Source organism: Corylus avellana, chromosome 6 (assembly GCF_965113065.1).
Source record: "Corylus avellana chromosome 6, dhCorAvel1.hap1.2, whole genome shotgun sequence".
NCBI classification, from domain to species: Eukaryota; Viridiplantae; Streptophyta; class Magnoliopsida; order Fagales; family Betulaceae; genus Corylus; species Corylus avellana.
The window spans coordinates 2,861,546-2,996,588 of record NC_142495.1 but is presented as its reverse complement, the minus strand read 5'-3'; the positions used below and the strand labels follow the sequence as shown (position 1 = coordinate 2,996,588).

The following is a 135,043-nucleotide window of genomic DNA, read 5'->3' as shown; positions in this document are numbered from 1 at the left end:
AAGGACGGAGTTCTTTCTTCGATCATAACTTTACTTTTTATAAAAACAGCTCTTGTTAATTGTCTTTAAGGTGTAACTTAATCGGTTAGAAACTATGCCTTATGAAGCGAAGGTTATTAGTTCAAATCTCTATTTTTTTGTATGAACATGTTATAAATAAAAATTAAAAAAAAAAACTCTTATTAATTAATAAATTTTTAAATAATCTTATAAATTCAGCCCAATAATTATCATAAGCAAAAATAAAAGAGGAGTATATGTCCTTAATTTAAGGGCAAACATAAGAAAAAGAAGTGTGACGTGGTGCCGCGTGGGTGGATTAAATTCATTAAATTGAGAGAAGCGCGTGGGAGAAAGGGAACCGAAGGAGTAGTTTGTCTGAGTGAATGATGAAAGCGATGTAACACTTGTATAGCGGACCAATGCCCTGGCAGACAAGTCCCAGTCGCAGTCAGGCACCAGTGTATTATTTAGTATATCACAGAAACACGAAGCAACACACAAAACCAAACACAAACACAGATAGACACGCAGAGAGACACACACCTCTCTTGTCAATTATAAAAGGGAAGAGAAAAACACCAAACAATTTCCAGCCGTTGAAGAAATCCCATTTTTGGAAACCCTAAACTTTAAAGGCAAAAAAGTGGTCTCGACTCGACCCAACCCCCCACCCATGTTCACTTTACTCCATTAGATTCCCCTTCTTTCGTTTCTCCACTTGTCCCCCCCAACAAACACTTTTTTTTTTCTCATCAACGGGGTGTTCAGTGTTGTTACAGCTTCTACGTATATAAATAATACGTGCGCCACCGCCACGGGTTACGTCTTCTTTTTTTCTCTCTTTTTCTACGCCACGAGATTGATGGTAAAAAGAGAAGCATAAATTGAGAGATGAATCTATGTGTGTCTGAGGTTTTGCTTTTGCAGTGCTTCGTAGATCCGATGCCGAGGAAAGGATCTAATGGGGAGGCCCTTAACCTACTATAGGACAGTCACTTTGTTCCTTTTTTTTATTTTATTTTATTTTTTCTCCACATGGAATGAAGGAGCGTGCCATTATTGTGTGGTCCCTTTGTACCACTCTTGGTTCCTACTTGATGCAACTACGACAAATCTATATACATTTATATAAAAATATATTTATATATATCTACTTACCATGGTCAAAAGAGAGAAGAAAAGAAAAGAAGTGAAGATCAAAGAGAGTATATGATTCCTTGCTCTATAGCTTATCAAGGCAATTCTTGCATGGTAACCCAAAACGATCACATATAGACAAAATTAAATCAATTTAAAGAGTGCTTGTTAATGTGTTTTTAGCGATTCTTTTTTTTTAAAAAAATGTTTAAAATTATTTGTTAATATTTTTAACTAGAAAACAAAAATCTACAAGAATAGGAAGAAGAAACAAATATATAATTCGATGGACAACACATCCTTTTCTTTGTAGGAAATATCTTCTGGTGTTGGTGAGGTATATAAGAAGATCTTATATATATATGAACAAGCATCGAAGTACATTAAATCATCAATAGCAAGAGGGAGAAGCCTTATGCTTCTTAAAATATCTATGATGAGGCTTATGATGATGATGATAGCATCCGTTTTATTATATATATATACTATTGACTCACTAAATATCCCATTATCTTTATTCCTTTTACCTAACAACTGCTACTGCATATTTATATAACATGTGATGATCAATGGTTGGATGTTAATATAATACTATTTGGAGTAATCACATGGCACACTCCGTCGCAAATCTTCATAAAATAAAATATAAAAAAAAAAAAAAAGATAAAAGAAAAAGGGTTCTTCTTCTTCATGGGAATTTCCACCTTGGAATCTCTTCTATAGCCGCAGGTCTAACTCTAAGCCTATAAAATGTTGCCCAGTTAACTCAGGGTAAATCCCATATTAAACCCGACTTCTGTTTTGGAAAATTGGAAGCCCCCTTATTTTTCTCTCTCTGGTTAAAAACCCAGCAAGGCACAAACTTTTTGAGGTTCTTTTCCTCTGATATGACAGCTTAACTCTAACCCTAACCCTCTTTGCTCTCTCTGAAGCCATGGGGCTATAATGACAGGTCCCTCTCGTAATAATACCCATGTCTGACTGCTTTTAGGCGAGAGAACTGATTCAAAGGACACAGACGATTGTGACAATTCATCACTATCCGGTGATATTTCCAATACCACAAAATACACCTTTCGTACAAAATTTTACAAGCCCCATCTTTTGTGTCACTCTCAATTATAGGCGTGTCACCTTACTCCATTAGGGAAGCACAGAACCAGTTCCCTAAGCATTTTCACCGGCCAAAACTAAAAAGATGCTGCTCTACAAGTAAAAGAGCCCGGCAAACAAATTTCACAAACAAAAAATAAAAAATAAAACATTACTCCATGAGGTAATATATTGAATAGGGGAAGTAATTTCTTCCCAAAAAAAAAAAATAGGTGCAATAATAAATGTATACTACAACAATGAACAATGTACAATTTATAATTAATTAAATAATTGAAGTAAAAATATTTTTTAACCATTTGCTAGCTTCTAATAATTTCACGTCAATTAATGCGGCAAAGATGTATATATATAGTGAGAGAGCAGAATATGTAGTTGATATTGCATTTTGCTTTGTTCGTTTGACCCACGACCAACATTAATTTTCCCAAGAGAGTTGGAATTTTGGTTCCTTTTTCTCTATACAACAAGTATGGTTATCTTTTTCAATAGAGGGTTGGAAACCAACTGAAAATAAGAGAGAAAATATTTTATCTTTACATGCTTACAAAAATGTTGGTAAAGATATTGGAAAATTAGTAAACAATTTGAAACGAAATTGGTCAGGAGGGTCTCATGAGAGAATGGAACCCATTTTGGTGCGGCCAATACTGGGGGGGTCTAATCTGCGGTGGGAATCCTGATGATGCTGCAGCAGCTGCAAACAATTGGGGAGGACCGGACTGCCATTGTTGCTCATTTATAGACAATGAAAGATCTCCTCCAATTCGGCCTCCATTGCTGCTGCTCTGATACTGAACCTATCCATTTGTAAAAATCACGTTATTTATCAGTTTACTAAATAATAGCGTTTTGAATAGTAAAAATGAGAGCTTAATTTAAGCTATATATATATATATACCCACATGATAATTGGGTGGTGGGGGAAAACTGGGAAGCGTCTGGGTGTCTCCAGGCCTTCTGATGAATTGCCCTTGCCCACATCTTTGCATTTCGTTGGAAGATGGAGATTGAAGGTTAGATCGAGCTAGAAGCTGCATGGTTTCAGATTCGCTGTACCCATCTCTTCTGTGTGCATCCCCCTCAACTCCACACACTTCCTGTTTATAACATGAAAACGTAGAGATTGATGACTGGATAATTAATTTACATATTTGCAGCAATTGAAAAGAAATAAAATTCAATTTGGATACATAGATAGATAAATGAACAACCTTAGGCCTAAATAATCCTCGATTTTGCCAATCAGCTTCGATTAATGGCATGGGAGCCGCATTGCAAGAATCATTCCCCAACGCCAAGCTGTTTTGCTTTGGGATTGAATTGCCCAAACTCAAATCCAGATTGTGGTCTGCAGCATTACCTGAAGATTCTGCACAATATTTCTGTATGAAACAGCTGCCGCGCGCACTGCCAAAACTCATCCAGGTTTTATTAAGTTAATTATATTTACTTAATTACCAGTAGAGTTGAGCTCGTTCTCGTAGATGCTTGGATCAAAGTTGGTGACAGCGTCTTTTCCGTTGCACTTAATTGCAGCTTTATCGTAAGCCCTATCAGAATTTACAAGAAGCTTTAAAATCAAACCAAACATGAGAGTGGTGTAAATATAATCCAAGGAAGAATGAAAAAAATAATTAAGCACACCTTGCCGCTTCAATCTCGGTGTCGAACAAACCCAAATAAACGTATCTGTGTAAAACCAGATTAAGATTGAGAAAATGGCAATTGGAAAAGAAAATGAAGTGAAGAGATATATGGGAAGATAAGGTATACTTTTTGCCTAAAAATTGGCCCATTCGTGCCTCCCACCTTCCACACTTGTGCAAGGTTACCCCACGAAACTTGGAGCTTCCTCTAGGAAATCCGGTGCTTTGTCGGCGAAGTACGTGGACAAACTCTTCCTTGGTGAGATTGCTCATCTATTACAGACACTTCCATTTGTAAATGATATATTTCAATATCCAAAAACAGAAAAGAAGAAAGCAATTCTGCATATCAGAGATTGAACTGTAGGGGATAAAGTAACACTGTTGAAGATAACATAATTTAATAAGCAGCGCAGAAATCTCTCACACACACCTGTTTCAAGTCTTCCTCATAGTCTTCAATGCTGAAATTGATGTCTGCCTCCACTCCCCGGAACTTGATGGCTGCCCTATCATATGCACTGCACACAGATTTTCTTTCCTCTTTCAATCTCACATTTTTCAGAGAAATTTTATTCGCTTTCAAGTTAAAAGAGAGGTAAAAAAGAGGGGGAAGAAGCAAGAGCTCACCGAGCAGCTGCATGTGCAGTGTCAAATCCACCTGCATACACATTTATTCCAAAGCAACCCAACCATCTCATCAGCACAAAAGAAAATTTTCCCATACATATCCTCTCAACAATTTTTTTTTTTTTTTTTTGGACAAAAGAAGAAAATACCATAATCATAAAAATAGTCTTACCCAGATAAACTTGCTTTCCACAATCCCTGCATTAAGCACCCAAAAAAAAAAACAAAGGAAACAAAACACGAAATTATGAGTTGCTAATCGATTTCCAAAAATAGAAACCACACACCCAGAAAAAGAAATTTATGGATCACATGAATAAGAAGACTAACCATATGTGAGACTCCCACCGGCCGGTTCTCCGGTAAAACGTAACGCCGCGATACTGCGAGCTCCTCGACCTCGGGCCACGGCGGCTCTTCTTCAGGGGCTGCGAGACCTCAACCGATTTTCCGGGGCTAAGCGAATCGGATTGGCAAAACTTGACGCCGACCCAGTGAGCCCGAGGGAACGCACCAGCAGAGGCAGTGGGGCCGCCGGCGGCACCTGACGTGGCTCCCGTTTCAGACTCGTCCACCGGGAAGAACTGCCGGGTCACCACCGGTGGCGAGCCATTCTCGGTGAACGAGAACCCGAACAACTTGCTGTTGGTGGGGCGTTTGATCACCCTCCCTGGGTCACAGTCCTGATCGTCGTCGGATCCGTCCTCGATGACCACCGCGGATGAGCTCGAATTCGAGACGGATCCGACCCGTTTTCCCTTGTCATCGTCTCCATCAAACGAGGTCTTCTGCGAAGAGCATCCTTCGGATTCGTCGTCCCGTCTCTGATCAGGCGAGTCATTGAGATCCCACATTTTTTTTTCCTTTTCTCCTTGTCCTCGCTGTGATCTCCGCAGAGCACAAGATTTCTACTCTTCCCTTTTAGCTAAGGACCTTATTGTTTTATTATTCTCACATAAAAACCACAACATAAATATATGGGTAGGTGCGTTTGGTCCCAAAAATGAACAAAAATAAATAAATAAATAAATTCTCTCTTTCTTCCTCAGCAAAGAGGAAGGGGAGAAAAGAAGAAGTGTTGTGGGGAAGAAGAAGTGAAGGTAAAGAAGAAGAGAGTTATGAAGGAAAGAAATGAAACCTAGTACAAAGGAGAGAGAGAGAGAGAGAGAGATGTTCCAAGAGAGTCTTAACTCCCCAATACAGCATAGACGAGGCCAGATTGAGCAAGCTCAGCCGAAAGCATCCCACCCCTCTCTCTCTCTCTCTAACCACTTGCTTCTCTTCCTCTTCTTTTCAATGACTCATTATTCACTCTCTCTCTCTCCGTCTACTACTGCCATTTTATCAATTTTCTTTTTTCAATCATTTTCATAAATTCATTTGTATCAATATCTTGGGCTTCTTTTACTTTGCTTAACCCTACTTTATTTAAACCCTTGTACGACCTTTTACTGTTCTCGTTGATTAGGACAACGATGCGTGATGATCTTTTTATTTTTTATTTTTTCTTATTGGTAGATGAGAAAATGGGAAAGAAATAAAAAGAAAGAACCATCTCTTTCCTTATACAACTTTCCCACGTTAACCAAATCGAAAAGCATGCGCTCTCTCTCTTTCTCTCTCCCTAAATTACCCACTAATGGAAGCGGACAGCACAAGGACTAACGTAGATGGCTAATTACTCAATTACCTTTATTAGCAACGGAAGTAATTATGAATCAATTCACGTCACAAGTCATCTCCATCCCCAACAATTCTTTTTGTGCTTGCTTTTTTCATTTTATTAAAATTTCTCAAGTTTCACCATGTGAAACAGAGCAGTAAAAATTAAAAGGCTCGAGAGAGGGGCAATATGGGCAGAAGCGGTGTAGAATTATTGTGACTCAAAGGCCAGGGCAGCAAGAGAGAGAGAGATAGAGGGTTTTGGAATTAGAAAAGGGAAAATGGAATAATAGTAGGAAAAGGAAACTCTTTCCAGAAAAGTCCAATCCAAGAGTACGGGAAGAGGGCCACCTTTACCTCTTTCGTTCTTCTTGCGACCAATGGCCTTCCTATGCTGTACCTCGTATTTATGACCCTTTGTTCCCTTACCACTCCCACTTTTTGGCGCGTGCTGTCTACCTGCTTTTTTAATGTCATCATTTCACAGCAGAAAATTCCGACTTCAACATTTGATTTCATTGATTATTACTTTAACTTTTTGACACAAATTTCCTGCCAGTTGAAAATTTTCTACATGTCAGTATTCAAAAGTGAAATGTGTACGATTTTTATATATATTTTTTTTATAATAATACATGTTTTTTCAACGAGAATTGTTTGATTTTTATCTGTTATCAATTTTCTTACGAGAAGAAATAGACAAATTCATCATTCAATCCTATTTGTTCTTAGAAGTTGGTTCTTACAAACCAATTTGGCATTCCATTCTCCCTATCTTTTTCTATTTCTCCCAATTCAGTTAAACTCCTTTCTTTCTATTAATAAACAATTTTCTTTAATAAGAAATTCAGAACTTCTTTAACGTTTATACTATGTCTTATTGATATTCTAAAAAACACAAAATATGAGCTTCAACATTGTTCCAATATTAGAATGCTGCTTGCAAAACGATTCCTTACTGAAAAAGAGAAAGATATGCAATATATTTGTATTAAAAAAAAAAAAAGAGGAGCGTGGTGTGTATGTTGAATAGGTGAGCGTGGGTCTGACATCTGACTTAATTGCTGAAGCTTAAAAAACAATGGGGGATGGATTGATAGATAGATTCGTAGATTAACAGATATCATCATGCTTGACATCATCATCCCATATTTTATTACCAACCATTATTAACACAAACAAAAAAAAAAATAATAAAATAAACAAATAAACAAATAAACAAATAATAATAATAATAATAATAATAATAAAAACAAAATATCGTCTGAAAGTGGACCCCACAGAAGGAGGGTCAACAAAAGGTGGCCACGTCACCCCCGCACCAGGCAAATTCCCCAACAGGCCCAACCCAAAGTGCGTCTATTCCGTCTAATCCTCAAAAAAAAAAAACAAAAAAACAAAAACAAAAACAAAAAATTCTCTCTCTCTCTCTGCCATCCCATCCCATCCCCTACCACAAAACTTTCTATGGAGTGGAGGGTGCATTGCAATTCTAAAAACCAAAACCTTCTAATAATGGAAGTGGGACGAGGCTATGCTTTCAATAGGTACTTTTCCTCAAGTGGAAACAGTACCTCCATGTGGGCCTCCACCCTCTCTCTCTCCTCCTCCTCCTCTTCTTCTCAATCAATATTATACAAAAGCCCAGGCCCACCTCTCCTTCTCTCTCACTCTCTCTCTCTCTAATTAGCTGTGTCCACCAGGCCCACTCGCATTATTATCCCTAACCTAACCGTTTACCTATTTTCCCAGTGTATTAATTAACATGACAAAATACATAACACTTAAAAAATTAGGTTTACTTATTGACGTGACCGATAGTTTATAATCGACGGCAGTAAAAAAGTTGATCAAGAATAAGAAGGTGATTGGGGGTGGCACGTGTAGTAGTTGCTATATATAGGAACTACCATATCCCAACACTAAATATTTAGAAAGCGGACGAAGCTGCCAAGGAAACCTATGAGATAATATCAGATTTGATGATCTCTATATTTCCTAAATGGGGGTTTTCTTGGGATTTAATAATCTTTGGCATATTACAAAGTCGTCTGAATATCTTCTTAAGATCCCAAACACCCCAACAAATCAACATGTGTGAGAGCGGGAGGGTGGGCTGGCTCATGGCTGCATGCTTGGGCCGGCTGGTTGGTCCGTTTAAACTATTTCTTTTATTGTGTGGACGAGAAATAACCATCTCGACTCGAGTCTTATTATATTATTAAGATGAACTTTTTCTTTTTGCTTTAAAAGCTAGAATGCCAATGAAGCCTCCTTTTTTCAGATGTTACGCCCGACAAAACCTTAAAATAACAATGGTTGATTTTACTAATTCATCATCCCAATCCTTCCTTTTCCTTTTGGACAGGGACAGAGTTTGTTCCAAATTGGGTCAGAGTAAGTGCTTCCAACCTAACTTATAAGATTGATATAAATATTTCTTTCAAATTATATTGGAAGATTCCTTTCTTCTTCTTCTTCTCTTCTTTTTTTTTTTTTTTAAAAAAATAATAATAAAATAAAATAAAATTAGTATATGAAAATATCACGTGTCTCTTAAGCATGTAAAAAATTCTCAAGTTCTATGAAAAAGCAGTGTTTCTCAAATGTTAAAAGACACATGACAATTTTATAGATTGAGTTTGAATAAATTTTTCAGACCCAATTTGGAAGAAATTGTTTTGTCCATAAAATTGTGGATAGAGTTTTTGTCCAAACTGGGTTAGAGAAATTTTCTCCAACATATTTTATAAAAATGTCACGTGTCCTCTCATTTGAGAAACACATACTTTTTTTAATAACATGTGAGAAACACATGCATTTTGAATAAAATTTCTTTCAACTTATAGAATGGGTTGGAAAAAATTCTTCGAACCCAGTTTAAAGGAAAACTATCATAAAATGGTTATGCAGCATGTGAAAAAACACAGTTTTTTTATAACATTCAAGAGTCTGGGGGAAGTCCTTCTTTATTAAAAAAAAAAAAAAAGGAATGACATGCACGTATTCAAAATGCATATAATTTTTACATGCATCTAGCTATAAAAATTATATGTTATATTAAAAAAGTATGTGAAAATTACATATAAATTAGACATATATTAACTTAATAAATTGAGTTAAAAAAAAAAAAATCCCGACCAAATGTTAAGGAAAATTTTGTCCTAACCCCATCCAATAAATGAATTTTTTGGCCTGATCAATAGACTAGGATAGAATGATAGATCACTTTACGTTTTTTTGTGTGTGTATGGTTCGATACTCGATAGATCACTTCATGGGCACTCCAACTATTATTTTATTTCCATCGACGTGGCAATTTGTGAACAATTTCCATTTCCTGCATCTCACCTCCATCGTTGTCATATTGATCGAACCAACTCATAGTGTCTCATATCATTTTCTCGTAAATACAAAAACTATCAATCCTTGAACCTTATCCTACGCACGAGCTGGGCCATGGCCATCACAGATTCATCAATGCTAAAACAGAGGGTCCAAAACATTCAACAATATTGGCGATAGTTGTCTTCCATATACAGAAAAAATAAAGGATAAGATAACTTAGATAGCCAGGTCGGAGTGGTATCGAAATATATAGACATAAAATTATATAAGTCATGCCAAAAATTATCAGAATTACATTGAAGGATCATGCATCCCAGAAAGTATTTTACTTATGACAGGGTAGCGTAAGCACTAAATAAAACCATTATTCGACGACGTCTTAATGATAATTACACAACCCTACTTAGTAGGAAAAATAATGTTTTCATTTGAAGTACAATGAAATTTAATTATTTTATGGTGTAAATTTTATTTTATTGCATGTAACGGTACACATGAAAATGACGTGGCAACACATTTATTATTAAATCTGTAAAATTTAATCTCAACTATAAAATAATTTTTTTCAATTTTACTTAAAATGAGAAAGGATCTTTATCCTTGTAAATTATTTATTTATTTATTTATTTTATCCTAAATAAGATTTCGATGGGAGCACCTAATTAACCTAGAGTGGACTGGCAGGTGGGTGAAGATATATATATATATATATATATATATATATGATATCTGAGCTACAAACCTTTGATAATTTCATTATTTTCAACCATGGCAGAGTGCCACTGAGACATAGCTTGACCTAGTCCCACTAGGCACCAGGGCATCAATGAGAATCCACTAACCTACCATTGCCACCGATTGTTTGCAAGCTCTAAACCTAAGAAACTTTATTCAAGGCTTACATTTGTTTTAGGAAACTAATCCTAGAAACAATTTATTTTTTCACAATTAAACAAAAAAGTAAAAGAAAAAAAGAAGAATCAGGGAAACGTGCATCTAGATATATAACAAGATTTGAAAGTTCAAACAATTATCTTGATTCATTGAATATTGAGACAAAATTTTGATACAAAATCTCACATCAATGTGACCACGTAAATAATTAATGATATTATTTGGTTCATTGTAATTGCTCTACTAGATTCACAGGTTAATTATTTCAATCCCTTAAATTGTAATATATATTTGACGGTGGGATAATTTCTTATTTCTTAAATCTCGGGTGCCAGTGCCACAATATTCAAAATCTTTAAATGCTCATATACAAAATTATTGAACTAATGTGACTGTGTCCAATCAACCAACCATCACTGCATACTGCTAGCTACCTCTAAGTCTCCAAGCATCGTACGGCATACGCAGCCGCCGCTGAGAGCGAGATTAATTGATATGATTTGCCCCCACAAAAGAGAATTTCTAGATCCATCTCTGAACTGACACTACCAATCCATTTATCCTTGGTATAGTGATGCCAATCCTATGGACCCAATGGGTGGAAACCGACAAGCCACCTCCAGGAATCTCCCACCATGCACATAGCCGGCCAGCTCCAAATTGGCCTATGATTGGACAATTCCTGTTAATTAAAGTAAATATCGCACAAAACATATATATGCTGGGGTTTTCCTAGGACAAGGCTTAAAGACATGAGGGCAACAACTCGCCACTCTCCACGGGGAAAAGCCAGAGTTATAAGACTGAGGTTGCTTGTTTTATATGCAATCATTTTGCGGCAATTACTTCTTGGTTTGTCAACTCACACAAAAAGTAGGGGAAATAGAGGGAGGGGAGGGACCATCAAACCAGTAGGCTTCTGTGGTGGAGATAAGGCAACAAGTTTGTGGAGCTAAGCTTAAGCAGCCCAGCCCTTTCACATATGAATGACATTTTTCAGTTTAATGATTCAGAAAACAGTGCTTTTTCATATATATGATCAATTATTTTTCCTAACGGTTAAAAAAAAAAACCCCCCAAAAAAAAACAACTTAACTGTAATTGATGATTGCAACATACTCGATTCATACGAGGAAGTGGGGTGTATGTCTAAATAACTTGTTACATGATGGGAAGGCGGGGTCCGTTAATGTCCTTTCCCAGAACTTATCCCTTCTCAACACAATTATGCGACTTGTGAAAGCATTAAGCATCCACATCTGATACCAACAGCAGGTTTCACGGAGACACCAGCCAAATGCCACCCAGGCAGGAAAGGATTTCTATCTGCTTTGTCCCATAAGTTTGTTTGATTTGACACCAGCCACCACGGATTTATATATTTTTTTAAATCCTCGCCTTCTGCGTATAAGAGAGGAGTTACCGGACTCACCTCCTCCACGTAAACGGGTATTTTATCATAAGTTACTAACTCAATGTAGGTGGGCCAATAACCTCTCTTTTTAAGATATTTATTTTAGTGTTTTATATTTTAAAATTAATATTAGTGTAGGGTTTGGGTTTCTAACCCTAGGAATATAAGTTCATTTAGCCACAAAGAATGTATAAAAGCTGAGTGTGTTGTGTTGTAGATTTCAAGCTTGCAGAGTTGGGGTGCTGTTAAAGCTTTAATAATGCACTAACACTAGGAAAGGTGTCCCACCCATGGACAGAAAATGTTAGGTACTTAATTCATTGGCCTTCTTTTGGAAAACTTTCCTTTTAGTGTCAGTTGTTGGTTCCTAAATTATTGGTACAAAGGCCACAAGCATTGCAGTCCTATCAGGACCAAAACTAAGCAATAATGCATTCTCTCTCTCTCTCTCTCTCTCTCTCTAGACAGAACATTGAGGATCTTTCTTTTTCCAGCCCAAAAAACAGTTCATGAATATTGGGAAAATAAGTCCATTAAATTTTTCACGCCGATTTAACAGAGGCCTGGTCTGGGTGGATGTGGTGTGCTGTCGCCTTCTCCTTGGGCGTTCACTCCACTTGATTTTTACCAACCACACCACCAGTGCATGCACTATCTACCGGGCTGCATGCCTTGGAATATCATTAATCTTAGATGACATTGTAGGGAAGGATTTTGATTCCAGCAAAATACAGCAAAAAGATATAAGACTCTGGAGCCAAATATATATATAGTAGAAGAACAGGAACTCTACAGCTTTTCTTGTTTAAGGTTTTGCTGATTTGGTCTGTCGACACAAACTATGAGAATCTGTGGGTGACAAAAATGACTTTCTAACAATCCAACATTAATGAGATGATAAAGAATATATCTGTACGGACTAATCAATAATTCGAATCACACACTTTTATAATCCATTTTTCTCTTTGAAAAAGAATCACTTTTAACCGTCCCTATCAAATAAAATAACACAACATTATAGGGTTGAAAAGCAAGCCAAGAAAGCCATCATCTCTCTCTCTCTCTCTCTCTCTCTCTTGATTTCTTTTGTCAGCAGAGAATCAGATGGATTTTCTGAAGTTAACGTATAATATTAATTGAAAGAATATGCTTCAAAAGGATGATATTTTTAAATGATGTAGTTGGTTTACAGCACCGGCCACTTACTGGTGGCACAATATCAAGGTATAATGGTGTAAATATTGCTCTCTGTGGAAGTTGGGGGCTTGATCTTGACATTCTGCATTGAGAAGCAAGTTGAGTTCTCTATTGTATTGATAGTAGTCAATCTTGGTAGTTAGGTTGTTTGCTTTTTTCTCTGGTTGTAATTGGAACCTATGTTGTGATCAATGAAAATAACTGAGTCATCCAACAAAAAGAAAAAAGAAGAAGAATTTTACTAAGTTTTTCTAAACAAATCTGTATGTTCTACTAAAAATCTTCAAACTTAATATAGGATCATCTAGTAAAACATGGAGATTTCAGCCGTTCTCATAGTTTTTAGAAATCTCATAATTACTCAAGCAAAATTGCACTTTCTTATGAAACAAACACGGTATCAAGAACACCAATTTTTAGGCAATGCACACAAAAAGTATAATAGCAACATAATGGGATAATAGCCTTACCTGCCCTAAATGTCCTAAAGGATAAGGTTTATTAATTAAGATCAAGCAAAAAGTGGTCCAAATAGAGTACAATTATGTTTCTTGAAATTGTAAAATAACGAAGGTTGAATGTGTAAAATTAGATTCCTCAATTATGGAAGAGATATTATTTCTTGTCTCAGAAACACTTCCATTTTACTCTCACCATCTATGCTCGATGTGGTACACTATCTATGCTCGATGTGGTAATGTCTAGTCAAGGACCCCCAAAAACTTTATTGTTGTGGCGGTGCAAAAAACTTTATCATTGTGGTAGTGCAATAGATACTATCACATCAATCTAAAAACAGTTTGCCCATCAAATCTCTCTAACCTAGAGGTCGGGTGGTCCTAACAGCCGCGCATGGTAGTTGGAGACGCACCGACCAAGGAAGAGGGGATTTATAGAGAAGAGAAAGTGAGATGAGAGCCATATGAAGGATTACTTTTCTTGCCTAGGTATTGAATAATTTATGGTCCCCAACCCTTTCCTTCCTCTTTCCTTGATGAGACACCCTTTTACCAAGATTAGTCCTGGTTAGGATTGGACAAGACATACATGGGCTCATCTTCCTTCGGTAAAAGCAAGCCCATGACAGGGCTATTGCTCCGCTAGAAAACCCAAAATTCCAACCCCACTAAAGATTCCCAAGGAAAAAATTGATTGGCTTAGCGATTGGAACCTCTAAAAAACAAAGCTTTCACCCACCATTTCCAATCAACCATGAGAACCGGGAGTTGTTTGGCAGCTTCAGATTGCTGACTGACACGAGCTGCATTCATTGCTCTTGTCGCCAAAAATAATAGTTGCAATTCATAAAAGCAGAAATGGAACTGACACGAAAACTTGAATGAAGTAACCCGCATCTAGATATTATACGTAAACCAATTGCATAATTTCCTGCTGGACCCAAAAATAATAAGTTGACTTAATGATAATGCAGAAAACGCACATCAGCATAAAGGCATGCAAAACGATTACAAAACTCATAATAGGTGCCAGGGGAGAGCAATTTAATGCCACGATACCAGTAGGTTCAATATCAGTTTAAAACAACCGTCTTATTCTTTAAAAAAAAAAAAAAAAAAAAAGGAAAAAACCCTGTATTTAACAGCATCAAAAGACAGACAAAACAGCTTAAGTTTAAATCAAGGGCTTAATAAAAGGTAAACTGCTAGCTAACTCATAGCCAGACCAACCCCACCTACAAAACTCAAGAAACGTCACTGAGCGACAATGAGGCCATCTGATCATTCGGACTATTGACTTGCTGCTGCTGATTGACATTCCTTAAAACCTCCATGGCCTCAGAAACCTTCACTTTTAAGGCATCTGGTGATTCCAGTAAATGCAAAACCTCAGTCTGGTCCATCTCCAGGAGCATGCCCGTCACCTTTGCTGCATTTTCATGCTCCAACTGGTCCACAAGTGGGTATAAATTTTCACCCAGCAGCTGCACACAAAAATAATAAAACATATATTTTGGTTAAAACGATTGGTGACTTTTACCATAATAATTGTTTAAATACATAATAGATATATAACATTGAAGCATCATCACCACAAAAATAAAATACTCAAGTAAAAAGCAACCCAGCCAACTATTGCAATGAACTAAAAAAATAAAAAACGAACAAAACTTACTGTCCTCTGCTGCTCAGGTAGTGAATTAGCAAGTGCAGTAGCCAAAGCCCCAGTTCCCATGGATTGTGAAAATGAATCATCTCTAAATGTCATTCCACCCATGTTATACGGAATAGAGAGCATACCCCCAGGAACACCAGTCATGGAAACATCAGGCATGTTACGACCAGGAGGGTAGCGATAGGCACGTCCCCTAGGAAGCATCTGTTACCAAACATCAGTAAGAAAAAGAAACAGGTTACAATATTAATATATGCTTCTCAAGATATATCAAGAACTAGAACAGTTAAATGACAGATTAGCACCCACCTGCGGCTGCATTAGTGGGAGTGCTTGCTGGTTTTGTTGTCCCATCCCTCCTCCCGATCGCCTGCCACCTGGACGCTGGTTCTGCTGACCTGGTTGGACCATTGGGACAAAAAAATTTGGCCTCATCCCAGGGACTAATTGCTGCTGATACCCAAATCCAGGCTGAAATATTTATAGTACGAGGATCACTTGCTGACATTTAGATGTATAATGGTAATGTGACTCTAGGAGGAGGTTTCTCAAACTTGCAGAACAATATAAAGTGGGGGGGGGGGGGGGGGTAAAGCAACATCATGGTCAAGGAACAATAGTATCATCATAAGGAGATTAGGGCCAATATAGTAACCAACGAGGACAACTTATGGGAGTGCCACATGGCAGCAGGGCAGGGGTGAACAGAACAGGAAACTAACATTTATTTATCTCATCTACTCAAATGAGCCAATACATTTACCAATAAATACAATAACTTATCAGCTAAAAATTACTGAAAAGACAAAAAACCAACATAACATAAGGTGAAAAAATGGACCATAGTCACCATACAGCAAGTATCCAACAAAAAAAAAAATTATAATACGTCTGTGTGTGTACAGAGAGAGAGATGTGTGTGTGCGTGTACACATAAAATACATTGTTATAAATCAAGGAGCAAGCGTAACTGAAATAACTTCAGCAATGCAATGAAAGGAGGGACAAAATAAAGGCACCCAATGTAAGAAATATACAGGTAAAGCATATAGAACGGAATATATAATGAACCATGTAATAATCAAGCAAACAGTACTTGGAAGAATAAATAGGGGAAAATAAGTTTAAAAGAACTTTCCCATGTGTGGACATAGAAAAGAAGTCATTGACAGCAGAAAATAGGAATTACTTGAGGAGGCATAATAGCTGGAGGGCCTTGACCATAGAATAGTTGCTGTCCAAGACCTGGAGCACCTGGCTGATATAAGGGCATACGAGGGGCAACAGGAATTGTCACTGCAGCAGGACGAATTTGTGAAAACTGAGCCTGCACAGAGACAATAAAACAGTATCTTAGCAAGCAACCTATTGCTACAAGACCAGCCTTTGACAGGAAAGAAATGTCGTATGAACTAAGAATCACTTGTTATCCAAAAACCATAAAGAAAAACCTAGTATCGGCCAGAATAACAATACAATTGTTTGTTGCAACCCTTCCTTTTTTATGTGTCACAACGACAAAAAGTGTTGCAGGAAGAGCATTCATAGCCAACGCCATTAAAATTATATGGGTTCATCAAACATTTTCCAATGATTTTTAGCCACCAGAGATCCTGGGAATCCACCAATATAGTAGCATTCTTCAAAAAAAAAAAAAAAAAAACATGCACCGCTTTGGCTCAAATGGTACTTCCCAGCCCCATAAGAATGGGATGGTAGTTAACTTCACGAGTCCAAAACCCATGGAGCGCCGAGTTACTTGCCAATTAAAAAAAAAAGGGAATACCTGCAACTTTGCTTTTCTATCTTCCTTCCGTTGTGCAAGGGCAACATACAGTGGTTTGCTAACAACCATTTTACCATTCATCTCCAGGAGCTACAACCATAAAAAGAGAAATCAGCAATATAATTAAAAATGAAATACAATGGTGCGAAAGAAATAAAACCAGGAAAATATGTTTATAAAGAGAATACGCGCAATTCAAACAAGAAAATCAACTCACAGCTCGAGATGCTTCTTCAGCAGTAGAGAAGGCAACAAATCCCGATCCTCTACTCATACCATTAGGATCACACATAACCTATTAAACAAGAGAGAGAGAGAGAGATTAGCTACCAAATAGAAAAGAAGATACACACCACTTTGAACAGGATGAATTTGTTATCAAGGGACTACCGACAAACCTTGCACGAAGTAATTGTACCAAATTCTGAGAACAATTCCCTTAGCTTATCATCAGTGAGGCTATCATCCAGGTTTTTAACATATAAATTCAGTCCTTCATATTTGTCAACCTTCTCCTTCAAATTTTGCTCAACCCCCCCTTTCAATTCAAGCTCTCTTTCAGATTTTTTCTGGGCTTTCCCAACATACCACTCCTTATCTTCAAACTTCTTCCCATTGAGAGCTTCAACAGCTCGAGCAGCATCATCTGAGTTCTCAAAGTTGACAAATCCAAAACATTTAGATTTTCCATCTGCATCTCTCATAACGACAGCACTGGTAATAGTTCCATATTCCCCAAAACAATTCTTCAGATCTTCGTCAGAGGTTGATTCTGACAAATTCTTGACATACACATTGTTGAATTTGTTTTTATCTGTAGCAGACTCTCTCTCGTGCTTACGAAGAAAGGGTCCAACAAAAACTTGTTTGTCATTCAATAGCATGCCATTCAGCTTTTCGATGGCATTTTTAGCAGCCTCCTCATTATCAAATTGCACAAAACCATATCCTTTAGACTGACCTGACTGATCAGTAGCTATCTTGCAAGATAAGATATTCCCGAATGATGAAAATGTCTCATGCAGTGCTTTGTTGTCAATGGCCTTGTCCAAATTCTTCATAACAAAATCAAAAGCCAGACATTAGATTCGTCCATAATTAAAAACAAAAAAACACCCATTAAAACTAGTAGGGTGCCATGCCAAGCACATAACCACCAAAATCTTAAAATTGAAGTACCTTAATAAATATATTCCCTGTTCCACTTTTGCGAATGCTAGGGTCTCGATAAGAATACATAATTCTAATTGGCTTGCCATTGAGAGGAGTAAAATTCAAAGCATCCAATGCTCGTGCCGCTGTTACCAACAACCATAATGTATAAGGCAAATTACATAAAATAAAGACATGCATTAAGCAGCACAAAAAATTAGCCGCTACACCATATCATGTTCCCAACCCTAAGTAGTTGAAGTGACTTGGGTTTAGTTGGGGTGAGTATCCCATTCAAGTTCAACATATAAACGCTCATGCCCAGAACTGGATTAACAATGGCAATGCAAACTATATTAACAACAGCAGCTAACCATAGTTTCAAATCAACGCAAACGGCAGGCTTAACCCATAAACTAGCTTAAATTATGAAGTTGATTGGTGCCATTGGATATACATCATAACGAAACTCCGGAGATGATATAAAACTAAACATCGTATCATCTAACTAGTAGCAAATATGAGCACATGGCACACTACGTAATCAAAAAATGCACTTTTACACTCAAAATTCACAATCCAGACCTCCATTATTCCTTACCCAAAAGACACCCAAAAACAAAAAACACATAAAGCTTTCAACTTTACAAACATTTCACAGTAAACGACACATAAACCAAAGAGAAAAGGAGATTAACCTTCTTGGGGGTTGCTGTAATTGACATAACCGTAGCCCAGTGACCGCCGGGTGCTCAGGTCCCTGCAGACCCGGACCGAGATCACCTGACCCATTTGGCTGAAAAAGTCGTAGAGCTGCGAGTCGGTTACATTCTGGTCAAGATCTCCGACGTACAACGAAGTGGACACGAACTGGCCCACTCCGTTGCTGACGACGCCGTTTGAAACCGGAGGCTGAGGCTGCACTTGCACTTGGGCCATCTCGTAAATTCACCTATATATCTCTGCCTCCTTCTCCTTTTTTTCTGTAAATTTTTTCTTAAACTACCGAACAAAACGTAGGAAACCTTGTGTTTGTGTTTTTGTTTTTGAAAGATTTGTGTTTTTTGTGCTTTTTGTGGATAAAGAGGATAAAGTGGCCGGAGATACGACCTCACACGGTGATAGATGAAAAGAAAAATGACAGAGGATAGCGAGAGAGGGCAGGGCTGCAATGGCGGCACCGCACCGCTCTGTGTAAGAAATGGTTTTGCTTTTATACACTCGCACCAGATGTGCCACCAAACCCTAGCAAAATCCTATATGCAGATATCCCCACCGTTAGATCTTTCTGTGGCCCCCACCTGACGTTTAACCGCTCGTGATGCTCCTAGTATTTTTACCTCTTTTTTCTATGGCAGCTTGTGTCACCATTTTTAATCTAATTTGCTCATAGTGTCATAATTTTTAGGCATATATAGATTAACCTAAATATTCGATATAATCTGAACCTAACATGACACGTTAGTATACGAAATTGACTAATATGATATAATTTTTATTATTATAAAATAATAATTCCGGAAATGGCTATTTTACCATTCATTGAAGATAATAGACCTAACATTTATTATAAAAATAGAAAAAATTCAAAGCAATCTAGGGTAGTCAACCACTATCATGGCTCGAGGATGGTCTTGTCCATCCACATTGTTCTGCTAGGGTTCTCGGCCACCAGAACATGTTTTGCATGTGTTTTCTTTTAAATTAATATTATTTATTTATTTATAAATTTGAACATTTAAAAAAATTTGATGTAATTATAGTAAAAGAATCATGGGTTGTCACAAAACTAAATAATATGAATGGTCATTCCATTCTAACCCATTATTTTCCTATTAATAGTCATTCATATTCTTAAAAGAATAACTATTATTATGTGTACCAAACATACTTCAAGTTAAAAAAAATAAAAAATAATTGACACGATATACAAACTTAACACAAAATCAACGGATTAAATTCAAGGGGTTTAATATGTTTAATTAAATAAGTCAGATTAGTGTTAACTTTTATGGATTGATATCCATGTCTTGACACGATCTGAACCCGACACGCGAACACAAATTGCCACTCGTAATTTAATAACAAGGTAAAATCAAGTGGGTTTTTTCAAATATTATAATGTCTAGATCTTAAATTAGTGGATACTCCTAAATTGCACATTCAAATAATAAAATCTGAATAACCTGTTTTTTTTTAAAAAAAAAAAAAGTAATAATTGTGGTTTCTTAATGATGCGGCAATCAAAAGTTTTCATATTGTATTTAGTCCCTAAAAACGTTATTATCATAATAAATAATAAAGCTGTTAGATATTTTTTTGACTTATAAATTAAAGAAATATTATTGAAAAAAAAAAAGATGTGCATTGTTTGTAAATGATTTCAACCAAGAATCTCTACATTATGGAGACAATATCATTCACAAATCAATGGCTTTTTGTTTCCCTCAGCACAAAACAATGACTTTAAAAGTGCATGCATGTTATAAGGTTTATAATACGTGTTCGAATAGCTGTCTGAATACCTCAAAACTTTAAATCTTCTATCTCATTCCCTATCCGATGCATGCAAAAATTTCTAATAATATTGATGCTACAAGTATCAGCAACATAATTAAAAAGAATAGTTGTGCACAAAAAAAAAGTCTTTCTTCAACAACCAGGATGATCAACAGCATATAATTGTATTGTTGTTGCCCTATCAATAGAAAGTAATTTTCTTTTAGCAAAGTAGTTTTCCTGTAATGTGTAGACAAATAAATTAGTGTTATTATGTGGTGGGCTGGTGGGCTGAATCATCCAAGTTTTCCACGCTCCTTGGCCCAACTTCCATGAGTGGGTGTACCTGACTTTTGAGCCAACCTGGATTTCTTGTTTTATTAATTGATGAATTGATTGCAATTTGGTATATAACGAATAATTAATTAAAAGTAATGACAAGAAGAACTGCTTACTGTATTCTTCAGAATATCCAGTTAATTATAGTGAAGAAGTATTTTTGTCCTATCAAAAAAGTGAAAATACAAAAATACTCATTCATTATAACTAACGGGACATTCTCTAGTTAATTTGAACGAAAGACGATTCTGTTCCATAATGAATTGAAGAGCATTTATATTATAAGGTTACAAATGAGACACAATTACTTATAATAAAATATTATTTAAGGTTTTAAAAAAATAAAAAAGAATGGGGTGGCCACCCACAAACCCACCCCATTTTGGATAGCAATGGCCAGCCAACCACCCCCAACTTGCAAAATGGGGGGTGGCTGAACCATATATATATATATATATATATATATATATATAGGGTTGGCCCTTGGGGTGGTTCGGCCACCCCCATTTTGCAATTAAGTTGGGGGTGGCCAGCCAACCTTTTTTTTTTTAATTAATTAATTTTTTTAAAACCTTAAATAATATTTTATTATTTTTTATTATGAATGCCGGTGTCTCATTTGTAGACCTAAGATTTCTTTAAAGAAACCATATCCATGAAGTGAATATTTTATAGTCTATTTTGGACTGGAGAGCTATTATGGATGGGAGAGGATCCGGATTCATTTTGTGATTGCTACATTATTAATTAATCACGCTTCTCTTGGGTTTGTGATTTTTTTTTTTTTTTTAAAAAAAACATGATTTAAAAAAACGCATAGGGCCACAAATGAGACACAATTACTTATAATAAAAATAATAATAAAATATTATTTAAGTTTTTTTTAAAAAAAAATAGAAAAGAATGGGGTGGCTACCCACCCGATTTTGGGTAGCGGTTGGCCCAATGGCCATCCCCAACTTGCAAAATAGGGGGTGGCCGAACTATATATATATATATATATATATGCCCTCAGGGTAGTTCAGTCACCCTCATGGCCCCATTTTGTAATTAAGTTGGGGGTGGCCAGCCAGCCTTTTTTTTGTTTTTTTTAATTAATTAATTTAAAACCTTAAATAATATTTTTTTTATTATGAATACCGATATATCATTTGTGGACCTAAGATTTCTGTAAATAATTAATCCTAGCTATGAAGTAGATACTCTCTAGTCCATTTTGGACTGGAGATGATCTGGTTCTGTCCATTATAGACAAGAGAGAATCCGGATCCATTTTGTGGCTGCTACATTATAAATTAATCACGCTTCTCTTGGGTTTGCGATTAAAAAAAAAAAGAAAAAAAAAAGACTTTTAGAAACGCAACTAAGTGTCTGGCAAAATTACGGTTTGACTTTCAAAAAGCACTTCCTTACCTACAATTTGAAAACACAAACTATTTTTTCGTTTTCAAATCACAATTTTTTAAAAATTCAATCTCAAACAATCAATTTCCTGCAATTTAATTTAAAAATGTAGTTTTTATTTATGAAATCGCAATGCTAAACAAATTCTTAGTCAACCAAATGCTTGAAGAGTTCATGTGCAGCCCGTACAAATGATTCTACATATATTCATGTTGTGCAATCTTGCAATTTTGTAAAAGATTTTCCCCCAAACAATACAATTTTAGGGTTCATTAATTTGTAGTACGTTGAAATTTACACGGGTCCAAAATAGTTTTGAATTCCTCTTCTTCTATGCAAGGATGATATTATATAAACTTAATTAACCCAATTTGAAGTGCACTTTTATCCTATATATATATATCCTTGTTGCAATTCCATGTAATAAAACGATACACGCCAAAAAAAGGGGAAAAAAAAAACCAGTAATAATATTGGAAAAAGCAGAATTTTCAATTGAATGAAATTACGGATTGCAATGCCAAAAGAATTATTTTTTACATACCCCACCCAAGAAACAAGTCCTTAATAAGATCAAATTGATCATAAATATCCACTTTGTTCACCACTTTATGCGATTGACTCACGACTGGGAGTACTATACTGATTATGAAGATGATGGAGATGAGAAGAATGAAATAGCTAGGAGGAAGATGAAGCTGCAGCTGCTTTTGGTGCTGTAGTAGTACTCATGTTGCGACAGAAGTCGAAGCTATTTTCATCCATTCTCTCCAAAACATAATGCCCAAGCATCTCACTCGCCTCCACCAAATTCTCTCTGCACAGAAACTCATCCCCACAAACCCTCTCCACGTCCCCATAGAAGTCATGCACAAGCACGTGCGTCTTCGCATTCCCGCTCTTCTTGCTCCTCGCTAGCACGCCGGCGGTGAATATCGGCGACATCCGACCCGGCGCGTCCGGCCACTCCCCGCGTGGCCCGTCCACCAATATGACATCCCAGTCCACCTCGTACACGTGGTTGGGGAGGTCGTTAAGGCCAAGCTTGCACTCGGAGAACAACAGATTTTGCACCGGACGGCACTCGTTGCGAATCTGTTTCTTCGTTGAAGCTACGAGCTCGTGCAGGTCCCTCAGCTTCGTCGTGTACTGCACGTCGTAGGCGTCGATTTCCGGGTGTTTCTCTTCCACGTAGGCGGCGTAGTACCGGTTCTCGTCGATGAAAACGGTCCGGCCGTTGTGGTTGAGGGCTTTCCAGAGAAGGGTCTCGTGGGTGAGGCCGAACACGAGGAGGTTGCACGGCGACGAGCACTTCCGAAGCACGTCGGAGATTTGCTTCAGCTCCGCGTAGGACATGTGGAACGAGTGGTTGGATATCGACGCGTAGTGGATCAGGGTGTTGATGACGGTGGTCGGAAGCGGAGCACCGCCGAATGTGGAGGATCCAATTGTCGCGGCGGCGGCAGAGCCTGCCGTGTTTGTGGATTCTCTAGTGTAGATGAGCGTGAGCAGGAATGCAAGAGTGAAGAAGGAAACAAAGGCCAGCAGCCATAGTCGGTTGGAGCTTCCTTGTTTCTGGATGTAGGGGTGGAGGAGGATTAGCTTTGTGTTACTGTTGTTGTTCTTCATCTTTTCACACACAAAAAGAGAGAGAGAGAGAGTGGAAATTTGTTTAGAAAATCTCTCTCTTCTGTTGAACTGATTCTTGAGAATTGAAAGAGGGGATTGATTTAAAGATATGTTGGTGTAAGCAAACAAAAGTTAAGCAATGTATGGGTGTAGGATATAGGAGGGTGACCCTGCAATCACCCTCTTTAAGGTTGTGGCATTTTCTTTATGAAAAATGATTATTTATTCCTTGTTCATGTTTGTTGGGTTGTCTATATAAACTTTGATTGGACAATTCCATTTGTCTTCCTAATTATTTTATTTTATTTTTTTATGGGATATTCGTGCAGGTTGTCGAATTCTATATGGGTGGTAGAAAGAGGAGGCCATTCAAGGGGTAGTTGGACCGGAGCAGGTGGAGGGGAAATGTAGCTGCAGCGACCCAATAACTAATTACAAGCCAGAAGTCGCTTTTCCTTCTTCGTTTCAGATTTAGTTCCTACGGAAGCTCTTTGAATATTTTTCCAATTTCTTAAATAAGTAGTTACCTTTGAGAGAGACAAACTACCTGCAATAGATTCCATGTGGAAAAAACATGTCAAAAGGAAATCGACAGACCTTTCAGGGATTGTTTATCCAAAAACAATAGGATTTGGTGACATGATGAAGCTAGCTAGCTAGCCCACAATTTTTCTGCCAACCTAGTCAACTAGGATGAGTATTTTTCCTTGTTACACTCAAGTATAAGAATCAGGGAGAGGTAGTAATTAATTTGTTTTCTCCGGCCAAATTTTGTTGCACAAGTTCAAGCAATCTATAAAGGTAATGCCACGAGCAGAGGATAAGGGCAACGTGGTTTTGATAATTAGAAATGTTAAGAATTAATAAGTTGTTTATATTAGACTCATATTTTTTTTATAATTAATTATTGAATTTGTTGATTTATGTAGATTTCACATAAGTTAATTGTGGACCCTACAAATCCAACGACGTAAGAGAATATGAACCAAATATGAAGAACTTATTGATTCATGTCATTTTTCTTTGATAATACATTCCACCTAAATCATAATGTAATAAAGTTCGGTCAGATTGGGCTGATCCAATTAGACACGATTGGTAAACGAGTCACAATTAATCCGCATAACTCGTATGATTTAAATTATACTCCAATTCCATCTATTTTTCATTGGGTTTGGATCAACCCAATACCATATGTATAATAAAACGGGTTATAGAGGTTATATTTAAGGGTGTCAAAAATTACCGGGAAACGGAGAAATCGGGGTCCCGGTTCCAATTCCGGTTTGAAAAATTCAAAAACCGGGTACCCCGATTCAGGTACCTGATTTTTGGTACCCGGTTTTTACCGGGAATACCGGAACCGGGTTTCCATTTTATTTAATATATATATATATATAATTTTTTTTTACACTTAGGTTTAGGTTTAGGGTATTTTAAAAAATTAAATTTGTATTTCTAAGGCCCAAATAGGCAAAAACATTGATTTTTTTATGATTTTTGGACTTTTTTAGGTTTATTTTTTAATTATTTGGAAGAATCACAATAAAGCCCATTTAATTTAAATAAAGAGACTAATAGATTTTTAAAAAAATTGGCCAACTTATGAAAAAAAAAAAAAAAAAAAAGGGCTTATTTTAGGCCCAATGCCTAAAATAAGCCCAGAAACCAATTTTTTTAAAAAACCGGTTATCGGACCGGGTAAAACCGGGGTCCCGATTCCGGTTCCGGTTCTCGGTTTTTGACTAAAACCAAAAAATTAGACCAGGTTGACACCCCTAGTTATATTGTATTATAATAAAAATTAGTCTATTCTGTTTAATTAAACAGGTTGTGTTTAAATATATATAACATGTGGTGGGGCTCACATAGAAGGAGGCAAGAAGCTATGGAGCGAGAAGGTAGAGAAATTGGAATGCAGTTGGACTTTGATCAATTCTATCCCAAAGCCCAAACCGGTAAACAATTGGCATTCCATCGCCTAGAGAGTTCACCGAACTTTTCTTTTTAAAGCGAAAAACTTAAAGCCCAACTCAACATAGAGTGGAATTGTTGTGGATCGAGTCCCCACAAGTTTATTTTATTCAATTGGTTTATAACCCTTTGGTTGGGCCCTAGCTCAAAAGGAAAACGATACAAAAAGGAAAGGAAAAGCAGTTTCCACCCTTTGCCTTTTATTTTACTGCCAACAAACAAAAGAGGACAAGATTAACGGTAATTTTAGTCTAAAGCATCGGACTATCATTTGAGGAGAAAAGGCAAGCTGACATGACCTGGCAGTGTCTGTGCTTTTGGCTAAAGAACACAAATTTGGATTAGAAAGCCTTTCTCTTCTTTGTATGGTTTATAAGGATTTGTGGCCCAGCACTCTCACCATTATCATTCATTCATTCATTCATTTGCCCATTTGCCAAGCAAATCCACACTCACATCATCTTTCTGGACTCACTGACTCCGTGGCCTCTTTCTGGTCAAGAAAGCATCGACTTCGCTCATTCAAGAAAGAAAGCAGAGGGTCCTCTATTTTTAAAAATAAGGCACATACTCAACTCTTACCAATGTTGAATGTAGGTCTCTTGTTTTTTTTTTTTTTTTTTTTTCCCTACTATAGTCTTTCTCATTTTACATAATATTAGAAATTCCTATATTAGACTTTTTATGGAGCAAATAATGAGTAGAAGTCATGATTATTCAAAGGAAGAAGTGCTTACTACTTACCCTCACCTATTCGATTGAATTTATACTTTACGTGCACTTAAAGTCCACATGTTATAGTGCCTTATTATTGCATATATGGAAAAACTCAAGTAAGCAACACCTAATGTGCTACTATGCCTAACACAATGAGTGGCTCCTATTTGGTTTAGGTGCTGTTAATTTTATTTTATTATATATATATATATATATATATATATATAAATTATAATTAAACTCGGACCATTGAAAAAATTACCTAATATATATATATATATATATATTTTTTTTCTGCAACAATTTGAAATAACGCTCTAAGTTTATGTATTTCTCTGGCTAGAAAAACATCAAAACAAAAAAAACTTACACGGACAAAAAACAAAAAACATTAAGGTGACCGGCCTTTTGACTAGTTGACGGCATCAACATCGAGGCTGAAAGGTCAAAGAGTACTCGAATTTCGACGTGATGTTTTGTGCACCAAACTTCAACAAAGAGGTACGCACCTTAAACTGCGTGTTGCTATTTTGTTTATTAATACTATTACAATAATGTGATGTTGGTTAAAACATACAATTTAAGACCTTTATACTATTAAATTAATAAATACATCTCAAACCAACCTGAAAGGTATTTTTATCATTTTTTTTTTTGGAAAACATATTTTCATGTAATATAAAAATACAATTCAAAAAATATTATAAGTGTGTCCAAAATTGGTATTCCACTGTTTAAAATAGATCCACCAACCAAAACGACTTTTCCACCTACGTATTTTGTTATTTATTATTTAAAAAAAAAAAAAAAAAAATTCACTCGCCTCAAAAGCCAAGGGCGTCCCCATTTATCACGTGACTCTCCACTGTCCACTGTCCACTCTCCCAGTAGAAAGCCAGCTGCTCAGCACCACACTGTGACTCACTATCACACTCAAGGCAATGCTGAGAGCAGAATGAAGCTGCTCGCTTGCCTCTCTGTCCTTATAGTGGCCGTCCACGGCTGGGCTGCGCAACCTCCACCCTCGGCTGCGAGTTCGCTCCTGCTACCGTCCGACGCCGTTTCGCTTCTTTCTTTCAAATCAAAAGCCGATCTCGACAACCGCCTCCTTTACGCGCTCAACGAGCGCTTCGACTACTGCCAGTGGCAGGGCGTGAAGTGCGTGCAGGGCCGGGTGGTCCGGTTCGCTCTTCAAGGGTTCGGCCTGCGTGGCGCCCTCGCGCCCAACACCCTGACCCGGCTCGACCAGCTCCGAGTCCTTAGCCTCCGCAACAACTCACTCTTCGGTCCGATTCCCGACCTCTCCGGACTCTTTAACCTCAAGTCCCTTCTCTTAGACCGTAATTTATTCTCTGGCTCTTTCCCTACGACGATTCTACTCCTCCACCGGCTTCTGACCCTCGATCTCTCTCACAACAATCTCACCGGGCCTATTCCAGTCGGGTTAACGAACTTGGACCGGCTCAGCTCGCTGCGGCTCGAGTCGAACGGGTTCAACGGAACGGTCCCTCCGCTGAACCAGTCCTATCTTCGATTCTTAAACGTGTCGGGGAACAACCTTACCGGGCCAATACCACTGACCCCCACTCTCTCGCGCTTTGACACTTCGTCGTTCCAGTTGAACCCTAGCCTCTGCGGCGAGATCATCAACAAGGCTTGCAATGAGTCGCGCTCTCCATTCTTCGGATCTCCAGGAAATGCCACTTCGCCGCTCGGCCAAAGCATGCAGTCCCAAGGCGTGGTTGTGGTTCTTCCTCCGCCGTCTCCGAGGAAGCACAAGAGCATTGGACTCGTTCTAGGGTTTTCGATCGGAGTCTCCGTCCTCATCGCCTCTCTTCTCTGCGTTCTCGGCCTGGTCAAGAAACAGAGCAGCCAAGAAAAAAGCTCTAAACCCCCCTCAACGCCGGCGTTTAGCCCGACAGCCGAAGAAACTCAAGCTGCTCGAGTGGAACAAAACAGCCATGAGTTAACATACAAGATCGGCGTCGTTCAAAGGGTGCGGAAGAGTGGGGACTTGGTGTTCTGTAGAGGAGAGGCGGAGCTTTACACGTTGGAGCAGCTGATGAGAGCCTCGGCGGAGCTGCTCGGGAGGGGCTCGGTGGGTACCACGTATAAGGCGGTGCTGGACAACCGTCTGATCTTGACAGTGAAGAGGCTGGACGCGAACAAGACCGCGGTCACGAGCGGCCACGTGTTCGAGCGCCACATGGACGCCGTGAGTGGGCTCCGCCACCCCAACTTGGTCCCCATCAGAGCTTTCTTCCAGGCCAAAGGAGAAAGGCTCGTGATCTACGACTACCAACCCAACGGCAGTCTCTTGAATCTCATTCACGGTGAGTAAAAAAGCTTTCTGTCATATGTTTCTGAGTCACTGAGTTCACTCGGTGGTTTGACTCAGGTGTTTTTGTTGGTGTTTCGTTTGTTCGGACCGCCCGGTGGAGTGGTAGGGCCAACTGGCAAAGTTATGTTCCACTACCGACAATCACGGAAGAGTACTTAGGCGTAGGTTAGATTTCCTTAATTAATGCGAAGAAATAAATGGTCCCTTTGTGATCTTCATGAGGTAGCATCGGGGATATTTTGAATGCGAGTACACGTGTGCATGTAAGCGTATCAGTCTAATAACATCAGAAGAGGGGGTTGTTGGTATATATATATATATATATATATATATATATATAGGGAGATGTTTATCAGACTTCCTTAGGTGTTTATTTTTACAGTTTACAACGTAATCTTGCTATGTGAATCCATTTTTATATCATCAACGAAAAGGATTTTATTTTTCGAAGAAAAAAAGAACTCTTTGCATTAACGCAACCTTTATATCTTGCTCTCTTTTGTGGTTGTGTGAATGGTTCTCAATCATGATTACAGTCTGCATGGGGCAGATCTTGGGATTTTGTTTTGATGAAAACCCATCACTTTCGTTCTTTACAATTTTAAGCTTCTCTAAAATGAATAAAGTTGGCTTCTTTACATCTTTCTGGGATGCCTTTCAAGAGATATGAGGCCAGAGATATCTAAAATTGTCGTGCAAACTCTCCCCAAGTCTCCCATTTGGATTTTATAATTGAATGGAATATTTCTCCCTTTGAATACATATATTTGGCCCTTTTGTTCCGGTGTTAGATGAATTCATGTTTAAGTTTATAGGAAATGATGAGTTTAATCATTTAATTAATATTAATATTCTCCTTCGTCTGGAGGCTCAATGTTTAATTAATATTTTAACATTCTTCATCATTGTGAGCTCAAGCCATTAATTAATAGATGAGACTCTAACACTTCGAATATTTAATTAAATTTGAGGTGAATGATAGAGACGACCTTTACTTTGATACCATGATAAATCAGCACTTATCTTAAAAGTTTGGTAATTTACCGTATTGTTGATTCATTGTTTGTGACTAATAATTGCAAATTGTGTATAGGGTCCAAATCAACCAGAGCAAAGCCTCTCCACTGGACATCATGCTTAAAGATAGCTGAAGATGTGGCACAAGGCCTTGCTTACATCCACCAAACGTCCAGGTTGATTCACGGCAACCTGAAGTCCTCAAATGTTCTCCTTGGAGCTGACTTTGAGGCCTGTGTCACAGACTATTGCCTTGCGGTCTTTGCAGACTCGTCTTCTAATGAAGATCCCAATTCTGCAGGCTACAAAGCCCCTGAGACCCGCAGGTCCAGCAGCCAAGCCACTCCCAAGTCTGATGTCTATTCCTTTGGCATCCTTCTATTGGAGCTTTTGACCGGTAAACATCCCTCAAAACACCCATTCCTTGTGCCCACAGATGTGCCTAATTGGGTCAGAGCAATGAGGGAAGATGATGGCTGTGAAGACAACAGACTCGGAATGCTTACTGAGGTTGCTTGCATTTGTAGTCTGACATCCCCAGAACAAAGGCCAACAATGTGGCAAGTTTTGAAGATGATACAGGAGATCAAGGAGAGCGTGATGGTAGAAGATAATGCATCTCTTGGATTTTCGTAGTTTTTCTCTGGGTTTACACGATTGGGGTTCAAAGAAGATAATCAGGGTGATAGGCAAAGCCAACCGTATACTTCGGAAGGGTACCTAAGAGCACCAAACGAATCATACAAGGGGGGAGAATTAGTTTGATCAACTTATCTATGGGGCTAAGCTTAAGGAATTTTACTTTACTTTTATACAATCCCCTGTTGTAATGAACAGAAATTTCTTAAAAACTGAGTACTTGGAGATCCTACGACCTATAAAAAAGTTACATCCCAGTTTATAAGAAATTTCTGTCTTGCTGTAATTCTATATGGTGGATAAATCACGATTTTATAGAAGCTATTTTTGGTTTTGGCACCGTTTGATTATGCTGGTCAAAATGCACCTCTTACAATGGGGAAGGTAAATTACATTCAAATGTGTCTACCCTTTGGACAGTTTTTAGCTGCAGTACCTTACCAGAAAAATTGCTGCATAAAGTTTTATTGTGTTTGATGGTCCACAAGCTAGGAACCAGAAAACAGGCTCTCACATGATATCTGAGCATGCAAGCAGGATGTTGACAACAGTATTGGAAGTGGCATGGCAGTTGGTGCCAGTGGTGGTGATGGTGGGGCTGAAGAGGTGACGGGTGGCAGCCAGCATTTTGTGGTCCTAAATGCTCATGGTTGGATGCTGGAGCCGATGTGGGTCGGGATGGCAGGCGAAGGTGAATATCGGCAAATTCCTGCTGTGGACGTAGGTCTAGTCTTCTAGATGTGATAGTTCCATCAGCAGAGAAATTGCCTGTGTCAATCTGCTGCTGGAGGAGATGAGCTAACTTGTAGATTTAATTGATACGTTGCAGCAGGAGGCAGCCGTTGCAAACGAGACGTAGAGCCTTTCCAGGCTGCTGGCTCCTATAACATATTCCATTAGCTTGTCATATTGTGCAGATCTCACCCTCTTGATGCGTTTGATATATTATCATCTTTTCATTGTTATGGACGTAGCTTATAGTCGACTATCATATATGTTTGCCAACCAGATAATGTGCAGCTGCAAGAGCTGCAGCAAACAAGGCAGATCGAAATAATGCTGAACAGGATCAAGATAATGAAGGTAGTGGCCAAACTGTTTCTGTCATGTAGGAGATACTTTGAAAAAGTTTGTTATGTAAAACGAGAAGGATGTCGTTTGTTATAATATCTTAGCCTAGGTTGTTAACAATTGTAATCAAATATGATGCATACATAAGTTCTCTTTTTCCTGCGAGTTTTCCTTCATTTTCTTTTGCGTGCCATCCGAGAAGGAGGGAAGAGTTAAGTGTCCTCCCATTCCTTTTCCCTCAAATCTTTTTTCCATTTATTTTTTTTCTCTTCTCTATATGCAACTTGAAAGCTAAATCTATTGTTTTTCACTCCTATCCACCGCCCACACATCTCCCCTTTTTTATCTCTGGCCTCTGTCAACCTCCTCTGCCTCTCCGTTGATGCCCTAGTGGTTTAGGGTAGCTTATGTGATTCGGATGGCCAAGGCCACCTCCAAACAATGATCCTTTTTTTAAAAGAAAGAATAAAAAAATTATATAGTTTTGTTTTTTTGCATTTTTTATTTGAGGTGATTTCCGTCCTTTTATGTCTAAAAAAGGCAAATTCCGTATGACTTAACAGTCATGAGTCTTGACTGACGGAAGGGGTTTTTTTACTAAGAAATAATAGTTTTAAGGCATTTGAGTGTAAATGAATGAGTGGCCGTTGAAGGGGGGAAAAAGGCAATGTGGGAACTTATGTCGTTTGTGGGAAACAGAATTGGCATTTTCCTGCCGTTTTGCCTCGTTACAAAAAAAAAAAAAAAAAAAAAAAAAAAAAAAAAAAATTACATAAAATGGCCGTAAATCATGTAGATTCGTAGAATATAACAAAATGGAATATTGTCTAAATGACTTTGGTTATTACCATGCTGCCACGACATGTTACTCTCCTTCAGCGGTGTTAGATATGATTTAAAGGCCAAGGTCTACAGAGACATGAAGCCAAATCCAACCTGTTTTGCCTGAACCATATACCTGTTGCTTTGACAAATATCACACATGCAAGGAGAGAGAAGGCAGTGAAGACAATTATCACGGCTAAGATATTTTTCAAACTAGACGAAAATGATAATATGTACATACGAAAGTTATCTGGGGGCAATTATTTACACAACCTGAACAAGTTCCTTTTTGTAAAGATTATTTCATATTAGATTGAGAGTTAGTTTAAAGTCAAGTCCAAGCCTCCTAGTTCTTATTGGACTCGTTTAGATCAAACAAGTCCAATAACAACTTCAAGGCTTGGAGTCTACTCTCACTAATTTTCAATCTAATCTTGATTATATTCTTCACAAAACGGGATCCCCACAAACATGCACGATGTACAAGAAACAAGGAAACACATGGAATACATTAGCATCACAAAACATATCTTCCAGCTTATGCAGTGCTTTCACTCACTCATCTGCCTTTTCCTATGACTTTCGTGATCCTGTCAGCCTGAGAAGTGCTTCTGCTGTAATCTTTCACCAATCAAATCCAGAGAAAAACCAAAGATACCCCAAAATCCCATCAGTGTCTCATCCAAACGACCATGGAAAAATGCCAATCTCCTCTAGCCAATCAATTTATGAGATCTCTGCGTCCATACAGAAAGAAGAAGAAGAAAAAGAAGTGAAACGCAGTGACCAAGTGAGTTTTGGTTACTCAAGGCAGCACAATGCACATATTCAAAAGTAAGATGTCTAACAACTCTGCAAAGAAACGAGCTGACTAGCTGTCTCTCCAGGTAACAAATTTCACGGGTTTGAAAAACAAGAAGAGAAAATTACCTATTGATTTGCTCACCAAACCATGTCTTGGATCGTACATGGCAGTCAATGTATGTACACCAAAGAGAAAGCTGATGAATTTGAGGTTATCACACCATATCAACCAGAGCTTGTAGGCGAGGCCTTGATCTTATGATTGTCTCATCACTGTGCTTGATCCATTCTGAGAGTCTCCAAGGCTTTTGCCACTTCCATTTGAACTGTAGTAGCCACTGATGATGACTTCTCTTCCACCTCCAGAGTTTCCCAGCTTGTCCCACAGCTGCTAGTTTCTTCATTGACAATTGTCCTATAGGTACCATCTACAGCCACAAACATCTCTACTAAATCAAAGAGGAGGTTGAGCACCCAAAAAGCAGTATGGGATGGGGGAATTACCTTTCGCATCTGGTCTAGATATGTGGCCGACTGCCTAACTGATCCATTAACAATTCCAGGTGAAAACTTCAGTTGCTTTGGTGCTGGAAGCGACATTGGAGACAAGGGACCAGTCATATCATCCGCAAAGTGTTTTAACGAAGTGCGTGAATTGCCCTGTTGATTCCATTAAGAAGCGTCAAAACAACCACCAAAACTGAAACAGTCAGTAGAGTGACAATATTTGATTGGAGAGTAAATTTTTACACGTCTTAAGAATCTGGTCTACATTATTCAGCCCAGTTCATGATTTTTACATATGGACAAAAGAGCATGAGGTACTAGAAGATTATATTTTAGTAAATTGGCCACTGTCAAAATTACTCATACCATCTACCAATTTTGTAGGTTTGCATTAATGTCAGTTACAAAGTTGGGTTTCCAAATTTATTGTGCAATCTTAGAATTAGAACAATTAGATTATACATTATAATACAGGCTAAGCAGATAATCACCGAAGCTGATGAAGCTAAACCAATTGCAGGAGTTTGTTCCCACACTTTTTGCTCCTTTATGAGTTCTTTTTGCTGTGCTTCACTTTGTTGTAGCAAAGATACAAGCTCCTTCAGTTGCTCTTTCATTTCCTTAATCTCCACGTTCTTTTCCCACAACTGGCACCTGTTGATTCATAAGTGCTATGATTAACATTACAAACATGAAATCACTTGCACCAGCAAAAGATAATATCTCATTCTTTGAACTAATTAATTATGTCATTCCAATTTTCACTTTATTTCCTTGGATGTGCATATATATGAATGCACCACAATCGCATAACATCATGTGGCGGGAGGAAAACTTTATATTGAGTCATAAAGAAACATCTCTTATTATTTTCTCCACTACCAGAGAATGGAAGAGATAAGTTGAAAGGAGATACAAACTTTAAAAATGCATAACCCAAAAAATATATTAAAGTCATTCCCATCAATGTAAAACACAATCAGCGTTCTTTTCCTGTTTTTTGTGCGGCATGTTTGCATACATCATCTAGGAAACATGGCAAAACCTATTACCACGAATTGGCACAAGCAGGAATGGACTTGTTGGTCATTTAAAATTTCATTATCGGATTTTGGTAGAGTTTAGCCAATTAGCACTGATATGCTTTGGAAAGTATCAAAATGTGTTTTATGCTGACTTCAATTTTTCAGATATAAAGGCCAAAATACTATAAGCTCTTTGCCAGGTTGTATAAGCACCTTGCTTCTGCAGCAGCATTAAACATGTACTGAAGCAAGTTCTTAGCATCTCCCATTGAGCGTAAGTGGTTCCAACGTCCACGACCAATTGAGGCACGCTCCCTTTCTTCTGCCTCTGAAAGCTGTGAAGCCATTGCCATGAGTGCATTTGAAGACATGCTCAGCATGTTCTCCAGAGAAGCTATCCTTCCCATTCTTGCATTTGGTGACATGGATAGCCTGATTGATTGGAAAACAAAGAATGTAAGAAATTAACTTCATTATGGCAACCAAAGATACTGGAACATACATACATAGTTACAACAATCATGGCAAGTGAGGGAAGAACCTTGAGAAGAAAATTTCATAGTTACATACCTGGAATATCCATTCTTCCCTCTAGGGGGACTCTGCCCATTAGAAGAAAATCGATCCACTTGTTTCATTACATCCAATTCTTCTGCCAGTGCAGCTTGTCTAAACAATAATTCTAATGAATAAGCTGATTGAATGCACTTGAGAAAGGTTGCAATACACAGCAAATGTAAAAGAAACAAAATGCTGAATACATACACTTGGCTTTGCTTTTCGTATTCAAAACGAACTTCATGCACATTCACCATGACTTCCAGCTCATGATCAAGCCACCTTTGCAAAGACTTTTCATTGCCCTAGAGATGCAATTCATATTAGAAAGAACCTCTAACCAAACCATGTTAGAATCAATTGAAACCAACCTTCAAACCCGCACATATCAAATGTATGTTTGATAATGGTATATCAAACACACACACACACATATTTATATATGACAATTGAAGAATTATTTCAAAACATGAATCGGGTTGTTATGACGTTGATCATAACTGGGTCTGCTAGGAGCCCAACCCAACCTCAAGAAGTCTATAAATGTGTTGCTCCGATTTGAATGGATGTTGCCATTTACAAATTTCACAATATGGTACAGGTCATTTACCTGACTAGTCAGTGTATGTCCATTGTATGTCACTGAAAGACACAAAAAAAGAAAAAAGAAAAAAAGATTAGGAAGTGAAAGTATATAATGACAGAATAATCCAAAGAAAAATATTTACCCGGGAGGTCACGTGCAGGAGGCTTACGGGCTTCCAGCAATTCTTTCAGCCTTCTGGTAGCCATAGTAGCCTCTTCTGTCTTTCTTTGAAGAACCTGGGGAAAAGATTACAAAGATTAGCCAGAGATTCTATAAATCCTAATGACCACATCACATGGATCAGCATGAGAAAGCCTTAAGTGTTATCCCACATACAAATTATATGCAAACTAGGAAGCTTAAATTGAGGGATCTTTGGTGAAAAGAATTATTAATCTGAGTCTGCCTACAGGATTTCTCTTTCAACATTCTCACAGCTGCCCCACTCTTCCACGACTGAACCTTCCAACCCTTCACTCACAAAAAAAAAAAAAAAAAAAAAAAACCTTCCAACCCCTCAAATTCATCTGTATGGCAGTGGTAAGTTCTGTAACATTTTTTAAAAACTTTTGTGCTCTATACTGTGCTTAAGTTAGTTTTGGCTTAAATTGCCTTCTTCTTGCTCTTCTTCCTTTTTTTTTTTTTTTTTTTTTTTTTTTTTTTTTTTCTGGATCTTCCTCTTTAAACAAAGTTCCAACTCCCAAATTTACAGCCCTAGTCCATCCAAAATTCTTGTACTATATTTTTATTATCTAATTAAGTATGGTTTTAGTTATATTCTCTTGACAGTATATTTATCTTCTTGAAGTCCACAAAGGGAGAAGGGGGTATAGTCGAGTAGTTCTTTTGTTACTGTTCTTTATCCAACTTTTGTTTTCACTCTAGACTAGAGTTATGCTGATATTTACCTAAATGTTCTCCAACAGTACCAAACATTGAGAGAGAGAGAGAGAGAGAGAGGATGTCAGCTCCAGAGTTAGGTTGCATTAAAGTATTCCAACAGCTTCACAAAATAGCTGGATATAAATTTTACCATTTTCTGGCGCTGATTCAGAGCTTCAAGTTTATGTCGTTCATATTCATTTCTCCTTCCCTCCTTCTTTAGCTGCTTAAGAGCAAAGTTTTAAAAACTACAGTAAATAACACAATTACACGAACAGAAGACACAGGATTCAATATCTCAAGCTTGACTTAAAGTAAATAACCATCATAAAAACCAGAATAAAAAATAAGGTAGTAAAAAGGGCATGACATCATGGTCCAAAATGTCAATTATGTGGCAAGGTTCAATCCATGAAAACGTCAAGAGAAGAAAAAAAAAAAAAGCATGAAGAGTTTGAAACAAATTCCAAGAAGCATAACACTCTGAAACATGAAAAAAGTTTGATAAGATGCACTTCACAACATAAAACCATAAGAAAGCATTAAGTGCTTTTGGCATTGCTACAAATTTTGATTGATTCAATATTATGATTTCTAATATCTGAAGATTTGGAAATATTAGCCTTTTTAGAAATATATTTAGATGAAGATACAGCAATCTAGGCAAGTTTCTGATTCAATTTGTTCCTTAAATTAAAACATTTAGGTTTATTTAAATGTACTGAAACATCTTTTGATTCTGTTTCAATTCTCTTGTTAAAATCCCCTGTTGATTCAAAAGAACATCTCTATGGTTTTTTCTTTTTCCCTCTTAGGTAAGCATATCTATAAGCATAACATCTCTGGACTGAAAGAACATTCTCGCATTCCACACCATATTCAATAAATATCTTTAATAAAGATGGGTTCAACTGAAAATCAAGCATTAGGTGTAAACAGAATGCACATGCAGCGCTTCACATTTCCGGTTTGTGACAAACTACATGGCAGTCAATGAAGCATGATATTTCCAAGACAGCAGTACCTGTGGACTTGAAATTAAGAAATTAACCCAATACAGTTTAATAGAAGGTAAAGCACCTGAAGTAATTCCTTCTCGCGAGAGGCCTTCCATTGTCGAAATTGTTCTGCAACTTGTTTTATTTTATGCTGCAACTGGACCTAGAACATTGAACAGAGAACAAACAGGATGGATCCAAAAATCATGAGATATTGTACAATTGGATGTGCGAATCTAAATTCGGTTAAGCACTAAAATAAGAACCAACCTTCTGTGTCTTGATATACTGTATTTCAGCTTGCAAGCGATTTGCTGCTTCATCACTTTTCTGTTTTTGCTTCAAAAGTTGGACCTGGCTTTCCTGTTTCTTCTTAAGATCTAAAATCTGAAGTTCATAATGGAAAGTTTACACATAAATCAAGAATTCTAGTTAATGAAAACAGGACAACACTTAGTTATACGAGTTTTAAATTAATTAATATTTTATGAAAACGGGATGATATTTTAACCTGTGCTTCAAGTGCTTTTAATTTCTTAGCGTCAATTTCTTGCATTTTCTGTGTGTGTCCATCAGAATTAGCAGCAAGAGTCTCAACTTCTGCCAATAAATGATCCCTTTCTTGCTGTATTTGTGAAATTGAAAATCAGCAGTTAAAGTCAAAGCATAGTAGACACCAATAATTCAAGAAGAATCTATTTGACCTGCACAATTTTTTTCTCTTCCTCGAGTTCCATGATTTTCTTCCCAAAGTGCTGCTTGAGTGCCTCAGTGTCAATTCCCCCAAGAAGTTTCATCTCAGACTGCACAAAAGCAAGCACATATTAAGGATTGATAAAGGTGTTTAAAAGTACTAATAAGCCACCAATTTGATGTTAATGCTTAGATCCTAGCATATGGTGTATTTGATTCATACATAAGTTGCATAGATGCCTAACATGGCCGCTAGAGTAAAATCTGCAAGGTGATAGAAAGGCCAACTTACTTCTGAAAAAAAGGTATAAGTGGCTATTTCAGATAAGGTAAAGGATTCATCCTTCACTAAAATTGCATTTCCAAGCCTAGTTTTGTCACTTGATAGCTTAATAAAAGGAGAATATAGCATTAAAAAGAGAGTGACTTCACAACATAGGGAACCTAAATATATGGTTGAGAATTATTTGAGTGGCCAAGAAGTTTTTCTCCTGCAGGTACTGTTGTCTTAATATAATAAGATTTTGGCTCCATATGACATTGGTTGAGGATTTCGTCTCTGTCATCACTTTGCTTTTTCAATACAAACAACTACAGTTGTTATAATAAAATTGTGCACATATTCCAACTTCATTAGCTCAAGGAACATAAATATAAATTATGTTGTTAGTATTCCTTATCAATCCTATAATCTATACATATGAATGCATAAAGAAAGGAAAATAATGAAACCTCTTTCTGCTCCAAACGTTTGTTCAACTCATTCAATGTTTTGTCCATAGTATCTTGTAGAAGTGCATGCTCCCACTCTTTATTTACAGCATCAAATTCCAGGGGATTTTCACCTGTAGAAATGAGAATAAAGCGCTAAACTTTGAAGAACTGGGTAAACAAACCAAAGCATGATTTATAATTCTTAGTTAGTTAGTTTTATCTTCTTTTTTTATCTTTTTTTTTTCTTTCTTTTTAAAAAAATGTTGGCAAATTCGGTGTCCTTCCTGAAAAATAAATGTTGAATTCTATATAGTTGATGAGACCACTGCCCAACCCCACCACAGTCAACCATTTATTGCCCCACATCCACCATGCACACACACACAACAACCAAAAAGAAAAGGTTGAGATTACATACATAACAGAGATTTTTTTTAACAAAATGACCACAATTAACTTTTTAATCCATTTTATATCCATTGGCGCAGTGCATTGAAGCATATTCAAGCCTGTAACCAACATCATTCTTCCAAAATGATTCAAACTATACAGCAAAATGAGGGAAATACCTGTTATGGTTTCACCCATCTCATGATAGGGACGCTAGTTAATTACTAATTAAATGGTCATCCAATGTATATCTAAGGGAACAATGCATTGAAGCTTATTCAAGCCTATAAGCAATCATTCTCATAAAATGGTTCAAACTATACAGCAAAATGAGTGGATCACCTGATTTGGCTTCAACTATCCGATAATCAGATGATTCCATGCCCGGACAGCTCCTCTTGAGTCCATCACTTTTTGTAAAAGAGATGTGGCCTTCCTGAAAAATAAAACACCAAGTAACATAAATATTAATGCAACACTTTTGCTCAAGTATGTTATTAGAGGAATAAAACAAATATAATACAGCCATGTTCTACTGATACTAAAAAAAATCACTGACATTCCGCTCCCATGCAACTGTGGAAAGGAAAATTTACCTTTATGAGAATAAGAAAAGCAAAGAAGAAGATAAAGAATTACAGTTTCTATTACATACTTCAGCATCTATTTCATCCTGCAATGTGACACCACATCTGCTGTGGTATTCATGAAGTTCTCGAGAAAGGTCCCCATTGGCAGCCTCAAGCCAAGCAATCCGATCCTTAAGAACCTATGAAACCAAAAAAAAAGAAAAAACATTTTGCCACCAAGCACATCCAATTTATCACCGCAGGCATATAATGCAGTAAATACTGTGATCAAACAACAGTTCTATTCTGTATAAAGCAAGTACCTGTACTTCATCTGATGGTGCTCCTCCCCCACGAGCACAGAGCTCTGCCTGTAAGTACTTCAGCTGCTGCCTCAATTTTTGCATCTCATTGGATATCAAATCTCTATTAACCTGTAGCAAGAAAAAAAAGTGGGGGGGGGGGGGGGGGTGTTTGTTTATACTTTGCAGGAACTTAAAAGCAGATAAAGTTTCCTTATCTACATCTAGCATAAAATCAGGGGATTAAGTACAAAATATGTCATAACAAAGTAATCTAACAAACTTACAACAGGCCTATTTTGAATATTGCGGGCACGATTTGCATACTTGAGAGTGTTAAGACTTTCCTCAGCATTGATATCAGCAGGACTGATGCAAGCTGGAACAAGGATCATAATTCCAATAGATTAAATAAGCATGACAAGATTTCCAATTTCAATTAATGGAGCAATCCAAATCAAAAGGTAGAAAATCAAACATCTTCCTATTACCTCACACATGATACAACTAGAAAAAACAGTAAAAACAATGAAGCGAATAACAAATTCTACAAAGAAAGAAGGAAAAAACAACAAAAAAAAGGGCAGCTCCCCCTTGTTTCTACATCTTATGTAAAGAAAGAGAACGTATCACGTTCGGGAAAAGGATGTTTCTAAGAAGCAGGAATTATCTGCCATAACAAAGGGTTGGAATTGAATACACCTTGTTCAAAAAAAGGAATTGACCAAAGAAAGTAATTCCTCTTTCTGTTAGGATATGACTGAAACAAATGAAAACTAAGGCGAACAAACTCAGTTCTATTTGATTGTTTAGCAAGGCAATTCATGAATATAGCTGTGTTTTTGTCTGTATATGTGACACTATCTCTAATATTGTAAGTGCCCCAGGACCAATCTCCTAGAAGTTACCTATCATGACAGTTTTACTGTTTCCACCAAGTGAATCCTGCCAAGATGCAAAAAAAACAACAATCAGAAAACTACCAGAGAAGAAGAAAAAGGATGGAAAGAAAGAAAAGAACAAGCAAAACTGAAAAGTCGGTCTTAATTACTCAATACTATTAAAATCCTGATGATAATAGCCAAATTATTCTTTGTTCTTTATTTGTAAGACCAACAAATATACTTAACCGTAATTTTGTAAATTAAGGTTAAAATGAATATATTTAAAATCACCATCAACTGAAGGCCTCAACAAGCTATCTCAATACTCAGCAAATCCCAGCCTTGATATTGTTTAAGGAAATTTAAGGTGACAAGACCCTTAACATCACAATATCAGGAAAGTATTTGTGAGTAATTTCTGAAAAAATGAATTCTAAGAATTTATCGAGCCCAATGGTCATCAAGAGCCATGAATCTGTCTCTACCTAATTCTAAAAAAGCTTAAGAGGTCACATCTAAATTATGCATACATTTGTCATATTCTCCTAAGTTGGAAAAACATATCTACAAGAAAGATGGAGGTTGATATAGACCACTAGGAATCTCGGATCATCACTTTTCCATGTCAACATCAGCACGTGGAATTTAGGAGTTAACTGTAGCTGTAAACAAACTCACATCTCACATATGACATATAGATTAACATAAAATTAATCCACCTGCAACAGTCGAGTTAGTTTACTGTCTCGGTAAGGTACATGCACACCCTCTTTCCGCTTTTTCTCATCCCCCAGTGCACTAATGACGTTACCAAGTGCAAGAAGCCCCTTATTGATGTGTATACCTATTCACAGAAACAAAACTGAGAAATTTCATTTTATTATGACAAAAAAGCTCAGTAGGAATGTATTAATAACCAGTTTACTTACCTTCTTTAAAACGAAGACCATCAGAACCTGTTCTTTTAGCTCGTTCAGATCCAGCAAGATCTACCAGATGGAGCTTTGCACAAAAATATTCTTCACCCATATCCTCATCTGAGGCGTCATTGCCAGGAAAAACTGAATGGAGTTTGTGCATCTGCTCTAATGTGATTGTGAAGATGGCATGTGACCGACTAATACAAACATGCAAGTGGAAAACACACGTCATTAGATTATGTAGATTCAATCATAAGTCATAACCATGAATAAGCCTCTACAAGCATTAAAATGCATCACTTGTATCTCAATTTTGTAAAACATAACTTCTGGAGAAAATCACAATTTAGCTACAATAATGTGATAAGCAAGATGTTCACACACATACGCAACAAATGAAAAATACCTAGCCTTGAGACCATTATATTATGTCTTTCATTTAATACTCATGCTATATCAAACAAGAATAGCACCTGAAAATTCTAAGCTAAATATACACAGAACGTGTAAACTATAATGTAAGCCAATGGCATCAATATCAATGATATCGAGAAGTTTAATTCATAACAATGTCACATCTTATACCACTATGATGAAATACCCTCAATCCAGCTCTTCAATGAGGCGATTGGTGGAAAACTGAACATTGCAGTGTTTGCTCATTACCTGGACTGGTTGTTCATATTTGTACTCCCAGTTGCCCTGCTTAAAGATCCTTGCTCCAGGCAAGCAGCCATTTCTTGTAATGTACTAACAGCAACTTCGGTTGATCCTGTTAGTGTTATAACTCCATTTGAAGTTTCACGAATTTGAATCGGCTGCCTCCCAGCAACAGAAACTTTTCCAGCATGTCCATTAGAAGTCTCCAATTTACTAATAGATACGGAATCGAGCAAGTCCCATACTTCTTCCTTGAGAATCTTCAAATTCAAACATTCGAATTAATTTCTTAGAAAGGAAAAAGGATAACCTAGCCATCATATCACACTTGCAAATTCATGCATTATTTCAAGGTGAACTCATCTTCAAGAGGACCCATGTAAATTGTCATGAGAATAATATTTCAGAACTACTGGAACCTATTATCCCATGGGTCAGATTTATAAGTCAAGAATGCTTAAGAACTTGTCCTGTTGTACTTTTTTTGGGCCATTGAATATATTTTAAAGTGGGAAATCAGTAGCTTCAGAAAGAAATAATGTAATATAAAACACATGACCAACAGCGCTAATGTATAAAAATGAACCATATAATGACTGTACCTCAATGAAAGAAACATGCAACTGGAATTCTGTTTGATGCTTCAATATTTCAATCTTGTTGAACAGTGCATTCATAACTTGAGGAATAAGTCCTGTGTGGCAACCATCCTTGAAGCTAGTCCCCATGGTATATGTTTTCCCAGATCCTGTCTGCAGCATAGATACGTGTCAATACCCAATAGAAAATAAGAAATAATGAGAGGTCTTGTTCTGCTTAAAGATTTTTTTTTTTTTTTTTTTTGGGCGTGGGGTAGACATTACCTGACCATAGGCCAGCACAGTTGCATTATATCCTTGGAACAAACCATCAACAAGTGGAGCAACACATTCTTCAAACATGGAAGATGAAGGAGATCCACTGCTTCCATAGACATGATCAAATGTAAAGGAATGAGTGCCAATTTGTGCCTGCTCCACAGTAAAAACTAAGATCACATTCTCAGCAACTTAGACAGTAAAGAAAATGTTGCAGGAAATATCATTATAAAATATTTCACATATTGCAAAAATAAATTGAAACATGTTCCTCTAAAAACATGAGGCATTAGCCACATAACATGGCTAAGTGCTTTACATTTTACAACCAACTCATTATATCAGCAAGTAGCATGTACAAATTTCACAAACTGAAATATAGTTTATGATATGAGGCATTTTGAAGATGCCCGATCTCCCAAGATGAAATATACTTAGATGGCATATAGCTGCATAGCATTACAAAATTAGCAATCGAAGGTGAAAGCTAGCTTAGATATTGTCGTACCAAAGACCCTAGGTGTCGTGCCAAAGACCCTAGGTGTCGTGCCAAAGACCTGGTGTAACACCCCAATCCCACATTGAGAAGATGAATAACCCACATATAGTGCGCAGATTATAAAGGCACTAATGAGTACTAGGTCCACACTGGTTCCTTATTAGGTGAGACTGGAATTTATAAGTGATTCTAGGTTATTCCAAATTGACTAGTTATTTTGAAATGATAGCGCAGATATGGCTAACGCTTTCCTTTGATCATTACAAATGATATCAATGTAACGTAGTAATATTATGTGGTACTAGAGCACTGTGTGCCGTGGCCCTAATGAAGACGTCAGAGATCTAAGGAGAGAAGATTGTGACACCTCAATGCCACATTAAGAAGATGAATAACCATATAAAGTGCGTAAATTATTAAGGCACTAATGGGTACTAAATCCCACATTGGTTCCTTATAAGGTAAAACTGGATTTTATAAGTGATTTTAGGAAGGTCCAAATTGACTAGTCCTTTTGGAATGATGTAGCAGATATAGCTAGTACTTTTTCTGGGTCGTTACACAACCATTGAGGAGTAGGGGGTCAACGGATGGGAGAAGGTTGCTTCTGTTATAAAGCCCATAGGCCCACTAACCCTCTCATGGACCAAAAAAAAAAAATCTAACTAGGAAATCCTTTAGCTGCAGTCGTTTTTACACATAATTTAAAGCAAAGCATATGTAATCTCTCCACATATATATTGTAAAGAAAGAAAAAAAAACTTCAAGACAGTATCTCAAATTTAACACACTGTACATCTTTTAAGCTTCAAACCCATAGCCTCTATTATCTAAACTTCCAGAAATCCAACTCAGTACAGAGATATTACAAGATCTATACCGCTTGTGTGCAGTTGCAAATATGCAAGAGCATTAAATGTTTCATTTTCAGTTAGCACAAGAAACACAAAGTCAACACATGTTAACCAAAAATAAACCTTGGATCAAGGTAGTGAGCAACAGCTCAATAACCTATGGTTTACCAAATGAAATTGCCTTATACAAAGCAGGATGATGATAAACAAAATCAATATTTATGCAGCAGACCTCAATTTCTCAAACTGTGGGTTTGTTTAGTTGAGCAGCAAGGACCGGATTCAGCACATGCCACTGACCCCAAAACAGGCACAGATACGTCAAAATGAGTATTTACAAATGGGCAGAAAGTGGCACAAAATAAGAGATTAGATGCCAAATATTTTAACTCATATCCTGTTACTACGTGCCCATTTAAGCAAATTAAGTTTTGTCAAAGAAACAAAGGTTCACATATAAAATGAAGGAACCAGGTTATACTTGTTCTTCAGCAATATTAGTAACAAAAGACAAAGTAGGATTCCTCAATGCTCCAAGCTCTCACCCAAAAACCAATAGAGGCAATACGTAATACAAGGAGAAACATCAAACTAAATAGAGATTACCAGACACCCTAATTAACGGAAAACTACAAGTTGAAAACACCTAGAATTCAACTGATTCTGCGGGAAACGACAGAAAAGCTGACACCTTTAAAAAAATCAGTATGCTAAAATGTAGAAACAGAGCAGCTCCAAGTTCATGAATCCCCAGTTCCTCGGAAAAGAATAACAAACCAACAAATTAAACCAAACAAAAATTACTGAACACCCTTAATTAACCGAAAAAACAAGTCGAAAACACCTAGAATGCAATAAATACTGCGCGAAATGACAGTAAAGGTGTCAGCTTTTAGCTTAAAGAAACAATCCCATATACTAAGATTGTAGAAACAGAGCATGCACCGAGTTCAATAACCCCCAGTTCCCTTCAAGAGTCGAAAAATGCAAAGTTACCTGAGGCTTCCCGGGTGTAACAGTAACACATTCTTTACACCCGTGAAGGCGTTCATCGGCGATAAGAGGGCGTATATGAACCGCAACCTTGACAGAACAATTCTCAGAAGCTTCCATATGTTGCACTTCCAACATGACCAGATTAAAGCAAAGGGAAAGAAATCCAGAAGCCAAAAAGATGGATGAACAGGTGGGTACGTATATTATGTAGCAAATGCTGATTCTGTTATGAATTTGATCTTCTTCTTGTTTGATTAGTAGGTAAAGTTGTGGATTTCAACTCTAACAGAGAGAGAGATGACCCAACTGCAAGCACTATAACAAATTAACAACTACTACTCTGCTTTTTATTTCAATTTTTTCGCTTGCTCTACAATCTTCACCCTCTGGTTTCTCACTCACTCAAAGGGCACCTTCTCTCTCTCTCTTCCCTGTTTTTAGTATAACTAATTGTATTTGTTTTTTGTGGCAATTGTCAAGCTCCAGTTTTCCACATCCAACACCTGTTTCTTTTTCTGGAAAAATACGTGAAGCCGTTGTCCTACCAGTATCGTATCAACCATCACTTCTGATATTATTTTTGAGAGAAAAACGTCCACAGAATATCTACATAAGACGATATTAAAAAATCTATTTACATTATTAAGTTTAATAATAATAATAATAATGTTCTTAATCATTTATTATTATTACTATTAGTCAATTTAAGAATTCCATGATATGTGGATCTTCAATATAAGTTGACTCAATATTTTTTTGAAGTTACAAAACTTAGAGGAAAAAAAAAAAACTCAAGAGCAAGATATGAGAAAAAATCTTGAAACTTTAATCGATTGTAACTTACTAGAAAAGTTGGTCTTCATCAAGATGGTTTCCTTACTTTAATCTCAAACTAACAATAACAAATAATTTTATTTCAAACTTTAAAGAATGAGATTGGATGAGGGATGAGTCATTGATATATAGTATAAATAGGGACAATTTAAAAAAAAAATGGATTAGAGCAATTTTCTCTAATCCAGTCGATTAAACTGGCATGTGTTCAACATACACGTGATTAAAAATCATATGAGAGAAACACTTTTAGAATATTAATTAAACTATAAAATCAATTATTTCATATTAGCTTAAGTTTTTAAAATAAATAGCAATCGATCTAACATGGTATCAAAACAAAAATTATGAATTTGAATCTTCGCACCATCATTCACATTTTATTTTCATTGGGAAGCATTAGAATATTTTGACATGTCCACACAAGGGAAAGGGGAGAGTGATTCAAACTAGTGACCTCCACTTCATGAGGCGTAATCCACTACCGATTGATCTACCCCTTGGAGACGGGAAACATTAAAATATTAATTAAAGTATTAAATCAATGAAGGCTTTATTTTTCTTTAATTTAAAGTTGTTCTAAGAATGTGTATAATATGTGCCATAATTCTTTGAATTCTACCCATTTATAATATATTTAATTTGTAAATCTTTCATAATGATTCATATATTATTTAATTATTATTTCATCGTCTGTTGTTTGTGTATAATGATTCCTTCTTTAATCTTCTTAGACTTTTACTTTTGGGTGTTTTATATTTTGAATTATTTATTAATAATTTTATTTTTTTAAAAAAAAAAAAAATGTTCCCCCCAATCGCCAAGCTTTTTCCATTTTCAGAAGAAAAAAACAGGGAGAAAACGACGGCCAAGATGGCGATAATATAAAACCTCGATGGCAATTTGGACTAGTGTAATGAGTTTAAAAGCAATGGTTCGGACCGAAAGCGACGGCCACGATAAACTTGTCAAAAGCATCAAGCAGTTTTCGGGCCCTCACTCACATGGCTCTTGGTCTACTTCTCATACTCTAATAAAGCAAGCATCCCAAAGGTCTCTGTTACACACATGACTGATGACTCCATTTCTACAGGTAATTTTCCATTTTCTTTTACTTTTTTCAGATTTTATTTTATTTTTGCAATTATTTTATAATCTCTGTTAAGTCATACTTACCACAAAAAAGTCTCTGTTAATTCACGAGGCCATCCAATATTCTGAGATATGCATGACAACTTCATTATTATTATTATTTTATTCATTTCGATTGATTTAATTAATATAAAATAGTTTTGTTAGGAGGAGTAATTTATAATTATTGAAATGATTAAACAAAAAATTTGACTTGTTAATCTAATTAGTTAATGAATGTTTGGGCATTCCTAATATCTTATATAGTCTTAATCATTTTACTAATAAAAATTAATGAAAAATAGCAACTGTTTTCCCCGTTTATTTTGTGTATTGGGCCATTGGCGTAGCCATCAAAAAATTGCAGAAAACTATTTCTGTCTTTATATTATCACATTGCTTGAATTTGTTTACGGTAAAATCCAAGCGAAGCAAACGGTGTATAGCTTTCGATGTACCTAGCTAGCCCGGAAGAAATGGGGAAATTAGGAAAATTAGAGACAAAATAGAAAGATCAAACCTCAAGTTTCCTTGTCGTTTACCTAACTCCATCTCTATTGATTTCATTGGATTCTCCCCACTCCAACCATTAGCTTGTAATAAGCCCCCACTTGAATTATTTCAGCTACCCGAATTTGATTTGGATTGGGTTCGTTTTAAGAATTTGACGTTATCATAATCTTCTTGTTAATATGCTTTCGTAATGGCCTCTCTGCACCGACAAGTCACCAACTCTTTTATCCTATTGTTTGGGGCTCGGAGACATAAAAACTAATTCACTTATATAGAAAGGATTGCTTGTTGTAACATGATGGAGATTTAAGCTCAAGTCTTCTTTCTAAACAAAGAGTGCCTTCGACAGCAGGGCGAGCAAAACTCTAGTGCAAGACACATATTTGAAGTAGTGTTTGCGCCTATTGAGGAGGGTCTATTTGTATATGTGTTTGAGGGGCCTAAAAATACGTTCAACATTCAAAATATTTGTTTTGTGTTTTTTTTTTTTTTAAAGTACTTGTTGGATAAAAAAAAAAAATTGAAGCGCTTTTAAGAATATATTTGGAATTGCGTTTGAGAAATAGAGTTTTTATGTCAAAAAGTATTTTTTTTCTTCAAACGGGCTTTTTGAATATTAAAAGCACTTTTATGCCTCTCAAACGCAATCTCAAACATGCCATAAGGGTCAAAATTAAAAGCAAAAAAAAAAAAAAAAAAAGGCCAAAACACACTTTTGGCAAAAGTTAAAAAATGAAGCTTTTACCAAAAAAAACTTTTTTTTTTTTCACTTAAAAACTATATTTTTCAAACATAAATCCAAACATGCTTTTTGAGCATTTTAGAGGCCATATTTGTAGGTAGGTTGGCCATAACTTCACTCTCTAGGGCTACTCCAATGTCTGAGCTCTCGTAGTTGTGGTGAATGCATGGCATTACGTACGTACATGTTAATTACTGACATCGGTGTTATATTAGATAGTTTCACCACTGGACTGCCCTTTCAAACCGTCATCTAAAAACCCAATGGTCGAGTCAAACTTTTGGCCTATTTTCAATAGTTGTTAGGATTATTCAACACGGTTTGATTGTATTGATATGTTTGTCGGGTTGCCCCACTCATATTTTGTGTGTGTGTGTGTTTTTTTTAAAATGTAAATTTGCCCTTCCCCTTTTCCTTTAATTGCTCGAAGAAGAAGAAAAATCAAAGGAGAAGAGATAATGAAGTCAAGACAAAGCCCCAGAAAAAAGCATGATCCAGGTAAAGTGACCTTTTGGCGGGCTTCAAATGCCCTGTACTGATTTTCTTAACGTGGGAAGATCCTCAAACATCGTTAAAACCATAAAGTTTACCCAAAATCAGGGCTGACAGTTTTCACTCCCAAGTCTTTTTTGAGCTCCTCTCTCTCTCTCTGTTCCATTCAATGCATTGTAAGAGTGGTGGTGAATGATAATCCACCTTTCTTTTTTTCACTGTGCTTTCTTCTGCTTATGTGGGCCTTCTCATTACATGCTCTCCCCTTTTGATTCGATCACCCATTTTCGCTTCCTTTTCAACTTGATTGTTGCCCACAAACTATTGGGATATGAGTGGTAAACTATTGGGATATGCAGATCCAGAGAAAAATATGGCTTTTATGGTACAATTATATAGCTGTGATCCTTTCATCGTCCCAAACCAGAGTCAATTGGAATGGTAATGTATTTTGGCTTTGGCCATATAATGTGTGAGACAAGCTTTTTATTTATTTCATGCATAGAGATGATGATGATTGGCCAATACAGAGTAAGCTACCAGTGGGCCACGACTGCTTAATTCCCGGCCATATAGACAATGAAGTCTCATCAGGGTGAAAGCAGCTCTGATTCTTAATTTGAACTTAAGATAATTAGAGATAATCAGTTTAATAACTTAACTTTGAAAGAGAGCGACTACAGTTGACAATAATAATATTGGTCAAAAAAGCAAGCGCCTAACCATGCATGTTAATTGTACTTGGCCATTGCAGCACTGGTTAATCTTAGAAGCTAGCTAGCTAGCATAATTATTTTGTTTCTTGATTGCGATATTACTAGTCTAGAATTCATTAATGGAAATGATTTGGAAACATAGGAGCTCCTTTCACAACCTACTTTTGAAAAAATAAAAATATATTTAATAGATATTCATGAAGAAATAACTTAGATAAATGCAAAGAGAATGTATATTTCACCTGATAACGATCGATTTAAATTAAGATTTTTAGATGGATGAAGTATGGTAATGCTATGGAATAACATTAAAAAAGAATAGATCGATTGACTTGTTCTAATTCCTTGATTTAATATGGTATAAAATTGATTTAATTTGTTATAAATATTGTAAGCAACATATACACCATTCAATTTAATTTTACTCCTTGTCTGCAAGCAACACAGTCGAGCTAAGCACAGAGATAGATTCACTAAGGCCAGTTAAAAGGCTTTATACGGAATGGGCTAAAACATGGTTCAGTCATTGGGCCAATTAAATTGTGCTCATTGGATGGGCATGTTTTCGGCAAAGATAAACGAACCCACAACAAAGTCGCTAGTGGGCCTCATAGCCTATACCACTCCTAAGTCCAAATACGAGAACAAATATTTATTCGGCTTTAACTTCCTTTCTATTTTCTAAGATAATATAAATTAAAAATACTTTATATGGATAAATATATTAAGATGATTAAATTATTTGAAAACTTTGTAATATGCCTTAATCTAAAAGTTATTCCTATGTATTTCTTGTGTTCTTTGCATCCACGGACAGAACCATGAAATTTTATGGGAGGGGGCCAACCATTTTTTTTTTTTTTTATTCTTTAGAATTTTTTTATTAAAAAAAATATTTTAGTAGTTTTTTATGAACTAAAGACTACCCATAAAGGCCGAAAAAGTGAGCATTTGAAAGTAAGGGTAAAAATAAAAAAAAAAACTTAATAAGTATGGCCCAAAAAAAATGTTTAGGACTAAAATTAAAACTTTACATTTTTTTTTTGTTAACCTATAAATTTTATTTGGGGGGGAGGGGGGGCATGGCCTACTCCGGTCCCCTCCCTCTGTCAAAACAAGGACAAAAAATAAAAAATAAAAAATAAAAAGCATAAGAAAAATTTATAACATTACTCTTAACTCAAAAAAAAAAAAAAAAATCCTAATCCCATGCCTATTAATCCCAATGAAGAAGATCAAGTTATCAGAGAAATACCCAAGACACCAAATCTTTTACTAGTCAGGTATTCTAAATGTATATTATTTTATAAAAAAAATAATAATAAAAAAAATAATAAATTGACACTTATTTTTTTTTATTTAATTTGAAAAAAATAATATCCATAAGAACCAAAAAAATACCCTCAAAAATTAAATACCAATAAAAAATTACACGTCATTTTAACACGCACTTCTTAATAAAAAAAATTTATTAATTTACAACTCTTAACATTTTCCTTACAAAGCAGTATAAGGTCACGCGTGCGCATCAGTCAGTTTCTACAATTAAAGCGTGTGTCACGTGAAGGCACAGAGTGGCGTGATTCTCACGCGAGAATAGCCAAAAAAAACAAAAGGAAAAGAAATTCGAAATTGATTGACTTTTCGTGGGAAATATTTTACTAATCGAGGAACATAAAAGGACAAAGAAGCCAGCCTATTTGCTGCCCTGCACTAGCCTCGATGAAATCTGGGCCGTACATTCCTAGAAGCTCTGCAGAAAGGTCCTCACCATTCGGGGCAGAATCGGAACCGTAGAAGACGCAGCTACTTTGCTCTCCTTCTCTCTCTTTCCGCCCTCTTTAAATACTCCAAACGCGAGCGAGAGTCCGAGAGAGCGAAAGAGAAATTCCACACAGCGAGCAAGAGAGAGAGAGAGCCATGTCTGGAGGTATTGCTCGCGGTCGCCTTGCTGAGGAGCGAAAGGCTTGGCGTAAAAACCATCCGCATGTCTGTACAACTCTTTTTTTTTTCCTTTTCTATCTCTCTCTCTCTCTCAATCCGATCGTTTCATTTTGTAATTTTGCGTTTCTAATTTTTTTTTTTTTTTTGTGCAATCTAGGGTTTTGTCGCGAAGCCAGAGACTCTGCCAGATGGTACGGTCAATTTGATGGTGTGGCATTGCACTATCCCTGGAAAGCCTGGTGTAAGCTTCTCGTCGTCTTCTTCTTCTTCAGCTTCTGTTTCAGAACCCTAATTTTTCTTTTTTCTTTTTTATTTACTATTATTCTTTGGTGTTCTTAGCGTGTACTGATTATATTTTGTGAAATTACTATGTTTCTTTCGTTTTTGGATTATGTAATTCGATATAATGTGGTATGGTAGTGCCTATGTTTTTGGGAATATGCGGTCCGTTAGTAGGGTGCAAAGCAATAAGTATGTCGAATTCAATGTCTCAAATCGAGTGTCCATTTTCAAAAAGTGAAATTTTGTTCATCATCCTATAAATACCCATTCAGTTTGAAATTTGAGTTCAAAATATTTGAAGCTCACTGTTGAATTTTATGTGATGTAATATAGTAGTTCTTATATTCTTTCAGGAACATGTTGTCTGCTAGTAGGGTGCATGTGCTTCTTGCACTGTATGAAGCAATAAGTGTGTCGAATTCATTGCTCTAGTTTGAGTGTTTATTTTCAATAAGTAAAAACATTGATTCATCTTCCTATAATTACTCCTTCACCAGTTAAAAAGTCAATACATTGGTAACGGCCCTTTCGTCTTTAGGCATTTCGGTAAGTACATAAATTTCCTTCAAATTGGCTTCAACCCAGTCTATAAACTCTTTTAATAGTTATATTAAAAAAACTATGGGCATGTTTGCTAATGCTTTTTAGGACTGCTTTTTGTGTTTTAGCAAAAAATTAAAAGCATTAACAAACAACTCAACATATAAAACACTCAAAACTACTATCACCATTATATCACATCACAACAAAAAAGCAAAAAGCACCTTCAAAAAAGCATTAGCGAAACGAGACCTATGTGCTTCTCACATGTTAATTTAAAAGGCATGTGTTTCTCATATGTTAGAGGACATGTGGCAAATTTATAGACTCTATTGGAGGAAATTTTTGTCCTTTCGGTAAAATAAGGTGCACTTTTTCTTCTTCAGTAAACTCGTGCTATTTCAAACCAAGACACTCAATTGGAGACGGAGCGAGTAAAATGTTATTGTTTTCATGGACTTACTACTTGGATGTTTGGTAATTTAGAATTGTGCTCAATATATTTACTTGGTAGTTGGAATAACAGATGAGATCTGTGGGAACTGCAATAGTGTACGTAGCAATTTGGTCCTATCTTAAAAAATGAGCTCATTGAAAGAGTTACACAATTGAAATGTAAATTAATCGAAGCCTGTTCAAAATCAAAATGAAGATGTAAATATTTAAATTTCCAGTTAGTCTAGTTTGCCACCCTAGTTCAATGGGTAGCCTCAGCCTAGATAATGGTAGATAATGGAGTTGCTTGTTTTACTGTAGGTGCTCAAATATGAGTTTCTCTTGAGTTTAATGGATATGATTATTTTGAGATTACTTTCTATCTTTTGATGTGCATGGAGAGTGATTTATAAACTTTTAATAAAGTAGCAGGTCCTCTTTTTGTACTTCTATTGCAGTGTTGGTGTGTCTTATCCTGTTTTCATTTGAGGTCATTCGCATCTTCTTGTGTTTTCCATAAATCTGGATTTCATTCTTTGATAAATATGTCAGCCTTGATTTGCAGAATACTTATGTGCATCTCTGTGATAGGTAAATCCCTATGAAGCAGGGGCAACTATCGTATTAAGATTTTCTCTTGGATAAATTTTTTGGTAAATATGCCAGCTTTTCTCTGCATAATAATTATTGGTGCTATATTATCTGAGAACTGATGGACGTCTGGAATCAAATGTTTATTTTTGAAATATAAGGTTGGAGGTTTTTTATTGGAACACTGGATTCCAGCATGACAAAATGAATTTATAGCTTTTTCACCAATATATTAGATTCTGTAAGCCCCTAAATTGTCTACCATAAAGCATGTTGCTTAGCAGCTGTATGATGATTTTTTTACGTCCATGGGTTTTTAGTCACCTTTTGTGTGTCTGTAATACTTGTTCTTTGGTCATCAATTTTCATTTCAAAAGTTCACTGCAGCATGTCATTGTCCAATCAGCATAGTTTGTATGGTTAATGTCGTACGATAGATTTGGAAAGTTGCTGATGCACTCTTATTTTGGTGGAATAGTTTGAGAAAAATCAAGTTTTTAGGGTTTGCATTGGTGGAATATAGGGTTTAGGGCTTATGGAATCCTTGTGGGTTAAAATAGAGGTTAATGCTTGATCAAGGAAAGTGGAGATTGGCTACCAGAAATTTGGGACTGCTGATAGTGTAGGGACTTTGGGCTTGGTTGAGAGATGGATTAGTATAGAGCAGAGTTAAGGTTGTAATACTAGGGTTTTGTAATGGAAAGGTGGAGAAGTCTGGGGCGAGTAGTATAGTTGAGATAATATGGTGTTTTATCGAAAATAGGAAGAAGATGATGATGACGACAAAATATACCCTAGGCTACAACTCCGTTACATTCAAAAAACTTGTAACTCCATTAGTTAAAATTTGATTTCCTTCGAGTACAATCAAGCATATAAGTAGACTGCTGGAATCCTAATTTTTTCACTGCAAAATAAACAGGCAAATGAGTAACTTATAATTGAAGAAAACACTTCAATGGCTTTTAAATATTACGAGAAAACTCTAGTTCCATCTATATTTCAAAAATATCACTAAAATTGCTTAATTATTTTGTGCAGGATTCAGATACCTTACTCCTGCGAGTGAATAATATACTAATGACTCTTAAACAATAGTCTCAGTTATTTAAATATCCCTAGACTACTTGTAACTTGATTTTCATAGTTTAGTGAGATTACTTCATAGAAGATGCCATGTGGGCCAGACACAATAAAAAATTGCCAAATTTCAAAAAATCACACTTGACAACAGCCAAATCCCTTTACAATGGCTGCGTCAGTTAATGTATAGTGTGTCTGGTTAAAAGGGGATGTCTAAATCAATATTGTGCTGTGGGCTTGTTGGTGAATTCTTACTTTCACTTGCTACATTTTCTTGTGTTTGGATGTCTTTGAATTTTAAAAGTAAGCCTAAACGACTAGTAAAATTCTTGTAATGGAAATGTGAATGAAAAGTCAACTTCTTTTCAGTTATAACAACATTTCTTTTCTATTTTGAATGGCATGACCTTTTTTTCCGCCCATGTAATGCTGCAGACTGATTGGGAGGGTGGTTACTTCCCACTAACGCTCCACTTCAGTGAAGACTACCCTAGCAAGCCCCCTAAATGTAAATTCCCGCAAGGTTTCTTCCACCCTAATGTCTACCCGTCTGGAACTGTCTGTCTTTCTATTCTTAATGAGGATAGTGTAAGTACCGTCTGCTGCTCTTAGCAATTTGAAGCTAGTGTTATACATTGGGTTAAAGCCCAGCCATATTGGTGAAGCTCTTGGATAACATGGAAAACATTGTGGTATATGTAGGGGTGGAGACCAGCCATAACAGTGAAACAAATTCTTGTGGGCATTCAGGATTTGCTTGACCAGCCAAATCCTGCTGATCCTGCGCAGACAGAAGGGTATCACCTCTTCATCCAGGTATATATTGCCACAACAACTTTCTGAATTTCTTCTTCGAGAATCCCATTATGTTTTCATTGAGCCTCTGTGCTTCATCAGGTCCAGTCACATACTATCTCAACAGGGTAGAAAAGGGCTCATTCATTTCTTTCAATGAGGCAAAGCAGGTGTAGTAGTGACGTACATCTGTGTTGTCTAGATGCAAAGCCCTCCTTGCCTGATGAGATACAATATGACTGGGTGATATGGTAAACTAGGAAACAGTTCTTTCTACAGATCATACACATTCTCATTATGTCTGTGGTGGCTGAATGTAGGACAGTAGGGTTTAAGTAACAGAATATTGAATCCATTATAGAATTAACACTGTATGCAGGTTGATCTTTTGTTTTGTTTTTGTTTTTGTTTTTTTCCCTTCTTGTGTTTATATTCTTTACTTAATAAAAAAAGTATATATTCTTACGTAAGAGAATGTAACTCTCAACAGGATGCTGTGGAGTATAAGAAAAGGGTCCGGCAGCAGGCCAGGCAATACCCGGCTATTGTGTAAGATTAGATCGCTATGGACATTTTCAGTGGCAATCACTTGTTTGATGCTTAAAATGCTCTTTTAAGAGATCGTCGGGATTTGGTAAATGTAAGTTGACATTATTATGTTTAGACTACATGTTGAGACGCTGCTTCTCTCTAGATTTGGATTAACTTCTGTTAATATATAACATTGTACCCGTCGACCAATGAACTCATTGGTCTTATATTAGTAAGAAACTTCCCCCTTCTAATGTTTTGGGAATCTTGCTGCGTTTGTAGACATTGCATTGTGTTATCAATGAGCTTGCCTTCTCTGTCTATCTGTCTCAGTGGTATTCTTATTTTGTATATTTAAAGACACAGCTATAGGTTTAGTTTTAGAGAAATGCTATATGTACTTGTAAGCACTTTTCACTGTGGCAGTAAAAATTACTATTAAATTTTGGACAGGTTAATCTATATATAAATATATTAAAGATGATTTATACTTCCACATTAAGGAGTTAGCTCATATAGCATTTATTTATTTCATTTTAAAAACATACAAGAATATGTGATTATGGATTTAATAATTAATGACATCTAGTTGATATGAAATTTGGAAATACAGAATGTGTAATCTAATGATTGAAGCGTCAAAATACTAAATTGAATCTGACCTTTTTTGCTTTCTTTGGTTGGATAACTAGAGTTTAACACAATGGGTTCACGCCCCCACTAATGTTATTTACCACTATGCTATTGCAGCATTGGCATGCTGAGGCACTGTTTCATCAACAGTTGCAAAAGCGGAGACCATTTCATGCGAGCCACATAGATGAAGTACAATTTACAGATAAATCTAAAACTGAGAAAGATGCCATCTTATTGGATAATTGAATAGAACTGTTTCATGGCAATTTTTCCCACTGATTTGTATTCTTGAATATACTCTTCTAAAGCCAAGCTCTTTTGCTGCGTAGTTCATCTTTTCAGCTTCTGCTCCACTTTCCAAAAAAAAAAAGTCCACTGCCTTATCAAATCTCCTCCTGCCCTCTACGCTCGTTTTCTCCATTCTTTTGCACGAACTGCCACTCCAATTCTTAATGCATCCGTCTCCAATTTTTCATGTGAGGTAGCCCTGCAAACAAGTAATCATTTGCAAGCCAGCATTGATGCCTTCAACTATCAAATTCCAGACGCAATGAGTCACCAGTCGATCAATAGCTGGGTGTTCCAAAATCGGTAGCTGTGGTGCTCAGTCCCGTATCATCAAACCGTTCTTTCTTTTATCTTCATCTCAAAACCCTGCGGCAACAATTCATCGTCAGCCTTGTCCTTCTACCGAACTACCATTATGAATTGCTGATTAAGAGTCAAGAAACTGAAATTAACTATATATGTATGTAGGATGGTAAAAGCTTTTCAAAAGGAAAACGAACAATCATAGACTGAAAAATAGCAATCGAAATGTTCAAGCAAAACAGTCTGGCTATCCAACGGTTAGAGAATACACTCAAGAAAACTCTTATTGTAAGACACTAACTATTTTACATTCAATGACAATATGAGAGTTGGTTGCACACTCTTTTATATATAGAAAAGTAAAAAGACAAAAGACAAATAAAAGAGATTCTCTATATTTTGTAGAAATAACTTATTGTACAAAATATTATTTTCAAAGAAGGCTTTTTTTTTAAAAAAAAAAAAAAAATTATTGAAGCAACCTCTCTTTTATTGATTGTCCTTTCTTACTTTACTTTTGGTTAAAGTAAAGTTTTATTTATTATTGATAGGCTTTTTACAAAGTGATTCACCAAGTTTTTCGCATGCTTTATTTCATCATTTTAACTGGTTGATAAGATTGTGATATTCTATGTTGTCTAGTAAAAGAGAAGAGATAATGCTATAACTATCATCAAAATGTCCGTTAATAAAGACAAATCGTATGGCAAGTCAAGATTTTTTTTAGCTACCATATTTTTAAGCAAATCTTCTAACTTTTTTGATAGATGGATACTAAACTGATATAGAACCTATTCATTTTTCATCCTTCATTACCCAAAAGTATTAAAATATGTTTCACCTACCATATTATAATATATTATTTTTGTTATTATTAATGATAATATATTATATAAATACAACTTTTAGTAATACAAATAGAATTAAGTCAATGCAACAAACATACTCTCGGACATTGTAAAATGTGGATATAGGTTTCTATAGTTGAGCCAACTTATATATTTGTGTCTTCTTTTTTTGCTTTTTGCATTTTTTTTTTCTATTTATTTTAGTTTATAATTTAAGGTTTATTATTTTATTATAGAAAATATAATTAGTAAGAATCGATTGAACTTCAAAAAAAAAAAAAAAAAAGATAAAAATTCTCAAAAAAAAAATACCTTTATAATTTTATTTTATTTTTTTAGAAAAAAAAAAAGAAAAAAAAAAGCCATGTGGGTGGGTCACGAGTTTTTTTTTCTTCTTACTTTTTGTTTCATTTTTGTATATTTTTTAATAATTATAGGATATTTTGCCATTTTTTATATTTTTTGAAAAAATATATTACAATTTTTGATAGTTTGAAGAGGACGTTACTAGATTGAAATTTTGAAAAAATATTATAAATTATCAAATAATTTGATGGAAATATGTGTAATTTTTCAAAAAAATAAAATAAACCAATAACCATTGAAGCTGATTATAGTAACTAACCCACCAATTGAAGGTTTTTTAGTGAAGGTGAAGAGGATCACCGATCACGGGACAGCCCAATATAAGATGTGATTAACAAACCCCACTAAAACTCCACTCATGAGTCATGTTACATAATTTTCTCTCATCTCTTTCTTTGTATATATATATATATATATATATATATATATAAAATTAAAATAAATAAATATCTTCATAATATAGATAATGATTAAAGAAAGTTATTAGGTATACATTGACTTAAAAAATAAAAAGTAGTTTGAATCTTTAAATATAGAAAAAAATGACGATAAAGTTGCTGGGAATGATAAGAGTGAGCTCGGGATCCGGAAAGCAATGAAATCTAAAGGAATCTTGGTCGCTTTATTTTCAGTAAGCTCGTACCTGCGAGAGACAGAGAGACAGAGAGCAGAAAAGAGTAGTATCCCAAGTCATGTCCACCGACTTCAAGTACATCCCAATTATCGGTAAGCCCAATCAGTCCCATATCACAGAGCTCTAGCTTGGCTCTTTTTTTTTACCTAAAGTTTTGAAATTGATTGGATTCACTCACTTTTTTTTATTGAATTTGACAATCATCGTTCATCTGAGACAAATTTGGTCTCTGGTGGGGTCTAAGCTTCTTTTCTTCCATACCCATATCAGCAAGTCATGGCCACCGGCTACACTTTTTTCTTTTTTTTTTGTGATGCAGATGTAAGTCCTCTTCTGGCCAGGTGTGATGATCCAAAAATGGCGGAGGACCCAGGCGTGTATGAAGTTGTTAGACAATTAGACCAGGCTTGTAGAGAGGCAGGATTCTTCTACGTGGTATCTCTCTCTCTCTCTCTCTCTCTCTCTCTCTCTCTATGCATGTGTTTTCATATCTGACACAATCATCTTTCATCTGAGACCAATTTGGTCTCTGGTGGGGGTGGTGGCTGAGGTCACAGGTTGAAGAAATCTGTTGAAGACTTGTGGCTGAATGTTTCCCTTTTCTTTCTTATTTTCAAAGACTTGTGGCCGAATGTTTCTAATATGACGATGCTTGTGGTTGTGTAGAAGGGCCATGGTATTCCCGATTCCCTAATTAAAGAGGTGAAAAAAGTGAGCCACAATTTTTTTCAACTCCCATATGAAGAAAAAATTAAAATCAAGATGACTGCCGCAACGGGGTTCAGGTTTTTGCTAGTGGAATCACATCCTATATATGTATTTTCTGATTAAGCATCAACTTGTTATTTATGAGTTGGGTCTGGAGACTTTATATTAAATGGAAGTAAATTTTGAATGCAGAGGATACCAGAGAGTAGGAGAAAATATAACCAAAGGCGTGCCTGACATGCACGAAGCTATTGATGTAAGTCACACGTTGTATTATAATCATATGATATATCAATGGTGTAAGCTGTTTGGTAAATGACATTAATGATGTTGTTCATCGTTTTGTATGTTATATTATGAATGTCAACAATGAGAACATATTCGTCCCAAAAAAAAAACAAAAACAAAAATACAATTAGAACATGTTGTGACCGGGTGCATGATTATCACATAAAACTTCCTTGCCCTTACTGTTGGGCCAAAAAGCATAAATGGACTAGTGACAACTTTTAAATTTGTTAAACTGTACCATTGGGGATTCAACTAAGACTCCACGGGTTCATGATCCTATTTCAGTTTGTCTTCAATCAACATGGTAAACCTCCAATCATAATTCAAGAATATGCCATGTTAGTTTCTTTGCTTGCTGGTTAATTGGAGCTATGTCGTATCAATTTAGCAGCTTGCCTGGAATTCGATATTACTCTCTTTAGGTGTGTGCATAAGTGTGATATATTATTTATTAGTCTATGAATTTTTAAGTTTTTGATGCTATGGTCGCTATTGGCATTGTTGTTGCTGCTGCTGCTGCTGCTGACCTAGTTCTTATTCTTACAACTAATAATATGCTTTTGTTTCACCTATAACAGTGCTATAGAGAAGTGAAAGAAGGTATGTATGGAGAGCTTGGCAAAACTATGCAAGGATGTAACCAATGGTAAGTGGAAATTAAGGTTTCTCACACAACTCCTCCACTACAATTTTTTTCTACAGGAAAACATACTCCTCATTACAATATAACAACTGCACTTCTTGTATTAATTAGCAAAGTATTACTACCATATCAGTGAGATTGATGGGCTGATTGGTCATGATAAACAAATAGTGTTAAGTACGTATCCCTGTTTTGCATAAGTAAAGTTAGCCCTATGTTGACATGGGGCTTCTATGCTATCCCGAAGGGGAAAGTTCTACCATGGTGGTTGGGCATGTGAAACACCCAATTGCCAATAAACAGTGTAAAATATGTTTAGTTGTCACTTGATCTTGAGAATAGCTAATTAATATCAAAAGTTTGCACTCTGAATATATTTGATATCTGTTCCATTGTTTTTAAATCTATCAATAGCTTACCTTTCATTCAATTATGGGTCCTCAATGAGAAAGTATCCAATTGAATCATCTGGTTGCTGATTCTGAAGTTTTAACATTAGTATAGACGGCTGGATGCTGGTTCTCTTTTTGAAACCACAGCTTCTTAACTCAATGATGGTTTTCATTACACTAAAATGAATTTCTTATTGACAGTTTATTTCTTTGTATGGTTCATTATGCAGGCCATGTAATCCTCCGAACTTTAAAGAACTAATGGAGGAGTATATTAGCCTCTGTAAAGGCATGATATTCAGAAGGACTACTCTTCTTTTCCATCCTTTCACATTATATATTTCTTTTTATGTTTTCTACTTACAACTTTCAGTTTCTGGGTATTGTCAGACCTTTCAAGGAAAATTTTGCGGGGAATTGCTTTAGCATTGGGGGGGTCACCAGATGAATTTGAAGGTGAAAGAGCTGGGGATGCATTTTGGGTGATGCGAATTATAGGTTACCCAGGCGCGTCCACAACGAATGGTCCAGGCCCCATAAATGACATCGGATGGTAATGCAATAGCGCTCTGTTGATGCTTTCACATTTCCATTTATTACTGGATTTTATGAAAATGATGTCCTTCTCTTTTGTCCATCTCTTCCCATTTGAATAAATCCAGTGGAGCTCACACTGACTATGGTAAGTTTCTTGTCCTTTAGATGATCAAAGGCCCTGAAATTTTGTTTATCAATCTCATTTTTTTAATATGTTCCATAGGTTTGTTGACATTGGTTAATCAGGATGATGATATTACTGCCCTACAGGTACAATCCTTTAGTGTTTTTATCTTGAATCTCCTTTTAATTCTGAAGATACAATAATAGCTGCGTATTATGGTCCATATACGTTATTATGGAAGTCTTGGCATCTGTATAATTAGAGAGGCAGGCTTTTGTAGGAAGTTTTTCCATCTTTTTCTGGTTCAATCTGCTTTTTTCATTTCTGTTGCACATTAATTGGATAAATTGTTGAAGGTAAGAAACCTGTCGGGTGAATGGATATCAGCTCCTCCAATTCCTGGAACATTTGTCTGCAACATTGGTGACATGCTTAAGGTATAACCTTGCAAAATCACCATCCCAAAACTCTGTACCTCTTCCGAATTTAGTTCATAGTGTAATGAAATCTGGAAGAATGCAGATTTACTCAAATGGGTTGTATGACTCAACCTTGCACCGCGTTATGAACAACTCTCCAAGATATCGAGTCTGTGTAGCCTATTTCTATGAGGTCAGCCTGTTTCTCCATTTGCTTCTTTCTTGAATGGCCTGTGGGAATACTTGATAACATGGCTTTGTCGCCTGAACAGACAAACTTTGAGACGGCAGTGGAGCCTTTGGAAATTTGTAAACAGAGGACAGCAGGAGCTAAGAAGTTCGAAAGAGCTGTTTATGGGGAGCATTTAGTGAGCAAGGTCCTGACAAATTTCGATTAATCTCGTTATTGTTTGGAGAAACTTTACTTTAGATCCTTCAAACTACCACACGTTTTAAGAAGACCCTCATAAATTTCAAAAACTCTCAATTTCACCCATCATACTTTCAATTTGATGCAATTTCAATTGTTTTGTGTAATCCAATAAAAATATGTCAAGTTCTATCGACAAGATCCACTTAAGAATATTGGAATTTCTCTTCTTGCTTATTTTCCTAGTCGGTCGTGTTGCCCGTGGGAGAAATGATACTCCATTACTTTCAAGGAAGTCCTAAAATAAACAACATTTGAGATGCCCAACACCTCTGAAACGATATTATAAGGATGGGTTATTCTTGAAGAACAAAAATATGATGTTTCCTTCTTTGAAACATTGCGTAGTTTAGATTTATGGCTAAACTGCGATTTGTTGTGCCAATGTTCAATGATTCCAAGTTTTATTTTTATTTTTATTTTTATTTTATTTTATTTTATATCGGTGACCAAATAAAACCTGTTCATTTTTGTTTTTCTTAGAATAAAATAGTTCTTCACTTTTATATACAAATTTTACAAATGGTCACAATTAAACCCAAAAGAGTCGCATTGAAAAGAAAATATAGTCATTTGAGAGAGTTTTTGTAGGATTTGAAGTTTGAGAATAGGAGGATGTTTAGCACGCCACGAGAATATCTAGTGCACCTTATTAATAAATAAGTACGGGCAAGAGAATGTAGACAATTTGTCCTTGAAAAAAAAAAAACTTTCCAAAAGGCCAAGGGAATGTAGATTCTCACCTCTCTAGAAGAGAATCCACATTTCCAAGTAAATCCCAACAAAAGGCAATTGGGAGGAAATCCGGATACCCACAAGTAAACCAATAAACCTAACAATCCGGCTGAAGCTAATTGCATTAGAAACTTCTTAAAATATCATAGCTACAAACAAGTAAACCAATAAACCTAACAATAACACCTTATAAATTCAAACTAATATCAACGACCAATCAAATATAATTTCACTTTCGAAAAATCAATCCAAAATCGATACATCTGCAGAAGTTTTTCATTTTCCCTAACAAGTGGGAGTTGATACAACATGGATGACCTTGAGAGACTGACAATAAATCATATCCAAAAAAAGGAAAAAGGCCTATAAAAAGAAGCATCTTCTTCCTTCCCTTCGCTATTATACCCTCCTACTTCCTCAGCATATTAGATTGTCAATAATTACTATTGCAATAACCGAAAAATGTTAACTTTTGATGTGAAAAATAATGACAAAAATCATAACTGTGAACCTGATTGCAGGTTATAATTTTGCTATGAATCCAAAATTTGGGTACCTTCAACCCAGTCATCCCGATTCATACATTTCTGGACGCTAGTCCATCTGCTGGAACTCTCTCTTCATGAGTATCGTTCACATAAAGTGGAATTCTTATGCCCCGCTCCCTAAGCCGATCAACCATGTTATAAAGAAATTCAAATGTCAGTGTGGATTGGGAGTTTAAATCCTCCCTCACATCTGGATGCACCCTGAACCAGTCTCCCACCATCTTGTGCACATGAGAACGAATCATTCTCCATGGCACAGGGTATCTTTCACAAAACTTCAAATAGTCCACCAGTAGGTCTGTCTGGTCCAGTTTTCCCTCTTTATCATTTCCTTCACTGCCCACTACAGCTCGATATCCAGCAAAAAGAGCCGGATTCTCAAGTAGAGACTCAGCAGAGAGCACCCCATCAGCACCAGTTTTTTCCAAACAGTCCTGGACATCATCCATGTGTCGAATGTTCCCATTCGCAAGGACTGGGATACCAACAGCATTTTTCACAGCCCTGATAGCTTCCCAGTCCGCCCGAAATTTCTTTCCATCTTTCTCATCCCTGGTTCGGCCATGGACAGCTAAAAGAGAGCAACCTGCATCCTCTAGCATCCTTGCATAGTTAATTGTATCCTGCAAATCTGGGAATACTCGGATTTTGCACGACACAGGAACATGAAGGTTGAGAGCCAGCTTTTGTACAAGAGATTTTACGAGAGGAAGATTATCCATAAGGAAAGCACCATAATAGCCCCTCCTAGCAATACGCTGAGGACAACTGCATGAAAGCCAAAACAGTCACTACATAAACCAGACAATCTACAAAAAGTTACCATAGAATTTATGTTTCCATTTAGAGCTGATGAAGTGATGTTTGTTCCTTAGATGCAAGTGCCATGCTTTAAAACATACTTGAGGTTTCAGTCACTCCTAAGTCTTCTAAAAGTGTTCAAGAAGGCATTTTTAGGGGACAAACAGCGCTTTTAAAACTATATAGGTGTTACAGGTATCAAATTCTTCTTAGTCATTAGTTGCTGTATAAATATATAAGCCTTTATAGAAGTGTAATAATTGATAAACACGACAAGAAGCAAATTTCGATTACTGAAGGTGTGGTCAAGCTTAGGCAACTAGTTCTTGATCTCATGAAATACAGAAATAAACATCTGTCCTCTTTTTTTCTTCTTCTTCGCCATTGTTGTTCAAAATAAATCTGTATAGTGCCTACCTTTCACCCATATGCTCACCTAAAGCTCAATAGCATGGATTATGATTCTCTAGATTTACTAGGGCAATTCCATGGTATTCTTAAAATATTAATCATTATTTTCAATTAAATGGTTTAGATTTTTCCACTTTAGTATTTTATATATATATATTTGGATGAATACACTTTAGTATTTTCAATGTCGTGAGATACAATTAGATTAAGGAAAAAACTAAGAATCCTCTAGAAGTAATAAAAACTGGGTCGACAAAATACGTACTAATGATTGGGATTTTAAGAACTCTACAATGAAGTTGCCCAACATAAAATCTAAAGGATCTTAATCCATTAGTAATAGTCTATATGTTTATGCAACCAATAATGAATCACCAATCTGATAAATTACTACGTTCCCCAAAAAACTTAAATTGATCAAAAATAGTGAATTTAATCACTTAACCATATTCTAATACTCGTCTTTCACCCTTGAGCTACATAAGTGGGAGAATGATAGAGTGGCATCCAGATTCGAACTTAAAATCATCTGCTGTGCTTGAATGTTAAATTATCACGCTTCAGGTGATTTTACTCACTTAACAATAATTCTAAACGCAATCTAGCACTAATGAAGGACAAATTACCCGAAATTGATGTCAACGTAATCACAAAAAGGTTCCACTCTCCGTGCAGCCTCCAACAAAATTTCTGGATCATTAGCACAAAATTGGACAAACAATGGGCGATCCTCCTGCAAGTTACTCACATTAGTTAAACCCTAAAATCACATTGGTACTGGGGTAAAATGATTTGAATTTACCGTGCAAGTGGTGAATTCCTGGCTACGGTACTTCTCGTTCTCGGAAAAAATGCGAGAGTGCAACATGGGCGTGTACGCCGCCTCGGCGCCGTACTTACGGCAAAGCATTCGAAACGGCAGCTCTGAGTTATCCACCATCGGAGCGACAATCAGCTTGGGCCGTCCCAGTTTGGCCCAGTAAGCCCATGCCCGCTCGACCCGGGACTCTCCGGCCAAGCATCGGCTCGGCGAACCCAAGCCAAAAGGCGACGTATCAGACACAGACTGCTCTCTTTGCTCTTGTAATTGCGGGTCGGAGCATAGGACGTCGTCCAGGTCGTCTTGTGGAGGGTCGGAATGGTGGGTTTGGGCTACGGTTAGGGTTTCGGTGAGAGAGGAGGCCATGAGAGATTTGAGTGTTGTGAAGTAGGAACTGCGCGAAGATAGGAGGGGTATAGAAGGAATTTTGGATTTCATGAGCGGACGGCGGGGATTGTACGGCAGCCCATCGCCGCCGTTGGTTGGGAATGTGAACGAGCTTTCGAAGTTTGCTACCACGCGGTAGACTGTAGCTGGTGCTTCACGCTATGTTTCAAAGTTAGGGCTGCTTAGATTTTGGGCCTTACGTTGGGCCCATATGGATACATGATACATCTCGGCCTTTTTGAATTGATGTTTGATGTTATTCAAAAGAATTTTCAAATACGAGTCACTTCCATTTCAAGTCTTGCATCATTGTTCAAATACCGGTCGTGTTGTCGAAGCTTCATGAAACGTGGTCTTTAGTTGATTGAACTATCCCGTGTAGACAATGATACAAGACTTTTACTTTACTTTTCAATCAAATTAATATTATGGTATTTCTTCTCATTTTTGTATAAAAAAATAAAAAATTGCTAGTTGCTACGTTTGATACAAGACGTGTTAATAGAATCATTCTCTATCTTTTTGAGGTTTATTAGATTAACTAATATATGTAGCACACGCGTTTGCTCACTTTGATATTTAATTATTTATCGGTTTTGCTTAAAACGCATTGATTTTAGTTGGTCAAAATTTTATTCAAAATAAAAATAAAAACAAAGATACAATATACCCATAATCTCTTAACTAAATTTATCAAACAATAAGAATTTAATATTTTAGTTGTATTATTATTTTTCACAAATAAATCATACATACAATTTTTATTTTTAAGAAATGAGAATAATAGCGCCGTTTTTACAAGTTTTCCTCTCTTTCTTTCTTTCAAATAAAACACACGTCTTTCCTGTTTTCTGCAATTTCCAGGATGTTAATGAGGCCAATAATGCGTGGACTTGAATGATTAAAAGATTTCTTGTTTCTTCACGTTTGTATACGAGTGGATCGTTTGCACCATTTCAGTTTGTTCAATTACAAGCTTGTCAAACTTGTGCACCCAAGTACACATTCATGATTTGACGATTGCGGGCAGGTTAAGAAAGGGCTTGAAAAAAACCATAGAAATATGGTATGAAAGATAAAACGTATTTTTCAGATCAGGGAGGCTGGAGCTTGACTAATTTCTCACATCCATTCGACTTCTGTGCATGCAAGAAATAAATTATAAACTGGTTAACATGAAAGTTGCTTTTTATTATAATGTTTTTATATACTCACATGATTGTTGATAATCAGTAAAATGATTAAGGTTTATTGTTGATTTGGTAGAATGAATATTAGGACCAACTACATCGTCATATCATTCATACGCAGGATTAATCCATTTGAAAACCGTGAAATCACATCTACTTAAAAACAAAATAAGTAGGAAAAAAAATATATACTTTGATTCTTTAAACTATCACTTATTTTGCAATTATGTTTTCAAACTTTTAAAAGTGACATCGAAATTCCACGTACTACCATCGCGTGCTAAATTACACTTGAATTTATAAAAAAAATATATAAAAATAGCAATTTGAAAAAAAAATAAAAAAAAATAAAAATTAAGGGTGTTAATATGAAAAATGCTACCTTTTTATGTTTTTTTTTTTTTTTTTAATAATTTTAAAAGCATTTTGGAGAGAAAGCTGCAAAAGTGTCTTATTTAACGGGCGTGCTATAATGAGAGGCTCTTATATCATTTAAAAAAAAAAAAAAAATTGGAGGTGTAACGGTAAAATAAGTAATAAATAAGGAGTTAAAATGTTTTTTTTTTTTTTTGTTTGACATGTCTACACATGAGAAAGGAGAGAAAGATTCGAACTAATAACCTCCGCTTCATAAGGCATGGTACAAAGCCGATTGAACTATCTCTTCGAGACTTAAAAAATGTAATTAAGCCCTATTGTTCTCTAGCAACACTCAAGTTGAATCGGTTCGAAAGGGCTGAGCTGGTGGCTTGACAAGATTGCGTGACCGCAAATTCTTGTCAGTTCAATACATGTGAAGCACCCACTAAAACCAAATTTGCTACGCGTTGGTATATATGATGCGGATTGCGGAAAGCAACGAAAAACTTGAACAATTTTCTCTCACTTGAATTGTTTGTGTTAAAGGGGATGTAAATGGGGCAGCCACATGTGTGGGTGACGAATTTGTAAATGATGGAGCACTAGAGGGACCACGAGTGCATAAACAAGGTTGACGTTAAGGCAAAGGAAAAAGGAAAAGCAAAGAAAAAAGAAGTGAACGTTGTAGAGGGGCCCTCCAAGTGCAGAAACTTATCAATTCCGCACCCACCAATTTTGACTTTGTCATTTGATTAGTGGGGCTTCAATACCCTTTGGACCAACCATTTCTCCTCAGTCCCCTCCAAATCCAGCCAACCTTTTTCCTACGACCCAAACAAGCCAACAAAAATGCATTAAAAACTCTCTCTTTCTTTCATTTTCCCCACCCATCACCCACCTTCTGCACTAAATTTGGCCGTCCCAACCGGCAACTGCCAACCCCCCCCCCCCCCCCCCCCCCGCTGCTTTGGTCAACCGTCCTTAACACGACATGTTGGTCCACTTCTTTCGAATTCTTTGACCCGGTCCTTTTCGTTTCTTTAATATTTTCCTCAATCAGACAGAGAAACTTCGGGTGATGGGAAAATAAAGTAATGAGTCTAAGAGGTAGGCATCCAAGACCAAACCCAAAGATAAAGCAATCAATACAATATCAAAGAGAGAGAATAGAATAGAACCCACTTTTTTTTTCTTCTTTTCATACTGAAATCTATTACCAAATCCACCATCTTCTCCTTTTTCTCTTCTAAAATGATTCCACAGCGTTTATGAGTGAGAGAGAGAGAGAGCAAGAGAGAGAGAGAGGAATCCAATATATTACAGGCAGTGAACTAACCCACTAATCTCCTTCGAGATTGAGTTGGTTCTGACTCAGCCAGCTAGTGCTGCTACAACTACTACTGTTCTCTGCAGCATTGTGATTGATCTTTCTGATGGAAGCTGATTATCTTAAGACGACTCAAGGATAAGATTGGATGCCTCTGCAAGAGAAAGTGAGTGGTTGTGTTCGCCCTCGTAGGTCACCACTAGCATAGCCGGATCATCCAGAGCTCTCTCCACGTGTTTACGTGCTGGGCACCCTCTCACGCTGCTACACTTGTAGTAACCCCTGTTACACAAGCACACGTATTACAAAACTTTAGCTGAAATTTGGAAATCCCACTTGCACAGATCTAGTAGTACCAAAGTAGAAGTACTATAAACTGTTAAACAAGGTCAATAATAATTAATTAAGCATACTGGTGGCCGAGTTATAGAGTAAAATAAAAAATAATAATAATAATAATAATAATAACTGAAGGAAATTCCTATGTGCGTACCTTGGATGCGGAGAGCCCTTAATCGGCTTCTGTCCGTACTTCCTCCAAGAATAATCGTCTGGTGGAATATCAGCCATCTTCAAGCTAATCGCTGGAACCCTCACCACCCTCTTCAACCTCATTTTTCTGCTGGACCCAAATTAATAAAAACCATAAAAATTTAGAAACCAAACTAAAAGTAATAAAAACAAAAACCCATAAATAAATGATATATATATATATATAGATAGATAGAGAGAGAGAGAGAGAGAGAGAGACTGACCTTTTCTTGGAACAATGGCAGCGGCCAGAGGAGCCAGCGCACTTGCCGGAACCCAAGTTGTCGGAGCTACACTTCCTCTTCAGAGAGGACGAAGACAAAGGCGGTTTTCCGACTGAGGAAACCTGGGAAAGATTTGTGATTTGGAAGGCGGAAGACGACGAAGGCTGCTTGCTGTCGGTGTCTCCCGTCAAAGACGACATGAAGGAGGTCGCCGCAGAGGAATACGAGAAATTAATTGTCGTTGACGAGTCCTTCCTCTCAACGACACCATTCTTGGGCACAAACGACTCGCCGTATTGGTATTGATTGGTGTTGTGGTGGTGAGAGAGAGGTGGGATCTGCTGGATCGGGGTTGCGTAGTAGACTCTGGTGGGCTCAGAAGCTGTGGGCTTCTCTTTCTCTTGGCTTTGAGAACCCAAAGGACCTCTTCTGAAGCGAGCATGGCCGGTCCTGGTCCGACCCAGAAGAGAAATAACCTTCTTGAACTTTGAAACGGCGACGTCCGCCACGGCCTCCATTTCCATGGACGGTTTCGAACAACTGGAGGATGACGACTGGTATTGCTGTTGCTGTTGCTGTTGCTGCTGACTCTGAGAAAGCAATCTGATCAGCTTCTCCACGCTCTCGAGCCCAGACGCTGCTTCCTGCACAGCGTTCTCTTCCATTTGCGCTCTGAAATTGTTCTTGTTCCTATACTCCATCATGAACTCCACGGCCATGTCTCAAAGACCATCACAGACCGAGAACAGAGAGAGAGAGAGGCGTTGTTAATTGATTAAAAGGAGTCTCTGGTCAAAGAGCTCCCTATTATATTTTAGCTCCTACTGGCCCACGGCGTGACCGGCCTGTCACGCTATCGCCCCCCCGTCAAACCGTAGGTGCGAATAAGACTCCCAACTACGTGACAAGCTTTATTGATTACCGTGCACAAAATGATACGCTTTTTTTTCTTTTTTTTTTTCTTTTTTGGTTTTCTAAACGTTGTGCGTCACGACATTGACCTGCTCTGAAAATTGTGGGGCCCTGTTGAGGTTAATCTGGTCTTTACGCCTCACGAACGTTAAAGAGATTGGAATGCACCAGGTCAAACCAACGCTGTTAACCATTCGATTTGTGTGACTGATGTTCAAAAAGAACGGTGAGTTTTTCAGTTATTGCCAGCACGGTAGAGTTGACTTTCGTTCTGGGAATGCAACTGGTTTGTACTTTGGTTGGAGTAGTTCCTTAACGTTGTCTATTGCTTTTGTGGTATTTCAATCCGTTATTTATTTTTTATTTTATTTTTTTTCTTTTTAAATTGGGTTTCTAACTTTCGTTCGACCGTAAATATATTTTAAGTGTATAGAGTTATTATAGATTTGATACTAATTTACTAAAGTATCCTTGAAATTAATCCTTTGTATTTGTGACACTCTATCGGATCTGTCTTTCAACAGAACAATGGCATAATCTGAATTAGTTGAACTGATTTTGTTAGATATTTTTCTCTTAATAGTGACTTTTTTCTAGTTTATTGCCGATACATGTTGTAAACACACAAAACGAAAACTATTTGTTATGGCTAATTTAGAATGTTTTTAACCTATGGCTAGCAACAAGTCTGTTTGACCTGAATTTAATTTTGATTAAGGAATTAGTTTTTCAATCTAGTTTATTGCCCATTCCTCTTACTTGTCGCCTTAATCAATTTTTTTTTTTTAAAAAAAAAAAAATATATCTAAAAGTTGATTTTATGGCCCTAGGATGCCTCAGTGGCCTCCAGTATAATTTATAAAGTGCAGCACCATGGCATGCCATGCAATGGCTCATGGATGATGCATGTGGAGAGTTGGACTGTACGGTGCATTATTTTATTTTATTTTAAAAAGAAAAAAAAGGGGAAAGGGGAGTTAGCATATAAGCTTGGTGATTAATATGTCATTTGTCCAAGATCATGGGCTTGCTTTGCGTCGTGTACAAGAATCACTCTGTTTCTGCAGAAAGCTCGAATCTTCATTAAAGAAAAGACACCACATGGTAGTCAAAGAGGAGAAGAGCCTTTTGTTTTCTTTAATCAAATGGCATATATTCTTCTAAGAAAACAATTTGGCATTATATTCTACGCAAAGAAAATAAACAAATGAGGGAAATAATTTATACTATAATTTTTTTTATAAATTAGCATCATATTCTATGTGACATTGTCATGTTAATCACAGCTAAATTTAATTGTTCAATAATTAACGTGTTAAGTACGATATGAACTATTATATTAGTCGGTAAGAAATATAATAAAAATGAGAAACTTCAATTATCCTCTCTGAATTGTTATCATTTTTACAATGTCTTCCTAAAGTTTAAAATCTCTTAATTTAATATATTGAACTTTTAATTTTGTTCAATGTCTCTAATCCGTGAAGATTTTTCATTAAATCCTAACAAAATTTCCAAAATACCACTATTTTTTTTTTTAAGAAAAAAAATATTTAAACTTTTTAAAAGATTGAGGCATGGGTATTTTTGTAAATACCGTTAAATTCATATCAACACCTTAATCTTTGCAATTTTTTTTTTTTTTTCTAAAACAAATTGGGGTGTTTTGAAAATTTTAACACCCCGAGTTAACGGAAAATCCTAACAGAATGGTGACAATAAAAACAATTGAAAATTAATGCACTAAATTGAGAGAAATTAAACTTTAGAATGAACATTGAAAAAGTAATAACAGTTTATGGGATTAAGTGAAATTACTCGTAACAAAAATTAGCTTTAACCATCTTTCATTTTATGTTCTCAGGTTAAAGATATTAGCCAACATCTCAATAAACAAATAAGTTTCTAAAACAAATCAACAAATATACCTATTACCCCAGCAACACCCAACAAACAAGTGGCAGTATATATATAAGAACAATAAACTAGTTCATCTTCCCTCAAGGTAAACACTATCTGATGTTTATAAGGGATTTGGTTCAAGTGCTGTAAAATAATTTTTTCAAATATTTAAATTTGATTTTATTATTTTTCTTTTTTTCATAAAAAAATAATAATAATAATTTGACTCCATTTGGGAAAGCCTTTTGGGATTTTAGTGGCCTAAAACTGTAGCAAAAATTAATTGACGTGAAAAAAATAAGAATGTTTGGTATGAAAAAAAAAATGAAAAAATAAGAATGTTTAGTATGTAATAGTAAAAAAAATTTATTTTGTAGTAATTTTTTTGTTTGAATAAAAATATAAAAAATAAGAATATTAAAAATTAAATTTTTGTTTGTTGATGAATAGTAACCGGCTGTCGATTGTTGCCAAACAATGCCCTTAGTCAAAACAGTGTTCGTGGAGACGGGGATGAACCAGTTGGCGTCCAAAGTCAAAGCAGCAGGTGCACTAATTGCGGTTTAACTCTAGAGAATAGAAAGTCATTTCAAGCCGTTAAAAGGAGCCCAAAAGAGCTTGTAATTAAATTCCAAAATAGGAGTCTCGAGAATGCATGAAAACTCTTTTGATTTTTATAAAACATCATTGGGCCTAACCAAATTACCAAATCCAGGACTTATATTAAAAATAAAAATAAAATAAAATAAAAAAAGGTTACCAAATCCAGGAAGAGAAGGCAGCGCATGTGATCCAAATTATGTGGGCTACTTTTTATTATTGTGAGATACTTTGAACGAAGCAAAATTAAGAAACACAGGTGGCTCTGGACTGGACGTACGGCAATACAGTAATGAAGCGTGTTTTATTCGGACGAAAAGTTTGAAAACAGGGGTGGTTGCCGATTGGTATTGACCTCGTGACCCTCTCACTACGTCGGCACCAAAGTCAAATGATGCTGCCGAGATGAGAGGAGACGTGTTTTAGTTGGTTTCATTTCCTACAGCATTTACAACGAGTTTTATTTAATTAAACTACATATTTTTATTTCTGTATTATTATTTAATGAAGAAAAAGAAATGACGTGAGAGAGAAATAAATAACAAAAATTTAGAGATACACATTTATCTTAATCCCGAATTAGAGGTCACATCATACAAGTCTTGCATATAACATTATTTTTATACAAACAATCATATAACTTGAATGATATAGTAATGAAAATCGTGTAAAGAAAAAAAAATATGATAATTAAAATCCGCATTTGAATTAGTAAGTGGATAAAGTTTTCTTTTAAATTGGGGTGGAGTAATTTTCTTTAATTTAATCTATAAAAGTGACATGTGTTTCTTGAACATGTGAGATGCACATGTTTTTTTAATAGTAGAGACAAAGTTGGAATAAATTTTATTAAAAACTTATGTGCATATCACATGTTATTAAAAAAAAAAGGACACATGTCATTTTTACATAGTAGATTGAAGGAAATTCTTTTTACCCAGTTACATCACCCCAATAGCTTGATAGCTGTCTACAGAGTAGTGATTTAGTGGACACCGGCGTGCATGAACAGTGTGTACGCCGGTGTTATAATATTATAAAATATTATTAAATAATATTTAAACAGTAAAAATAAAAAACAAATAATATTATAACATTGGTGTGCACACTATTTATGCACACCGATATCCACTAAATCACTACTCACCGTCTACTAAATGGCATTTTTAAATGTTTTTGATGAAATACAAAATACATTTGATTTAGAGAACAAATAGAACCTTTAACCGGATACAAATTAAAAATGCATAAACTATTGTGAATGCAAGAATGGAACCTCCAACTGGATATTGATCCAAACACTCACAAATACTGTCTTCTATTTTGCAGAAAATTCCAAATTTTACTGTATATTATCTTACATTTTATTAATAGGATTAGCATGCAAGGAATATTAAAGTAATATTCTGTCGCTTTTTTCTGTCGCAAAATAAATGTCTTCATTTGAAATTATTTGATTTTAATTAAAATCTTATTTATGTATTTTTAATAAAAAAATGTTCACTTCACTATATATATATATATATATATATATAGGGACGAAATTACGTACAGGGCCGTCGTTCCTTGTCCTGAATAAAAAATCGGCTTTCGTCCGTGCATGTTTCTTCCAAGTTCCAACATTGAAAAAAGCCATGCTTGAATTAAGAAGCTATCGTAGTTTAATATTAATATTAGCTTTGTTAGTTAAAGCTTTTTCTTTCTCTTTTTGATTTTTTTTTTTAATAAATAAAAATAAAAATATTAATAAATAATCTAAAAAATACAACCCAAAAAAAAAAAAAAAAAAACAAAGAGAGAGTATAAATTACATGATTATGGGAGAACTCCAATTATTTTTCATTATAGGCAATTTTTACCATTTATTTTTTGGGAAAAAGAAAATATAGTGAAAAAAAAAAAAAAAAAAAAAAAAAAAAACAGAAAACAAGCCCAAACTCGAATACAGTAACGTTGACAAGAGGTGTGTCTGAAAACCCATTTGACAAGTTTGGGGATGATCGACATTCCAACATTCACCGTCGGATTAACAAAGAAGATTTGACTATTGATGTGGTGGTGCTAAATCTATTCTAATTAACAGACAATAACAAACATGGTAGTTGGGTTTACACAGAAAATCTGATTGTGCCAATTTGTCGGATCTTTTGCTCTTCATTCTATCGCATTGCCTAATCAAAACCCACTTTGACTCGCACATTTTTTTTTTTTCTTTCTTTCTTGAGTGCTGTCTAATCTTGATTCTTTTCTATGTAATGCGAGAGGGAGAAGAATCTCACAATTCAAAGATTGCAATAATTAAAAATTATATATTTTTGGTTCCAACTACTTTCATGGATTAAGAAAATATGTAGGGGGTATAATGTAGGAGAATGTTTTTATGACGATTTTCATATAAACAGGTAGCAAAATGAAATACGTGTAGTTGATAGATAAATTAATTTTTAATTAATTAAGTTGACAAGTAAACACTTAGCCATTATAATTATTATTTTTTAACAAGGGTTGATGGGCAGTAGTACATCAGCAAAGTATAATATATAGCATTACTCTTATGTTTAATTAGTAATTAGTTAAGTAATACTAAAAATTATAATTTTATCTTATAATATTGATGTGACAGTTTCAATTAACTTTTAGATTTTTATTTTCTTTTTAACAATGACTAATCCCATAATTTGTTTGGGAGTCTTGGGACTTCGAGTAGCAATGTGAAAAAGTAGTCTCTAACATTACTTGAGTTTTTTTTTTTTTTTTTTTTTTGGAAGTGAGCATTACTCTTAGTTAAGTAGTTGGTCTATAACTAGTTCGTCTGGGCTTGACTATGGTGGGTACATTTTCATGACCCAGAAGTCCCAGGCCATGCCCAGCCCAAACATTGAAGAGGTTTTCCTTCCTATCTAAAATTGACACAATGAATTGTTGCAGTGGTTCACTCATCTGCGGAACTAGGATCTGTTAGCGCACCAAATATTATTGGGCTGGGCTCAAATCTCTGATAACCATTCTATTGGCTAGATTCATTTTTTATTGGTTTAAGTATGCGGCCCAGGAGCTAAAAAAAAAATTAGAAAAAGAAATTATAATCATAATTGCAGTTGAAAATCTCATTGATTGATTAACACTAAGGTTCCAATAGCGTAGTAGTCCAAAATAGCACAGTAACGATTTATTATTATACTTGCCCACAAAAAAAAAAAAAAGATTTATTATTTTTAATATATATTTTGTCAATACAAAATTTTCTATTTAGTTCATTATATGTCTAATATTCTTCAAAGTAGATAGATACTTTGACGAGTTTGAACCTCCCAACCACATTTGTTCCTTTTGGTTTGGTTCCCAATCATCATCAATCAGTCACAAGACAATTGAAATGTCACATTTTTCCTTAAACACATTTTTCACGTAGCCTCTCAAATCAAAAGAAATACTTTTTGGGATTTGTTGGAAGATATTACAAGATCTTCTTTGATTTATCTTACGATGTTTTATTTCAACATTGATTCATCAAACTTGATTGAAGTAAAATAGTTTATTAAATTAACATGTATTTAAAATGTAATCAATTCTCATTTCTTATATATGTTTTTAATTTTTATATGTATTTTGTTTTTTTAAATGCATATAAAAATCAAATATATTCTGAACATATGACACACGCTAATAAGCTGAGTTTGAAATCAAATTAATTTAAAAGAAAATTATATCCTTTGAGATTCCCAATGATTAAATAGAAATGCAACGTGTCCGATTGCTTCCCTCCAAAGAAAACAAACAAATTCAGGTGATGCATGCTAATCAAGCACCCACCCACCCACCAAACCAATGTCCTGTTTCATACTCTACTTTCTACGGCGGCGTTTGGTTCCTGCCGGAGCAGAACTTTTGTTAATTTGCAATAATGACTTTTTTTTTAGCTCATTAAATAATTGTCCTTTTCTTCTAGTCTTTGAATGCAATATCGAAAACCTTCAACGTTGTTGTTGTTGTTACTGTTCATTACCGTTACATTTATGCCTTTTGACTTCTATTATTTATATCTTTTTACTGGCAAATGTCTCAACAATCAGCATTAACCAGTTTCAATTAGCATCAGCAGGTTGGATGTCGTTGAATTTCACCAATTGGGGTATCTCTCAAAAATCAATTTGTCTCCAGTCTACGTTGCTTTTAGTGTCAGCATTTTATTTTGGATATGTTTGGTTGCCAAGAAACCGATGGAAAAGGAAACAAATGCTAGAATTGAGACACGCTACGTACAAAGATCACCACTGAGCTCTCCGAAAGACCCGCTCTTACAGGGGTCGTTGACTTAAAACTTTCTCTGTCGCTTTGTCATAAGAGGAGTGATTATGCTTTTGACTATCCCAGTAAAAATGGTCAAAAAACCACTTGATTAAAAAGCAGAGAATAGGTTGTACACCAAAAGCGTATGAGTAAAAACACTCCAAAGTTCCTCCTCGAATCCAAAAGTCTTTCCCACCAAGCTTCACTGTCCGAAATCGAGCCCACCTGGGTCCACCCAACCCCTAGATTATGGGCTTCTCTCTCTCTCTCTCTCGTTGTCTCTCTCTCCGACCTCACTGTTTGTTGTTGTAAGAAGTAAGAAACAAAGAAAAAATTGAGAAGACAACAATTAAGCACAGTGATTGATTCGTAAACCCAAAGAAATCTCTGATTAATTAAACAACCACTCCTTCCACCACCACCACCACCCAACCTCCCCCAACCAAATCAAACCCAACTTCAAACAAACTCAACAAATAGCACACACCTCCACACACACAGAAACACAGAGAGACGCGGAGTGACGAAATGAAGTTCTCGGCGTGGCAGCAGAGCTACGCGAACAAGCGGAGCAGTAGCTTCAGGGCGTCTTCGGGGCCGTTGGATTCTTCATCGGACGGCTCGATCAAGTCCGCGTCAGCGATCTTCTGGCTGATCCTCCACGGCCTCTGCTGCCTCATCAGCCTCGTCCTCGGCTTCCGCTTCTCGCGCCTCGTCTTCTTTCTCCTCTTCTCCTCCCCTGCAGCCAACATCTACACTGCGCCGTTTCGCTCCGCCTCCGAGCTCGCCCAAACCCTCACCTTATACTCCACTCCGGCCTCCACGAATATCGAGCTGCCGGCGGCGAACAGAACGGCCGGAATCACCGCGAGCCCGAACAGCCGGGTCGTGGTCGGACGGCACGGGATCCGAATCCGGCCGTGGCCGCACCCGAACCCGGTGGAGGTCATGCAGGCTCACCGGATCATCGAGCGGGTCCAGAAAGAGCAGAGGCTCCAGTTCGGGGTCAAGCACCCTAGGACTGTGATAGTGGTGACTCCGACCTATGTACGGACGTTCCAGGCGCTGCACTTGACCGGCGTGATGCACTCGCTCATGAACGTGCCGTACGATCTCGTGTGGATCGTGGTGGAGGCCGGCGGGGCCACCAACGAGACTGCTTCGATCATCGCCAAGTCGGGGTTGCGGACTTTCCACGTCGGGTTCCGTCAACGGATGCCGAATTTGTGGGCGGAACGGCACCGTTTGGAGGCTCGGATGCGGCTTCATGCTTTGAGGCGAGTATATTTTATGTTTTGCTTTTAGTTTCTGTATGGTTACTGACAAAATTGAGCTAGAAAATTCGGATACTCACTACATTCTCTACTATGAAAGACTAAGAAATCAACTTAAGCTTGACCAAATTGCTTCGTTTTCTCCCTTTCTTGTAAATATGGAGTAGAGGATTTAGGTTGTTGTTGTTGTTAGAATATGAATTTGATACAGTGGGTCTGTTGATGGAGCAGAATTGTGAGAGAAAAGAAGCTGGATGGGATTGTGATGTTTGCGGACGATAGTAATATGCATAGTATGGAGCTCTTTGATGAGATTCAGAATGTCAAATGGGTCGGTGCTCTTTCGGTTGGGATACTTGCTCATTCGAGTCAAACGGGCGAAGAATCATCAGCATCTGTGATTCCGAAAGAGGATGAGGAGAACCGGGCAGTGCCTGTCCAAGGTCCTGCGTGTAACTCGTCTAATCAGTTGGTTGGTTGGCACACCTTTAATTCTCTTCCGTATGTGGGGAAGAGTGCTACTTACATTGGTGACAGGGAGATTGTGTTGCCCAGGAAGCTCGAGTGGGCTGGGTTTGTGTTGAATTCCCAGTTGCTTTGGAAGGATGCTGAAGACAGGCCAGAGTGGGTTAAGGACCTTGATACATTAGATCACGCGGATGAGGATGTAGAGACTCCATTATCTCTACTGAAGGACGTTTCTTTGGTGGAGCCACTTGGAAGCTGTGGACGGCAAATCATGCTCTGGTGGCTCCGGGTTGAAGCTCGTGCTGATAGCAAATTTCCTCCTGGGTGAGTTCTCTATCTTTTGCTATTACTATTAAACATCTTAATGATTCTGACAAAAATATGTTTCCTTTTCGAAATATCTACTTTGTTAAGTATAAAAGTAGCCGTGCAAAGTCATTTCAGATGTTTTGGTTCCTTTTCATGGTGTTAAAAATACGTTTCATCACTGATGGTTGTGATATGCTTGGCTGCTGTCACACATGTTGTGCATGTAGGAATTGTCTCTTTAACTGACCGTTGAAAACCATTCTCCCTAATGCTTTGAGTCATTGAACTGATAAGATCAGGCTGATCTTTCAGTAAATGGCTTCTTTATTGATCTCTGTATAAGTTGAAATCAGAACTAGTCAAAGGGAATCTAGTGCCTAATTTAGAGATCAAGCGGATTCAAGCTGATTGACAACCCCATATTAATTATTATTCGAAGCACCTCCCTTAAATTTTTTGGAAAGTAGACATTACCAAAAGAATGTACTGGTTCGGGACAGACTATGGAATGAGAATTAAGCACTAGATGCTTTTGTGCCTCAAAGTTCCTCCAATCTGCAGAAATTACAGTTTAAGTGACACAATATAAGTTTTATTCGCTTATATTTTTAAAACCAAGTGTACTAAATGCAGTCTGCTAGTGCTCAACCTTTTCCAATTGCCTCATCTTATTGAGAATGGAATGTTGGGCTGAACTTGTGGTGTTCTACTAGTTCTGCTCATAGGGTTATTTGAATGTAATGATTGTTATATGTTTTACCCCTCACAATGCTAGTCATAAACCTCTTGAGATGTGCATCTCATATAGTTTTTTCTGTTGACAGATTTTTGCTTGTAACATTACCTTGTTTTATATGTTGAGCACTGCTCCATGTTGATGATTGGTATATCAGTTGTAATGATGCATCAGCTGTGTCCACCTGTCTAATAGAAGAGAATGTACTGTTTCACTTGGGTATTAATCTTATTTGTCAGGAGTTGAAGATCCCTAGCTGCAAGGAGTTTAGGCCCACGTGACTGTCGTGACATGTCATGTTTAATCTTCATCTTCTATGATTCACTATGCACATGACTATTAAAAGGACCTGTATACAGCATTTAAAAGCCTCACTATTCTGTTCTATCAATTCCCCATCATGTTAGAACCTGTAATGCCATCCCACTACTTTCCTTTGCAAGACATCCCCTCCGTATCAAATTCTTAAGGCTGTTGTACCTCACATCTTTTCTTGACCATGAGTTTACCCACTAGACCTGATACATTGAAGCAGAAACTAAATTACCTTACTTTTAACCTTCCCCGTGTCACTTATATTTGTATTTCTTTCTTTCTTTTTAAAACTATTTACTTAGTAGTTTGCCTTTTTAGTTGGTTACGTGTACTTCTGGTAATATGTCAAGGCCCCACAATGAATCAAGTCTTGATATTGCCTTAATCCTGACATAACACTGAACGAACCCTATATAGAAGTCTTGACAAAGCCTTAATCTTTACAAATTTAGACGAGCCTGCGACATTAGGGACGTACAAGCTCTCCTTCAAGATGGTTTGAGCCAGGGGTGAACCTGCAGCTTGGGGTGGGTGGACGAATGTCCCCCCAAAATCTTTACAAAATCTTTACAATTTTTCTTAAATTGCCTTAAAATTTTACCCATTTTATAAATTTGTCCCCCCAAGATGATATTTTTGTTCCCCCAAAATAATATTTGTCCCCTTTTTTATTTTATTTTATTTTTTTTTAGTTTTGCTCCCAGAAAACAATATCTGTGTCCATTTTAATTATTTTTTATAGTTTCGCTCCCCCCAAAAAAATATATATTTGTGTTCCCTTTTATTTATTTTTTTAACTTTGCCCCCACTTTCAATATAAAAAATCTAAAATACCCAATTCATTTAGTTTCCCTCTATATTCTAGTTCGCTTCAAACTAAAAACTCAATTTGATTTAGGACTTTGATTGAATATGTGAAAGAAAAAGTTAAATGGTTTGGGTTCTTTGAGTAGCTTCTAACCAACAATCAGTTTAGTGAATGGTTATTTGTCGTCATTTAGGTTTACAATATTTGTTTTGACATCACAAATTAGATGGTTTAATCATTCATGATTGCACCATTGTTTGACTTGACTCTTGGCATTTCTCTTCTTGTTATTTGGGGCTTATGGGGATTGTTAGGAAAAAGAGTTCACACTCAAAGGTACCATTTCTCTTGGACCTTATAAATTGTGTTTAGTTTATTTTGCTAGTTTTTTTGTTTTTTCCCTAAGCTATTTTGCTAGTTATTTATATTATTGTGTATTTGTGATGGCATGAGATTAGATGCAAGACTTCTATGCTTTTATTTTATATAAATACACAAACACACATAAAGAGATTATATATATATATGCTTTTGTATTTATATAAGTCCGTCCATCAAAAAAAAAAAAAAAAATTCGTCCCCCCACAGCTCAAATCCTAGTTCCGCCCCTGGTTTGAGCAATAACCCAACCCATATCATCCCCTCATCATACCTCATGGTAGCTTTGCCACTAAGCCAACCCCTTTGGTCGTGAATGCTTATTTTTAGTTGATTGGTAACTACTATTGCCTGATGTAAGCTTTTTGAGGATTATGTACCAGTGAGCCTGTTCATTAATTTCATTGGACAATCCTTCTGCATGAAGAATTACTTTATCACTGTCTAGTGGATTGGTTTAGTTGAGCCCCCACCTGTCCTATCATGTCAGATGCAAGAGACTATGTCATATCCATTCTTGTTATGGGTGACTTTAAGGCCGTCCTATTACTTTCAGCTGCATCTAAGCATGCATGTGCCACAAAGGATGATCAAGTATTTCAGCTGGAGATGTGGGTCCAGGAGTGGGGTGGTTTAAACGTGTCTTTTACTAGGAGTCGCTTATATGACATAAATTATGATCCATGTGGCCTGGTAATGCTTTCCAGAACCACTATTTTTTTAAGATGATGACTTTTAAACATCATCCAGCTCACAGATTCAATATCTACCATAGAGCAGATGTTAGAAGAGGGCATGGAGAGGCTAACATTGGTGCATTTAATCGCTTTTTCTTTTGAAGAACTGGGTACAAGGTTGTCAATTTTATTCCCTTTTTGGTCATTCTGTTAAAAAATTGAAGATATAGGACTAGTTAATCCTTCATTTGTAAAAGAGCTTGATCCTGAGGTTTTTCCATATAAATTATGCAGTTTTGTGGCTAGTTAGTATACTTAGAGTGATATTCTGAATCTGAAATTTGGTGGTTAATGAAGAAGTAGCGTGTGAAATTTCAATAGATGGTAGTTACTTGACTTGTGGTGATGATGTCCAGTGTCCTCTTATTGTACTCAAATTTTGTGGTACAATGTATTCGTTCTATTTCCATTAGTTTTCTAAAAACCCTTTTAAAATTTCTTTCTTTTTTGTCGTCACTATATTTAGGATAAGCTCAACCATAAGCAAACACATTACTGATTACACATTCCACTTCCTCCTAATTCTTGCGTGTTCTAGGAGGACTTTAAGACCTCCCACATGAGGTGATATGCTACTTGGACACAGGAACTAAAGGCTTCTCGTAACTTATATTGTGTATATAGAGCTTCATACTTCTCTAGCCTTTGATGCTTCCATATGCAATATTATTATCATTCCTCAGTTGTTTGACTTCTGGGTGTCTCTGCCCATCTTGTTTCTTCGAAAGTTGGTTAATCTAAAAGTCAGAAGTGGTGTACATGTCAAAAATTTTCAACATTTTGGTCATCCTGATCCATTATATTCTCAATGTTTGGTTCTGTGATATGAACAAATGAAAGCCATCAATTCTGATTATCATTGTATATACTGCTTTTAGTGTGGCATAATATGCATGTCAAACGGGCTGTAATTGGATATGAATTTTCTTTTCCAATTTCTATTGACTTGATAAGTTTTCCAGCATGCATAACATGCACTGAATTTTGTACTTGTTTTATACAGATGGATAATTGACCCTCCTTTGGAGATTACCGTCCCATCGAAACGTACGCCCTGGCCGGATGCTCCTCCTGAACTCCCATCTAATGAGAAAGCGGTGACTGGTGTTCAAGAACACACTTTGAAGCATTCATCAAAGACTCAAACATCTAGATCTAAACGCAGTTCTCGAAGTAAGAGAAAGCACGACCCAAAAACAGTAGAGCTGCAGCTTCCTGGGAGGCATTCTGAAAACTGAAAGATTAGCCTGGGACATCATCTGAGATAATATAATGCGCGTGTGAATTTGGAACCAGTGGCCTTCAGAATCACAATTTGATTGATAAAGCAGAAAGGCAAGTCGTTTCACGGGTACATATGGGAAGGGAAGGCACCGGTTATAGTTGAGCCAGTCACGCAATTCAATTTGAATTCCACTTAAGTTTTCGCAATTTTTTTTTTCTTCATTTATTTTTTTGTTGGGGTGATTGATATTCTGGTCTCATGAAAGAGTTGGTGGTAGTTTCACTGGATGCTGGATGCGTCTCATGCCTTGCAGAAAGCTTGTATCCATCCACTAGGCTTCAAATTTTATACAGAATCTTCTAAATAGGAATCATAGAGTTGCGCTCAGTTGTGTTTCTTAGATACGATACCAAATGTAATAAAGCCTTCATTCATTGCAAAAGATCATCCTTTGCATTTGTGCTTTTACAACATATGCAGGCAAACTGTTATCCAACCGAATTCTCCACAAACGAGCCGAAATTGCTCTGATGACCATTACTCTCTCTGTCTCGTATGTGGGTGGGCTGAGTTTAAGAAAGCTTATTTTGTTTATTGAAGTGCGTTTTTCGTGGGCGTGACGTGCGTGTGGACTTTATTTCGGGCCTTGCCTTACAATGGGCGTGAGTTTCCAGGTCCAAAAACGGTTGCAAAATAAATTATTTGAGATGAAATAAAAACTTGCAGCTCTGGAATGGAATGGAAATGGATTCTCTCCATTTCAAATCTCTTTCATTTCTTTCGGTTAGTGTATTTAGAAGGGTAGTGTTGTCTAAACATTTTAACCTAAAAAAAATTTGGACAATTTTATCTTTCTAATTGCATTAACTAAAAAAAATAGAGAACAATTTGAAATGGAGAGATCCTTTTCCCTGGAATGGAATTGGGTGCATGAGGGCAAATTCGTACAGTGGCCAATTTAAGAGAGTGGCTCAAACCTGGTGCGGCAGTGCCCCATGTTTCACACAACCTCTCCAGTCTCAGCCAATCAATCCCGAGGAAGCATTTATGTAGAATGTAACAAAAAACATTAATGCTAAATGGATCTCATGCAATGCAATATTGTCGTTCTATTACAGTGTGATAGTGGGGCAGAGCCGCAGAAGTATGGGTACGTAGGAAAGAGTTTCATCTGTTTGGACAGATAGCAGAACATGTGGGGCAAGTGAGGCTCGGAACAGGATTATCTTTTTTTTTTTTTTTTTTTTTTTTTTTTTCAAGTGAAATGAATAGAATTGTTTCATTTAAAGATATACTGATATACATGATGCTATGAAACATATTCATCAAATAGCAACATATATATATAGATCATAAAATAGTTCTTCATGGACACGTTTCTATTCCTGAAAATAATGGAAAACCCTCTTCAAGAAGTCATTATGTCATAAATAAAGTGAAGCTGAAGATTATTTCTATCCCAAGAATGAGATAGAGAGGATATAGGTAACTTGCTGGGGTTTTTTTTTTCTTTTTTGGTGTGGAATTAACGAGGCGGCACTGGATGGGCGGAGAGTGGCCTACTGGCTTGAGATGGATTTGGTGGGTGACCATACTGACTGTTAGTTGGATCTAACCTTCAAATATAACTACGACGAAAATGACCTGTCGAAAGGCTATTGGCTGATGAAGAGTAAGGCTTGTGGATAGCACTAGCAGAGACCAATTCTTGTGCAAACCAATAAGGAAGGAAATTTCCCAAACTGACACCAACATGTTTTTTTGGTAAAAATCAAATTATAAAGTAAAAATTGGGAGAGGAATTGGCAACTTCAGGACTAAGGAAAGTTCAGGTAAATTACTAGACCCATATAACCCATTTGAAAGAAAAGCAGAATAAGCCATCTACGATTCTCTTGATACAATTTCATTCCAATTGGCCTGCCCTTTTTGCCATTGTAATCTGTGGCTTATCTCATGCGCACTGATGGACCTTCCCTTTTTGCTTTCGGTGGCCATAACAGTGGCACGGAGTTCTAGTTCTCTGACGGGTTTTGGATCACCCTTACCTCTGTTCTAAGCAAACTCTTCCCACGTGGCATTATCTCATTCGCCTAAAAAAGCGGCTGTCAATCCCCCAGAGCCCCCCCCAGTTCCCCATTATTGGGGCCTCTGTGTGTTTAAACTGCTCGCAACTACCAGTCTTCCATAGGCCACGAGCCAACATGGTGCACCAGTTCTGCTCCTTTTTCAACGAGTCGGCCCTCTCTCTCTCTCTTCATTATTTTCCTTGCAAATTGCAACATCCATGAACCAATCCTGAATATTAGACCAAATAATTTTATTTTATTTTTTTCTTTTACCCTTTTTGATAAGCAATTCATTTTCTATATAAACTCGACTCCTCCGGCCCCTTCAACAAACAGTCCACCACTTCCTTCCCTTTTTCTTTTCCCTTTCTCTTGAGAGCACACAAGCCATCTCCTTCAAACATGGCAACCATGGCGACGGCCATCTTCACCCTTCTCTTCCTCTTCTTTGCTTCATCATCGGCCTCCGATATGTCCATCATCGGCTACAACAACCACCACGACCAACCAGCCTGGCGGAGCGACGCCGAGGTGATGGGCATCTACAACTCGTGGCTGGCCAAGCACGGGAAAGCCTACAACGACCTGGGAGAGCACGAGCGGAGGTTCGAGATCTTCAAGGATAATCTGAGGTTCATCGACGACCACAACGCCCAAAACCGCACATACAAGACTGGGTTGAACAGATTTGCTGATTTGAGCAACGAGGAGTACCGCGCCATCTACTTGGGCACCAGGACTGACCCTAAGCGGAGGGTCATGAAGTCCAAGAACCCCAGCCGCCGCTACGCTTTCAGGGCCGGCGAGAAGTTGCCGTTGACCGTCGATTGGAGGACGACCGGTGCTGTTAATCCGATCAAGGATCAAGGAAGTTGTGGTAAGCAAATTTTTAATTTCCTCGATCATGGTAGATCACATCATCAGATTGACCAAACTGACCTTCTTATAAGATTAATAAATTGCATTTAAATTTGATGTAAGGATGTTTGGTAATTTCGGTAATTACCCTAGTAATTCTATTTTATTCAGGTTAATTTTATTATTATTCTGATAAAGACCGTCAAAGTATTGAATTAGGACTTGTGGCATGTGGGTGGGTGGTATAGAGTGGACTGGTAGATTGTTTAAGACTTATTTATTGGTGACCGGAAGTGGACTGTTCGATATGGACTATACGTTAAAACATTTGGTCACGTGAAAATGGGGGTAACGAATTAAATACGCAAACGTCAGGTCGGGCCGAAAGTCCGAGTTTCAGTTTTTCTTACTTTTATTTTTGTGATTATTATATGATATGGGGGGTGTTTGTTGTGGGTGAGCAGGAAGTTGCTGGGCATTCTCAACGGTGGCGGCAGTGGAAGGCGTAAACAAAATAGTGACGGGCGAGCTAATCTCTCTATCGGAACAAGAACTTGTGGACTGTGACAGAGACTACAACGCCGGCTGCAACGGAGGTCTCATGGACTACGCCTTCCAGTTCATCATCGACAACGGAGGCATGGACTCTGAATCAGACTACCCTTATCTAGGCGTTGACACCAAATGCGACACCGTTAGGGTCAGTATTCTAAGTCACTGATGAATTATTTTTTCGGGGTTTCTTGGAATTCTTTTATAATTTATATTTTTGGTCTTGGATTATTGCAGAAGAATGCTAAGGTTGTCAGCATTGATAGTTACGAGGATGTTCCTGCCTTCGATGAGAACGCTTTGAAGAAGGCTGTGGCACATCAGCCCGTGAGTGTTGCTATTGAAGCCGGCGGCAGGGCTCTGCAGCTCTACGACTCAGTAAGCCGACTTCTATGAGTGGTCCATTAATTTTGTTGTGAATTAGCATAATTGTGCATTTACTTATTTGTTTCCTTTCAAAAATTTCAGGGTGTCTTCACCGGCGAATGTGGGTCAGCCCTAGACCATGGTGTCGCTGCTGTTGGGTACGGCACAGAGAACGGCGTTGACTATTGGCTTGTGAGGAACTCGTGGGGAAGCAACTGGGGGGAGAGTGGATACATCAAGATCCAGCGCAACGTGGCAGACGCATTTACCGGCAAGTGTGGAATTGCAATGGAGGCCTCTTATCCCGTGAAGAATAGCCAGAACCCAAGCAAGCCTTACTGGGCTTTTGAAAGCGCCGTTGAGATGGTCATCAGTGCTTAAAAACGTGTCCGTTGATGGTATGGGCCAGGCCCAATGATGATGACTGGGCTGGGCTGTTGTTGTTGTTTGCTTATTTGGATTAATTAAGATGATTGTTGTACATATAGCCAATCAAATTGCACCTCAAGAATTGATGATGGGGGCAACTCAATGTCATTTGCTTGGACATGTTAGTCTCAATATTTCACTATGGACATGAATCAAATAGATCTGTCATTATCTGCCTATATCTTTACTCAAGACTTCCCACAACAATCTAATTTTACAATCTTTGTGTGTTACATTTCAAATTTATCTTTGAGTTATCAATTGCTTAAATTTAATTTTCAAACACCTCGGCCCCAAGGGGCCCATTGGCCAAAATGGGGTGGCTGGGGCGGCCCAATGATTTTTCGATTTTTTTCTTTTAAAAAAAAAATTAGGACACGTGGCATTTGTATGTGACATGTAACAGAATGTGACGGAGGTACTAAGATGTGTGGTAGAATTTGAAAAAAAAAAAAAAAAAAAAAAAAAAAAAAAAAAAAAAAAGGTGAAAACCTAATACTAAAAGGGTAATTAACTCACTATTTAAACACAAATGCATTCCAAGGCCCAAATGCAGTCCAAAGGCCCAACCTTTACCAGCAATTTATTCACAAAAAGCAGCCCTTACATCAAGCTTGCCTTGGTTAGTGTAGCTGTAACTGAAAAATGATTAATGTTGTATAAAGTTTTGAATTTTTTTGGAAAAATGATGCATACACAGTAACAAAGGTTTGCCAAACACTGCCCAACCTTCTGAGCCGGAAACTCACCCTTCTCTCACATTCGAGCCCAAAAATAAAATTATTTTTCTTTGGATTCTCTCTGCAAAACCCTTGACCCAAGAAAAGAAGATTTATTTTCCAAAAATCTCTTTGCTTTTCCAAGGTAAATGCAAATTTTTGGATAACATTGGTCGAATTGAAAAAAAAAAAAAATTGAAATTTTGGGGAGTGCATTGCAAAAATTAAAACATTAGAGGTCGAATTGAAAATCACCCTAACCTTTGGGGGGTAAAGTGTAATTTTCCCTAAATTTATTATTATATTTGAGATGATGCTTGATTAAATTTTTTTAATCAAAGCTAAAAATACCTCAATTTTTTTTTAAAAAAAAAGAAAATACTCAATAAGTCGTTCGTCACTTCATCCCAAAACACACCGTTTTATCAAGTAACAAATCATTAGACACATAATTTAGTCAATCTTACGTGTAACTCATCATATTGTAAAACACAATTCCCTCCACCTGCAGGTAATAAAACACAATATTCTGAGTTATAGGATTCACAACAAGGATTTATTAAAAACAAAAAATAGTTACAACTTGAATGGAAATTAATATTGAAAATGAGGTAGAGATGTTGTCACATTGTTTAGTCAATTAAATTAGCTACTCTTTCTTTCTTTCTTTTTCTTTTTTCTTTTCTGGGCACTTCAGATCTATTTCAAATTGCCTTTATTTTCTCTCCTTTGACTCCCTTTGATGTTTTAGTGCCTTTTCAGCTTGTAGTAGACAAGAATATGACCTTCTTCTTCTCCATTTCAAGTGACAAGTGAAATAAAGAGTAGATTTTGTTATGTTATATTTAATAGTGTATGTAATGTCACAATCATTTAAATAAATGACAATATATTCATCATAAAATCTATAAAATTTAATATGAATCCTCAATTCCCATTTGGTTGCTTACGAATTTGATCATATCATCTTTTTTTTTCATAGAACAGATAATACTAAAAATATATAAAGTTGCAAGTTATAGGCTTAACAACAAGGATTTATTTAAAAAACAAAACAAAACAAAAAATAGTTACCACTTGAAAGGAAATTAATATTGAAAATGGGGTAGAGATGTTGTCACATTGTAATTAGTGAATTAAATTAGCTACTCTTTCTTTCTTTTTCCTTTTTCCTTTTTTTGGGCACTTCAGATCTATTTCAAATTGCATTTACTTGCTTTCTTTTGACTCCCTTTGATCTTTTAGTGCCTTTTCAGCTGTAGTAAATAAGAATATGGCCTTCTTCTCCTCCATTTCACTGAGAATAGATTTTGTAATGTTATGGTGTCACCATTATTTAAATCACATGACAACAAATTCACCAATAAATTTATAAAATTTAATACACACCCTTAATTCCCAATTGGTTGCATAAGAATTTGAACATACCATTTAAAAAAAAATTGATCATAGTTCATAGAACAGATAATATTAAAAAAAAGTGGATAATGGAAGAACATGTGGAAATTTAAGAGTAGGAATATAACGTTACACCCGAAAGTCGTGGAAATTGCTTTTCCAAAGCAAAAGGGGTCCATGTGGGGAATTTATTGGACAGAGGGTCAATTAAAGTATCAATAATTAAATATATAACCCCTTTTGTATCATAATGTTGGGCAACAGTTACAACTTTATTTCAGATTTGGAATCGCTCTCCACTAGGAATGATAAACATTTCAATGGAGCTTTAGTTCACATCTCTTCACCAAGCCAAACCCGGCCAGAAAGCATTCTCCTTCAAAGATGGTGGCTGTGTTCAACAAGGAGCTCTTGAGCTGGTACCTAATCACCGTCAAACTCAGAGAAGCTGTGGCGTCTGGGGTGGCAACAACACCTAATTCTACACCATCATCTGCAGGATTTCCAGAACGATCTCAGCAGCTGCTGCAGAAACAACAGCAGAAACCACTAGGATCATTGCAAATCGTGATGAGAAATGATGGTAAGAATTGCGAAGAGGATCGCGAAGACAATCCACCAGAGTCGGAGTGGGTGATCTCCATCAAAGAAAAGCTCGACCAAGCGCGTCAAGATGATGCAGCAAGTTCATGGGCAAAGCTGTGCATTTACCGAATCCCCCATTACCTAAAAGAAGGCCATGACAAAGCGTATGTCCCTCAGATTGTTTCCCTAGGCCCTTACCACCATGGTAAGAGACGCCTACGCCAAATGGATCGCCATAAATGGCGTGCCCTTCACCAGATCCTCACGCGTACCAACCATGACATAATGCTTTATCTTGATGCCGTAAAAGAAGTTGAAGAAAGAGCTCGCAACTGTTATGAAGGGTCAATAACTCTTAGCAGCAATGAATTTGTTGAAATGATGGTGCTGGATTGTTGCTTCGTGCTTGAGCTCTTTCGGGGTGCTGCTGAAGGATTCAAGCAACTTGGCTACCCACGAAACGATCCCATCTTTGCAATGCGTGGCTCAATGCACTCCATCCAGCGAGACATGATAATGCTGGAGAATCAACTCCCACTGTTTATACTTGATCGGCTCTTGGGGATTCAGTTAGGCAACCCAGACCAGAAAGGAGTGGTAGCCAAGCTAACACTCCAATTTTTCGACCCGTTAATGCCAACAGATGAGCCATTAACAAAGAGTGATATGAACAAATTACAGTTATCGCTTGGATATGCAACTACCTTTGACCCTTTATCAGATCAAGGTGGCCTTCATTGCCTTGATGTTTTCAGACGAAGTCTCCTGCGCAGAGGGCTTCAACCGGAACCCAGGATTTGGATCAAGAGATGGTCACATGGTAATCGTGTTGCAGATAAACGAAGGCAGCAATTGATACATTGTGTTACAGAACTCAGAGAGGCTGGAATCAAGTTCAAGAAAAGGAAGACAGATCGCTTTTGGGACATAAAATTCAAGAATGGAATTCTCAAAATCCCTCGGCTCTTAATCCATGATGGTACAAAGTCACTTTTTCTCAACCTTATTTCCTTTGAGCAGTGCCATCTTGATTGCAGCAATGACATTACTTCATATGTGGTCTTCATGGACAACTTGATTAACTCTCATCAAGATGTGGGTTACCTTCACTACTGTGGAATAATTGAGCACTGGCTCGGCAGTGATGCTGAAGTTGCTGACCTCTTCAATCGCCTCTGTCAAGAGGTGGTTTTCGACATCAATAACAGTTACCTTTCCCGCTTGTCAGAGGATGTGAACCGGTATTACAACCATAGGTGGAATGCTTGGCGTGCGAGTTTAAAGCATAAGTATTTTGGCAATCCTTGGGCCATTATCTCATTAATTGCTGCTGTTGTCTTGTTGTTGCTTACTTTTGCACAGACTTTCTATGGAGTATATGGCTATTACAACCCTAGGTGAATCCGGAAAGTCCAAGTTCTCTATCTCTATTTGGTTTGAGTTTCAGTTACACAGTTCATAAAAATGATACCCAGATGTTACCTTTTTTTGGGCCAATTGACTAAATATCTTTGTCTCAGTATATATAGATACTCGTTGAGATCTCACTTGTGAAAATTTGGTTGCCAATAAGTATGAAGCGGGCACCTATCTTCTACGTGCCTATAGCAATCGAGAGGTATAAATAGCCAATGCATCAAACTTTGAAATAATCCCTTCTAGGTTTTTAAATTCACGTTTGGAGCATCATGCCATGTCAGCATCGCAAATCCCCAACAGAAGAAATCGCATTTTACTATAAAGGGCAGCAAACTCTAGAAAACAAAGTTCCCCACAACACCACGCAATGCGCTTCTAAGCTTTTCTATGTAACTAGTGTCAACCCAAACATGGCGACTAGGCCCAAGCTCCTTTTTAAGAATTGATTGGCGACTAAACTCAAAACTCCAATTTGATCATTCTTCGGCAAACTAAGCTCAAACTCCAATAGTGTCAAAATAAAAAGACACGTGCCATTCAGATGTTGAACCAAACTTCAGTATAAGCTTAAACTATAAACTTGTGTCTCTAGTTAAGTTGTAGGAAATTGAGGTAAATCGAACAGACCATAGCCCATGACCAACTGGTTAATCCAGCTCAACCATTTGGTGAACGATAGAGGAATGACTTCAGACATGAAAAAGAAGAAGAAGAAGAAGAAGATAATGGATTGACTTGGGGGACTTGAGAATTACAAACACAACGCAAAAAATTTCATAAAGCCAATTGACTACAAATACAGCGTAATTGTATAACGCAGGGAAGATGCCCTCCAATGTAATCCTCATGCTCAGCATATAGCAAAGAACATTGTCAAGTAAATGAGAAAAAGAGGTACACTTTAAAGCTAAATTTAAGTTAACCCAATTGCAAAGGCTCATTCCCCCCACAGCAAAGGCTCTGCGAATACATTCTAGCAGATTAAAAATCTCAGTGACGGGAATTTAGATGTCCCTACTATACAAAAGGATTTTTTATACTAGGGGTAAATATGAAAAAAGGTATCAGGAACTACTTCGTCTTCCCAAAGATAAATTTCCTGGAGGACATATGGAGGCTTGCCCAGACAAGATAAACGGAAAATGAACAATCCTCCATGGCTCTGAAACTAGTCGTAAAGGCGATTTCCTCTACCAACATATCATCAGGAAGCTCCAGCTGTGAAATAATATTGTAGAATAAATTGAAGCACCCGTGGGTTTGTCATTTAAAAGAAGCATATATAATTCAATCTACCTGAAGAACTCAATCCGTAGAAATGCTTGTGCTGTCAGTTGGTGATGCTCTCTTTCCATCATACCGCTACCAAAAAAGTAAAATAAACCGAACTTAATTCTCAAAATCAACAACATGATTCCAATAGCAACTCGCCAATGAAGCATGACACGTACATTGATCTAAACTTTGAGAGTAAGAAGGGTCATCATATACCTGCTTTCCAAATGAGAATGGAACATATCTGTATTTGATCATGTGAGTTATCTGTCGCCTCATGGTGAGAATGAAGAGTGTCAGCCAATAGACAAGCAGTATTGGCCAGAACACAGGGACATCAAATTCCCTGAAGAATGTCATCACAAAAGCAATGCAAAATGCCTTTGTAATGGAGTACCTTCCAGGGTAGAAAACAAGGAAACTTCAGTACACATAACCAGCAAGTATGGAAATCTTTCAAGTGATTAAAAATCTCAACACATAAAAAGAAAATGATAGCATCAAAGATGAATACTTTAACGATCATATAAGTAAGTTTTGGCATTAGAAAACAACTTGAAGCATGAAGCCCCTATGAACTCTACCTAAACCATTGGCTTGGTACAAAAAAAAAATCCCGTAAAACAAGATTATTGTTCTTCTAGTGCATCCAAATGTCCGCTGAAATTCATAGAAGAACAAATTAGATGCGTAATTAACCATTAACCCTCTTGCTTTGCACACTAGTCTCTCACATTTGAATCTCTTGATTACCATGATACTCCAATCATATGCATACACAATTCAAAATGAAACGCGTACACTGACCATCAACTACTTCTCCACAAGCATCTACCAATCAATAATACACAATCGAAAAGAATAGAAAAGTCAACAAAATACACCATTGCTTTCGATCCCCTTTCCAGACATCACACCAAGAAAAATTCAAACCCTAATCAAAATCCCCAATATTTTTAGGTCAATGACTAAATATCCACAAGGTTCCGCTTGAAATTCCAATCCACCCACGCATTCAAAGAGAAAAGTCAAAGCAAACCGTCATCAAAAGGGAGACGTACCAGAACTTGAACTCCGGGAGGCGACGAACAAAGGGACGAAACTCATCGGAGCCACGTGTGGGGAGAGTGGGGCCCTCGGAGAGGTTGTGGATCTCGGGGTCCACCTGGGGAGAGAGAAAGCCGATGAGGAGGTTGAGGACGTAGATTCCGAGGCCGTACGAGATGATGTAGAAGCCTTGGACGAGGTATACGCGGACCACGTAGATGGCGGCCACGACGAGGAACGCGATCCAGCGCTGGAGCATGTGCGGGGTCGACTTGTCCAGCATGTGCTGGTACCGCTGCGACACTCTGAAACTCCATCTGGATATCGCCGTGGCCGGAGAGACTTCATCGCCGCCGGCCGGTTCCGCCTCCATTGAATCGGACTCGCGCTGTATTATTTTTCTGTGCGATCGCTAGTGATTTTGTCTTTTCTTATTTTCCGTGGCTTTTCTTCGTGCCTCCTTTTAAGGTGCGGGGATGCATATGTGGTGTGGGTGTTGGCCATGATCCGTACATTATATGACATATTTCTTTCCTTTATTATCTTAACCACAATTTTTTTAAAAAAATTATCGTATTGATAGAGGGAAAAATCATATTTAACTACTAATTTTTGTTATCTAATTTGAATTTAGTGTTTAAATTTTTTATTTCAAGAATAAAATTTATTGTTGTATTATAATTCATGTCTAAATTTTTATATGATTTGGATTTAGTGTCTGAATTTTTAATTTTAAGAATAAGGTATTTAAGTTATGTTTAAATTTTAAAGATAAATGTTATGGGTCAATATTTTTCTCATATTTTACCCATCTCATTTTACAAATCAACCATTGGATTTATGAACTTATGTAAATCTTACATAAGTCAATAATATAACATACAAATCTAATGGTTGATCTATTAAATTTATAGGAGAATATATATCAAATATAAATAATTTATTGACTCTTAACGTTTCTCAATTTTAAATTGGTATCTCTATTATTTTAAGTCAAAATTAACTGCTTGTGTCAATGTTTTAAACTATTTGTTAATGTATTTGAAAAAATTGTATTTTAACCAATGATTTTAGGTTAGAAGGTGAACGTTAAAAACAACTTTATGAATAAATAATAAAAAGTCGTGATATAAATTATATTTTTATTGTATAATTATCTTATAATGTTTACGCTTAATTAATTTTTAGATAAATTATTATTTAAGAAAAATGAAGAATTAATTAAAATTATCACACTAATATTATTAAATAAAACCATATTGATTAAGGTAGATACTTATTGAGGTGGCAATGAAACTCGAAGTGCGACATGTGCGGATGGATCCAACTTCTATGCGGTAGTAAAAATTACTGCATAAATGTAGTTATCCCAAACTACACCAGGTTTAGTAAAAGTACGTTTCTTTATACAGTTTTAAGGTCCGTTTGGGAGTGTATTTTAAAAAAAAAAATATTCGTTTTTAAACCAAATTGCAATTTTTGAATGTTTGAAATTACAATTTAAAAAACGCAAATTTTAAAATCGTGAAAAAATTCGTGATTTCTATAAGCTGACTAAGGATGCTTATATAAAAAAGTGCGAATTTATCTATGGGGTGCTTATATGAAAAAGTGTGAATTTAAACTAAAATCATGATTTTGCTTAAAACAATATTTGGCACAATATTTATTTATTTGGCCATAAAACCACAATTATATGCTAATGTTATCCAAACACTCAATTGATAAAAAAAAGTACTTAACATATTTTACTATATGTCTATGTAATTTTAAAAAGTAACAATTTAAAAAACGCAATTTTTAAGAACACAATTTTTAAAAGGGTTAAATACCAAATACCCCATGGGGTTTGATAACTTTATTTTTATCCCCTTGGGGTTTCATTTTGATCACAAGACCCCCCTGGGGTTTTGATAAAGGACCAAGTTAGTCCATCCGTTAGTTGACCGTTAGAACTGACACGTGGACCAATCAGATGTTAACACGTGGCAAATATTTAATTTTTTTAATTTTTTTTTTTTAAAAAAAAAAAATTTGGGGGTGGCCGAGCCCAAGGGGGTGGTTTCAGCCACCCCCTTGAGCCCAAGGGGTGGCCAAACCACCCCCTGGTGCCTAGGGGGTGGCCGAGCCACCCCCAATTTTTTTTTTCTTTTTTTTTAAAAAATTTTAAAAATTAAATATGTGCCACGTGTCATCATTTGATTGGTCCACGTATCAGTTCTAACGGTCAACTAACGGATGGACTAACTTTGTCCTTTATCAAAACCCCAGGGAGGTCCTGTGATAAAAATAAAACCTCAGGGGAGTAAAAATAAAGTTACCAAACCCCAGGAGAATATTTGGTATTTAATCCTTTTTAAAATCCTACTTATTGAAAATCAAACTCTCAAACACAGGCCCTTAATAAAAATATTACTCTTGCCCTACAAGACTCACGTTGTTACACCAGTCGTCGGAAGATCAAAAAGCTGTTTGAGTTGAAGTTGAAGTTGAAGGAGAAATTTATGAGCAAAAGAGAAGAAAATAAAACACAAGGTTCTGGAGATGCATTTGCGCATTAAAGAGCTTATTATTTGATGGCGGTGAGCCTTGTTGCAGCTTGTAATTCTTCATCTATGCGGGCGAGCGAGACAGAGAGGGAGGATGTTGTTTCTTGTTTCTTCTCCAATGAAGTAACGTTTGCCTTCTTAGTGAAGAGGAGCTCAGGCCAAACAATTGATTTGGATATCCCATTCTCTCTCTGTGTAAGCCAGATCTGGGGTTTTGTTGATTTGGGTTTTTTGATTCTGATGTTTTGGTTGGGGGTTTTGTTGATTTGGGGTTCTTTTTTGGAGATTTAAAAAAGCGTATACAATTTCCCCTCCATGATCTCTTCTCTCTCCCTCCCTGGTTACTCTCTCCCTCGTCTCTCCCTCTCTGTTAATTCTTTTTGCTGGAGCTTTTGATTTTTTTTTGGTTCCTTTGGTTCTGGGTTGCTTCTCTCCCTCCCTGGTTACTCTCTCTCTTTCTCTACTAATTCTTTTTGCTGGAGCTTTTGATTTTTTTTGGTTCTTTTTGTTGTAGTTTTGATTTTTTTCTGGGTTGGTTGTGGGTGTTATGTTATTGCAGTTGATGATTTGGTGTAACGGCGTGAGTTTTATAAGACAAGAGTTATATTTTTATTAAAACTGTACCGTTTAGTAAAGAGACTTACTTATACTAAATCCAAAACGGTGTAGTTTAGGATAATCGCATCTATGCGGTACCGCATAGAAGCCGGATCCTGTGCGGACTAGATCGGGAAGAGCGGGTGTTCCAACGAGGACACGAATTTTTAATATTTTAATATGCTTAAATAATTGTCGTAAAAAACCACTTATCGCGGCGACTCACCACTATTACCACCACCGCCACATTTGAGTTAGTTATTTCATTTCAAAATCTTTCACACTCGCCGCTATACGTAGCTCTTCGTTCACTCTCAAATCCTCTTTGAACCCGAGCTCTCGTGCACTTCTGGTAAATGATCTCAAAACACATTGCTCAATATAGGCCTATACGTATGCGTGTATATGTATGTGCTTGTAGATTCGTAATGCAATTACGTGAATTTGCTGATTACATTTGACTATTTTTCAATAATTTCTGGCAGATCTCAGTGTTCACTTTGTGAATCTATTTCCGGTGAAAAGGATTGTATTGAAACGATTAGCTTCAATTGAATTTGTGGGTTTTGGTTGGTGGATTTGAAATAATGGGATGTTTGTATTATTGTACAGTTAATCGGTCAGATTTGTACAATAAATTTATTCTGTTCATGAGATTTGTTTTCACTGCCCTTTATACATAGAAGAAAGATTGGTAAGATTATTGCTCACCCCAGTACTTGTTGGTCGGGTTTGTCCATTTTAATTTTTTTCCACGGCAGCCGTGTCGGCTACAGCCTCAGGATTGAGCGGAGGTTCGTGATGACATAGTCTTATGATGATTTATTTTTGAAATAGTCTGTTTGGATATGCTAGCAAGTGTAAAACTTTTGTGCAGGCTGCTGAGGGCAACCACATTGCAGTTTGGCTTGTTAACAATCATTAGTTGAGCTTGCAGTGTGAAGAATGATATATTTGTAAATTTTAATTAAAACTTTCATCTAAATTGCTAGGAGCTGTTTACGTTTTTTTCTTCTAGATTTTCAGTGACTACTTAGTCCCTACTTGGTTGTATTAATTAGTTTACATGCTTCATAGTTGAGCCTGATTTAATGTGGACTGATAAAGACAGCTGCTTGGTTGGCAGAATGGATTCAGATTCTGTTGACTCATCATCTCAACCTACTGTTAAAGCCTCTGAAGTTGAACATTCTACTGTTGCTGTCTCTCAGCAAGATGATAATGCACATCAAACTCCATATGTTTCATCTCCTCCTGGCATATCATCTTGGGCTAGAAGTTTGAAATTTCCAGAGTCCTTGGGAGCAGCACAAGAGGACTCACAGAATGAAAATACTGGGATGTCAACATTTGCACGTTTCACTAGCGGGTTAGGGTTGCGGATGCCTCCAATGGCACCTGCACCAGATGAGAGTAATGAAGGAAGGACAGCAACTGCCCAATCTGGTGTTTTTGAATCATTCACAAAAGGGTTAGTTGACTCATCTCGGACTGCAGTAAAGGCTATGCAGGTCAAAGCACGTCATATTGTGTCTCAAAACAAACGAAGATACCAGGTAGCCTACCACTGCATTGCCTTCTTTGATTTATAATGCAGTGACTGTATAGCAGGTTCATGAATTTGTTTGATTAGAAAGGTAACTTTAATTTAATTATTCTTCACTATATTTGCCATTACTTTAGTGTTTTAACTCTGATATGTCTACACCAAATATGTCATTGATTGCATCATAAGAAGATTATATACCTAATTCGCAGGAGGGAGGATTTGATTTGGATATGACATATATCACCGAGAATATAATTGCTATGGGGTTCCCTGCTGGTGATATAAGCTCTGGGCTTTTTGGATATTTCGAGGTAAAATATTTTTGTGTTTTGCATTTAGTGTTAAATTAGCCAAGTACATTTGAATCATTAACACAAAATATTAACTGAAAAATGTGATGCAGGGATTTTATCGAAATCATATGGAAGAAGTGCTTAAGTTTTTTGAAACTCATCACAAGGTAAAACATGGTTTAATTTGTGCTTGGAAATTTCTAATGATATCTAGCCTTGAGGAATCTAGTTATTGTTCATAGGGAAAAACTTTCCTCCATCAATTAATATAATAGAAAATTTGGAACTTGAAATCTTGTTTACCTATTTATGGGTCCCAATCTGTGTTCTGCATTTATTAAATAACTTCTGACCTCTTTAATCAACATTTATATGCAGGGAAAATACAAAGTCTACAATCTTTGCTCGGAGAGGTTGTATGATGCATCACTATTTGAGGGGAAGGTGCAGCCTTAATCTTTATTAGCATTTTAGTATTATTATTGTGTTCAATGTCAAGGTTAGGCCCCAAACAAAATATTAAAGCTCAATATATATCTCTAGAGTTTGAAGTTTGTGTTGTTGTGTCAAGGTTAATCCCTAAACATAATATTTATCACTAGCTAAGACTGTGCTATAAATTGAAAGGTTTACGTTATTGAGGCTGTAATGTTGTTTATGAAATTATTGTGGTACACAAGCTTCTTCTGTTTATGACTTGTCTAGATGCTTTCCAGGTTGCAAGTTTCCCATTTGAGGACCATAATTGCCCCCCTATCCAACTCATAAAATCATTTTGTCAAAGTGCATATTCATGGTTGAAGGAGGACATTGAGAATGTTGTTGTTGTTCACTGTAAAGCTGGTATGGCAAGGACTGGAGTGATGATTTGTAGCCTTCTCTTGTTCCTTAAGGTTCGTATCAAGGAAAATTTTCTTGTTCTGGTCCTTATTTGTCATCGCTTTCTTGACTATCATTATGATTTTATTTTGCCATCTCTCTTCAGTTCTTCCCAATAGCCAATGAGGCTATTGATTACTACAACCAGAAAAGATGCATTGATGGGAAGGCTCTGGTTCTCCCAAGTCAGATTGTCAGTCAATTGCTTTTTAGTACTGTTATTCTTTTAAGGGTTGATCTTCTTTTATATCTTTCTGATAGTTTAGTATTACTCTGCTTTTCCTAGAGGTATGTCAAATACTTTGAGCGTGTCTTAACATACTTCAATGGAGAAATTCAGCCTGGACGTAGGTACCATTCTGATTTCTCTCTCAGAATGCTGCATTCTTTTACCTTCAAAAAGGTGCTGAAATACAAATTGTACAGGTGCATGCTTAGGGGATTTCGGCTACTCAGGTGTCCTTATTGGGTCAGGCCCTCCATTACCATCTCTAATCATAATGGTATGCTTTTTCATCATATTCGTCATGAAAAAAATTAGTTATATCTTGAGATTTCACATTTATCATTTATAAAGATGCATAAGAAATTCCATGTCATATGCCCGCGAATATTCATCACTTTCTATGAATTTCATTCCTTGAATTGAGTACAAATACATTATTGTTTAAGAGAACAGGGCCTTTTTATAATTATTAACACCAAGTAGGAGTTAAAAGAACAAAGAAATTAGGGATATGTCCTCAGAAGTACCTCCATTTGCTGAATCCTAAAAGATTTTGGGAAATATTCATTATGTTATGTATTTGGATCTGTTCCTGAAGTGCTTTTAGAGGCTGCCTGTATGCATCTATTGTTAACTTATATTCTATAAAGCCTACAAATAAGGTAAATCTATACAAAATTGTCGTACAATCTATTATGATGCATGTTTTTTCATGCCTTCATATTTTCCCAGGCTTCGATTTTGTTATTGAAATTCAGATTTTTTTTTTTTGGTTTACCATTACAATGCTATGCGATGCACTATTTATTGTTTTTATCTCGCTTCATTCTTTAGTCTGTGATTAAACTTAATAGCATGGATGTTTTCCTTAATCCACAGGAATTCTGTTCTCAACGAGAAAGCATCCAAGAACTAAGGACCTAATGGTGAATTTTTCTTGAATATGGTCACTTTGTTATTGATTTGCTTGTTAGTTTAATCTCTTATGATCTCCTTGCTAATGCATGATTTAAATTTCTAATATGAGCCCACCAATTCATATCTGCAGCCAGAAGATTTCTGGATTGGTGCACCAAAGAAAGGGATTGTGGTCTTTGCTCTACCAGGAGAGCCTGGTCTGACCGAGTTGGTGGGGGACTTTAAAATCCATTTTCATGATGGCCAAGGAGATTTCTATTGGTTTGTAAATTACCGCCTACTTTCATGATTGTTTTTGTTAGTTTGTTATGACTGCAAACTCACTTTCATCTGAACTGTTAGGAATTTTATGCTGAATAATGTTAGCATCTGTACTTTTTTTTTTTATGTTTCTTTTTTGGCCAAACGAATGAAGATTCCCTAACCTTAGGAATCCCTACCCATTGGTGCCTTCTTTCCAATTAACTCTTTTATTAATTGATGAACATGGAAAGATACTACTCTTTTTTCTGTTTCAATAGGCAAATGAAAGCGCACATAGTTACAGGATTTAACCTGTGACCGAACCCTCCATCTCGTGTTTTATGGATGGAACAGTTTGGCTCAAAGACCATTGGCAAGCCCCAAGAGGGACGGAAGATTTCTTATTCTTGTCATGCATCATTTTAAGAACCTTATGTTTTATTGTAGAAGATGAATCATATTTTATTATTATAGAATCTTATTATGCATCATTTTACTTTTTGCTAAGATGCCGAATAGCATGAATTCTTTTTCTGTAGGTATACATACACCAATAAAAAGTCTTTTTAATTTATTTTTGGAATATTACTTTCAGTTGGTTGAATACAACAATGACGGAAAACAGAAAAATTTTAAACACTTCAGATTTGGATGGTTTCGACAAGGTAAATGACACAATCTTTTCCTGATATTACTTTCTGCTGTAATTAATGAGGTACAATTTTTTTCTTTTCTCATATTATCTGGTATTTGCTTTCCCTTTCTCGATATTCTTTTAATGAGTTGTTGGCTATATTCTTTCCAGAGAAAATTGCCTTCTCCAGGATTCCAGGTTGAAGTTGTGATGATCGATTATGATGGCACTTTACCAATGAGATCAAAAGCTGATTATGCCAACAAGCAATCTGATAGTTGCTCGGGTCGCGTTCCTACTTCAAATACTGGGGTTGCAGCTAATTCCAACAGAAATAAGGTCTCTCGGAGTGAAGACAATGACGATGTATTCTCGGATAGCGAGGGAGAGGAGACTGGGGATTCAAGGAGCAGGCAAGCTCAAGCTACTTCGGAAGCCGGACCTGCGGCAACTGGTCATGTATCCAGTGAGACAGCAGAGAAAATTGGGAGTTTGACTCATAGAACTGATCACCTGTCACTCAGGAGCCAGGAACATGCACAAAGTATTGCTTCCAAAGAAACAACTACTGATGGAGCTGGAAAACCTTCCTCGGGCATTGAGACCCCTAACCTTGACTCAGCAGGGGCAAGTGATATCAAGGCAATTGCTGCCGATGCTTCAGTATTCAGTTTTGGGGATGAAGAAGATTTTGAAAGTGATTGAAAGCAGTATTGAGTTTCGCTCCGGGCTGTAACTCGATCAATAGTACTTGTATATACACCATTTTAAACTAATGACAAGATGGAATTGGCGAATATCAGTGGCAGCGGATATTGACTGAATTCGTTTTTTTTTTTCTGTATTTCTGTTCATTCCAAACACCTCGTAATTTGATTTTCGCAAGTTTCCTTTTTATATAGAAATGCCACCACGATGCATTCTTTACAGAGGCTTTTACCCTAATCAAAGTTGAACTTTGCATAAAACATCTTTTCATGTCTTGTAATGACAAAAGTTTTATTTGATTTCAGTTTTTTTCTTTCACTTTTTCTTCTCCCTCTTGTTTTCTCTTTTCAAAACAAGATCATGAACCAAATTTTTTTTTTTTTTTAAAAAAAAAAACACAAAGATACTCAAAATTACTTTTACCTTCATATTGTATTAAAACACATTAAAAACAAAAACAAAAGCATCATCTAAAAAACATTAACTTATTTCAAGTATCAACTAAAAAAAAAAAATTATTTTAAGTATATAAGTTCTTACACTAGAGCAAGAATTCCATCCCACAAGAGTTGGCTAAATTAGCTTTAAAAAGTAATGCTACGTCCTATCATTTTATCTTCTTAAAGTTCACATGACTTTTACAATTATCATTTAATCAAAATTTAATAATAATCAATTTGAAATTTAATTATAATTTTAAATATCACACTAACTTCAAAATAATAAAAAGAGAATAAATTGAAATGAGTAACTGTAACGAAAGCTACAACGATTCAGTGTCAAAAAACATCATGTCATTTAACAGAAACAGTTCAGTTATTTTAAACAAACTTGAGCCTACTTTAAACAAAGTACATGACACACTAACGTACAAGCTATCATTTCTCGATTGCTACAAAAAAATCAAGCAACTCAATGCTTGGGAGATCTAAACGCCCTAGACCTCTTTCTTTGCTTTCTCCTGCTTATTCCTCCCCATGATTTAAATTTCCACACAATATTCTACGGAAGAAATAACACATTTGTGTTTGTCGCCTGATGGCATCTTCACTAGGGATGTTTACCATGCCTAGATTTTAGTTTTTTTTTAAGTCCAGCTATCGTCTTATCCAGGGTAGTGATTTGAAAATCCCTTTTGCTCAATTCTTCCTTCAATCTTCCCATCTCTTTCAAATGATCACAGCAGTGATTTGAATCTGCCATCTCCCTTTTGCTCAGCTCTTGCTTTAGTCTTCCAATCTCTTCCAAGTGGTCACAACACTGATTCGAGGTATCCTCTTCAATTTTCTCATTGGTCTTTAATTTTTTGGATGCACCTGAGGTCTCCTCAGCTTGGAGAGCTCTCTTCTTGGATGATATTTGGCTAAGGGAATCATCATATGTCATTTTACGGACAAATAGACTTGCAATTAAGCCTGTGGTGAGCTTTAGTTTGACAAGTTTCTGTGGCCTTCCCATCGAGTCCTAACAGAGTAGAGAATAACAAGATTTTAGTTGTATTATCCAAAATAGGCTTCTCTCAGGCATAAATGCATAGAATGCAGGAAATTGGGATCTTGTGGCAGAGTACTAATGCTACCTAACGCAAGTGCCTCAATATGAATAACCCCTTCATGATAATAATCTCATCATTTTATGCAACAGGAATAAACATTAACTGTTAATAGTACAGTAAATCTAGTTCTCAAAATGTAAAAACCAACAGAAGATAGGGATGACAGGCAGGTAGTACAGTAAGTTGAAAGAATCATATCAACCCTACATACCTTTTCTTGGCCCCCTGTGACAGTTTCATATGCTTGATGTGCCTCTTTTGGATTCTTAAATATGGCAAACGCAGAATATTTTCCTCCTTGCACTTTCTTAGATGACTGCCACAAAATCATTGACAGCACATTAGAACATCACAGTAAAACCGTGGGGTGCCGAGGGATGCACAAATCAAGGCCAAAGGAAGATACTACTTAAATACTTGCAAACACCCACACTGCCCATCAAAAAAAGAGAGAGAAAAGGGTACACAAAGCAAAACTTAACTATCTTGTGCATGAGTATTTGGCAGAAGCACATAAATGGGTTGAAGCTAAAGGCGAATAATAAGCCCAAAAAATGTGATGAATGTATGGCAACCAGAGAGTTCTGTGTTTGCCAGGAACAGATCATGAAATCTCATTGGTATTTTATTTTTTAGTCATTCCATCAAATGGAGGCAGCTTCCTACATAATCTACCAACAAAATATATGATTAAGCAGCATGTGTTTAGATTAGCATGTCCCCATCCGTTCATAAACAACATGATCAACAGATTTGAGCCTAAGCAATCCATTAACAGCCCAACTAGCAGCATGGTTCAATGGAACATTAAATAAATTTTTGTGAATGGGCCAAAAGAATTCAAATGGATGGTAATGGTTAATCCCATGTTATCAAAACTTCCTCTCTTTTTTTTGTTTGGCATAAGACCTCCATCAGGATCTATCATATAATGACTCCGAACATACTCACACATAAAACACACATCCCCCTGGAATCATAAGCTTAATATAGATCTTCTAAAAGAAAGAAAAAGACACCAATGGGATATACTCAACCTTTGGTTCAATTCTAAAATCCCCAGGAAGGACTTTATGTAATTCTTCAGTAGGCACATTGTTTGGTATCCTGTGGAGAAGTAGCTTTGCCATTTCAGATTCAGGTACCTATAGATAATTTAAAAGGTATGAATCAGCAAGGATCACATTGGTAAGAATTTGAAATGACCAGAAATTATATGTCTAAACTTACATCCTCTGGAACCAAGGGAATAACATTATCAACACCATGCTCTATCTTAGCAAGAACAAGTTTCATTGCAGCACATGCATCATCTAGACAATTGTGCGGAGCACCCTTCCTCCGAACTTCATAGCCCAACACAGACTGTCAACAACAAATGGAAGAAATAACTATAAGTCTAAAACAGCCTGTAGTTGCTTGCCTATTATTCACATGGACATGCCAAAGAGGAGTCCTTTTTCAAATCATATCTTAACACTGATTAATAAAACCTGAAAGGTAAAGTAGGATTAACACATTAAGAACTTGCCTTACACAAATAATTCAGAGATGGTTTTCTATTGATCCGTGCATCCGAATATTTGAAGATAAGTGAGGTGTCAATCACTCTAGCATGATCTAATTTCAGTGCTGTATACAACAGAACAGATAAAAAAGAATACAAACGAAAAGAAGAAATGCAAATATTTAACTACCTCGCACATGAAATTGAAAGACCGTGACAGTTCAGTCAGAGAGAACTTCAATATCTAGTTATAAAGCTTAACTTACCTCGCAGGTCATTATTTAAGCTGTGGCCCACTAGAATAGTACCATTTGACAACAGCTTCTTCAGGGATTTCTACAAAATGCACCTAAAAATATTAGATAAAGAGTTAATTCCCAAAAAAAATTGAAAAGACAAGCCAAATAATACCTGCACATCTGCCAATGAACAACTAACTCCTTCCAAATCTGTTGCACTGACTCCTGTTATATCAGTTCTATAATCCACAACTGCTTTATTGGGATTTACATGTTCATCAAGTTTCACCTGCAAAACACAAAGCTCACTAGAAAAGATTGTACGACTGGGACCACTAAAAGGTCTAAAAACAGCCTATCCAGCTAGCCAAAGAAAAGATTTTTTTTTTCTTTTTTCCCATGGAAAAAGAGAGACACATGGGAATTACTATTGCAAAAAGAGATTGAACACAAACCAAATTAATTAATACCTGTAAATTACGATCCACGACACAAACTCTCACCAAAGCTTCAGTGCCATCTTCACAGAGAACCATCTCACAATCAACAGCAAGTATCACATTTGAGCTCATAACCTTGGATTTTGTACTGAGCTTTGTAACCACCCATTCCTGCTTCAACATTTCCCACCAAGTTTAGGCATCCAAGCTACAGATGAAATTGAGAGCAACATTCTTTCCCCATCGCATGAAATTATTAATATAAATGAGCACCAACGGTTACAATTTATTGTGTTTGTGTTTTCATCCAAATGACGTGGACCTAACACCTTACTACCACCAAATCCAAATTTAATTCTAAGGGGCTTCTGGTCATATTAGCTTACACTATCTTTTCTTGATAATCAATTGCCACAATAGCTAACTCTACACTAGAGTGCACACAAATTAGCAATCATTTAGTTCATATTTGCTCCCTAAGCTAATAAACCATAAGCTGCCTACATTTAGCAATTAGGAATGTACTAGTAGCAGATTTAGCAACTGAAACAATGTAAACAAGGTAATAGTCAAATATTGATGTGATACCCCCGAAAAGGTAAGTTTCACATTGAGTAGGTGGATTGTGATGGTGCTACATGGGTGTCAAGTCCCATATTAGTTCCTTACTAGGTGGGGCATTATAAGTGATTTGAAGGACCTTCAATTGTAACTTGATTGGCCCTTTTAGAGTAATAGCGCAAATGCGACTAACGTTTTCCTTAAGTCGTAACAAATGGTATTAGAGCAACCTTGTAACACCATATGGTGTTTGGGCACAGCAATGTGATGTGGGCCCTCATGAAGATGTCAATGATTTGAGTGAGGGAGATTGTGATACCCTGAAAAGTTAAGTTCCACACTGGGTAGATGGATTGTGATGATGTTACATGTGTGCCAAGTCCTACATTAATTTCTTACTAGGTGAGATTACACTTTATAAATGATTCTAGAAGATCCAATTGTAACTTAACTAATTCTTTGGGAGTAATAGCGCAGATTCATAACACTTTCCTTAGGTTGTGACAATATGTCTAGAGAAAGACCACAAATACTCTTCTTAAGTCGTGAGAGTTGTCTAGCCAAAGATTAGAAATAAATACCTTAAACTACAAATATGTTACAAACCATTCTCTTGGGTATACTCAGGGGCAAAATCAAGAAACAAAATAAAATCTATGAGGTATTTACAAGTGAGGATAGGATGAGACGAAGATGTATAAAAACATGACAACCGACTAACAGTAGCTAGGAGTGGCTCAGTTCAATTTAAAGATGTGACAATAAGAGAAAGGTCATAATAATGTGATTTAACATGTTGAGACTAGGAAAAGATTTGGTGGTTCATCATAAAATACAAATCTATAATGAGAAAGATGACAAAAGAGGACTTATGTTGAGTTAGATTGAACAATCATTTAATGAACCTACAATAAGCATGAAAAATATTGAATATTGTGAAAAGGAAACAAGTGTTAAATCAAGGCAACAAGCAAGAAGTACATATAAAAATAGATTTGATACACTCCTGGTGCCTTTGAGCTTCCTCGTCTTTTGAATACATTTATGATTACTTATTTAAAAAAGAATATAAGGAAAAAGAGAAACTTGACAAGTAAACATAAGCTAAGATTTTTTTTTTTTGTTGGATAAATAGGAAAAGTAAGCAAACATTGTGACAACAAACCTCATCATTTGATGGGAATGAATAATCCAACGGGTACTGTGGGTGTTCCATTGTTAAACGAACCAGTCTCTGCACTGCCATTGTCACAAGTTATCAAGATATACCATACAGAATATAAACATATGGTTCTTATATATTGGAAGAAAAAAATTAAAAGAAAAGAATGCAAGAAATAATTAGTATTCCAGCAATTTGATGAACACTTAAGCCTCATCACTCAATAAATTCGAACGCACATTGTCAATAGTGAGGGCATAATAGCAAACCAAAACCAACAGAATTTAGTTCATAGTCATAAGGGCACAAGCCAAGGAGATAATTTTTTTTTTTTTTTTTTTTTTTTTTTATAATAAGAAATCAACACATATGATCACTTATCAAAAACAAAAAAAGAAATCAACACATATGATTAAAAGTGTAAGGCGCCCCTAAGCTACCCCTCAAGCTATAAGTAAAACACAAGTAATCAGACACAATAACTGAAGAAGAAATTAATGATGATTTCAACCAGGCAAAGTGCTCTACTGCAACTAAAACCCCAACCCACCAAATGCCTCAAGTGATACCCAAACCATACCTGCTCGGGGATTTCATCATCTGGGGAATTCTTTGTAAATTGCTCCACCATGTCCCGCTTAACATGGCATTGCATCATTTTAGCAAAAAACTGAGAACAAGGAAAAACATAAAAGTCATATGGTCTTTATAGGACATGAAACTCAAGTGGTAAAGAAAATATATTATCCCAAATGGAAACTCTCTTCAAACAGTTGAATTACCTTCAAATCATCCTCTTTAGCAAAACTCTTGAGAAAAGCAGCCAACACATGATTTGACCTCCTTGTTGGATCACTCAAGCAAGCTCCAAGCTTTTTATCGTGAACATTCAAAAACTCCTTCCAGTCTCCATTCGTACCCTTCATTCCATGTTTCTGGGCCAACTTCACCATCTCAACAAGGACCTATTCTCACATTCATACTATTATTAACATCCCACATAAACAATTCATAGACTCGTACCGGTGTTTGTTATGTGTGTGCAGTAGTAGCATGTTCCCAAATAAATGCTTTTCTCGGAAACAAAATGGCAATTGATACCCGAAATAGAGAGGTCGGCGGTTTACCTTTTTCTCTGCGGTATCGAAGAGCTCGTCCATTGGAGTGTGTTTTGGTGAGGGAAAAAAAACGAAGAGAGAAGAAAGGAGTAGGTGACTGCGCGTGGATGCGGCCGATGGCTGATAAATTAGAACAGTTACAATATATGGTTTTAGGTTATGGGTGTTATGGTTTGTAGGGATGGGCACGGGTCGGATATCAACTATTTTTGCCACCCGACCGGGATACAGTTACCACTGTCTGCCAGGTTTCGGGTTTTGCGGGGCGGGTAATGCAAGCGGGGCGGGTGTTATGGATCTTGCAGTGTTGTTTTTTCACTGTCAGTCACAGACCAAAAATCCAACCCAAAATCGTCAGTTCTGCAGGCGACTATACTTCAGAGAAATGAAAAATCCAACCCAACATAAACAACATAATCAGTACTTCCCAGAGAGAGAGAATGAAAGAGAGATACCTGAGAGTTGAGAGGGAGCGGCGACTGGCGAGGGAGAGGGAGCGGCGAGAGAGAGAGGGAGACTGGGTTTTTTTCTCTTGAAGGAGGCGAGACAGAGAGAGGATTAGCGAGGCGGGGCGGATCGGGCGGATACGCACTGCCCAAAAAATTTTATACCCGAAACCCGTCCCGCCCGCCCTAATGGTTTGGTTTAGCGGTAGCGAAGGCTGTTAATGATATCACGCGATTTCTTTTGTAATTTTAAATTTCTACTATAAAATACTTTTGGCTCTTTTTAGGCTTTCAAATGTGTGTATAACTTATATACTACACTAAAAGTTATTATTGAATTATTCTCCCGATGTACATAATATTATGGCTTTATCGCTAAAGAAATGTTAGAGGTTAATATTTTTCTTATATTCAGCCCATATTTTTTTATAATCAACCATTAAATTTATGGACTTACGAGGATCTCACATAAGTTAATGGTGGACCTCATAAATCTAATTATTGATCTATTAAATTTATAAGAGAATATAAACAAAATATGAAAAATTTATTTACTCATAGCATTTCTTTTATCGCTAACACATTTTTTAAAGCTAACTATACACTCTGGCTGCCGGAGGCCAAACAAAACGTGGTCACCATCTAGCGGCCACCACCAGTACTGCCAAATCAAACCATGGTGGCGGTAGCAAATGTTCCTAATCTTTTTTTCTCTTGTATTTTATAGAATAATTTTTTAATTTTTACAAAACACATTTTCAAAATTTTACCAAACTAATTTTCAACTTTTCTCAAATGTGACCCTAACCAGATTAATTCTCAACTTTTACCCTTTTTTTTTTTCAAAACTCAAAACACTTCTCAAAATTTTACCAAACCGACACTTATATCACCAAATATCTCTTCTTTTAATTTATAAAATAAAAATGTGATATCCAACATTAATCTTCGAAACCTTTTGGGTAGAGTTTTTTATCTATTAAGTCCAAAACTGTGTCCAACACTAACGGGCTGGAAAAAAGACCCAAACAAATCTAACCAAATTGATCTGGGCTGGGCTAGCCTGACCCCAACCTCTAACCCAGACTATCGAGCTGACTTCTGACTCCACCGGGTTACCGTGTCGAGCCCAGTCCAAACTAGTCCGATTGATTCGAGTGTCCGAGTACGGAGAACCGATCGAGTTACACATGGAATAGGATCCTCTATTATAAAATGCATCGCATTTGCTAGCTGTAAAATAGCAGTCATACAGGTCACATAAGCAATGGCACGAAGAAAAGGCATAACCCTTACCTCCCACAGGGGTCAATTAAAGAGCCAATGCATAGAGACCGGCATCTTTGGATAGGAGAGCCGAAAGCGAGAGTGATAAAAGAAAAAGCAAATAAAAAAGGGGAAGAAAAGAAGAAGGAAAAAAAAAAGTTGTGTGTGACTTTGACTTATATGAATTATACACAATTAAGTTGTGCTTTCTATGTAAGCAATTGGTTTTTTATAATGTTACATTAGTTGCCTTGCACGAGGATTGAGGAATCTTCTCCAATACCATGTTGTTTTGGCCCAAATGTTTGATAAAATGGCCTAACTTTGTTTTGGTCAGTCTGCCCAACTTGCTCAAATAGACTAATATCAGTCTGGCGAAGTTTATGCAACGACTGGGTGGATGTCAAGATCATGAAAGGTAATTGGTTGACAATTCAAGCTTTAGGCACATGAACTTTTTCAAAGTGTAGTTCCTTGATGCAATGTAAATTATACATTCATTTCATGTCGTCAAATTGTTTGCATCAGACTTTGTTTCCCAGTTGCTTAACAGCCCAGTGTTAATCAGTTGAATCCCAATAGCCAAGTTTTTCTTTTCTCGACCGTTTGATCTGTGGTTTATCAATTATCATTCATAGACATTGATAAGATCCTTCCATTTAGCAACACACTAGACGGCATAGCCTTAAAGGACAAGGTCTAAACTAAGAAAGATTTATGGTGGACGGGTATAATAAGCAACGAAATGCTTTGTGGAATTGAAAATAAGCGCAGATCCGAAGATTTCAAAATAGGATTAAGGGTAGGTGCCTTCTCCCATTAGGAGATACATAGATAGGGGGATAATGGAATTCTGACCAATGTTCTGGAGAAAGATTCCAATAACACTCATACTAGCTTTCATTATTGCAAACTAGTCAGGTGTGTCTTCAAGAAGCCAGAAGTAACATGGTTTTTGCCAAAAGTATTCTCATTTTGGAAGCGTATTACTTCTTTATTAAATAAAATGGAAGCAAAAGAACTGAACCTGCCCTTGTGGAATTAGAATTAAAGGGCAGGTTGCTGCATAACTTCCCAATAGTTGCTGGCGTATAACGCCAAGGATGTCTCGAGTCTTGACAAAGCAAGAACATGTTTGAAAAATAGAATTCGTAAGGTATACACACAATATTTCAGAAGAAATCTCCAAGCAGATAAGACCAAAAGCTTCTGCACATTCAACAAATCATAGCTTCATATTACAGATCCAATCGACCTGCTGTGTATCTTGCTAAACTACCACCACTACGCATAGTGAAGAGAACAATAACATGAGCAATTCAACAAAAGTACAATGAAGCTATTTGGCATACACTGTTAAGCAAAAGCAAGAAGGGATCTTTCCCAGGCCATTCATTTGGCAAATACAATTCAAAGAAAAGTAATAAAACAAAGCCAGAAATCGGCAACAAAGACACAACAATCCTATCAGGAATACTAGGTGGTATTGGTCAGAGCCAAGAGCCAAGAGCAAAGCCTTTTCAGACTCCTACAAAGACCCCATCATCATAAGTCGCCACTGAAACTATCATCGTTGTTTGACCACCTCCTGAATGTGCATGCCACAAAGTTCCAATCAGCAAAAAATCCAAACTTTGTCCTAAGCATCGCGAACCGGCTGTTACCACTGGACGAAGCATTGGCTACCTGGTTGCCAATTGGTGGGAACTCCATCCCACTCTCATGAACTCCAATCTCACTACCGCTGCCATCCAAAGGTTCAATATCACAAGCATCTAGAATCACAACTAAAGACCTTCTGCGCTCCCGCAACGAATCCACAATCTCACTGCTCACTCTCCTACATTTCTTGACCTTAACCTTCACCAAATTGGGACATCCCCAAGCAAGCGTTTCGACACCCACATCCGAAATGGGACACGCTTTGATACAAAGCTTCTTCAACGCCAAGCATTTCGTGGCAATGCACGCAATCTCGGCATCGCCGATAGTGGCGCTCCCGCAGACTGCCAATCTCTCCAATTTGACGCAGTTGGAAGCTATCGGAGCCAAAGCCAAAGACGTAGGGTTCATCCCAATCAAACAAAGTTCTTGCAAATTGGGGCATTGCTTAGCTATAGCCATCAAACCCTCGTCGCCAATCCTATTAGTCCTCCACCCATCAATGTGAAGCTTCCTCAAAAGCTTGCACCGCTCAGCAACGGACGTAAGCCCGAAATTCGAACATTCTGGGATCTTCAAAATGTGCAAAATCTCCATTTTTGAACAATTCGAAATCGCACATAGTCCCACATCGCTGACTTGAACCCTCTCGAGGTGGATTTCGATTAAACCGGTATTGAAATTCCCTAACATGTTTAGGACCTTATCCCACTCGCCCAAACAGCGAATGAGCTTCAAAGCCCTAAGCTTTTTGGAACCGACTATGAGGGGTCCGAAGCACTGGCCGTTGATGAGCTCCTTCAAGCAGATGGATTTGAGCGAGGAAGCCGCTGCGCCGGGGCCGATCGGATCGGCGGAATCATTGAGGCCCCGGAGCCGCTTTACGGAGAGCTCCTCGAGCGCCGTGCAGTGGTCGAGGATGGCGTTCATGGCACGCGCGCCGAACATGCACGAGCCAGCTGAGAGCTTCTTCAGGCCCTTGCAGTTCTTAGCGAACTCGGCGACTCCTTGGTCGGTGAGCTCGCGGCAGCCGCGCAGCTTGAGGCGCGTGAGGCTCCGGCACCGGATCGAGATCAGCATCAAAGCGTCGTCGTTTATGCTGATCGATTTCCGGTCGCATCGGAGGGCGAGCTTCGTCACCGTGTCGAAGCGAGTGAACAGAGAGGGCAGGAAAGAGAGTATATCTGAGCGGGCGTTGACAGAGAGACGGTGGCGGTTCTGACCGTCGACGCGGAACCACCGGTGGCAGACGAGCGAGCAATGTTTCCGGTCGCCGGAGCCGAGGAAATGAAAAATGCTGGCCAAGCACTCGTCGGGAAGATCAGCGGTGCAGTCGCGCCCAACGACAACGTTTTCCAATAACTCCGCCTCCGCCGCCGCCTCCACCGCTTCGTTTGGTTCAAATGCCGAAACAATCGCCGATGTTCGAAAGTTGAACCGATTACTCGGGCGGTTGAACTCAGTCGGAGCCCCGAACGCCGAAGAGGACTGGCCCATTCAAAAACAAAACCGTGCTCGATACCGAGTATTATGGCGACGGGGTGTAAATCAAACGCGCCACTGAGAGAGAGTGAAAGCTTCGGTTCTTGTGTTATTATCAGATTGAAACTCTTGTAAGAGAGCGCGTTGCGTTATTATAAGATTGAGTGCGAGAAATCCATTGGCAATGTAAATAAGTAATTTAACCCGTCAAATGGGGGGCCGAGGGCGTGTTCTGTCCGCACGCATCACAGCCGACTCATCACGCACTACGGCACTAGGTCATGGAACGCGCTTTCTTTCTCCTTTGTTTTGCGTCTGATTCTGTGATGGCGTGCATCAGAGCCGTTAAAGTGAATGACTAAAAAAATAAGGATTTTTTTTTTTTTTTTAGTAAGGACTAAAAAGGAGTTTTTTTTTTTAAAAAAAAAAAAACTAAGGACATGTTTGGGATTGCGTTTGAGGGGTTTAAAAGTGCTTTTAACACTCAAAAAGTCCGTTTAAAAAAAAAAAATATTCGTTTGATAAAAAAATAAAAAACGCTTTTAAGGGTTTAAAAAGCCTAAAAATAGCCAAAAAATAATAATAATACTTTTAGCAAAAGCTTAAGCATTAAACTTTTGCCCAAAAGCTTAAGCATTAAACTTTTGCCCAAAAGCTTTTTTTTTTACTTAAAAGCTTTATTTCTCAAACGCAATTTTAAACATGCTCTAAAAGAGAGTTGATCAACTACAAAGACGTTTAATTTCGTTGGGAGTCTTAGGACCCCGCGTTTCCAATTAATTTTTCTCGTGTTTTAAACCATGAAAAAATTGTTAACTTTGTTAATGTGATTTGATGTTCATATAAAATAGTATGTGTTATTTACGATAAAAAAAAATATTATAAAAATAAATAGCGACTTCAAACTATCTATAAATGTTCAAAGGTGATTTCGACAATTCGTATTTGACCATTTAAAGGTAGCCGAACCACCCCTGATACCTGTGAGGGTGGTTCGGCCAACCAAGATTGCTAGAAGGGGTTGTTGAATCCCCTCTTCTTCTTTTTTTTTTTTTTTTTTTTTTCTTTTCTTTTTCTTTAATATATATATATATATATATATATAATTTTTTAAAAAAAATTACTTGTATCACAATATAATTGGTGCTTATATATGTACTATGTAGCACATTAATAAACTCTATCAACTTTTTCTAATAGTGCCAATCTTTTTCTTTTTTTGTTTCTTACTTCAAAGAGTATTTAATGGGGGTTTTTTTTTTTTTTTTAATTTTAGTTTTTTTTCTGTCCGCATAAAAGTGGGAGGGAGATTCGAACTAATAACTTTCGTTTTATTACGCGTCGTCTCAACTAATTGAACTACCTCTTAAAAGCATTTAGTGGTACTTATCATACTTCATTAATCAAATTGACAATTTTCCCTTAAAACTATAATTCCTGTGATGTGATTTATGATGATTTTTTTTTTTTTTTTTTGACACGTGATTTATGGATTAGATTAACTAAATGTTGCCCCATTTGTTGTTTTAAATGCCCGTAAGGCCCTTATGGGATCATTTTCTGCTTGACTTTGTTGTTGTTGGTTTTTCCCAACAAAAAAAAAAAAAAAAAAAAAGGTGAAAAATGACTCCTTTGACCACGACTTAGTTCAAAATTTTGTATTATTATTTATTTATTGATAAAATTTCCACCGAATAAGTTTCTATTAAGATTTGGAAAAAGAGGTTGGGAAGCTGATCATTTGGCAAGGACCATTACCAAATTTTTGAGGGTGGTTTGGTAAAGTTGGGTGAATTGCTTTAGGTTTTAAGTTCTAAAAAATGTCAAATTAATAATTAATTTGATTAAGGTGACATTTCAAACAAGCGGCGTACGTGAATTCCACAGATGAAAAATAAGTGTTTTTGAAAAATAAAAAATTTATGGGTGTTCTCTTAAAATAAAAACAAAAGTTGTTGCTTTACACTCAAGGGTGATATCTACTCGACAGCAACTACCGGAGTATTTGTGCTAGACAATTCTAACGTCCACAGTGAGAATACCTGATAGATCATAATGTTATTACGAAGCTACTTTTAAATTTTTCATAACAGTCACAAGGCCAAATTTTTTAAAATTCAATTATAATATTTGAGAAACTCACATACAAATGATCAGTGATTAGATTAAAATTCAAAATTCAAAATTCAAAATTCAAACCCTTATTTTGTATAGGGCTAGGTATCGGTCAGTTGGGACCCGTTAATGAGCTTATCGGTCGGTTAACCGATAGCTTATCGGTTAACCAAATTCTAACCGATTACCGACCGATAAGAAGTGTTAACCGAAAATTATCGGTCATATCGGTAATCGGTTAACCGGTCGGTTAAATCGGTTTGGGCTTTTGTAAGCTTTTTATTAGACTTTTACTTGTTGCTAATTGGACAAAAAATTAATTGTTTTGGAGATCCAAATAGATTTTGTTGGGCTAAAGCATAAAATAGCTTATTAAAAATTAGTTATTTTAGAGTATATTTTTGACTAAAATAGCTTATTGAAGCTTTTTATTTTTTTTTATTTTTTATTTTTTTTATATTGATTCACTACAATAATAAATATAAAATTCTAAAAAATTAAAAATTAAAATAGCTTATTGGTCATATCGATTTTTCGATAAAAATTTTTTAACCGATTACCGACCGATAACTATCAGTTACTGTTAATATTGGTTCGGTTAAAGTCGATAATCGATTAATCTGCCCACCCCTAATTTTGCATGACTCTTCTGCTCAAAGTTGCAGATAATGCATCCTTTTGTTAAAATATGTACAAAACTTATTAGTTGTGAATATTAAAATCCTAAAATGTTGTTAAACCAACAAATCTTCTCAAAAAAGGACAAGATCATGGATTGAAAAGTTCAAAAAATAAAATAAAAAAATTATGAAGAATGATAATGGAATCTTCCAAAATACAAATTTATTCAAAGAAGACAAAGGACGAGGTACTGCAGGCGAAGCGGCGACGAAGAAACCCTGGTTTGAAAACTTGAAGGCACCATGGAAGAAATCAACGCTCAACGCTTCAACATCGACCGTTGGTCAAATACGTTAATATCACTGGTGCAGTTGTGAGTGACATGGGGTTTCCGTGAGTTTCCACGATTTTTTTGTTTCTAATTAATATTATTTAGGAAAATGAAATTTCCACACTTTGAAATGTCCAGGCCGAGGACCATATTCGTCAACTCACTATGCCGACTTAGCTTACCTTCAACAATGGGGGGCGGTGTTTATACTCTTCTGCCCTTCAAAATATCTTACTACTCTTCAACGCTTTTCATACCCTCCTTTCTTTCTTTTTTTTTTTTTTCCTTTTTTTTTTTTGGTTCCGTTTTATGTTTTATATTATCAGGGGAAAAAAAAAACTTTTCTAACCCACAAAAAAAAGAAAATTTTAAAAAAAATTATAAAACAAAACACATCCACAAAGCAACCCACAACTTTATATTTTATTTTTATCTATTTTGTTTCTATTATTATTGCCAAGCATCATCACCTTTCTAAAGTTACAAAAATTGTTAAAGTAGATATTTGCATGGTCGAACCGGATGGCGGAGTTCTCATGCAAAACAAGAAAAAAAATCACCGACCCAATCTCTAAAAAATTAAAAAACTTCTAATACTTAAGTCAGTAAAATATTTTAAAATAAATTGAATAGAGAGAGTTTTTGGAAAAGAAGGGACATACTTCATTTTAGGGGTAACCCCTATTCCTTTTTAGATAGGATTTTTAGAGGTGATTCTTAAATGCTTGCCATTTGACGGGCTAATAGTAGTTGTGTAATAATTAACTGTCAAAGTATATGTCGTGTAAATTTGCGGCCTGAGTATGCCTTTATGTAAAAATAGGCCTTAGGCTTTAGGCCATATGCTTATGTATTAAATCACCAAAACGAATTGCTCTCCAGTAATATGAATCCAAGTTTTAGGTTGGGCCTAAAACTTGGGGAATGTCTAGCTGAGTGTATTGGTTTTGGGTTAGCCTAATATTAATATTAGCCCAGCAAGGCCTGCAGTGCATCCTGTTGTTCTGCACAGTCGAGGTGTTAAGCTTTAACCCATCAGGCCCCTTTTGAAGTTGAGCTACTGACTTGACACATCACACAAGGTAAAGGATATAAGTGTGATGTCATGGGCTTCATAAATTGCACTTCTCAAAACTTTTCACTACGGAAAATGAAAAATAATAATATTTATTTTGCGGTCAAAATTTAAAATTAATGTACTTAATAGGAAGAATGTTAGGCTTATAAATAAATTTTACAAAAAAAATTTTACAAACTGATATGGCATAACATGATTGGATATAAGATAAGTTTAAATTTTGAAAAACCTAATTATATTGTGCCACATCAGTTTCTAAAAGTTTTTTTGTAAAATTTGTTTGTAAGCCTAACACTTATTTTTTAATAATGTATATGTGTCATCTACAACTAGTGGCGGAGCCACATCCCCCTCCCAGACATAAGGTCTACAAAAATTTGATTTATATATATATGTTAGAAAGCTGGAGGATAGAGTTTGAATTGATAGCCCCTAAAAATATTCAAAAGGCTAAAGTGCATACCACAAAAAAAAAAAAAAAAAAAAAAAACAATTATTCAAACCTAAAGCCATACCCAACAAATAAATAAATGCCTTACCAAATAAATAATTGAAGTGATCTCACCTATTGAGGACAAATTTTCATTTACACTTTTCACCTACCACAATTAGCATTCGCTGCACAGCTTCAGCAATCATTTGTGCTACTCTCATTCATTTTTACACACAAGGTGTGATTTTCTCTCACTTTCTTTATTATTTCTACCATTTTCACTTTCTCCATAGACTCTAGATCACTCCATTTCATCCCCACACGGAATGTATTCTAGTATATGTTTTGTTGTATAAGTCGATATAGGTTCATTTGTATAATACGACTTATATAACAACTTATGTATTGTAAAGAATCAAGTCAAGAAGCACAATATAACCCTAATATATAAAGAGAAAAAGAAAAAAAAATTATTGTCATTACATTCTAGTCTAGCATTCTAAATGAATGTCAAGCTTCTTCATTGTTTACGGCTACTCAATGGGTTAAGTGAAAGTGACACAGCATTATATTTTTAAAAACTAAAAAATAAAAAATTGACATGAGAGAAATAAGTATATTTTAACAACTAATTTTGTTATCTGTATATAAAAAGGGTAATTTATGGAGTAGTTAAAATTATCTTAAAAGTTAGGTGAAGTCATGTTTGTCGTGTTCAATGCACTGTTCTTTTTATTTGATATTACTTGAACAACAAGACTACAGACGAAACTTGCTAACATGGCCTCACTCTATGGTGTCATTATCGCCAACTAAAATTTCATCAGTTTCCGATTGAACATCTCTTCCCTAAGTTGCGATATTTTTAGCGGTGATGTGACCGGACATTTCCGACAATTGATTTTTGGTTGTTCAAGTTTGACCCAATCAATCATCTCGTATGATCAATATTTATAACATATTAACTTTCTTATTTGAGCAGCACCAATGGAAAAGAAACAAGTGTTGAAGCTGCTTTCAGGTTGGATATTTGGCATTGCAGCTGTGAGGTTGAAGCAATGGAGTGGATGTCCCACTTGTGCTTGGGGGGTGGGCGGGTGGATTAGTCAAACAGGGAAGTTGGGCATTCCCCTTCAAATAGGGAAGTCGCGGATAGTCAAAGACAACAGTGCCATGATTGGTATGGTTTCCATGGCCAAAATTGAACGTTGCTGCTCCAGTGGATGGCAAAGTATATCTTCATGATTTTTGCTGGGGTTCCTGGTTCCTCAACGTGGGCACTATAAGTGCAATCAAGAGTAGCCAAAATGACAACACGATTGTGGGTGGAAGGAAAATCATGAATAGTCCCATCTTTCACCGAGTACTACTTTATAATTCTCCCCCTTATATTAAATCTTACACATTTGTTTAAGTCAATATTAATTATATCTATTTAATTTTAATCAGTTAATTTCATGTTTGGACTTTCTTGCAATCATTAAATAAAATAAAATAAAATATATCCAGGGTTCATGAATCATGTATTTGTTGTAGAAGATTTTGGAGTTTCAGTAAGCTGTGATTGCTTATTTGATCTTGGGCTTGCTGCTGGGCTTAATCCCAACTTTTAAGCCCAATAATTGTGGTCTGGTACGAGGTGGTTATTATGCGTCCACCCATGACTGTGTTAAGCTGGCCGACAGCTAGGACCAGAATCCAAGGGATGTCGAGCTCAATTCAAGGAATCAAGGGCGGCTCAAGGTATTCTGAGGTTTAAAGGCCAAAAAGTCTAAATGCGACTTTTTTATTTTAATATAATGACAAGTTTCGCTTCGACGGTTTAGAAAAAGGAAAATGATTGATTTCTTCGCCTTCGATAGGCGGGTCTTTCTTTCATTTTTCTCATTTTCAAAATTACTGTTTTAGATCTATTTTAACAAAACGAGATAAAGCGTATAATTAAGAATTTGTGAGATGAAAGATTGATTCAAGTGACTCATATCTTACAATATTAATGGGTTACTTTCAATTACTCCTTTTATATATATATATATATATATATATATATATATATATTTTGTTTAATAAGATAATTGATCTAAATATTGATTTGAACTGTTACATTAGTCTTATAAAATAATTATACGATAAAAATGTAATTTATGACATCGACTTGTGTAATGTGTTTTAAGTGACTTCTCATATGAGTTACTTAAAAAAAAAAAGAAAAAAAACTTAAAATATATCAAGTCAATCAAAATGATATGAATGTGATAAATAAAAGTGAATAATAATATTACTCAAAGTTAAAATAATAATAATAATAAATAAAATAAGATATAAATGATGAATAGTGATCCTTTATATCCCAAGAATGACTTGTAACATCTCCTTTAAAATGAGGGAGAAGAAAAAATTGGAAGGAAAGCGATTTTAACTAAGATTTGGTTGTTCAAAATAAAAAAAAATATATATAAAAATAAAATAAAAAACACATTTTTTGGAGTTTTTCAAACTATCTATTTTTCATCAAAATTTTAAAATTAAATATAGACAATTAGAAAAAGTCCAAACTTTTTTTTTTTTTTTAGGGGATCTAAGCTGAATGCGTTTAAAAGGTCCAATGTGGATGCTATTTGCCACCAAAATCCACCAGGCACCAACCATATGCAATTAATCCACCTCTCTCTCTCTCTCTCTCTTTCTCTTTCTTTATATGGAACCCATAAAAGAAAAGTGAAGGGAAGAAGAAAGCTAACAAAAAATACTAGGAAATGGCCTAAAAAATTAACCCTTCGTGAAGCCCTATGGACAAAGAGAGAAATACAAACAGTGGAGTGTTGTTTATCTCTTTCGTCGCTGGCAATTCAGACCCTTTATCGTGCAACACAAACAAAGAGTTAAAAAGAGCAACAATTCAACAAAGATGACACAAAGTAAAAATAAAAAATAAAAAATAAAAATGGTTTCTCTAACTCTCTATCTCTCTCTCTCTCTCTCTCTCTCTCTGAGACCGAGCTTTCAAATGGTTCCTTTTAAGATTTGGACTGCATGAATATTAAAGACATTGGAAACGACAGAAAGTATAACACTGTATCCTATTTATTGCTTTATTCCAAAAAAAAGAAAAAAAAAGAAAGAAGATACCATAATATGATAAAAACAATTTGAAAAGGACCATTATTTTATGCCTCTCCCAGTCCCCTTTAGTTAAAAATTAAATAAAAGATAGATAAATTTATACCTCTCCTTCCGCTTGTCAGTGTGTTCTGTATTACATCCAACCCAATAGTTTAACCTTTGTTTGGTTTGGTTACATATCTAACTATCTAAGTGTTCAGTTATAAAATTTTTATTAATTATATGTATCTAAAATCATAGGCAGTTGATAATTATGGAACACATTGTCTATTTGCCCATTAAAGTCCCTCATGCCACCTAATGTAAATTATGTAATGAATTCTATAAAAAAAAAAAAAAAATTAAAAAAAAAACCCTTTCACCATTCACCTCAATTTCACTTATTCAGCTTTCAAGTGTATAAATTTCAAATAGTAGCATCGTACATTTATGTTGTTCCTTGTGTAGATATTTTCATTGTTTGATAGTAATTGATAGACAAGCTGCGAGTGAGACGATTTTCCAATTTTTGGAACTTTCCTACTAATTTCTATGGAGGTACGTGTTACATAATAACATTAGCTATATATATATATAGCTGGTGTTATAATTCACTACACTCTCAATTATTAAAGTATATGATAATATGAATTCTATGGGTTTATTGTAGTTTGAAGATTTATAATTTGTGTCTTTTTCGTAGCTCAAAACCTATAGAGTATAGTATATAGTCCACCATTATATGTTCTCTCTCTTCTCCTTTTTTTTGGTAAATTAAACGCTTTCCATTAATATAAAAGAAAACGAGATTAATTATTGAGCTCATTTACAGACTACGCACTGCCCATTATCAAAACCTTTAACTTTAAATGAAAAAAGTGTACACGTGTTGCATGGATGGGAGGCTGGGAGCCCACCTTGCTGGGTGTTTTACTGTGGAAACGTGAGAGTTAAACAAAATAGCAATAGCAGCTACAAGGTAGTGCATTAACTGTTTGCGTATTCTATATTGAGGGAGGGAGGATCAGGAGGGCGCAGAGACAGAGGAGGAATGGGGGACACCGAAGGAGGCGTACGGCGTATGTTTCAGGCGGACAGGACGGCAACACTTATGATAGAAGAGAGAGAGAGAGAGAGAGAGAGAGAGAGAGGGGTTGGCATTGGCATTGCTTGTGGCTCCTCTGTTTTCGATGTTTACCTTTCTATTTCTTTTCCGACCTTCCCAATACTTATGACCTGTCCCTTCTGTACCTCACTACTCACTACCCAGTACCAATTACCAATACTTTCTTTTTTTCTTTTTTTCTTTTTTTTTTTTCGTTTTTAAATTATTCTTTGTTATCAAGGTTGAGTATATGAAAAATGAGAAAGGCTATTTACATTCATATTTTTATATTATTATTAAATTTTAATTTTAATAATAATTTTAAATCATATCAAAAAATGTAAAAATAAAAGTGTAAAGAGTAGGAGTGTGTTGTATTGCCTCTGTTTGCCCAATGGCCAAAAAAAAAAATTTCTTATATTATTCTTCTCAAAATGAATTCCCAATATTTTTACTTTTTATATTGCATTAATTATTATTTTTTATTATTTAAATAAAAAGATCACTACAAAACAAATTTTTTTTTTTTCATTTTTTTCATACAAAACTTTTTTTTTTTTTCTTACATCAATTAAATCTACTACAGTTTCAGGTTGCCTTGATAAACTTTAAAGTTTAAAGTGATAAATTTAAATGAGGTATTTTGACATTTAAACATTAATTACATAATATTTATTTAAAACCCATTTTTTCGCCTTTGGAATCCAAAATTACTAATTATAAACATAATATTTGACTAGTATGCTTTTATGTGTATAATACTAATTTATGTTTTGTTGACATTCTACAACTAACAAGACTTGTGTTTTTTTTTTTTACCATAATCGGGGCTTTAATAATAATCAATTACGAGTCCAATAATAATTTTAAAAATTACATTATTTTTTGAGTGATACAATAAAAACTTCTAACGAATAATTCGTTAAACTCAATCCCGTAAATTTTGTTGTGGCAATACCTTTTTTTCCCTTAGCATTGTTTTAGACTCAATAATACCTTCTTCATCTTTAGGAAGAAGATGAAGAAGGGATTAAACTATTATTGACCAGATTTAGTAATTGTTTTGTCGGAGCTATATTATTGACCAGATTTACACTCCTTTTTTGTCCGAAACCATCCATTTTTGTCCTATTGAGTAATCTATCACCAAAAAGGTTTTGTTTATATATATGAATTGATTGGAATTGTTGCGAAATTTCTTGCCACTTTTTCAGTGCGATGATGGAATTGTCCAGACCACGCAACAAACAAAACATACGATGCCCATGCTAGCTTTGCAAGTGAGGTTCACTTTCATTTGTCCTTTATTCGCATTTTGGCGCTAAAACCTATCTTCAATTTTCTTCCATAAGATGTGTGACATTTGATGAAATGGACAATGCCTTCCATTTGCATTACAAAAAATTCTGAGATTCATTGCTGCTCCACTTCAATCATTTTTCAATGTTTGTTTGTTTGTTTATGTATTTTGGGTTTTTTCTTTTGAGAAAAAAAAAAAAAAAAAAAGTTTCTCACATGGGGTGAAAACTGTTTTGCATTTAAGTTATTTGTTATTATTATTTTTTTTTACTCACAGAAAACCCAAAAAATATAACAAAGAAATCCGTCTTTTATGCTATTATGGCACGTTTAATTGTGTTTAGGGTAATTACCTTTTACCACATAAGCTACAGTGCTTTGATACTTTTATTTCATGAATTGCCAACTATAACATCTGACTCTATCAAACTATCATCTTATGACAAAAAGCTTCATTCTGTCAGTCAAATAAGTTAAAATTGATAGTTAACGGTGATTAGCGCAAAATTATCATTGACATTCATGTTTGTGCTATGATAAAAGTAACACCAACATATGTTTTTGTTCCGACTTCCAACAAACCCGGGCAATTTAGCATATTAGCAACATGAATTTGTATTAAAAAATAAATAAAAAAATGAGAAAAGAAAAGACAGCCTTAGGATGGTCGACCTATGAAGCTAAAGTCTTGTAAAGGTCATAATAGGCCCAAACAATTGTTGTACGAAAAATTTCACGGGTTTTCCTGAACTCCGGTTCCCACTTCAAGACAATATCCAAGTTCTCCTCTGTTCTGTGGTAGGTGAAAAAAATCGAAGTTACATTAATGGGCTTGTTTGTGAAGACGATCCTTTTAAATTATTATTTTTTATTTTTTATTTGATACTATTAACACAAAACTCAACTCATTTTTTCAACTCTATTCAAAATTTTATATTCTTCAAACAGCCTAAATATAATTTAAACTCTTTTTTCTCCTCAATATTCGCAATTTTGAATTCAATTTTTATTACACAAACGAGGCCGGGATTTCAAACAAGTTTTTATTACACAAATTCATATGAATGGTAGTGAAATGTGGCATGTTTTGAATAAAATTTCAAAAAATAAATTTAATTATTTTGGAAAAACTTCGATACATTTAATTAAAAGTTTTTAAACTTTAGATAATACTTTCAAAACGTGTAGAAATTCAAGGAGTTTTGTGAAGTTTCCCTTAATAACTACTTTGATTAAATATCACGTGCACTCTGCCAAGTTCCGTACTGAGAATAACTTTTACAAGGTCTTAGTATAAATCAAGGCCTTGTTTGTTAAACAATAAGGCCTTCTTAGATGCATTGTAAAAATAAAATAATGATTGGTATAAAAAAGTAAAAAAGTGGTATTGAAAAAGTGAAAAATTTTGTTTTGTAGTTTTTTTTTTTATTTAAATAGTAATAAAAAATAAATTATGTGATATAAAAAGTGAGAATGTTTTGATGTTAATTTTTTTGAAAAATGAGATGAATAGTGTGGTGGTAATGGGTTGTTTGCAAGTTTTTTGTGCCCTCCAATGAGAGGTTGACATATCAGGATGAAAAATAAAAAAAATAAAGTGTTACTAAGGTTTTGTTTGTTTTGGCGTAAATGATTTTCTGAAAAATGTTTTCCGTATTATATATTTGGTGGACGGAAAATAATAGTCAACATAAAATATTTTATGTTTGACTGAAAAAAGCTTATTTAATTTTCGAAAAAAATTGTTTTCATTTTTGAAAATTGTAAACCATTTTTTTGAGTTTGACCATTTCATTCTCAAATCGACATACCCATCTAGAACCTCCCCAGGACTTCACAAGCCCAATGTTAGGACCTCACTTGAACCTGACCGAAACACTGCCAAGACCCGGTTGGAACCCCGCCAAGACTCGATCGGGACTTGATCGGGTCCCACCAGGACATGGTTAGGGTATTTTTTCATAATTTAAAGTATATATATATATATATATATATATATATATATATATATATATATATTACAAAAAAAATGTTTTCCACTGAAAACATTTTTCGTCGAAATAAATGGAGCTTAAAATAGTGAATCTGACCCTTCTAACACTTATCTATGAAAACAAAAAACCTATCCATTTACTTATAGGGAATGCTAGATATTCTCCTAATTGTATGTGAATATTGTTTTATAAAAAAAATGACGTTTATTTCTCACTCGATTTAAAAAAATAATATTCACCTAGAATTAATAGAACATCAAGAGATCACATAACATTTTCGGTTACTTAACATATGGTATTATGGCAACATTTAATTTTTTTCGTTCCAAGCTGAGGTGTCAACTTCTCATTGGATAACACAAAAATACTTGGTTTGTATTAAGACGTTATATAAGTAATTCTCAAAAATAATATTACTACCATCGTCAAATAAAATCATAAACAAATGCTACACATTCAACAATAATACTAAATGTCACTCTCGTGTCATCCTTATATTATATTAATATTAATGTAACTTTTAAAATTATTATTAAAATTGATGTAATTGAATAATAATTTTAAAAATCAAGTCAATTTTAAAATAATTAAAAAAAAAAACATAAATCACAGGTCTCCCCGTGGCCTCTGGCATTACTTCACAGTCAAACAGTTCTTGTCATCCTTTCTTATTTTTCTTTACACTCAACAGTTCATGATCCTCATGTCATCCGGTTGACTGAGAAGTTCTCTCCCATCGTTCCACGCGTCCAAATGCCTGAAAGCCGTGACACAGCGAGTGACCCTATCACTACCCACCGATTCCCACCAATGAAGTATAAAAAAACATCTCTCTGTCGCGCGTTGCACAATTTTCCATTCCTACATGGACAATCCCGTTTTAGATGGTCAACGCCTGTGCTGTCTAAACACCAACCCACAACGCCTCTTAGGCGCGTCCACCACACATTCCAAACACAAACTCATAAACTTTCCGAGCGTGGGTTCAAGAGCTTTAGATGTAAGTGAGGCGACGAGACAATATCCCAAAACTGCAAAAATTGATAGGCTTTCGTAGCTATTATATACCACGGATACCCGAATACGTATCGGACCGAAACGTATCACTCTTTTGCTTTTTTGTTTATGCAAGTGTATCAGTCTTTTTGCTACTTTCCCTTTATGCGAGCACTGCGCAGCGTGCAGATACTCTTTAATACAGATTCTATATAAGGGATTTGCTTATTTTCGTGCGCAGACTCGGCCAGTGTGCGTTACATACATATATACTTACAGATATTCCACTTTCCTGCGCGCCAAACACCCTAATATTGTCCTTTATTTATTGTGGAAAATATTGGGAGTGGAATTCAACTTAGAAAAGAAAGAAAAGAAAAACCAGGAAAGAAAGGACAGGCGTGGAGGGCGTCTCAGATAAAACCCTTCGCCTGCTTACTCCATTTGGGTCTCTCTCTCTCTCTGTCTCTTTCTGAATATTGTAAAGTGGTGGAGAGAAACATATGCAGAGGATGAATATTGATATGGGTCTGAGTTCAAGCTTTAAACTTTTCGTGGTATAATGAGCACAGGCCTCAATCTCTTCTTCTTAGAAGGTGATGGCTCTGCAAGAAGAAGAAACCCAACAGCTGCAAAGTCCACCAATGCTCCTTGATACTCTGTTCTGTGCGGAAGAGAGTTTTGAAGAAGAGAATGGTGTGGAGGAAGAAGAGAAAGAGAGTGAGAACCATGATGAAAATGTGAAAAGGCACTCACTTTTCCCTTTGGTTTTGGTAGAGAATGACTTGGGGTGGGAGGACGAAGAGCTTGTTTCTCTAATCTCCAAAGAGGAAGATACCCACGTGTGTTTGAGCAGTCTGGTCTCAGATGGGTCTCTAATGGTGGCCAGGAAAGGGGCTGTGGATTGGATTTTGACGGTTAAAGCGCACTATGGGTTTTCTGCTTTGACTGCTGTTCTTGCTGTGAATTACTTTGATAGGTTTGCTTCAAGCCGGACGTTTCAGAGGGAAATTCCCTGGATGAGTCAACTCGCCGCCGTGGCTTGTCTCTCTCTGGCTGCCAAGGTGGAGGAGATCGACGTGCCACTTCTCTTAGACCTGCAAGTATGTGAGATTTATCCATGCAACCTGGGTGTTTGTTAAATGTGATAATGTTTGTTTCCTGTATTTGCCATATGTTTTAATGTGGGGTTCCGTGTCATTTTTAGGTGGGGGAATCAAAGTATGTGTTTGAAGCAAAGACAATTCAGAGAATGGAGCTTCTGGTGCTGTCCACTCTTAAGTGGAGGATGAACCCGGTGACGCCAATTTCCTTCTTTGATCACATTATCAGGAGGCTCGGCTTGAAGAACCACTTGCATTGGGAGTTTCTGTGGATGTGTGAGCGTCTTACTCTCTCTCTTGTTGCCGGTAAGCTATGAAATAGTTATTTGCTTTGTTGTCTATGAAATTGCCCATATGCAACAGATATTGAAAATCGGAGATATATTCATTTATGATCTTCCTCTACTTCTGATTTTGTCTTTAATATTGGGTTTTGGTTCCAGATCCAAGGGTTATGAGTTATGTTCCTTCTGTATTAGCTACTGCAACAATGCTTCGTGTAATCGAGGATATTGAGCCGTGTAATCCACTGGAATATCAGAACCAGCTTATGAGTGTACTTAAAGTCAGTAAGGTGTGTATCTAATTACATGGTTTCTATGTTTCATGGAACTCCTCCTTTTGCAAATTTTTTCCAAATAGTCTATCTATTAGTTAAGAGCTTGATTTGATGATGGCTTTAACAGGAAATAGTTTGTGGGTGCTATAAGCTCATCCTGGAATTGTCAGAGAGCCACGGCCACATTCACAACCAAAGCCACAATCGCAAGCATCTCTCCATACCTAGCAGCCCAAATGGCGTCATTGATGCAATTTTTAGCTGTGATAGCTCCAATGAATCTTGGGCTGTGGCGTCATCCGATTCATCGGCACTGCGACCAGAGTTTCCTTTCAAAAGGAGCAGAGCGCAGGATAGCGCCAATGAAGCATGGGCTGTGGCGTCCGCTTCCTCGTCACGGACACCAGAGCCTCCTTTCAAAAGGAGCAGAGCACAGGATCAGCAGATGCGGTTGCCTTCACTAAATCGTGTGTCTGTGGGTGTGCTTAGTAGCCCTCGTTAATCTTCCTTTGTCTCAATGTCTACTATTAAACATGGCATGATACAATTTCTCTTTCACATATTATTAGCAATATCTCTTTTGAAGGCGCAATTATGTTGTGTTCTATGATTTATCGTTGCATTTCTGGCTGAATCTATGATAATGAATATGGAGATCGTATTTTACTTCCCCATTTTCTGATTTAAGTTCGGAGGTAGGATGAATACAAAAGGAACGGTGAGTGTGTTGCTTTACCTCATCTCATAGTTTTTCTTTTACTACATTTTGAGATAATTTGAATATCACATGCGTATAGATAACATAATTCCAAGACTTTTTCTTTATCTGCATAAATTGCTTTTTCCCAGCCATTTGATCTCATTAATTTTGGTGGTAGTGGAACCTTAATTTAGATAGGCAACAAAAAGTCTTTGGTTTGTTCTCTTAATTGGACACACTGATTACTTGACAGCTTTAGGGAAAAAAAAAAAAAAAACAGGCAGGTGAAAGCTGAATGGTACTTGTTTAGTGGTCTGTTACTTAAGAAGATAGATCAATTGGAATTCTGAAACCCCAAGGTCTAAAATATTCTTTAGATTAGGTAACTGGATTTGAGAGCTCCTCCAAAAAGGTCAAAACTCAATAGCAAAAGTCTTAGTAAACAACAACCAAGTCGGTGCTAGCTGACTATCTCTTCGTGTTCTGAAAACATCTCTCTCTTCCAGAACTGCCTAGATTTACAAAACGAAACTAATCTAGCATTTTAAAATAGTCTAGACATGTCTGTTGTGCTAAACTATATAATATATTTGACAAATACTGCGAGCCCATTTATACTCCTAGTAATGTGTTCTGTATATTGTGCTCCACATATATAAGGAATCTTTTCTGTGTGGATAACTGGTCCAAAACCTAAGCTTGATAGTAAAACACGTTAAACTTTGTTTCCATTTAATAAGCTTGACTTGAGCAGTAAACAAATATTTGAATGTCATCCGATTCTTACTTTCGCAACCCTCATTTTGGTTTTAATGGGTAAATAAATAATTTGTCATCTTAACCTGCCTGATTTTTTCTATTTGTATTATTTAGGGGTACCCTGTTAAAACTAATATGATTTGTGTGCGGTATAGCATCTTAGATTTCGAATATGAATTGTTAAATAAAAGATCGATTGAGTAAGCACTTAGAAGTTAGGTTTTGCTGCAAGTCTTTGCATATAATGTGCTTTGCAATTTCTTGACCATATTTTTTCTAATCTGCCTATGGCACTAATTAAGTTTGGAATTAAGAGCAGAAGTAGACCAGTTTTAAAGTATCCATAATGACATGCTGTGTGTTTACCGGTTTATTGATACGAGTTTTTGTGATAATGAAAGTGAAAGTTTTAGGAAACCCCTCCTCATTCATGAAAGGAACAAGAAAGGACATGAATTTCTTTGTTGCATTTTGATCCTTAGAACCACACACACAACCCTGGAAAAGATAAAAGGTGGAGGGAGGCTGAGAATACAGGTATGGGAAGTTGGGTAACCTTTAGATCTTGTGGGGAATCGGATGATGTCCATTATGAATAAATTTTTATTGGAAAAAGTGTTCTAGGAAATTTGTATAAGAACAACACTAACTGCCAGGACAGCAGAAAAAAAGGTGTTTTGATACTTTGAACCACCGAGAAAACCTGAAAAGCTTAAAGGTTGAAGAAGAATATTGGAAATTTTGAGAGTGGCCAATGAATAGATGGTAACTTTTTGATTTTGTGGGGATGGCTTGTGGCTCTACTTTAGCTTTTACTCCTAAAGTTTGTTATAGTTCGGCATAGATTACATTATATATCTTTTATTATCATAATTCGTGTGTGTGTGTGTGTGTGTGTGTGAGAGAGAGAGAGAGAGAAAGATGGAGATTTTCAACGCAACAGCTAAGCTGGTTAACCCCTGTCGCTAGAATCATGTGATGTCTGCTCTGCTGCTTTGAATTCTCTAGCGCTGACAGTCTCGAATCCATTGCTAAGACTTTGGAAATTTGTTGTAGTTTTGAGAAGTTTTGGGTAAATTTCTTTAAACATTTTGAATGTGCATATGCTAAGATATGTGGTGGAGATGGAGGGCATGAGTGGGAGAACATTAATAATCATAGTTCATAAGTGAAATAGGTAGGAATAGTAGTAATAACAGGGAAGCAATAGCCAGATGGCATGCACCGCATTATGAAAATGACCCCTCCATTAGCTCACCAATCATCAACTCCCTAAGGCAAGGGGCGCAGCCGGGTCCTAGAAACATGCATGCACATTTATGCGTCTTCTAGTCACTAATTATTGCTTTGGCCGGCTGGTTAAGGCGTACGACTACCAAGTGCATGGGAAAACCCTGCACTAACGGAAGAAAAACAAAAACAAAAAATCTTTGCATTATGGTTGGTTAATGTTGCATAAATTTCAAAAGCCATAATTTTGGTTAGTTGGAGAGGCAGAGCCAGGGTCACATTACACTGTTATCATATTGGGTTTTTGCCAATGCAATATTTGCTGGCCGGCTATGGGGGAACAAGCATATGGGGAGTAGGACCTACAATTCCTCATGCATGAAATTTATAAAGTTTTGGTTGAGGGGTCTGACTTGTTTATTTAAATGAATTTGATTATGATTTACTTATATATCATCATGCGAACATAAATTGTTACTCCTAATGGGGAGCAATGATCAAGATCCTCTTTGTTTCTAGTTAAGAGACTTATCTGACTATACTATGATAGTCTTGGTCGCTTTACACAGTTGGAGTAAAACGACCAACTTAAATTTTTAACTATCTTCAAGATCCCGGGCTGTACATGGCCTTTAATTAGTCTTTTTCTTTGCCATGAATCGTAGTCCCTCCGGCAGAAACTAAATTTGGTTAATCTACTCTTAGATTATCTAAGATAAAAGCAATGGTTTACACATTAATGACCCCAAGAATTCCTTGAAAAGCATCAAGAATTGTAGAGTAGTTAAGCTGTAAATGAGTTTAATCTATTAATTTCAAAATTTGCAATGATGAATGCACTTTAATCTAGATGGTTAAACAATGAAAAATTGGAGTTAGGAACATAGTGTGCAATGGTTTACACATTAATGACCCCAAGAATTCCTTGAAAAGCATCAAGAATTGTAGAGTAGTTAAGCTGTAAATGAGTTTAATCTATTAATTTCAAAATTTGCAATGATGAATGCACTTTAATCTAGATGGTTAAACAATGAAAAATTGGAGTTAGGAACATAGTGGATGGTGATTAAAAGAAGATCTTTGTCTGTCTAGTATTACTTCTTTGTCTTCACTTGCTTTGCCTTTAGGTGCGATATTTCTTTCTTCAATTCTTCTGTTTCTTAAAAAATTAGCCTTCTTTTAACATATTACTTTATAGAAACAAAATAAGTGATGCTGGACATATTAAAGATGGTGATGATACAACACCAGAGTACATGGTACACGTGAGACAACATAATTCAGAAGTGGTTGAGAACAGCTAGTAGTGGTTGAGAACAGCGAGAAAAGTCTTATGGGTGGAATTGTCAAAAGCATAGTACTCCCTTGTTTCTTTTGATGGTGAATCTGAAATAGGGAAACAGTTTAACTATTCGAAGTAAAAACTTAATAAATCTTGTACTTTTTTTTTTCCCTGGAGCAAATACAACCAACAAAACTAATGAAAGCAAGGAAATAAAAAATAAAAAAAGAGAAGGAAACGACAAGAAAGGGAGAACCTAGGGTGGGAGGGGGGCAGAGAGAGAGAGATTGATAGTGTAGATGATTATACATATCTTATAATGATAAAAATGTATATAGAGATAACTATAGAGTTCGAGCAAAGATATATACACAAACAAGAGAACAGATTTTTTCATAAATCATGAGAGATTACAATGATTACAAATATTTTACATATGGGAATTGCTTTTTTTAGTTGGTTGCCAATTATGACTAAATTGCTCTTTCCTTATAGATGCTGTCAAATATGAGCTTGAAGATGTGATCAAATGTGATTTGGATTATGAATCTATATATGTTGAACAATCAGGAGGAGAATTTTAGGAACAGAACAATCTGTAGAACATGAGCTTGATTCTTTCCTTGTAGATGTGGTCAAATGTAAAATGGATTTCGAGTCTTTGTATAGTGAACAATCGGTAGGAGAATCTGTAGGAGCAAAACAATTTGTATATTTATGGGAGATGTATATCCCAGTAACATTTTTCATGGGATAAAGTTTAGATGGTTGTGCTTAG

The 135,043-nt window shown here is 36.4% G+C and overlaps 17 protein-coding genes across 25 annotated transcripts; 8 read left to right on the top strand and 9 right to left on the bottom strand.

The window, feature by feature from the left end:
* Positions 1-2,761: 2,761 nt before the first annotated feature.
* On the bottom strand, positions 2,762-5,852 carry TOE3 (target of early activation tagged (EAT) 3). 3 transcript variants are annotated; one of them, XM_059601949.1, is made up of 10 exons: positions 4,863-5,852; positions 4,705-4,730; positions 4,533-4,563; positions 4,336-4,423; positions 4,030-4,175; positions 3,901-3,945; positions 3,715-3,806; positions 3,468-3,625; positions 3,159-3,353; positions 2,762-3,047 (listed from the first exon to the last, which is right to left on the bottom strand). In XM_059601949.1, exons 1-10 carry the CDS (start codon positions 5,384-5,386, stop codon positions 2,856-2,858), a joined length of 1,497 nt encoding a protein of 498 aa, XP_059457932.1. In that variant the 5' UTR covers positions 5,387-5,852; the 3' UTR covers positions 2,762-2,855. The 3 variants fall into 3 exon arrangements, with proteins under 3 accessions (XP_059457932.1, XP_059457931.1, XP_059457933.1); XM_059601948.2 differs by having other exon boundaries at positions 2,762-3,053; positions 4,863-5,850; XM_059601950.1 differs by having other exon boundaries at positions 2,762-3,053; positions 4,066-4,175; positions 4,863-5,850.
* Positions 5,853-14,471: 8,619 nt separating this feature from the next.
* LOC132187592 (polyadenylate-binding protein 2) lies at positions 14,472-19,326 on the bottom strand. Its single transcript, XM_059601947.2, has 9 exons — positions 18,817-19,326; positions 18,146-18,264; positions 17,365-18,021; positions 17,184-17,261; positions 16,967-17,056; positions 16,370-16,507; positions 15,490-15,651; positions 15,181-15,384; positions 14,472-14,989 (listed from the first exon to the last, which is right to left on the bottom strand). The coding sequence occupies exons 1-9, from the start codon at positions 19,055-19,057 to the stop codon at positions 14,750-14,752; spliced, it is 1,929 nt and encodes a 642-aa protein (XP_059457930.2). The 5' UTR covers positions 19,058-19,326; the 3' UTR covers positions 14,472-14,749.
* Positions 19,327-22,827: 3,501 nt separating this feature from the next.
* On the bottom strand, positions 22,828-24,157 carry IRX15-L (IRREGULAR XYLEM protein (DUF579)). Its single transcript, XM_059601920.2, has one exon. The coding sequence runs from the start codon at positions 23,987-23,989 to the stop codon at positions 23,042-23,044; it is 948 nt and encodes a 315-aa protein (XP_059457903.2). The 5' UTR covers positions 23,990-24,157; the 3' UTR covers positions 22,828-23,041.
* Positions 24,158-27,522: 3,365 nt separating this feature from the next.
* On the top strand, positions 27,523-31,025 carry LOC132186933 (Leucine-rich repeat protein kinase family protein). The gene is made up of 2 exons (XM_059601054.2): positions 27,523-29,013; positions 30,115-31,025. The coding sequence occupies exons 1-2, from the start codon at positions 27,636-27,638 to the stop codon at positions 30,672-30,674; spliced, it is 1,938 nt and encodes a 645-aa protein (XP_059457037.1). The 5' UTR covers positions 27,523-27,635; the 3' UTR covers positions 30,675-31,025.
* Positions 31,026-32,751: 1,726 nt separating this feature from the next.
* On the bottom strand, positions 32,752-46,794 carry LOC132187670 (kinesin-like protein KIN-4A). Its single transcript, XM_059602062.2, has 26 exons — positions 46,272-46,794; positions 43,929-44,075; positions 43,668-43,817; positions 43,072-43,325; positions 42,415-42,602; positions 42,205-42,329; positions 41,510-41,546; positions 40,889-40,980; positions 40,623-40,733; positions 40,386-40,499; positions 40,073-40,166; positions 39,359-39,471; positions 38,638-38,736; positions 38,445-38,558; positions 38,204-38,320; positions 38,016-38,096; positions 37,087-37,158; positions 36,196-36,289; positions 36,078-36,109; positions 35,675-35,772; positions 35,480-35,578; positions 35,123-35,341; positions 34,376-34,538; positions 33,882-34,037; positions 33,504-33,805; positions 32,752-33,310 (listed from the first exon to the last, which is right to left on the bottom strand). Exons 1-25 carry the CDS (start codon positions 46,404-46,406, stop codon positions 33,593-33,595), a joined length of 3,117 nt encoding a protein of 1,038 aa, XP_059458045.2. The 5' UTR covers positions 46,407-46,794; the 3' UTR covers positions 32,752-33,310; positions 33,504-33,592.
* A 5,605-nt stretch (positions 46,795-52,399) lies between these two features.
* Positions 52,400-57,864, top strand: LOC132186148 (SUMO-conjugating enzyme SCE1). 4 transcript variants are annotated; one of them, XR_009440718.2, is made up of 6 exons: positions 52,403-52,688; positions 52,801-52,884; positions 56,010-56,162; positions 56,277-56,390; positions 56,860-57,009; positions 57,651-57,864. XR_009440718.2 is itself a non-coding variant. In XM_088517220.1 (5 exons), exons 1-5 carry the CDS (start codon positions 52,620-52,622, stop codon positions 56,543-56,545), a joined length of 492 nt encoding a protein of 163 aa, XP_088373346.1. In that variant the 5' UTR covers positions 52,400-52,619; the 3' UTR covers positions 56,546-56,752. The 4 variants fall into 4 exon arrangements, 3 of the variants coding, with proteins under 3 accessions (XP_088373346.1, XP_059455961.1, XP_059455960.1); XM_088517220.1 differs by lacking the exons at positions 56,860-57,009; positions 57,651-57,864 and adding an exon at positions 56,479-56,752 and having other exon boundaries at positions 52,400-52,688; positions 56,277-56,395; XM_059599978.2 differs by lacking the exons at positions 56,860-57,009; positions 57,651-57,864 and adding an exon at positions 56,472-56,751 and having other exon boundaries at positions 52,400-52,688.
* Positions 57,865-59,916: 2,052 nt separating this feature from the next.
* Positions 59,917-63,687, top strand: LOC132186147 (homoarginine-6-hydroxylase 2-ODD-C23). The gene is made up of 12 exons (XM_059599976.2): positions 59,917-60,067; positions 60,295-60,410; positions 60,642-60,760; positions 60,876-60,939; positions 61,553-61,620; positions 62,240-62,298; positions 62,400-62,562; positions 62,672-62,691; positions 62,770-62,816; positions 63,027-63,107; positions 63,193-63,282; positions 63,362-63,687. Exons 1-12 carry the CDS (start codon positions 60,034-60,036, stop codon positions 63,485-63,487), a joined length of 987 nt encoding a protein of 328 aa, XP_059455959.2. The 5' UTR covers positions 59,917-60,033; the 3' UTR covers positions 63,488-63,687.
* A 651-nt stretch (positions 63,688-64,338) lies between these two features.
* On the bottom strand, positions 64,339-67,357 carry LOC132187041 (FMN-linked oxidoreductases superfamily protein). The gene is made up of 3 exons (XM_059601195.2): positions 66,817-67,357; positions 66,641-66,747; positions 64,339-65,570 (listed from the first exon to the last, which is right to left on the bottom strand). The coding sequence occupies exons 1-3, from the start codon at positions 67,270-67,272 to the stop codon at positions 64,832-64,834; spliced, it is 1,302 nt and encodes a 433-aa protein (XP_059457178.2). The 5' UTR covers positions 67,273-67,357; the 3' UTR covers positions 64,339-64,831.
* A 2,581-nt stretch (positions 67,358-69,938) lies between these two features.
* On the bottom strand, positions 69,939-71,652 carry LOC132186740 (putative WRKY transcription factor 7). Of its 2 annotated transcripts, none has more exons than XM_059600766.2 (3): positions 70,854-71,652; positions 70,592-70,720; positions 69,939-70,380 (listed from the first exon to the last, which is right to left on the bottom strand). In XM_059600766.2, the coding sequence occupies exons 1-3, from the start codon at positions 71,570-71,572 to the stop codon at positions 70,221-70,223; spliced, it is 1,008 nt and encodes a 335-aa protein (XP_059456749.1). In that variant the 5' UTR covers positions 71,573-71,652; the 3' UTR covers positions 69,939-70,220. The 2 variants fall into 2 exon arrangements, with proteins under 2 accessions (XP_059456749.1, XP_059456750.1); XM_059600767.2 differs by having other exon boundaries at positions 70,592-70,717; positions 70,854-71,649.
* Positions 71,653-78,827: 7,175 nt separating this feature from the next.
* On the top strand, positions 78,828-85,265 carry IRX14-L (Nucleotide-diphospho-sugar transferases superfamily protein). Its single transcript, XM_059602848.2, has 3 exons — positions 78,828-79,834; positions 80,063-80,623; positions 84,586-85,265. The coding sequence occupies exons 1-3, from the start codon at positions 79,086-79,088 to the stop codon at positions 84,818-84,820; spliced, it is 1,545 nt and encodes a 514-aa protein (XP_059458831.1). The 5' UTR covers positions 78,828-79,085; the 3' UTR covers positions 84,821-85,265.
* Positions 85,266-87,190: 1,925 nt separating this feature from the next.
* LOC132186101 (cysteine proteinase1) lies at positions 87,191-89,260 on the top strand. The gene is made up of 4 exons (XM_059599907.2): positions 87,191-87,753; positions 88,199-88,434; positions 88,524-88,664; positions 88,755-89,260. The coding sequence occupies exons 1-4, from the start codon at positions 87,279-87,281 to the stop codon at positions 89,031-89,033; spliced, it is 1,131 nt and encodes a 376-aa protein (XP_059455890.1). The 5' UTR covers positions 87,191-87,278; the 3' UTR covers positions 89,034-89,260.
* A 2,215-nt stretch (positions 89,261-91,475) lies between these two features.
* LOC132186100 (UPF0481 protein At3g47200-like) lies at positions 91,476-93,224 on the top strand. The gene has a single exon (XM_059599906.2). It carries the CDS (start codon positions 91,583-91,585, stop codon positions 93,182-93,184), a length of 1,602 nt encoding a protein of 533 aa, XP_059455889.2. The 5' UTR covers positions 91,476-91,582; the 3' UTR covers positions 93,185-93,224.
* An 854-nt stretch (positions 93,225-94,078) lies between these two features.
* On the bottom strand, positions 94,079-96,000 carry LOC132186102 (protein RER1A). Its single transcript, XM_059599909.2, has 4 exons — positions 95,539-96,000; positions 94,694-94,874; positions 94,499-94,564; positions 94,079-94,420 (listed from the first exon to the last, which is right to left on the bottom strand). The coding sequence occupies exons 1-3, from the start codon at positions 95,895-95,897 to the stop codon at positions 94,508-94,510; spliced, it is 597 nt and encodes a 198-aa protein (XP_059455892.1). The 5' UTR covers positions 95,898-96,000; the 3' UTR covers positions 94,079-94,420; positions 94,499-94,507.
* Positions 96,001-98,016: 2,016 nt separating this feature from the next.
* On the top strand, positions 98,017-104,327 carry LOC132186990 (phosphatidylinositol 3,4,5-trisphosphate 3-phosphatase and protein-tyrosine-phosphatase PTEN2A). Of its 3 annotated transcripts, none has more exons than XM_059601125.2 (13): positions 98,017-99,022; positions 99,156-100,226; positions 100,429-100,530; positions 100,623-100,679; positions 100,891-100,956; positions 101,229-101,405; positions 101,498-101,584; positions 101,678-101,742; positions 101,818-101,894; positions 102,497-102,543; positions 102,666-102,796; positions 103,374-103,443; positions 103,584-104,327. In XM_059601125.2, the coding sequence occupies exons 2-13, from the start codon at positions 99,762-99,764 to the stop codon at positions 104,115-104,117; spliced, it is 1,878 nt and encodes a 625-aa protein (XP_059457108.2). In that variant the 5' UTR covers positions 98,017-99,022; positions 99,156-99,761; the 3' UTR covers positions 104,118-104,327. The 3 variants fall into 3 exon arrangements, with proteins under 3 accessions (XP_059457108.2, XP_059457111.2, XP_088373870.1); XM_059601128.2 differs by having other exon boundaries at positions 99,797-100,226; positions 103,584-104,326; XM_088517744.1 differs by lacking the exon at positions 98,017-99,022 and having other exon boundaries at positions 99,797-100,226.
* A 506-nt stretch (positions 104,328-104,833) lies between these two features.
* Positions 104,834-111,311, bottom strand: SDN3 (small RNA degrading nuclease 3). The gene is made up of 13 exons (XM_059601335.2): positions 111,158-111,311; positions 110,712-111,020; positions 110,367-110,549; positions 110,165-110,254; positions 109,588-109,656; positions 107,892-108,032; positions 107,594-107,710; positions 107,449-107,518; positions 107,207-107,307; positions 106,906-107,040; positions 106,713-106,820; positions 105,887-105,991; positions 104,834-105,584 (listed from the first exon to the last, which is right to left on the bottom strand). The coding sequence occupies exons 2-13, from the start codon at positions 110,742-110,744 to the stop codon at positions 105,171-105,173; spliced, it is 1,566 nt and encodes a 521-aa protein (XP_059457318.1). The 5' UTR covers positions 110,745-111,020; positions 111,158-111,311; the 3' UTR covers positions 104,834-105,170.
* A 2,319-nt stretch (positions 111,312-113,630) lies between these two features.
* Positions 113,631-115,736, bottom strand: SKIP2 (SKP1/ASK1-interacting protein 2). Its single transcript, XM_059602775.2, has one exon. The coding sequence runs from the start codon at positions 115,571-115,573 to the stop codon at positions 113,960-113,962; it is 1,614 nt and encodes a 537-aa protein (XP_059458758.1). The 5' UTR covers positions 115,574-115,736; the 3' UTR covers positions 113,631-113,959.
* A 13,086-nt stretch (positions 115,737-128,822) lies between these two features.
* CYCD3;2 (CYCLIN D3;2) lies at positions 128,823-130,969 on the top strand. Its single transcript, XM_059600820.2, has 4 exons — positions 128,823-129,735; positions 129,840-130,041; positions 130,179-130,309; positions 130,422-130,969. The coding sequence occupies exons 1-4, from the start codon at positions 129,232-129,234 to the stop codon at positions 130,794-130,796; spliced, it is 1,212 nt and encodes a 403-aa protein (XP_059456803.1). The 5' UTR covers positions 128,823-129,231; the 3' UTR covers positions 130,797-130,969.
* Positions 130,970-135,043: the final 4,074 nt, after the last annotated feature.

Coding starts and splice junctions, on each gene's coding strand:
- IRX15-L (XM_059601920.2), bottom strand. CDS start 23,989: ATGAAGAACAACAACAGTAACACAAAGCTAATCCTCCTCCACCCCTAC.
- LOC132186933 (XM_059601054.2), top strand. CDS start 27,636: ATGAAGCTGCTCGCTTGCCTCTCTGTCCTTATAGTGGCCGTCCACGGC. Junction 29,014..30,114: donor TCTCTTGAATCTCATTCACG/GTGAGTAAAAAA, acceptor AATTGTGTATAG/GGTCCAAATCAACCAGAGCA.
- LOC132186102 (XM_059599909.2), bottom strand. CDS start 95,897: ATGGAGGCGGAACCGGCCGGCGGCGATGAAGTCTCTCCGGCCACGGCG. Junction 94,875..95,538: donor CTCCCGGAGTTCAAGTTCTG/GTACGTCTCCCT, acceptor CTACCCTGGAAG/GTACTCCATTACAAAGGCAT. Junction 94,565..94,693: donor CATTCTCATTTGGAAAGCAG/GTATATGATGAC, acceptor CTTTTTTGGTAG/CGGTATGATGGAAAGAGAGC.
- LOC132186740 (XM_059600766.2), bottom strand. CDS start 71,572: ATGGCCGTGGAGTTCATGATGGAGTATAGGAACAAGAACAATTTCAGA. Junction 70,721..70,853: donor TGCCATTGTTCCAAGAAAAG/GTCAGTCTCTCT, acceptor ATTTGGGTCCAG/CAGAAAAATGAGGTTGAAGA. Junction 70,381..70,591: donor AAGGGCTCTCCGCATCCAAG/GTACGCACATAG, acceptor CTTGTGTAACAG/GGGTTACTACAAGTGTAGCA.
- IRX14-L (XM_059602848.2), top strand. CDS start 79,086: ATGAAGTTCTCGGCGTGGCAGCAGAGCTACGCGAACAAGCGGAGCAGT. Junction 79,835..80,062: donor ATGCGGCTTCATGCTTTGAG/GCGAGTATATTT, acceptor TTGATGGAGCAG/AATTGTGAGAGAAAAGAAGC. Junction 80,624..84,585: donor GATAGCAAATTTCCTCCTGG/GTGAGTTCTCTA, acceptor TGTTTTATACAG/ATGGATAATTGACCCTCCTT.
- TOE3 (XM_059601948.2), bottom strand. CDS start 5,386: ATGTGGGATCTCAATGACTCGCCTGATCAGAGACGGGACGACGAATCC. Junction 4,731..4,862: donor CGGTGGGAGTCTCACATATG/GTTAGTCTTCTT, acceptor TGCTTAATGCAG/GGATTGTGGAAAGCAAGTTT. Junction 4,424..4,532: donor ACTGCACATGCAGCTGCTCG/GTGAGCTCTTGC, acceptor ATCTGTGTGCAG/TGCATATGATAGGGCAGCCA.
- LOC132186101 (XM_059599907.2), top strand. CDS start 87,279: ATGGCAACCATGGCGACGGCCATCTTCACCCTTCTCTTCCTCTTCTTT. Junction 87,754..88,198: donor CAAGGATCAAGGAAGTTGTG/GTAAGCAAATTT, acceptor GTGGGTGAGCAG/GAAGTTGCTGGGCATTCTCA. Junction 88,665..88,754: donor CTCTGCAGCTCTACGACTCA/GTAAGCCGACTT, acceptor CAAAAATTTCAG/GGTGTCTTCACCGGCGAATG.
- SDN3 (XM_059601335.2), bottom strand. CDS start 110,744: ATGGACGAGCTCTTCGATACCGCAGAGAAAAAG. Junction 107,519..107,593: donor GTTCATTGGCAGATGTGCAG/GTATTATTTGGC, acceptor TGCATTTTGTAG/AAATCCCTGAAGAAGCTGTT. Junction 106,821..106,905: donor TTCCCTTGGTTCCAGAGGAT/GTAAGTTTAGAC, acceptor AATTATCTATAG/GTACCTGAATCTGAAATGGC.
- LOC132186148 (XM_088517220.1), top strand. CDS start 52,620: ATGTCTGGAGGTATTGCTCGCGGTCGCCTTGCTGAGGAGCGAAAGGCT. Junction 52,689..52,800: donor GGCGTAAAAACCATCCGCAT/GTCTGTACAACT, acceptor TGTGCAATCTAG/GGTTTTGTCGCGAAGCCAGA. Junction 56,396..56,478: donor CACCTCTTCATCCAGGTATA/TATTGCCACAAC, acceptor ATCAGGTCCAGT/CACATACTATCTCAACAGGG.
- LOC132186100 (XM_059599906.2), top strand. CDS start 91,583: ATGGTGGCTGTGTTCAACAAGGAGCTCTTGAGCTGGTACCTAATCACC.
- LOC132186147 (XM_059599976.2), top strand. CDS start 60,034: ATGTCCACCGACTTCAAGTACATCCCAATTATCG. Junction 60,761..60,875: donor ACTGCCGCAACGGGGTTCAG/GTTTTTGCTAGT, acceptor TTTTGAATGCAG/AGGATACCAGAGAGTAGGAG. Junction 60,940..61,552: donor ACATGCACGAAGCTATTGAT/GTAAGTCACACG, acceptor CACCTATAACAG/TGCTATAGAGAAGTGAAAGA.
- SKIP2 (XM_059602775.2), bottom strand. CDS start 115,573: ATGGGCCAGTCCTCTTCGGCGTTCGGGGCTCCGACTGAGTTCAACCGC.
- LOC132187592 (XM_059601947.2), bottom strand. CDS start 19,057: ATGGCCCAAGTGCAAGTGCAGCCTCAGCCTCCGGTTTCAAACGGCGTC. Junction 17,057..17,183: donor CTGAAGAAGCATCTCGAGCT/GTGAGTTGATTT, acceptor TTATGGTTGTAG/CTCCTGGAGATGAATGGTAA. Junction 15,652..16,369: donor CAGCTATTATGCCTCCTCAA/GTAATTCCTATT, acceptor TAAATATTTCAG/CCTGGATTTGGGTATCAGCA.
- LOC132187041 (XM_059601195.2), bottom strand. CDS start 67,272: ATGAAATCCAAAATTCCTTCTATACCCCTCCTATCTTCGCGCAGTTCC. Junction 66,748..66,816: donor AGGAATTCACCACTTGCACG/GTAAATTCAAAT, acceptor AGTAACTTGCAG/GAGGATCGCCCATTGTTTGT. Junction 65,571..66,640: donor TACGTTGACATCAATTTCGG/GTAATTTGTCCT, acceptor GCTTTCATGCAG/TTGTCCTCAGCGTATTGCTA.
- LOC132186990 (XM_059601125.2), top strand. CDS start 99,762: ATGTGGACTGATAAAGACAGCTGCTTGGTTGGCAGAATGGATTCAGAT. Junction 100,227..100,428: donor AAAACAAACGAAGATACCAG/GTAGCCTACCAC, acceptor CCTAATTCGCAG/GAGGGAGGATTTGATTTGGA. Junction 102,544..102,665: donor CAAGAACTAAGGACCTAATG/GTGAATTTTTCT, acceptor TCATATCTGCAG/CCAGAAGATTTCTGGATTGG.
- LOC132187670 (XM_059602062.2), bottom strand. CDS start 46,406: ATGTTGGAAGTGCAACATATGGAAGCTTCTGAGAATTGTTCTGTCAAG. Junction 40,734..40,888: donor ATATTCAAAATAGGCCTGTT/GTAAGTTTGTTA, acceptor TTCTTGCTACAG/GTTAATAGAGATTTGATATC. Junction 36,110..36,195: donor TCCTGCACGTGACCTCCCGG/GTAAATATTTTT, acceptor TGTGTCTTTCAG/TGACATACAATGGACATACA.